At 39.4% G+C, this 144179-nt stretch overlaps 4 protein-coding genes and 1 long non-coding RNA gene across 7 annotated transcripts in view; 2 read left to right on the plus strand and 3 right to left on the minus strand.

Moving 5' to 3' along the window:
* Positions 1-23534: 23534 nt before the first annotated feature.
* Positions 23535-60624, minus strand: LOC127427633 (anoctamin-8-like). Its single transcript, XM_051675309.1, has 17 exons — positions 60079-60624; positions 48521-48631; positions 46140-46272; positions 44689-44827; positions 44355-44451; positions 43964-44080; positions 43583-43710; positions 42509-42670; positions 42231-42383; positions 40628-40754; positions 39474-39529; positions 39169-39243; positions 37206-37943; positions 30160-30351; positions 29922-30053; positions 28418-28528; positions 23535-27413 (listed from the first exon to the last, which is right to left on the minus strand). Exons 1-17 carry the CDS (start codon positions 60245-60247, stop codon positions 26721-26723), a joined length of 3333 nt encoding a protein of 1110 aa, XP_051531269.1. The 5' UTR covers positions 60248-60624; the 3' UTR covers positions 23535-26720.
* A 2513-nt stretch (positions 60625-63137) lies between these two features.
* On the plus strand, positions 63138-87463 carry LOC127427646 (tRNA modification GTPase GTPBP3, mitochondrial-like). 3 transcript variants are annotated; one of them, XM_051675340.1, is made up of 9 exons: positions 63138-63354; positions 63445-63695; positions 65166-65252; positions 65584-65786; positions 73124-73196; positions 76315-76458; positions 83558-83723; positions 84287-84586; positions 85476-87458. In XM_051675340.1, exons 1-9 carry the CDS (start codon positions 63302-63304, stop codon positions 85705-85707), a joined length of 1509 nt encoding a protein of 502 aa, XP_051531300.1. In that variant the 5' UTR covers positions 63138-63301; the 3' UTR covers positions 85708-87458. The 3 variants fall into 3 exon arrangements, with proteins under 3 accessions (XP_051531300.1, XP_051531299.1, XP_051531301.1); XM_051675339.1 differs by having other exon boundaries at positions 63138-63695; XM_051675341.1 differs by lacking the exon at positions 76315-76458 and having other exon boundaries at positions 63138-63695; positions 85476-87463.
* A 1332-nt stretch (positions 87464-88795) lies between these two features.
* On the minus strand, positions 88796-97175 carry LOC127427658 (plasmalemma vesicle-associated protein-like). Its single transcript, XM_051675370.1, has 5 exons — positions 94978-97175; positions 91743-91830; positions 90958-91646; positions 90426-90506; positions 88796-89367 (listed from the first exon to the last, which is right to left on the minus strand). Exons 1-4 carry the CDS (start codon positions 95359-95361, stop codon positions 90435-90437), a joined length of 1233 nt encoding a protein of 410 aa, XP_051531330.1. The 5' UTR covers positions 95362-97175; the 3' UTR covers positions 88796-89367; positions 90426-90434.
* Positions 97176-135159: 37984 nt separating this feature from the next.
* LOC127427791 (BRISC and BRCA1-A complex member 1-like) lies at positions 135160-136480 on the minus strand. The gene is made up of 3 exons (XM_051675568.1): positions 136325-136480; positions 135446-135574; positions 135160-135384 (listed from the first exon to the last, which is right to left on the minus strand). Exons 1-3 carry the CDS (start codon positions 136478-136480, stop codon positions 135160-135162), a joined length of 510 nt encoding a protein of 169 aa, XP_051531528.1.
* Positions 136481-141408: 4928 nt separating this feature from the next.
* LOC127427697 (uncharacterized) overlaps positions 141409-144179 on the plus strand; it is a 7629-nt gene continuing 4858 nt past the window's right edge. The window contains exons 1-2 of the long non-coding RNA XR_007894969.1: positions 141409-141616; positions 141704-144179. The exon at positions 141704-144179 is cut by the window's right edge and continues 1123 nt beyond it. This is a non-coding gene — a long non-coding RNA (uncharacterized LOC127427697). The remainder of the gene's footprint in view (positions 141617-141703) is intronic.

Here is a 144179-nt window from a genome sequence, read left to right on the forward strand (position 1 = left end):
ACTCAGGCCGGGGCGGCATCCGGCCTGCCTACCACTCCCCCCCATTCCTGGAAAGGAAGTCAGCGACAGCCATCTGCGCCCTCGGTCTGTGGACCACCTTGAACTTAAACGGCTGAAGAGCCAGATACCAACGGGTGATCCGGGCATTAGTATCTTTCATGCGGTGGAGCCACTGGAGTGGGGCGTGATCCGAGCAGAGGGTGAAGGCCTGCCCCAGCAGGTAGTATCGGAGTGTGAGGACCGCCCACTTGATGGCGAGACACTCCTTTTCCACGGTGCTGTACTTAGTTTCCTTTAACGAGAGCTTACGGCTAATGTACAGCACCGGGCGCTCCTCCCCCTCCACCACCTGCGAGAGTACGGCCCCCAGCCCCCTGTCTGAAGCATCGGTCTGTAAAACAAAAGGGAGAGAGAAGTCAGGTGAATGTAAAAGCGGCCCCCCACAAAGTGCAGCTTTAACTTGTGTGAACGCCCGTTGACACTGCTCCGTCCACTGGACCGGATCTGGAGCTCCCTTTTTAGTGAGATCAGTCAGCGGGCTGGTGACGTCCGAATAATTAGTACGAACCTTCTATAATAGCCAGCCAGCCCCAGGAACTGTCTCACCCCCTTTTAGGTCTTGGGTCTCGGGCAGGTCGCAATCGCCGCCCAAGTGGAACCCCAGATACCGTACCTCCACCCGTCCAATCGCGCACTTCTTCGGATTCGCTGTGAGTCCCGCTCGGCGCAGCGATCTCAGAACCGCCCTCAGATGTTGCATGTGCCGCTGCCAATCATTGCTATAAATAATGATGTCATCTAAATAGGCAGCGGCGTAAGCTGAATGCGGTCTGAGGATTCGGTCCATGAGACGCTGAAACGTAGCCGGGGCTCCAAACAAACCGAACGGAAGAGTCACAAATTGGTGTAATCCAAACGGTGTGGAGAAGGCGGTTTTCTCACGGGAAATTGGTGTCAAGGGGATCTGCCAATAACCCTTCGTCAAATCCAATGTTGAATAAAAACGAGCAGTGCCCAACCGATCGAGCAACTCATCAACGCGAGGCATTGGATATGCATCAAATTTAGACACTGTGTTGACTTTTCTATAATCCACACAGAATCACACAGACCCGTCGCTCTTAGGCACTAGAACAACTGGGCTGGACCAATCACTGTGGGATTCTTCTATTACCCCCATATCAAGCATCGCATCCAATTCTTCCCGAACGATTTTCTTCTTGTGTTCGGGTAATCGATAGGGACAGCCACGTACCACGACCCCTGGCTTGGTCTCGATGTGGTGATGGATGAGGTTTGTACGTCCCGGTAGAGGGGAGAACACATCTGCGAACTCCTGTTGCAACCTAGCAACCTCCGCGAGTTGGCTCGGTGAGAGGTGGTCTCCGCAAATGACCGGGGTGAACTGATTATGTTTTGAACTCACCTCCGGTCCGAGCTCCACCTTCTCGGGAACTACCGTAGCCAACGTCACGGGAACCGCCTCCCTCCACAATTTCAGGAGATTGAGGTGGTATATTTGACGTGCGTCCCCTCTATCGGTTCATTTAACCTCATAATCGAGATCTCCCACTCGTCATGTGACCTCAAAGGGTCCTTGCCACTTGGCGAGTAATTTAGAGCTCGATGTGGGAAGCAATACAAGCACTTTATCTCCCGGTGCAAATTCCCTTAGCTGAGTTCCCCTGTCATACAGTCAGCGCTGTCGTTCTTGAGCTTGGAGCAAATTCTCCTGTGTTAGTTGCCCCAAGGTGTGGAGTTTTGCTCTAAGATCAAGAACGTACTTAATTTCATTTTTATTGTTTGAAGGTCCTTCCTCCCAGGCCTCTCGCAATACATCAAGCACGCCGCGTGGGCGTCGCCCATACAGCAGCTCGAATGGGGAGAAGCCAGTGGAGGCTTGCGGGACCTCTCGTACTGCAAATAACAGGGGGTCGAGCCATTTATCCCAATTTCTAGAATCATCGTGCACGAACTTACGAATCATGTTTTTGAGGGTTTTATTAAATTGTTCCACCAGGCCATCCGTTTGATGTTGGTATACACTGGTGCGAATCGATTTAATATTTAACAACTCGTACAGTTCGCGTAGTGTTCGTGACATAAATGTTGTGCCCTGATCGGTGAGGATTTCTTTCGGAATCCCCACCCGGGAGATTATTTTGAAGAGTGCCTCCGCAACACTGCGTACTGAGATGTTGCGAAGAGGCACTGCTTCTGGATATTGCGTTGCATAGTCCACTAGGACCAATACAAAGCGATGTCCGCATGCTGACCGTTCTAATGGCCCTACGAGGTCCATTCCAATTCTCTCAAAGGGGACCTCGATCAGAGGGAGAGGGCGCAATGGCGCTTTTGGGGTGGCCGGTGGGTTAACCAGCTGGCATTCGCGGCATGCCGCAGACCACCTGCGGACATCGCCGCCAATGCCTGGCCAATAGAAACGGGCTATTAGACGGTTCAGTGTTTTCCTTTCTCCTAGGTGACCCGCCATGGGATTATAATTAGCCGCCTGGAATACCATTTCCCGACGGCTCCTTGGAATCAAAAGTTGGGTTGTATCCTCTTTGGTCCGAGTGTCCTGTGTCACTCGATATACAACCGCTCATTTATAATTGCAAAGTAGGGGTATGAAAGTGTGATGTCAGGCTGGAGTCGTTGACCATCGATGACTCTCACTTGGTCAAAGGCGTGTTTGAGGGTTTCGTCTCGCAACTGCTACAAAGGGAAATCCCCGTCAGGGAATTCCCTGAGAAGGGGAGGGGCTGCAGCCTCTCCCCCTCTCTCGTCATCATGACGTGGAGCTGTCGAGGACTGCCCTGGCTCCGCCTCCCCTGCCAGAGCATCGCACATCACACATCTCCCTATTTTCATACAGGACCCATCCGCGCAAATTCCCTTTAATAAAACTCTAAAATCAGGCCAATCAGTCCCCAAAATCAGCGGATGGGTGAGGTGGGAACTAACCGCAGCCTCCACTCTATGCTTTTTCCCCCGAAATTTAATTGTCAGGGTCACCACCGGATACTTGTGAATATCCCCGTGTACACATTTCACCTTCACTGTTTTAGTTGTGACCAATGCCTCGAGTTGAACCAGGCATTGGTGGATAGTGGTTTGATTACAACTGGTATCCACCAACGCTTGGTGAGTACCCCCCTTGACACTTACTGGTATCGGGTACGCTCTGGCCCGGTCGGGGGCAGCCTGTGGGAGGTCAGAGACCTGCACCACCGTCCCCAGCTCCATCAGAGGACACTGATCTCGGAAGTGGCTTGGGTCTCCGCACTTGCGTCGGCGGGCGCCCCCCCTGAGGGGGAGAGCGGCAGGGCATTGGAGTAGGGGAAGGTGGTGTCGCCTCCCACACCCGGGGAACTGGTCTCAGGGGCTGAGGTCCTCCTCATCTGTGTGGGGCAGGAACGGGACCTGGAGAGAGAGCAGAACGAGAGGAGAGAGGGGAGGGGGAAGAAACAGAGGGAGGAGAGAAAATGTAGGAGGGCTCTTCCGCCCTCGGGATCGCCGCCATGTGGTCCTCCGCAAGTCGGATAGCTTCCTCCAACGACGCCAGGGCGGTGGCACTGGACCTACTCCGCCATCCCTTTTGGCAATCGATTTGTGAACTGTTCCAGTACCACCTGGTCGATAATTCCCTGGATGTCGCGACCCCCCGCTAGCAGCCATCTTCGGCAGGCGTCATGGAGCCGCTGGGCAAAGGCAAACGGGCGGTCGGAGATCTCCAACTTCAAGCTCCGGAAGAGTTGATGACTTTCCTCCGGAGTGCGACCAACCCGTTGCAAGATGGCTCTTTTCAAATCTCCGTAGGCCAGGAGGCTCGATGCTGGCAGTTGTTGAGCCGCGAGCTGGGCTTCCCCAGACAATAGTGGGATCAGTCGGGCTGCCCATTGGCCGAGCGGCCAGCCCCAGATCTCGGCGGTCCGCTCAAACAAATCCAGGAAGGCCTCAGGGTCGTCCGCCGCCCCCATTTTCTGTAATGCTGGCGGGGGTAATGGCGTGTGAGTGTCCGGGGTCGCGGCTGAGGACGCCTCCTGGCTGAGGAGGCTCCGGATCGCCTGCCGGTCCTCGGCTTGAGCATGCAGGAGCTCGACAAACCGGCGGTCTTGATCGTGTTGGAGCTCAAGCAGCGTCTGTTGGTGGCTCTGATGTAGGCTGGCGAGGGCTTGGAGGATCTCCGCCAACTGGGAGGACTCTACGGGACGACCTCCATCCATCTTCGACCCAAACTTCAATCCTGGGTTTCGGCACCAGTGTAAAAGATGAGGCGAGAAGCAGTTTTCCTTCTTAAGGTGAGGCTTTATTTTTCCTCTTCACCACACCACTTTCCAGTTTTCCTTTTAAGCACTAAGCTAAATCCTATCACACACTGCTTTCACAAATAAACTTTCACTAACAATCCTTGCTCTGGCTCGGCTCTGTCGTGTCCAGTCTCTCTCTCTCGTCTGAGTGCTGCATGGCCCTATTTATGCCGCTCTCCCCGTGCTCACTGAAATTAGAGACAGGTGTTAGACATAATTTAGCTCAGGTGTAAGCGCCCTTACCGCATTCTCTCTCTCCGGAGAGATGCTTGACCATGCCCCCGCTGCCACAAGCTGATAGATCTTCAATGGATGCCTTTCCTATAGCACAACTCGGGGTGTCACATTACAACAATTCCTTGACACTGGCAGCTCATCAACAGCTTTCTTCTCTGTGTACCCACATGACAGACGATGAACATATCCTGCACTTGCTCAACTGCAAGTGTTTCAGCCTCATGCACCAGTACATCATAAGGTGTTCTGGTAAGTCTTTGTAGGATTCTCGAAGCAGCAAAAGGCTCCCTGCAAAATTTTTTGGCACAGGGATGCGCGACCCATCTTTGCTCGCACGCATCAAGTCTTGATTTGGTCAAAATGTACTTGAGCGAATTGTTATCCGTCCACACTGTAAATCTGTGTCCATGCAGTCAGTGGCTGAATTTATCGCATATGGCCCATTTCATGGCCACAAACTCGAGCCTATGCGCTGGATACTTAGACTGAGCATGATTCAGTGACTTTGAAGCAAAAGCAATGGGTCTTTGCAATAGGCAATAGGTCAACATTACAATCCTCTTGAACTTGGGAGATTACTGCACCAAGTCCACTGGTTGAAGCATCAACAGACAACAAAAATGGTCTTGAAAATTCTGGATGTGCAAGTAAAACCTGATTTACCAAAGCATCCTTCAAATTTTCAAATGCCTTCTTGCACTCATCTGTCCAATCATTAGGAGTGAGATTCCGAACTGCCCCTGACCTCTTCACACCCTTCCTTTTTCTAGGTTTCTTCTGACCGGTTGTCAGCTGAAAGAGATGCTTTGCTATCACAGAGCAATTCTCAATGAAGTGCTGATAATATACAACCATGCCTAAAAATTACCTGATTTTACCTGCAGAGGGGGTGACACCATTGGTCTCCATTAAGTCCTTCTCTGTCACATTCACAATGGCTTCGACTTTGGCTGGGTCGCTGGCCACTCCATCCTGTGAAACCATGTGATCCAAAAACTTCACTGACCTCCTCAGAAACCTGCATTTAGAAGGTGAGAGCTTAAAATTGTGGTCTTTGAGATGTTGAAACACCATCTCTAATCACTGTAAGCTTTCTTCTTCTATTTTACCAAAAACTAACAGGTCATCCAAATAGCAGCGGAGGCTAAAAAATTTCTGGTCACCGAAGACATTCAGCATCATTCTCATGAATGTTGCAGTGCTGTTGCAAAGGCCTTGCGGTAAGAGGTTATACTCGTGGAGACCAAGAGGGAAGTAGAATGCAGGAAACTTTTGATCATCCTCATGTACTGGGATGTTGTAGAACCCAGATGTCAAATCCATGGTACTAAACAAAGCAGCCCCACCCAAAGCTTCAAGCACATCCGCTTGGTGAGGAAGAGGATGAGCATCCTTCACCGTACAGTCTTCAACCACCGAAAGTCAGTGCTGATTTGTAAGTCTCCATTTTTCTTCCAATCTAAGACTAATGGTGATGCAAACTCACTACTTGATTTTCTAATGATCATTTTCGGCTCCATTTCATCCAGCGTTTCTCTCAACTTGTGATCAGTGAGCTGGTGAAAGTCTGCGATAGGGCAGACCAAAAGGCCTGTCGTCTGTTAAGCGGATTCGATGACAGAGCCCCTTTGCTTCACCACAATCCAAAGAATGGCTGGAAAACACACACTCATATTTTTTTAATTAGATCCGCTATTTATTTATTTTTGAAAATGAAGACACCTGACTATCTCTGCATTCAAATCTTTGAGCTCTAAATTGTCCAACCGACTGTCTCCAACAATGCTAGCACCAGACACTGAATTTTTGCTGTCAGCCTCCCACAAGAACTACCATGGCTCTCCTTACCCACATTCTGGCAAACTGCTGGGTCTGTGGCATGATCAAAATCTTCCAAGGCAATGCAAGGATAGACATCTGCAACTTTGGCATTTCTTCGCAGTACGATTTCTGAGTCGATATTTTTGTCGGGTTTATAATCTTTACTGGGAGCCACCCATCACCCCATAAAGGTGAGACTACTTTGCTGACTAGAATGTTGCGGTGTACACAACAAGACACACTTGGCTCGATGACAACCATGCTGCCCACTGAGAGTTTCAACTCTGATGGCAGATGGCCCCTAACAAGGTGCTCACCCATAGGCTGCAGTGTTACAGCAGACTTCAACTTTAAAGTGCCTACCTTTTAAGGAATGGTACTACATCTCCACCTCTCAATACTGGAGAGCATACTATATAGCATAAATTGGCTGTCTTCACTCTGGTTTGTGTTATCTGGCTTACACAAAACACTCCAAAAGCCCTCATTCGATTTAACATGTCTGATCAGAGGTTTCAGTACATTGGTACCGATAATCAGTTGGTCAACTTGTCCACTGACAATAAGAACAAGAACACTGAAACTGAACCCATATACCTCAAGTTTCAAACTGTACACACCTTCAGGACTAGTCTGCTTCCCACCACATCCAACCAGAACAATGTTTGAGGGAGACGACAATTCCTTGCTCAGAACTCCAGCATTCCTAAGTTGAGGGACCACCTCAGCCCTTAAAGTCATCGCCATGGAGCCGCTGTCCAACATCCCTTTCAGCTCAACTTTTCCCTGTACCAAAACACCGGTATAAAACAAACTGTCATTCTGAAAAATCTAAATTTTATCTTTACTTACACTCTCACAATAGAACGAGTACATTGGAGGCTTTCTAGTTTCCCTGAAATGCATCGGTCTCCTTTCGACCAGAGCTTTCCCTGGACACGCTCTTGTCACAGCTGTAGCTCACATGTTCAGTTGAAAAGCATTTAAGAAGAGATTTGCACATTCTGCAGTGGGCATTAGTTCTATGATCTTTACTACTACAAACTCTACACGGGCCTGTCTGTTAGTTTGATTAGGACAAGCACCATGCACAGACTTGGCATTACACACAAGAGCCTTTTCCAACATGGTCAAGACTTTGTCTAGTGCAGTGTTGGGTAAGTTACTCTCAAAAAGTTATTAATTACTAACTACTAATTATATCTTCTACAGTGTAATTAGATTACTGTACTAATTACTCTGTCTGAAAAGTAATTGCATTACTTATTACTAATTACTTTCTAAAACCCTTATCAACCGTAACCAGATGAAAAATACAAGGATAGACTTCAAGTTGTTCTTTTAATTCTTTCAAATAAATCATATAAAATCAAAGAAATTATTCATGAACCAGCCAAAGAATTTAAGGGGGATGCATTAAATTAAAAAACATACATTTTAACATTAGACATTAAAGCTACACTATGTAACTTTTGGCCCTCTAGCGGTTAAAAAATAAAACTGCATGTGTCTTGAGGAAGGACATTGTTTTGGTAATGACGTAAGTTGTGCTTCGGCTCTGCTCCTCTGCAGGGATGAATGTGCTTCGAGGTACCGGTGTACACTGGACACAGGACATCTTAGTGAAAACAGATTGAATAGACAAATAAATAACTAATGAAAGGAAAAGACGGATATCCGAAAACATGTCATCTGAGCAGGTAAGTGCCGTATCTTATGCTGTTGTTTTGACTTATTGGAAGCATTGATGTTTTGAAATAAATGACGTTACAAAAGTTAGGCAACGTTTGTTAACATTAGACACAATGATTGCTAGTCTGATAAGGTCAAATGTTGGTAAAATTTTTATAACCGCAGGATATTCTGGCCAAATAGACCACGGTAATAACTAATTTATAGATTGTCATTGTTACCAACCAGTGCCGCACACCAGAGCCATCTTGCAACGGGTTGGTTACCAACCATATCATTTCAAGACTCACATGTCCTTGGCTAGCATGTCACATGTCCTAGTACTAAAGGATTTATTTATATAAATTATTGCCGTTATAAAGAAAAATAAACACGTGTGCTAGCAAGTGAAAAGTTCTGCACCCATTACAGTATAATTATTGTATTTCACTAGTTGTGTGATTACACAACTATATATAAACCATATCAATAAAATACCTTACCTGTTGAGTAAGAAAAAAGCCATCTCCGGGTTGTTTTTTTTTTTTTCCTCTTCCCTTTTTCTCCCCAATTTGGAATTCCCAATGCACTCTAGGTCCTCGTGATGGCGTAGTGACTCACCACAATCCGGGTGGTGGTGGACGAATCTCAGTTGCCTCTGCCTCTGAGACCGTCAATCCATGCATCTTATCACGCGGCTTGTTGAGCGCGTTAATGCGGAGACCTAGCGCGTGTGGAGGCTTCACGCTATTCTCTGCGGCATCCACGCACAACTCACCATGTGCCCCACTGAGAGGGAGAACCACATTATAGTGACCATGAGGAAGTTAACCCAACGTGACTCTACCCATCCTAGCAACCGGGCCAATTGGTTGCTTAGGAAGCCTGACTGGCATCACTCAGCACGCCCTGGATTCGAACTTTCGACTCCAGGTGTGGTAGTCAGTGTCTTTACTTGCTGAGCTACCCAGGGCCCCCTCTTTTTGGTTCACGCTACTCCCATACACACGCTACAGTAGCCAGAGCTGATTTTCTCTGTGCACGGATATGATGTGACACGCACGGGCGAATGGCATATGTATGCAATTTCCCAGGAAATCCATCCCGACACCTCTAAAATATAAATCATTATTATGTGTTTATAAAAGTGTATTTTGGTGAAGACATGGTTTGGAAGATGGATTTTTGTTGCACTCTCTCATTAATAACATTTAGTTCTTTTTTAACAAAAAAAAAGTTACAAAAGTTTTGATTTTAAATTCACAATTGTTTTATATAGAATTGTTCTATAGTCTATACAGTATTTAACACAATTACAACAGAAGTAACTGTAATTAAATTAGTGAAAAATTAAGAGTAATCCCTTACTTTTCAATGAAAAAGTAATTTAATTACAGAAATTGATTAATTACTTAGTGTGGCAACGGGGGGTGTTCAAGTGTCCGTCCGGAGAGAGAGAAAGCAGTAAGTGTGCTTGCACCTGAGCTAGATTATGTTTAACACCTGTCTCTAATTCCAGTGAGCAGGGGGAGAGCGGCATATAAACAGCCATGCCACCAGCAACAGAGGGAGAGACTGGCACAAGGAAGGCCACGCTGCTACAGAAGCTGTTGTGTTTTGTGAAATTAAAGTGTTTAAGTTACTATGTGCATGTGAAGCTAATGAGTTTGTGAAGTTGTAAGCATCAAGGTGGCCAAATTAAACGCTTACCTGAACCTGGAAACCTCGCTTCCCTGTTCTCCTTTCCACTGAACAGTGTTACACTGGTGCTGAAACCCAGGAATTAAAACTGAAGTATCACCCCATGGAGTCCTCCCAGGTGGCTGAGATCCTCCAGTCCCTCGCCAGCATGCAACAATCCCACTAGCAATCGATGCTTGAGCTACAACAAGACCAGGAACGGCGCTTCTTTGAGATCCTACAGGCTCAAGCAGAGGACCGGCTCGCAATCTGGAGCCTCCTTGGCCAGGAGAATAAGAGAGCCGTAACCCCGGACCCCCGCAGCCAACTGCCTCCTCCCACACTTCTGAAGATGGGAGTTGACGACGATGCCGAGGCTTTCATCGATTTGTTCGAGAGAACCGCGGAAATCTGGGGCTGGCCACATGATCAGTGGGCGGCCAGACTCCTCCCCTTGCTGTCCGGGGAAGCTCAGCTTGCCACCCAACAGTTGCCGGCGACTAATCTCCTGGCCTATAATGACCTGAAAAAGTCCATCCTGCAGCGGGTGGGTCGTAGCCCGGAAGAGCATTGCCAGCTGTTCTGGACCTCAAAGCTGGAGAAGACCGCCCGCCCGTTTGCTTTTCCCCAACGGCTCCGAGATGTGTGCCGGAAATGGCTGCTGGTGGGGAATTGTGACGTCGCGGGAATTATCGACCAGGTGGTACTGGAGCAGCTGATCCATCGACTGCCAAGAGGAATGGCGGAGTGGGTCCAGTGCCACCGGCCAGCGTCGCTGGAGGAAGCCGTTCGTCTGGCGGAGGACCATTTGGCGGTGTACCAGAGGGCGGAAGAGCCCTCCCACTCTCTCTCCCCCTCCCCTATGTTTTCCCTGATCTTTTCCCCCTCCCCTTCTCCCTATCACTCTGCTCTTTCCCCAGAGCCCGTTCCTGCCCCACGGAGGCGAGGAGTCCTGCCACCGAAGCCAGTTCCTCGCGCATGGGGTTTCCCGTCGCCCACGGCAGCAACAGTACCCCGCCGCTCTCCCCTTCAGGTGGACGTGCCCGCCGACACAAGTGCGGGTGTGGCGCCTGGGCCGGCCTGCTGGAGTTGCGGGGACCCGGGACACTTCCGGGATCAGTGCCCTGTCATGGAGCTGGGAATGGTGGTCCGGATCCCCGACACTCCGCAGACTGCCCCCGATAGGGCTGGAGCGTACCGGATACCGGTAAGTATCAAGGGGGTACTCACCAAGTATTGGTGGACACGGGTTGTAATCAAACCACTGTCCACCGACGCTTGGTTCAACGCAAGGCTTTGGGCACAGCTAAAACAGTGAGGGTGAAGTGTGTGCATGGGGATATTCACAAGTATCCTGTGGTGACCCTTACGATTAAATTCCAGGGGAAAAAGCATAGAGTGGAGGCTGCGGTTGGTTCCTGCCTCACCCATCCGCTGATTTTGGGGACAGATTGGCCTGATTTTAGGAATTTATTGAAGGGAATTTGTGCGGATGGGTCCTGTACTAAATTAGGGAGATGTGAAATGTGCAATGTGCAGGGGAGGCGGAGGCAGAGCCGGGGCCGTCCTCGACAGCTCCACGTCATAATGACTTATCAGGGAATTCCCTGAGGGAGATTTCCCTTTGGAGCAGTCACAAGACGAAACCCTCAAACACGCCTTCGACCAAGTGAGAGTCATCGATGGTCAACGACTCCAGCCGGACATCGCCCTTTCATACCCCTATTTTGCAATTATAAATGAGTGGTTGTATAGAGTGACACAGGACGCTCAGACAAAGGAAGATACAACCCAACTTTTGATACCATGGAGCCGTCGGGAAATGGTATTCCAGGCGGCTCATTATAATCCCATGGCGGGTCACGTAGGAGAAAGGAAAACACTGAACCGTCTAATAGCCCGCTTCTATTGGCCGGGCATTGGCGGCGATGTCTGCAGGTGGTGTGCGGCATGCCACGAATGTCAGCTGGTTAACCCACCGGCCACCCTAAAAGTGCCATTGCACCCTCTTCCGTTGATCGAGGTCCCCTTTGAAAGAATTGGAATGGACCTCGTCGGGCCATTAGAGCGGTCAGCACGCGGACATCGCTTTGTATTGGTCCTAGTGGACTATGCAATGCGATATCCGGAAGCAGTGCCTCTTCGCAACATCTCAGCATGCAGTGTTGCGGAGGCACTCTTCAAAATAATCTCCCGGGTGGGGATTCCGAAAGAAATCCTCACCGATCAAGGCACAACGTTTGTCACGGACACTACGTGAGCTGTACGAATTATTGAGCATTAAATCGATTTGCACCAGTGTGTACCATCTGCAAATGGATGGCCTGGTGGAACGATTTAATAAAACCCTTAAAAACATGATTTGTAAGTTTGTGCACGATCGATGCTAGAAATTGGGATAAATGGCTCGACCCCCTGTTATTTGCAGTACGAGAGGTCCCGCAAGCCTCCACTGGCTTCTCCCCATTTGAGCTGCTGTATGGGCGATGCCCATGTGAAGTGCTTGATGTATTGCGAGAGGCCTGGGAGGAGGGACCTTCAAATAGTAAGAATGAAATTCAATACGTTCTTGATCTTAGAGCCAAACTCCACACTCTGGGGCAACTAACACAGGAGAATTTGCTCCAAGCTCAAGAATGACAGCGCTGACTGTATGACAGGGGAACTCAGCTAAGGGAATTTGCACTGGGAGATAAAGTCCTTGTATTACTTCCCACATCGAGCTCTAAATTACTCGCCAAGTGGCAAGGGCACTTTGAGGTCACACGACGAGTGGGGGATCTCGATTATGAGGTTAAACGAACCGATAGAGGGGGCACACGTCAAATATACCACCTCAACCTCCTGAAACTGTGGAGGGAGGCGGTCCCTGTGACGTTGGCTATGGTAGTTCCGGAGAGGGTGGAAATTAATTTGAATAACATTAACCTTCTCAATCATAGATAAATGTAATGAAGCCCACCTACTCACATCACCTGAAAAACTTTTTATTAAAGGGTCAAAATGAACTCTAACTAAATCACACAAATTTTGGGAATAAAATGCCCAAATATTTAATGCCCTGTTTGGGCCACTGGAAGGTACCCAGCTGAAAATCCATTACAGGGCAGTACGCTGTCAGTGCTAAAGCTTCGGATTTAGACCAATTGACTCTGTATCCTGAGAATTTAGAAAAGGAATTAATAATTCTGTGGAGGCAAGGCACAGATCTAGTGGGGTCAGAGACGAATAATCAAATATAATCTGCGTAAAGCAGAAGCTTATGCACCAGACCTCCTGCCATCACTCCTGGAAAATCCTCCTCCTTTCTTATCATGGCTGCTAATGGTTCCAGGGCAAGACAGGACAATAATGGGGAAAGAGGGCAACCCTGCCGGGTGCCCCTATCCAGAGTAAAATAATCTGAAATTAATCAATTTGTTTGTACCGCCGCTACCGGATGTCTATAGAGTAACTTAATCCATTCAATAAAAGTATTCCCAAACCTGTACATTTCCAAAATCGTAAAAAGATAACCCCATTCTACCATATGAAATGCCTTTTCGGCATCAAGTGAGATGGCAGCGACCGGAGTCTGATCATTCGCCACTGACCACATGATATTAATTAGACACCTGATGTTATCAGAAGAGCTACAGCCCCGAATAAACCCCACCTGATCTATATGTATAAGAGATGTCATAACTTTACTTAATCGGTTAGCCAAATTTTGGACAAAATTTTAAAGTCTAGCTGGATCAGGAAAATTGGACAGTAACTCTTACACTCGCTTGGATCTTTGTCCTTTTTAAGAATCAGACTGATCCGGTCTTGTGTCATGGTTGGCGGAAGTTTTCCATTCTTTAATGATTCCATATAAACGTATAACAAAAGTGGAGCCAGTTCTGTAGCATAAGTTCTAAAAAATTCAGCGGCAAAGCCATCTGGCCCCGGAGCCTTGCCTGAAGGCAGGGCCTTAATTACCTCATGAAGCTCCTCCAAGTTTATCTCAGAATCAAGATAATTTTTTTGCTCAGCTGTCAGTTTAGGAAGATCTAATGGTTCCATAAAGTTTCTAATATCTTCATCAGTAGATGAAGATGTGGAACTATAAATATCAAGATAGAATTCTTTAAAAGCATTATTAATATCAATGGCTGAGGTAAATATTTCACCATCAGCAGATTTTACTGAGGGAATGGTAGAAAAAGACTCTCTCTGCTTTATATATCCAGCAAAAAACTTCCCTGCTTTGTCCCCTGACTCAAAGTATGACTGTCTTGCCCCGAATAGCCAAAACTCCACCTTCCGTGACAAAATAGTATTATATCTGTATTTCAATTGGTTCAGTTCTCTGAGGCCATCAGACGACAGTCGGCGCTTCAGCTCTGTCTCAGTACTTTTAATATTCTCTTCCAACTCCACGAGTTCTCGTGCTTTGGATTTTTTGATGAATGAGGCATACTGTATGATCCGACCCCTAAGAACTGCCTTAAGTGCCTCCCAAGCCACTCCCACAGAGGATACTGAGGACCAGTTGGTCTCCATATAAACACTGATTTCAGCCATTAGCATTTGTTGGAAATCAGGATTTTGTAAAAAAGGATACATTAAAGCACCAACTATATGATTTCTTTTTCTCCGTATTATCTCTAAACTCACCAGGGCATGATCTGAGACTAAAATATTTCCAACTGAGCAATCAACAACAGATGAAATGAGGGACTTGGATATATATATATATATATATATATATATATATATATATATATATATATATATATATATATATATATATATATCTATTCTAGAATAAATCTTATGGACTGATTAAAACAATGTATAGTCCCCAACAGATAGGTCCAAAAGTCTCCAGATATCTGTAAGACCAAGATTTTTACACATCCTGTGAAGCATCAATGTTGGTCAAGGGGACTTGCACACTTTTGCTCCACTATGATCAAGGACTGAGTCCATCAATAGATTAACGTCTCCTCCCAATATTATATCATGATTGGTGCCAGCGGCTTGCAACATCCCTTCAAGATCTATAAAAAAAGCTCTGATCATCAATGTTAGGTGCGTAAATATTAGCCAAATTCAAACTTTGCCCCTGAATTTCAGCTAAAACAATAATGATTCTTCCTAATTTATCTTTAATCTGTTTGAGACATTTGAATTGTAGAGGTTTGCTTATCAATGTAATGACTCCCCTGCTCTTACTTGAGCCAGCACTAAAGAAAACATGTCCACCCCATATCTTCCCAAATTTTTCAGCTTCTTACGGGGAAAGATGTGTTTCTTGAAGAAACACAATATCATATTTCTTACGTTTAAGAAAAGAAATAACCTTCCTTCTTTTTATGGGGTGCCCCAACTCATTCACATTCCATGTGGAGAGAGACAATCCGCTCATATTAACATTTGACATTTTGACATATTAGAAATTGTGTGTCAAAAATAAAATTATAAAGACCACATTCCCCATTAGTGCAACAATCAAACCCCGAACATTCCCCCGAACCAAACAAACAGAAAAACGATAAAACATGTGCATGAACTCCACGCACGAAAGCGCCAACTGGTGTCCATCCCTCCAAACTCAAAGAGTCCATGTACGCCTGCGAGAGTCCCCGCGACATCTTTGCCATCAGATTGCTCAAGTCCGGTGATTCTATACAAATTTTGTGAAACAGAATTACACAACAAAAGATAATCTATAAAACAAATGCCAGCCAATAGGCAGAATAAACACAAAAAACGTGTAGATTCATACACAAAACTGTCTCGAAGGTGCGATCCTTCACAAAACAAACTCCGGCCTGTAGCAGAACCACCACAAATAAAAAAATAATAATAAATAAATAAATAAAAATAAAAATAAAATATTAATAAAGCCGTTCAGTTTCCTCGGACATTCAAACAAGTGTTCAGTGAGCCGGCTGTTTCATAAGTGCAGCAAATGACAATCATTCCAATGTCCTGCAAAAAACATTCCACGAAACACACTCCATCCAATAGGAGGCATAAACACAAAGAATGAGCAGATTCCTCCATAACTGTCCCAAAGGAGTGTTCTTCCACAAAACAAACTCCAGCCACTAGGCGGAACCATCACAAAAAGAAACATCCTCGGATGGCCAAAGGCATGTTCAGTGAGTCAGTCCATCTGGTGGCACCTGAGAAACATACCATGACTTCCTCAATCCATTGGTTTTATGAAAGACAATTCTTGTTGTGGGCAGGTAAATATTTTGCAGCCATCCTTAGTATCAATTCTCAATTTGGCCGGGAACTTCAGTGTAAAAGCTTCCCTTCATCGATGCAAGATGTTTCTTGAAGGAGCGTTAATCCACAAAACATACTCCAGCCGCTAGGTGGGATCAACACAAAAAGAAACAAAAATTGCGCCCAGCTTCCTCAGACAGTCAATAGTAAGTATAGCGAGTTAATCCACTCTGGGGCCACCTGAGAAACACCAAATGGCTTACTCACCCATTGTCTCTATGAAAGACAATGCTTGTTGTGGGCATGTAAATATTTTGCGGCCATCCTTAGTATCTATTCTCAATTTGGCCGGAAACATCAGTGCAAAAGCAATCTTCCATTGATGTAAGAGTTTCTTGCATTCCTTGAATCGATCACATTTCTCTCTTGTCGAATTCACAAAATCTGGGAACAAGAAAATGCTGTGGTTTTTCCAAGAAAGCATTCCTTTGCACCTCGCCTCACGCAACACAAGATCTTTATTGGATGATCTCAGAAATTTGACCAGAATTGATTGGGCCTGTCTCCCTCAGCAGATCTCTGAGCCGGGACTCTGTGAGCTCGCTTATGGCCTGTTATGTCGAGCAGCCTCAGAAAGAGCTTGTCTAGGAATTTCACCATATCTCTCTGCCTTCTTCATGCTCAGGAATTCCAACAATTCAGATGTTATTCCGGCGGCTCCTTTTCTCAAATTCTTCCAGTTTTTCAAAAAAGCGCTCTAAATCAACTTTGGTCGCCAGCGGTTTATCAGATAATTCCTTCTCCGATGACTCCAGATAATCGATCCATTTCTCGACATCCGACAATCTTGTAACCAACTCAGAAAACTTTGTTTCCATTGCCGTAATCGATCGACATATTACAGCGAGATCCTCCAACTCAGCAACAACTTTCATCAGCATCACAAACATGTTGGACAGTTGACGCTGGATTCCTCCCGCTGCACCGTCCAAACCGAGTCCCTGGTCTGCAGGCCCGTCAGAGGTTTCAGCTTGAGCATGTAAGTGTCTTTTAATATCTCCAGAGCCCGAGGATTTTGACTTCTTTGCCATGTTGACTTCAAAGAACAGATATGTAGAAGGGTGTATCGAATCTCACCAGATTATAACATAAAAATAATTAAAAACTAGCAAAGTGTGCAGAGCCCATCATTCACACGTCCGCTACTCGCATGGCATCACATGACTCCCCTATCGGGATAGTTTTGAATAAACATCACAGCAAGTTCCCTACTTTGATTTTCCAAAGTTCTACCCTCCCCTCTAAGGCTGTTCTCCACCACCTCTGCCACTTTGTTCAACCTTATCCAGTAATCCAATGAACTCTTATTACTGGGGTATGGTTTCACAGAGTAAAAGTCAGCTAGAGGGATTCCTGAACTAATGGAATCACTGAAATGTTGTTTCAAAACTGTAAACACAGCATCAACAGTCGGGGTTATGGTTCTGATACGCATCCACAAATTTATTATTTCTCTGGCCTTCCCCATGAGCCTATTCATCACTTCTTCAACCATTTCTGCATTTGTCACTTCCTTTTTGTTAAGGTAAACTCTCATCATCACTCCAGAATAGAGCACTTATCTGAACAGTCTCCACGGAAATACGACAGAGCTGCTGCCTCAGACTTCAACACCAAATTCAGCTTGGATGCATCTATGATGGTCGTATTTGGCTGCTCAGTGTCAGGAGCCCTAGCAATTTCTCTAAAGGAATTACTAGGTGGCGGATTCGCATGTGCATTCTGCAGCAGACTGTCCCTAACGGATTCACCGATTTCAGATCCAATCTGTCTGAAAAGATTACTCATTTTATTTGTTAACTCTGATTCAGAATTTGCATACTCTGGACTGCCAGGCTTTGTAATTGTACTACAGCACATTTAAAATCTGGCATCAGCAGATAATCGAACTGTCCCACCCCTCTCTGCGCTTATGTGCTTAGGACCCATGAACAGTAAACTTCTGTCAGGTGTAGCCAGTAATGCACCCTGCCCTCTACCAGCCATCATTACGTTGTATTCAAATGCTGACCTTACCTCTTTACCATTTGCCATTCTAGTATTGTTTTCACACACACACAAATTAACTTGAATGCTAATTGATTTGAACTTGACACACAAAATGAATTGTCCTTAAATCCTTTGTAAGGTACTGTCAAGAAATCAGTGAAGAAATCAGAGTCCAAATCAGTGAATGATGATTCACTCCACTCACACAGTTCAGTGACGACGCCGACACTCTCCCAGGGAAAGGCCTCCATGCTCGCAGCGTCCCCGGTGGTTGGCTGTCAGCTGACCGGACGACGGCTCACAGCACCAGTCTGTAGCGGGTTTACTTCTGCGTTGTGTTGTCTTACACAATAATGAGGCTCTGACGGTTTATTTAATTCACACTCCTCTGCACTCTTATTACGCAGGGGTACAGCAAGAAAGAATGAAAAATAATTATAATATAACAATTATAACAATATTTGTATAGTATATATAATGACAATGTATGATATGTCCATATAAGATATGATATAATAACAAAAGTATATAAAGTATTACAAAGATTAGGAATATTCTATTAATTTCTCAAATGCCCCAAATTATAATAAACATCTATACGATTAACAATAATAAAAGAACCATGATCCATTTACATACCTGCATTGAAAAACAACACAACATCAGGCATCTCTCATGGTGCACATATCTTGCCTGGCTGTGCTGTTAATCATCAAATAATTCCTAACTTAAGTACAATTGATATGAGAGAAACTGACTTTTCACATGTCAAATGGATCATACAAAAGAAAACACAAATGCAATATTGTACTTTCACAAGTATATATATAAACTTTTTATGGAGTAACACCACGTGAAACTACCGCGTGAAACTGCCAGGGGCAGTTTTATGATTTCTGAGACCCCAAGCAACCGACCAACCGGGGGCCCCATTTCGAAAATGTTACTTAAAAAATTACATTAAAATGTACTTGAAACAGAATTACAACCAAACAATACATCGACAAAGGACTATAGCAAACATGAGGGCTTAAATACACTGACAAGGGAAACACATGACAAAGACAACCAATGACAAGACTTAACAAATAAAACATGAACCATTGAAAAGACAAGACTGATAACAAGTTAACAAGACAATAAGCCAATGAGAACAAGACACATGAACAAGAGGAAAACAGGATATCACATGACTAGACAAGGCAGTGAACTCATTTCACAATAAGACATGAAAACATGAAACAAGAACACAAAAATACGTTACATATCCCCCTCTACGGGCGGCTCCTGATGTCCAAAAACAAAAAGTTAATAAGGGAGCTAGATAGGGGGAACTAGGTGGCTCTGCAGGCCACAAGGGATCCGGCGGCCAGCTGGTAAACCATGGCAGACCAGGCATGACTACAGAAGGCCATGGCGGAGCAGGCGAAGGGTCCAGAGACTGGCGTGGACCAGGGCAGAGCCAGTGGCCAGAGAAGTGGCTCCAGAAAGGGAGCAGGATCCAGCGGTTTGGGTGGTGGCTCCAGAAAGGGGGCAGGGTCTGGTAGAGTCTCAGGATGTGGAGCCACAAGGGATAGAGCAGTGTGTTTCAGGAGGCAGAGCGGACGGAGTCACAGGAAATGGAGACTCAGGGGGCGAAGCTGCAGGAGGTGGAGGCTCAGGGGACGGAGCCGCAGGATGCAGAGGCTAAGAGGTTATGGCATTATAGGACTCAAAGTGTTCAGGGTTCAGAGCAGCTAGGGACTCGGAGAACAAGGCACTAGGGAACTCAGAGCTCAGAGGCCAGGGAAGCTGAGGGTTCGAGGGGCAGGGCCATGGGAGACAGAATTTCGGGGAGCTGGACAGGCTCATCGAAAGCCTCGGGGAGCTGTTCAGGCTCGTTGATGACCACTTTGGCAGCTACTGGAAAACGGCCTCCATGGCCGGGAGTGCTAGCAGGAACTGGGTAATGGCCTCCGTAGCCGTGGGCACTGGCAGCGACTGGGTAATGGCCTCCATAGCCATGGGCACTGGCAGTGACAGGGGAACGACCTCCATGGTCATGAGCAGGGGCAGTGACAGGGGAGCGACCTCCGTGGCCGTGAACACGGGCAGTGACAGGGGAGCGACCTCCGTGGCCATGAACACGGGCAGTGACAGGGGAGAAGGAGCCCTTCTCTTACTCCTCCACTTCTGGATGGCCTGGAACACTGCTGTGGGAATGGCCTCCGTGGCCGAGGACGCTGGCACTGGGACGGACGAGGCTTCAGGTGCTGGCTCTGGGATGGACGAGGCTTCAGGTATTGGCTCGTCGACCGTGGCAGGTCATGGTAGGCATGGCAGGTGTGGCGGCCATGACTGGGAACTCTGGCTTGCTGGTTACTGTAGGAGGAATGCTGATTTCCTCATCAGCCACTCCCACAGTGAAAGTCGAATAACTCAGGAGCAGGGCAAATTCAATATGTTTTTGTAGATTCCAATCTATTCACCCGGTGGCATCAAGGAATAGATGAGCTCATTGAGTCCAGCATGAAAAAACTGCTTCAGGGAGACTTCGAAACTCACCCGGTCGCAGAGTCCACAGAATTCCACCACAAATTCCTCTATGGGACGAACCCCTTGACGTAGTGCCACTGCTGGGTTCATTTTTGGTTGAGTATTCTGTAACATTCTGGCAGGCTGAAGACAGGAACAGATGGAGACGAAGTAGCTGAAGCGTGAACCCAAGTGCAATTTATTTAGTGCTTGTATCCAAACATGAAACAGAGTTACAACCAAACAATACTTGACAAAGGACTATAGCAAACATGAGGGCTTAAATACACTGACATGGGAAACACATGACAAAGACAACCAATGACAAGACTTAACAAATAACAAGACAACAAGACTACTAAAACATGAAACAATGAAAAGACAAGACTGATAACAAGTTAACAAGACAATAAACTAATGAGAATAAGACACATGAACATGAGGGAAACTGGATATTACATGACTAGACAAGGAAGTGAACTCATTTCACAATAAAAGACATAAAACATGAACATGAATCTAAACATGAAACAAGAACACACAAATATGTCACACACACACACACTTGAAGTTACAGCGAGGCACTTACAATGGAAGTGAATGGGGCCAAGCCGTAAATGTTAAAATACTCACTGTTTCAAAGGTACAGCCATAAGACATAAACAATATGTGTGTTAACGTGATTTTAGTGTGATAAAATCACTTTCTAACCTTTTCTGTGTAAAGTTATAGCCAATTTTACAACTTCATTGCCATGAAGATGTTGTCAACAAACCCTAAAACGACTGTAAAAATGACGATTTAAACAACTTTACAGCTCAAAAACAAAACAAAATCAAAAAACAAGTATGAATTTTGACAGAAGAATTAATGCAAGTGCTTTTATAAAATTATCAGTCACATTTCTGCTATAACCCCTCTGACCACTAGCTACACTCAGCTTAATTGTAAGTGCCTCGTTGTAACCCAGATTTTTGCTTATTTTAAAGAAAATGAAATTTAAGAAAATGTTGTGGTAATCAACATTATTCCATACAGTTGCTTGAGCTTAACTTGTACTGAACCTTGAATATTCCTTTAACAGCCTATGAGGGTTAATGGAGGGGCATATGTTGGGCCTACTTTTTCACCATCCATCTAGGTCAGGTTTAAAGATACGGGACAAATTCTCATCATTTCCTCTACGACCCAGTATTTTACGGGACGGATGGCAACACTACAAACATCACAAAAAAATAAATAAAACAGGGTTACATATGAACATCCTATTCTCTTTTCCTACTCATTCTCTTTCTGTAATTTCCCAATACTACTGCTCAATTTCTAATTGTTTTGCTTTTTAAGAGTGTATATGGTTCTACAACTGTAAATCGGTTAATTTGATAAACTGTGAAAGATTTAAATTCACCGACATGTCATTCATTAAGACAACTTACGAAAACAATACATTTAAATCATTTTATTATCTCATTTCAGTTCTTACAAAAATATGACAAAATAAAAGAAATATTTCCATTTCCTAATATTGTTTTCTTTAATAAAGAAAAGTTTTACAGTGGAACATTGGAAGAGCTCATGATAGGTTTGTGAGGTTGCCTTCAGAGAGGGAATTCTGCACACACGTGACCCCTCTCAACACAATCACTTCATATTTCACAGTTAGACTGAATGCAAAGCAGTTCTTACACAACAAACATAAGCAGCCTCATAATGCTTCCAACTATCAGTTGTAGCTTAACTATTCACATCATTAATTTAAAGACAACAAAAATGTGAATGTTTTAGGCCAGAGCTGAGAGTTTGACTTAATAAACTGGAGAGATGTTCATGATGTGCCTTGATGAAACAGTAATGACCAAATATTCCAGAAGACTCGGGTTTCTGAGATCATACCTTGATCTATCATATTGCAGAGTTCAGTTTATTACAGAAAACAACAAACAAAAAAGGTCTCTTACCATCAATCACAATCACAAGAAACAGCAACTTTCTTCAGCAACTTTTATCTTTCCCTCTATGCTGAATGTGATTCTTCTGGTCTATCAGTTAGGAAACCTGAGTTACTCTTTCAATGAATGCGTATTAGTGAGTTATTACATACAGATAAAGACTTCAGTTCAATAGAGGTTGAGGGATTTTGACTATCAAGGGAATGTCATACTAAAAAAACGAAGGTCAATTTTAGGTGGCAGACACCTCATCCCTGGGAAATAAAATGGATGCTGCTGTTACTGCAGGAAAGAAGAAAAAAAACACCCATATATCTAAACTACACAAAAACGTATGTACCATATATCACAGGATTCTTAGTGCATGATATGCAAGGTTCTCAAAGGAAGTATACTGCTGTTTGAGGCCAGGTGGTTGTAATATTGGATGAATTTGTCAATTAAATTAAATCACAAACAATTTGAACAATTATCACGATGAATGACTTAAACGTAATAAACATACTTAAAATGTAAGGACTAAAATACATAAATACATTTTTTTTTTTTGCAGTTTCCAAATCACCTTTTAGGCCAAAATATTATTGAACAAATAAATAACAAATGCATAGTTTATGTTTTTTCCCCTATAAGAAACTATAATATAAAAATGTAATTTCCACTTTCTTGTTTAGGCACCTCTCATTTCTTCCTAACCGTAAAATTAACACCTTATTATCTTTACACTGATTCAACTGCTTCACAGAAACCCTTCACATGGTATGACACTGAGAATTGTGTAGTGGGTTTTTTGAGAGCAACAACTAAGCACATTGTCTTAAGGTAATACCTTCCCTTTGTTGCTCAGGACATACAGTGCATTCAGAAAGTATTATGTCAATGTGATATTTCAGTTTATATATATATATATATATATATATATATATATATACATATATATATATATATATATATATATATATATATATATATATATATATATATATATATATATATATATATATATATATATATATATATATATATATATATATATATATATATATATATATATATATATATATATATATATATATATATAAATATGCAAAGTTATCAAATATCTGGATTTTGCTCTGTCATTATGGGGTATGGAGTGTAGATTGATGTGAATTATTTTTTTATTTTTTTTAAAAGCATTTTAGCATAAGGCTTCAACATAACAAAATTTGAAAAAAACAAAAAAAAATGAAGGGGTCTAAATACTTTCTATATGCACTGTACTTAGGACACTAAGAAAAAATGAATTTCTTTCAAAAACACATCTTCAAACTGCCTGTAAAGACAGAGACCAGTGCATTTTCCTTTTTTCTTCACATTTAAATCCGAAGCACGTGCTTAGCATCCTTGAGGGGTTTCAATAAAATGAGACTTTCAAAACAATGCAAAGGTAAATATTAGACTTTCAGTAAATAAAAAAATAAGAAAAAATTACATAAATACAAATGAAGGTAGGCATGAATAAATTCAAGTTGGCAACAAATAATTAAAATTAAGTAGAATATTTAAGTAGTGTATTTATAAATTAAATCCAGCATTTTTATATGTAATGAGGCAGGGTAGTAGTCGCTGTTTTAATTTTCTTGCAAGATAACATCAATATTTAATCATCAAATATATTATTATGCAATGTCTCTGAATCTGTTTTCCTACCTAACTGCCATGGTGCAATGACACATTTGTCTTAAGATGTCTTAACACTTCTTGCTTAATATTTAGCAAGGATAAAGTCTGCTCTTATGGTAATGCATCAGCTTAAAGGTTCAAAACAGAGCTGTAATGTTAACAGTAATTGTGGTGAAATGCATTGTGATGACCAGCAAAATCAGGAGATGCTGGCTATGTTCAGAATGGAAAACTAACATACTACTTTGTTTTTGTTGCTGAATTAAAAAAAAACCTTCTTCAATTAACACTTTAGCCAGTAATTTTATTAACATGTATCTTTTCATTTTTACAGTACCGTGCAATGTGATGAGGTCACGTGACACAAAATTGTAGGCAGTATCCAGTGCATACTGCGTAGTATTCAGTAAGCTGTATGTTAGTATTGCATTCCGAATATAGCCACTTATTTTCAAAGGTAGATCCCGAAACCTACAAACTGGCTTCCCCTGCTGCCAGGGTGTATAGTGCTGAACAACAGGATAAAACAGATATAAGAATTTTAGACATAAATAATCATCATCACACACAGACATACGCACACCCCACTCTATCATTTTCTCTTCGCAGTTTTCATTATTATGTTTCATCATTATATATATATATATTTTTTTATTTTTTTTTTCCTCTTTGGAGGCTTCACGCTTTTCTCCACGGCATCCACACACAATTCCGACGCGCCCCACCGAGAGTGAGAACCACACATTATAGCGACCACAAGGAGGTTACCCCATGTGACTCTACCCTCCCTAGCAACCAGGCCAATTTGGTTGCTTAGGAGACCTGGCTGGAGTCACTCAGCACGCCCTGGATTCAAACTCGTAGTCAGCGTCTTTACTTGCTGAGCTACCCAGGCCCCCCTATGTTTCATCATTATTATTTTTTCTCTTAAATTACATGTCCACATAGTAGTTCCAAAACATCCCTCAACAAACCATCATCTCACATAATCAACGTGAAAATATTGCCATTTAGGGCATGGCCTGGTATTCAGTATGGACCCACTTTATTAAACCACTTGTACTTTTTTGCTTGTTAAGTTGCTATTGCTCTACTAAACCATCTGTTTTAAATATACCAAAGTTTCAGGCCTAAAGTCACTCACAGTCAGCATGCACTGCTGCATGTCTGATTATTGTTTTTGTGGTATTTTAGAGATTGTATGGTAGGATTTGTATAACATTTGTGGGAACTGATTTTTAGTTTTGTATGTTTCCTACTTACAACCCATTAAAATGTTGACAATTATCAGACTAGTGATTAAACATTGCACTTTAAAAATGGTCAGAAATGCAGCTCATGCCTTTCTAATGGGGTTGCAATGCAAAAAGCAATGTGTGTGTGTAAATAAGTGTACATGTGTGTGGAGGGGATTCTTCTGGAAGACAGCAAAGCAGTAACCATTATGGGGCGAATTCACTAAACAGTTGCGCCACTTTAGCGTTCAGTATTTCAGTAAAAAACACTGTCTTATTCATACATAATGAATGGCTTACAGGTATTTCTGTACATTAAAGCTGAAGTGTGTAATTGTTGCACCACTAGCTCACTAAACAGAATTGCAACACAACTGTGGTTGCACAGAGTCCCGCCCCAAACTTCCACGACTGGTTGAGCCAATGTTGCTGTATCAGATGGAACGGGCTGCTCAAGCAAACAAAAGAATTTTTTGATAGCGCAACAGAGCCACTTTTTGGTGAGTAAACCTACAAATGGCTTACTTAGTTGACCCATGAATTCACGTTAAAGGAATGGTTCACCATAAAATGAAAATTCCCTCATCATTTACTCATGCCATTCCAGATGTGTATGACTTTCTTTTTTCTGCAGAACACAAATGAAGATTTTTAGAAGAATTTCTCAGCTCTGTAGGTCCATACAGAGCTGCATTGTAGGTACTTACAATGCAAGTGAATAGTGACTTTGAATCAAAACTCTGAAGCTCCTAAAAGCACATAAAGGCAGCATATAAGTAATCCATACATATGACCACACTATGCGCATGCGTCAAGCGCAATGAAGTGTAATAGAGCTCTAAATCATGATCGTGCCTAGAAACTGCAATGGCAAAATAAAAGTTATATTTTGGTCTGTGCTCACCCAAAATCAATTAGATTGCTTCAGAAGACATGGATTAAATCATTGGAGTCGTATGGATTACTTTTATCCTGCCTTCATGTGAATTTTTGAGCTTCAAAGTTCTGATCACCATTCACTTACATTGTATGGACCTACAGCGCTGAGATATTCTTCTAAAAATCTTTGTGTTCTGCAGAGGAAAGAATAAATGATGAGAGATTTTTCATTTTTGGGTGAATTATTCCTTTAAGCTGGGATAAGATATAAAAAAAATTACATTGAAAAATGTACACATCAGATTTAAATAAACAACGCTATCAGTGGCTGCAATTATTTCTTAGTGAATTCCCCCCAACTTTTTTTCTCTTAACAGCTTCCAGGTCAGGTCTTGCACAGTCTAAAAAAACAGGAGAGGACCTTCTGCTTTCCACTCTCCCTCCCTCTGTGTTACTATGTAGTTGCTCACACATGCGTTTTACTGGCGATCACTTTGTAGTTACATCTTTGTGCCTGACGGCTCAGCATCAGATGAGGATCCATTCTCCACATTCTCTCCACAAGGGGATGGGATCTCATCCGGAACCCCATTGAGGTCGGACTTTGTGGTTGGCTTGTCCTGCACCTGTCCCGCCTCCCCTGGTTTTGAGGGCTGAGCCCCATTTACACATGCCCCTCCTTCTGATTTCCCAAAGTTAAAAAGTTTCCCAGGGTTGAAGGACTTGTTGGGTGACTGGGACCTATCTGCCCTCTCCTGGAGTGGAGGAACTGTTGATGCACTTGTGGAAGCAGTTGCTGCCTCCTTCTTATTTTCAGGAGACTTCAGGAACTTGAAGCTTAGGAAACCCGGTAGTTTGGGCTCAATCCCCGTGGGCGACTGTGGTGAACGGGCTGTGCCAGAGGAGAACTTGTTCTGCAAAGGGATGATCTGTTTCAGTTTCATGACATTGTTGTTACCCAGAAGTGAACTGGGCCGCTTGGGTTTTTCCCCTGCAGAAGCGCCTCCCCCACCCCCTGGTCTGGATTTGCCACTCTGGCTCTTGTCGTGGTGGTGATCTCCACCCGAGGAGTCCGGGCGGCCATCGTCTCTATCACGCCGGGCCTGATACTCTGCCTGACGCTGCCGCTCCTCTTCCTCGCGCTTCCTCCTCTGCTGCTGCTGGAAATGCTGCTGTGCTTGTCGCTCATGCCTCTAAAATAACACACACACACACACACACACACACACACACACACACACACGTTGGTGCGGCTATCTTTATGAGGACTCTCCATAGACATAATGATTTTTATACTGTACGAACTACAGACTATAGATTACAGAACTATAGATTCTATCCCCTAAACCTAACCCTCACAAAAAACTTTCTGCATTTTTACATTTTCAAAAAAACATAGTTTAGTATGTTTAAGTGATTTGAATTATGAAGACACTAGAAATGTCCTCATAAACCACATTTATAGCATAATACCCTTGTAATTACCAGTTTGTAACCTAAAAAAATTTCCTCGTAAACCACCCAAACCCGCCTACACACACACACACACACACACACCAACAATGAATAATACAAGCATTTATGCTGGACTCATCTGTTCCAAGTAAAAAGGTCTACAATTACCTTGCCTTGTTAATATTCTTACTCCTCCTCCTGCCTTTGTAATTTTAAATTTAAAATCTTAACCTGTATATACTGGTTTATTGGCGTGAGTGGATATTGGAGTAAAATCATTTAAATCAACCTCAGAATAAAAGGATTAAATAACACAGAAATAAAAACAAATACAGAAACGATTATAAGAATAATCAAATTAAAGAAAATGTAATATTTCACAAAACACAAAATAACACTTTTTATTACCTATTACGTCAAATTAATAATTCAGAAATAATAACATTAGTGATTGTTATTTGGCATGTTGAAATGGCTCTTATAACTATAACACAATTACATTTACAACACAAAAGCACAGTCTTGTTTATAGAATGTACTGTAAGTAGCCATTTAGTTCACACTTTTCTCCAAAGTGCAATTTTATCCAACTTACCTTTGGAGGATTTAAATGTGCTACCACTCAATTACCAGCCCTGATCTTGAACCACTAGGCCACACTTACGTATATAGAACATACAGTAGGCCATCAAAGACCACTCAGGTGGGAGTAACAATGCCCCAGGATTCAGTGGGATATTACCTTGAACGCCTCTTTTCGCTGAAACTCCAGTTTGGCCATTTCCTCTCCCACCCAACTGGGAATGTCTGGTATTGCTACATGAATGATGTACTTCAGTAGTACTGCAAAGTGCTGGTCAGGGCAAACAGAAATCAATGTCAAAGTCAGTTTTTTGTAATTTCTCTACTTCTGTGTTGTAAAAAAATGGAATACAGTGTCTCCTGGTGCCACAGTGAAGAAAATATCTCAAGTTCATAAAACTACATTGGCAACCCATATGGGCATTACATTCTTGAATTGAGCCAGACTTGAATGTGAGTTTGCAGTCAATTTGTGGAGGACTACTCCCCACCTGAAACACTGCCGGCACCCACGTTTGAGGAGGTTTACAAAGTGACTGATGTGAATTACAAACCCTGCTGAAAAACACAGCTTAGCTAGTCACCAGCATATGTTGTGTTTTGAATACCCATCCAAAACACCGAATGTTGGTGTCCTGCTGTTCCAAAAAGGCTTTTTGCCTAGATTAAGCAGCAAGACTTTCTTGGTTAACCAGAAATACCAGCTTGTTAACCCCTACCCTAACTAATTTTTTTTTTTTTAATTTTTTTTTTTTTTAATTTTAACTAACCCTAACCATACTGGTTGACCAGCTTGCGCAGGTAAATTTTGCTGCTGAACAACAGGCATGTGCCGAGGAGGTGGCTCTAGGGGCTCGAGCACCTGCCTTTTTGCATGAGGTGCCCCTCAAATGCCACCCAAAATGAAAGCTTCCACACCCAAATCAAATGATTTTTTTTAATGCTTTCATACTAGTATTTAGGGGTGTAAAAATGTGTCAGTATTATGCAGAAACTTTGATGCATCAATTACAGAATTGAAAGATCAATTATAATGACTATAATGTGTGTTACAGAGGCTGTCACAGATTACATGCGCACTCTCGCAACAGATGAGGGGCAAAGGGATTTCTGCCTTATTGTTTATAATTGCACTCGTCTATATAAGTGAAACAAGTTCATTGTTCTTTTCTTCCCCAATTGCGGTACATTATGGATATTGTGGAATATTTTGAAAATACACTTGGAAAGGTAGGCGATGCTGTACTGCGCTTTTAATCTCGATCATTATTTGTCCATAACATGTTACACACCGTTAAGTTTTTAATTCTGAGCCTGCGTGGCATAAAGATCAGACTTATCTGCTTTATAGATGACAGATTTCATTTATATTTCAATTACTGGTTCAGTAAATGTTCCTGTGATGATATATCTATTACTCATAATCAGCAGTTTACTTACAGTATGTTTGTGTTAGTTTGCATAAAGTCAATCGGACTCATTTTTATTTATGTTTTGGTCAATTTTCTTGTATAGTGCAAATTATCCCACCATTTATATTTTCGCCTTTAGCATATTTTGAAAAACAGTTATGAATACAAAATAATTTAATCAAATTTTATGACTAATTATGAGGCATAGAGACAGTGTGTTATGTGCTTAAATGTGTGTGTGTGTGTTTGTACCTCTAGGATGACGATGGAGATAATAGCCATCTCAGGACTAAGCCAGGGAAACAGTCTCTGTAGCTGCCCACACTGACCAATCAGATAGCAGTTCACGATGATGGCAATCAGACCCATGGCATCCATCACTGTCTGTGCAATGACATAGCATTTTTACATAACTTTGTTACATAAACAAGCACTCCTCAATAGCATCAAATAAACTCACATTTGTCCTCCGTGTTCAGTGTAGTCTAACCTGCCATTGTCCGATGCTCCCCACCCTCAGACCAAACGGTCTCTGAAGGCTGGTGCACAGTTTAAAAGCATCACTCCGGATCTCGATGATGTTGTTGATGAGGGCACACATGGCGGCCAATGGGAAAGCAGAAGAGAAGAGCACTACATATCCAAACTGGACAAACATCTCCTGGTAGTCTTGAAATGTGTTCTGGAAAGCAGTGGTGGGACTTTGTTTTAGAAACTTTGGAGTTGTAATCAGAAAGTCAGAAGGGTCTGTTTGACCGCAGGCAGTAGAATTTCAGTAATCTAGAACACAGATATTCAGTTTTCCCAAACAGAACATGTATGTTGCAGAGCCATTTCTGAATCTTTTAATATAAATAATACAGCAGCTTATTGTCATTCTAACATCCGACAAGGATGTCTCTATAGCACAATATGCTATAGAGATATAGCATATATGCTAATAAATATAAGATAATTATTATTTTTGTGTAAACTATTCTTTTAATAATATACTCAGCAAAAAAAGAAACGTCCTCTCACTTTCAACTGCTTTTATTTTCAGCAAACTTAACGTGTAAATATTTGTATGAACATAAAAAGATTCATCAACTAAGACATAAACTTTCACAGACATGTGACTAACAGAAATAGAATAATGTGTCCCTGAACAAAGGGGGGGTCAAAATAACAGTAACAGTCAGTATCTGGTGTGGCCACCAGCTGCATTAAGTACTGCAGTGCATCTCCTCCTCATGGACTGCACCAGATTTGCCAGTTCTTGCTGTGAGATGTTACCCCACTCTTCCACCAAGGTACTTGCAAGTTCCCGGACATTTCTGGGGGGAATGGCCCTAGCCCTCATCCTCTGATCCAACAGGTCCCAAACATACTCAATGGGATTGAGATCCAGGCTCTTCGCTGGCCATGGCAGAACACTGACATTCCTGTCTTGCAGGAAATCATGCACAGAACGAGCAGTATGGCTGGTGGCATTGTCATGCTGGAGGGTCATGTCAGTATGAGCCTGCAGGAAGGGTACCACATGAGGGAGGAGGATGTCTTTCCTGTAACGCACAGCATTGAGATGGCCTGCAATGACAACAAGCTCAGTCTGATGATGCTGTGACACACCGCCCCAAACCATGATGGACCCTCCACCTCTAAATCGATCCCGCTCCAGATTACAGGCCTCGGTGTAATGCTCATTGCTTCGACGACAAACACAAGTCCAACTATCACCCCTAGTGAGACAAAACCACGACTTGTTAGTGAAGAGCACTTTTTGCCAGTCCTGTCTGGTCCAGCGAAGGTGGGTTTGTGCCCATAGGTGATGTTGTTGCCGGTGATGTCTGGTAAGGACCTGCCTTACAACAGGTCTACAGGCCCTCAGTCCAGCCTCTCTCAGCCTATTGCGGACAGTCTGAACACTGATGGAGGGATTGTGCGTTCCTGGTGTAACTCGGGCAGTTATTGTTGCCATCCTGTACCTGTCCTGCAGGTGTGATATTCGGATGTACCGATCCTGTGCAGGTGTTGTTACATGTGGTCTGCCACTGTGAGGATGATCAGCTGTCCTTCCTGTTTCCCTGTAGCACTGTCTTAGGCATCTCACAGTACGGACATTGCAATTTATCGCCCTGGCCACATCTTCAGTCCTCATGCCTCCATGCAGCACGCCTAAGGCACGTTCAAGCAGATGAGCAGGGACACTGGGCATCTTTCTTTTGGTGTTTTTCAGAGTCAGTATAAAGGTCTCTTTAGTGTCCTAAGTTTTTATAACTGTGATCTTAATTGCCAACTGTCTGTAAGCTGTTAGTGTCTTAATGACCTTTCCACAGGTGTATGTTCATTAATTGTTTATGGTTCACTGAACAAGCATGGAAAACATTGTTTAAACCCTTTACAATAAAGATCTGTAAAGTTATTTGGATTTTTACAAAATTATCTTTAAAATACAGTGTCCTGAAAAAGGGACGTTTCTTTTTTTATAATGATGATGTAGATCAGGGGTGTCAAACTTGGTCCCTGGAGGGCCACAGTCCAGCAGAGTTTAGCTCCAACCCTAATTAAACACACCTGAAGCAGCTAATCAATGTCTTCAGGAGTGCTTGAAGATTACAAGGAGGCATTTTGGAGCAGGGCTGGAACTAAAATCTGCAGGGATGCGGCCCTCCAGGAACTGAGTGTGACACCCCTGATGTAGATGAACATCAATTTTATCTGCGACAGAAAGCATGTCTACATTTATTTCAATTCTATATTTAACAAGATTATTTTATATACTATGTCCAAACACTCGTATCCGATTCTCCTCGTATTTCTGACATTAAAATATGCTGAAACAGAATTGTGCATGCATAAAGTTATTCTGGAGGTATGAGATGTCAAGCAATTGTGAAATGTCAAGCACGCATTTTGCAGCAAAGAGACATTTCAAACTTGAAAAGAAATGAGCATAAATCATAAATAAATATACCAATGGGTGAAAGCAACACAAGTCTATCAGAAAGTTTTAAGATACACTCAAGGCTGATTGTGTGCACACATATTTTAACATAATGAGGACACCAACTATCCGTAACCACATGCACAGATCATTCTTAACCAGGGACTAAAAACAAAACAAAAACGAAAACAAAATTTTTAGCAGAATGTAACCGAAAACCAGACCAAAGTGATTGAAATTCAATTGTTCCAGAGTGAAAATGTAATTTTTAAATGTGGTAATCGGTTATAACCGGTTAATTTTGTTCCAATAATTTTTACTTGAAACCAAAGGCCATTTATCACCATAAATTTTTGGAACTACACCACTTCATGTTGCCCGAAAAAAATTAAACATGCTTTGATCCTGAAGGAAAGTGCTGCATCACACATATCTTTGCTTAATTGCCTGTTGTGTGCGTCAAATTCTCTGAATGAAGACCTTTTTAATAACTATGTATAATTACTACATATACATGCACAGCTAATTCAGATACAAGGAAAACATTATTAGAGGTAAAAAGAAAATTTCTCAGTTGTTTCCAAGTCTTCACTGAATTATTGTTAGCAGTGATGGGCAGTAGCTTCGCTACAAATAGCGACGCTATTAGCTTAACAACATTTCTGAGTTGCGAGGTGGTAGCTCCGCTAGTTTTTAAATCAAGTAGCTTTTCAGTAGCAAAGCTATATTTTTGATTAGGCTTTGACAAAAGCTACACCACTACATCATGCGTGGACCTGGTGTTTACTATTGCCAGTTTTGAATCAGAACTAAAGTTGTCAGACTCACTAATGAACCGCTTATCTGAGTTGATTCTTTTCAATGAATTGGTCACACATGACAGCAAAGTGGTATGAATCGGTTCGCAATTCAATCTGAATGATTCAGAAAGCTCACGCGCACGCTGCTGAATCATTTGGTGCACGCTCTCACTTGCCAACACGCTCACAGAATATTTTAAAATACAGAAAATAAAGATAACGCTGGTTGCATTGGATCTACAATAAATGGAAATGAAACCTGCAAATACATCCTATCATTTGCCAGTAAAGAAGAAGGTCTTTATTAAGTTAAACACGTGCAGCTTGTGAACGGCACTGCAGGTAAAGACACCACCAAAAGAGTATCAAAACATTTAATAGCCTATACAAAAACACAGAAAAGTACCATGCCATTACCATGTTTTTTGCACATGTACCATTACCTTGGGGCACCATGTTATAAGTTAATCATATAGGCTAGTAATGTACCATAGTAGTACCATGGTATTCTTTGAATTACCTTGATGCACCATTTAAATTAAATTGTACAGTATATGAATATGGTAATCGTGTATCAAATTACCATGATAGTACCATGGTATTTTTTGAAGTACTTTGAGGAACCATGTTGTGACAAGGAGGAAGGCGTGGCCGGGCCGTGAGGATGCACGCCCGGCGCTGAGTTGCCTAATCAGTGGGCGGGAAATAAGGGAAGAGCCGGGGATGCCAGAGAGAGAGAAAGAGAGACACACGCTGTGTGTTCGTCAGTGTGTTGTTATGTTTCAGTTCAGCGTTTTATGTGTTAATTAAAGTCTTGTTGAATGTGGATCTGGCTCCCGCTTCCTCCTTTCCCAGATGAACAGAGATCCTTTACACTGGTGCCGAAACCCAGGAAAGGAGGAAGGGATCGCTGTCTGGGAGAACTCGCCGCTGCCTCCACCGGGAGATGGAGGAGCCGTTGCTATCCAACAGGGGACGGAGGAGTTGCTGCTGTCTGCCAGGAGTCGGAGGAATCGCTGCCGTCTGCCAGACAGCGGAGGAGCCGTTGCCGTCCACCAGAGGATGGAGGAACCGCTGCCGTCTGCCAGGAAGCGGAGGAGTAAGCCAGTCCGGATGGCGCCCCGGCCTGAATCGGGCGGAGGAGGAGTGTGATGAGGAGGAGGGTGTGAGCACTGAGTTGCCTAATCAGCGGGAGGGAGATAAGGGAAGAGCCGGGGAGAGAGAGACACGCTGTGTGTGTTCGTCAGTGTGTTGTTATGTTTCAGTTCTATGGTATTACCATCTGATACCATCAGATATGACATTGTTATTGCCCAGATGTGCTCAAACACACACACACACACACACAAAGAATTCGACCTCTGATCAGAAGCCTCTAGTACATACATAAATACAACAGCTAGACAAAAAGAATTACAGTATAAGATGACTACTATATGTATTAGTTTTTACACAGGAATGTGCAAAGGAAATTATGTTCAAATGGACATGGGTTTGTAGATGTAGTAGTATAAATATGAAATATAAATGGTAAAAATAGTGATTTTTCACTTTGACCACATGGGGTTGTATAGGTAGCATTTATAAATATCAATGTACTTTTTTTTTTTTTTTTACATGCACATACATTTCATAATGCACCATACTGTATTGCACTATACAGTACCATGGCTTAGATAAACATCATGTAATTAGTATTTTAGATCCTTTGTCTATGACAGTATGCTCTAGGCATCTGTTTGAAAAAACAAAAAACAAATGAAGTAGCTTGTAGTGTAACTTGCTACTTTCTCTGAGGTGTAGCTTTTAGCTTAACTTAACCAATTTTTTCGTTGAGTAGTTGGTAGCTTAGCTAACTAAATTTTTTGAGTAGCTTGCCCAACACTGATTGTTAGATATGATGCATTAATACAGATTTAATGCTGCCAGGTTTTGACTGAGAAGCAGATCTGTAAATAAAATTATATTTAACTGTTAATTAACTGCTTATTATGATTTCTATGCCAATCAATCCATCACACAGTAAAACAAATTGCTTATTTATGCTTATTATAGTGAGGCAAGTGGCTTATTTTGGGCTTGTTTTTCCAGACCATGTTGCTTGTTTCTCTTGCTAGATCTGACAACACTGCCATTGGTATTTCACCCACCCATTAACGTTATTAACCGTTCTTTTATTTTGTTCTAACCGGTAACATTTTGGAAAGGAGGATGCGGAACTTCTGAACCAGAATGAAAAAATACAGTTTTTTTCTCAGAACAGCCCTGTTCTTAATAGATGTTCACTCTATGGAGCATGTAAACTTTTTTGTAATAAAGGCTTAACCAGTCTAATTAATGAGTTCACTGGTTCATACAGTCATGATGCGCAAAATAAACATACTTTGTGTGCTGTCCATAATGGAGGGGCTCGAGCACAGGACCGGGCTTGTGCTTGGAGATCCCCATCCCCCCCTCCCCCTCACCTATCTGACTAAAGCAAGAAATAGAAAGACAATTTTGCAATAATAATTGGTATAGGCGTTATGAAATATAAAGGTGGAGATGGAGAGGTGGAGGGATGCTTGAAGAATTGTCACTGGTGGTAGGGAAGCAGTCACTTATATATCTTTGGGATATGATTGGCAGGCCTAGATGAGCAGGCTACTGCTGAACGTTTGGAACTTAATTTAATTTCCTTTTTATTGGTGACAACAGACAGTGGGCCTGGTTGTGAAATTACTGCTTGGTAGTGCTCCGTATAATGAATGAACGCGTGCATGGGAATTCTTACGTATAAATCGTCTTTTCCTTGTGAGTCGTTTTTACACTTGCAGGTAAAATAATGGCATGTCTGTTGCCGTTTATGTTAAACATTTATTAGGACTACTACTAAAACAATACTAAATAGTGCTGACATAGTGCTGACTGAATGCCTGGTGTCTCTTGGTGGGTGGTTAATGTAAATGTAACCGGTCCTGCTTGACCCGTTCTAAGCAGAATTCAAACCGGCGTCATCCAGCATGGGAGGCGGGCGTGCTAACTAGGAGGTTAAAGGCTACAGCATACTGCACAGCTATCACTTACCAGCTGGCTCCCATTACCCTCACCCCCCTAAATATCACTCCCATCCGGGTCACAGCACCACTGTAACCAGTCCTGCTCGGCCCGCTCCGAGGGGGATTCGAACTGGTGTCAGCCAGCATGGGAGGCTGGCGCGCTAACAAGGAGACTAAAGGCTACAGCCCCTAGCGTCTGTCACTAGTGCGTCTCTTGAGGCCAGGGGAGTGAGGTTTACACATACCGAACAGCTATCACATACCAGCTGGTTCCCGCTACATAAACACAGTCGGTTATGTCTCAAGTGAATGTAAACAGGCGGGAGAAAAATCTGATATGGTCAAAAGATTGGATTTTTTTGCATTTAAGCCTTGCAGTTTAAATGTAGCCTATGATTTTCTTAGATATGTCATGGGTCCATCCTCCACTGTAAATTTATGAGATCTTTTTTTTGGCTGTTTTGTCTTATGCGAAGTGTAAATTTTAAATCTAATTGTTTAAAAAAAAAAAAAAAAAAAAATTAAACAATATAGCACACCTCTTCTCAACAAGTCAAAATTTTAGCTATCATTCATATCCGTGACCCAACCGGTGCCAGAGGGGTTAAACACCAAAATTGTTCAAGTTTGTTCAAAATACAAGCAAAAATAATTATGCTGCCTTAGCAAACACCTCTAATTAAAAAGAAAGGAACAAATGTTTCCTTTGACTGTAATGTTATTTTGTTTGTAGTTTGTGTCAAAAGCGAGTAATGCATAAGTGCCTTCTGACCTGGTATGCTTGCATGCAGCTCTCGATCTCGGCCTGCGTGAGTGTGGTTGCTTCTTGCTCCACTGGTGGATCCATCCATGAATCTCTCTTCGTCTTACTGTCGGCCCTCTCCAAGCTCCGCCCCCTCTTCCTGAGCCTGACTGACGTGCTGCTCTCCACCCCCATTGGCAGCGGCTCTGCAGCAAGTTCCTTCATTTCTGGAAGCCCATTCTCATCATCATCATCGCACATCTCGAAAACAGAGGCAGGATCCATGCCCCGCTCCACCATGGTAGGGCTCCCCTCCTCCATGAAGCTGTTGTCCACTGGACTGACGCAGCTCGCAGACTTGCGCTCTACCTTCTCAATGAAGCTTACCTTACGCAGCTTCAGCCCGCAGTCGATGAGGCTCTCTGATTCGTTATCCTCTTCGCTGAGTCTTTCCCTGGGCTCCTCCTCTGCGTCTTCATCCGGGACACCACAGCCACCATTCAGACACTTGCGTTCTCGCCTCTCCTGTGGGCTCTCCTCACCCATCTGTGAGCCCCGCAGACCTGACCCAGGCACAGTGGGGCCACTGGGTGAGACCTGTGCTCGTCCTGCTGCAAGTCGCCCGTACTTGAGCAGTGCTGAGATCAGCAGTTCCCACACAGCCCGCAGTGTGAGCTCGCCCAGTCGGTGGCGCTCAGCCAGGTAGGGCTGCAGGACTTCTTTCATGTTCTGCACAAACTGCCGGATAATCAGCAGCGTGGCCAGCATCTACAGGAACAGGGACATTGTGTGTTACCATAGGGTTATCAGGGTTCCCACCCTTTTCAAGACATTATGATTCAATGAAAATTTTATCTGATCAACACCTGTAACATTTAAGAAATACATGCGAGAGGGAATGCTATATTGTGGTTTTTCGGTATTGCTGGGCATCACAGCCAAGCCAATAACCACAAAATAGCACATCTTCAAATGAGTTGTTGTACAACCATGCACTTGCAAAAAAAATAAATAAAAAGGATATTTGAAAAACAATGGTTTTGTAGAGATTAGTTTTGCAAATTTGCGTTGTTCACGGCCCTTAAAGATGGGATTTTTTGGGAAATGGGATTTTTCCCCCACAAATGTTTCATATGACTGATGGGAAATATCCCATCCCCATCTGAAATTGATGTAAGTCCATTATCCATGTGCATATAAAGTTTTATTACTTTTATAATTTTGAAGGACAACTAATTATTTTCCAGGACACTTTTAGGTTCCAGGTAATTTTAGCATTGCCCATGACCTTTGCACGCCTGGAAAACTGTGTTACAAAAATTCAGGTTTTCAAGGTTTTCCAGGACGCATGGGAACCCTGGTTATATCTTCACCTGGCACAAGTCTTTCCTTTTAACTTTTGGCATAATGTCTGATCCACTTTACACTTGAATTCTTGTCAACAACAACCCACTTTGACAGGGAGAGATCATCTAACCATCATGTGACCAATCACAGTTTGTTTGGCTTTCAGCTCCCCACTCTCTGGTTTTACAGAAAATATCCAAAATTAGCCATAAATATGTAGACAGAGTGCAGAATGTGATTATTTCAAAGTCTGCAGTTTGCAGTTCTTCATCTGAAAGCTAGTTTATGGTTATTATTTGATTGTCTCAGACAAAACTCTGAATATCTGCCAAATACTTGATACCACGATGAACCTTGCCAACTCTGGCAAGTCCAGTGATAAGCTTTGCCTAAAAACCATTCACAGAATCAACCCAGAACCTTTAAAACACAAGAGTGTTTCCCGGTTTTCTTCCTGTCTCTACTTACCCACACATCTATCCATCAACATGATATAACCCTCCTGACCAACTGGCAAAAATTTTACAGCATGCATGTACAAAAGTTTCTTGCTAAATGTTCTGTTGAGTGATTTGTGTTTGTATGGTGTGTTTTTTCAGAAAAAGAGCAGAGCTGATGTTCACCTGGTCCTGTCAGAGTCTCTCACCTCTTTCAAACGCTCCATGTCTTTGAGGTAGAATCCAATATAGAAAAGGCTGAGATAAGAATTTACAAACTGAAACTGTGAAAGAGAGAGAACGGTCATATCTTTCAGAATCAAAAAATAATGTGGTACAGTAAAACAGTGAAATTTACCTCTAATTCATACGTGACAGCATAATGACAACAAATATTTTAAGAAAAAGGTTGTGCAAGATTTGAAACCCAGAAATTGTCTGGTGATTTTACATTGTAACTGCACATTCTAGAATCAGTTGCTCCAAAATGTATATATTTTTCAACGATACTTACAAGAACCATTTTGATGATGAGATTTTTCTCATAGGCACTCTGGAGTCTGTAGTTTTCTGTGAGAAACAATAAAGAAATTAGTATTCATCTCACTGACGTCTGACAACAACACAGTGTTAATCTGCATTCTTCAATCCTGCGTTTGGTTTCCAGAGCAATGAATTCAGAAAGTTCAGACCAACATCCTTTTCAGCCTTTTTCGGTATTGACTTAAATTTCCTGAATTCCCTTTTTTTGATGCATAATTCCCTTCTACAATTGTACTGTTAAACACAATGTTTACAAACACATTAAAAGGCGAATGAAGCAAATGAGCTCAAAGGTACAAGTACAATGACTAGTTAGTCCTGATGACTGCATGAGTGACTGTAAATGGGTCATTTAAAAATAAGGTTGTAGGAGATGATAAAAATTAGAAATATTATTATTTTTTTGTTTAAAAAAAATTTATCAAGTTTGTAGAAATGTGTCTATGTTGGTTTCATAAATTTTTTAACAGCATTTTATCACATTTTCTACAAAAATATTTTTTTAATTACTTCAAGTGGTGTAACTATCAAGTAAAAGGTATAAATACTTTCCTTGCACCTTGAATCAAGGGCGGATTTTGGCATGGGCGACATGGGCAGCATCCCCGCCCCTTGAATGCCCGCCCCCACCCCTTGAATATGCCTAAATATGTCTAAATAACTGATATTGATTAAAAAGGTAACGACCTTGACACTCATGAGGGGTCTGCTCTGTTTTAAGGATTTCTTGACAACAGAATGGCTGATTGCATGTTGGTTACACCAAACTTCGATTTAAAATGTCAAATAATAAAAAATATTCTTAAAAAAAAAAAGAAAAAAAGTTTTAATACTTATTTTTTAAGAAATAAGTCCAAACTACATATGGCTACATGTGCCAAGAATTTTAGCTTTTAATGAGACTTTTATATTTTCGGACTTCGGACACCACATGACATTTTTTACTTTAAGCCCCAGAAAAAATATCAAAATGACTTTGAACTCATAAATTGAAAACATGTAGGCTACATATGTTCATGCATTTTTATTGCATGTTTAAATATCGTAATAGATCCGTCACGTCATTGGCCCAAATATAAACAACAGCCCTTCCTCTCTCCTCAAAATATTGTCTGATAGACTCACCCATGTCATTTAGCCAGCAGGCGATCTTTCTGTACACCTCATCACACGCCGTCACAGTGATGGCCAGCATGATTTTAGGGATAAATCTCGCAACTCGTGGAAGCTCCTTGATCCCCATCACAAATTCCTGCCAAACATTATTTACAAGTCACCCCTATCTCATGAACAATTTTACAAGTGTTTGCACTCACCAATATGAAAGTGAAGTGAATTTCATTTCAAACATTAGTTTTCCCTAAAGTACACTTATAATGTTAGTCAATGTTTTTTTGCAGCAAAAACAATTTAGTCACAATTCAGTTTTTTGGGTCATTCCTACAATTCGGTGCCTTTTAGGTTTTAAAACTTTTGAAAAAAGAAACATACTTTCACAAGTATCTTAATGAAAATTAAGATTTTGTCTTTTCCCCTTACATTTATGGTAGATATGGAATTAACCACTGGAGTCATATGGATTACTTTTATGCTGCCTTACATTTACATTAACCACCCACCAAGAGACACCAGGCATTCAGTCAGCACTATGTCAGCACTATTTAGTATTGTTTTAGTAGTAGTCCTAATAAATGTTTAACATGAACGGCAACAGACATGCCATTATTTTACCTGCAAGTGTAAAAATGACTCACAAGGAAAAGACGATTTATACGTAAGAATTCCCATGCTGTCTGGTCACCATTCACTTGCATTGTGAGGACTAACAGAGCTTTTAAAAATCTTAATTTGTGTTCTGCTGAAGAAAGAAAGTCATACACATCTGGGAAGGCATGAGTGTGAGTAAATGATTAGAGAATTTTCATTTTTGGGTGAACTATCCCTTTAATGACTACTGTAACATATTTGTAAACTTACTGATGATTACTGATGATTTTATTTATTTTATTTTAAAATTACCGTAATTATTTTAATATCTTTCCATAACAGGGTGGACGTATCATCCTTGAACACAAATTACTAACATAACAAAATTAAGGAAATCAAATCATAAATATAACAGAAGAAATATACATTTTTCATAATTCCAGCATTATTTTGCTTATGTCACCTACCTTATGTCATTACGTATTATAGATCTTCAACAAAAGTTGCAGTACCATGACAGGTACTGGAGTGGACAATAACTCAAGGGACACAGAAAGAAAACTCTGCTATCAGTATTAAAACCACAAAATATGAATCATGGAAGTTAAGAATTTCACGATTCATGACGGACGCCTCTTTTCGTTTTCCTGTCTCCAGTGTTTTCACTTGCATCTGCATATATTCATAGTGGATAATGTCATGTTTAGAGTATTACATTTGTAAAAATTGTCAATAAAAGCATGTGGCTCCATAGTGCTATTACTTTAGAGAGTCTCGATAACTGTTTCTCATTCATCAAAGTTTAGGGAGAGGGTGGATGATGTGAAGCTATGAACTGAAGTAAGTTACTTCAAGTTGTTATGACAGCCAACAACTTCTCAAGTTGAGCCTGAACTCATTTATACTCCAACTTACATTTAAAACAATTTAGAAAAGCAATTAGAATATTTATGGCGCTGCCCAGTAGTTATTCAGGAAAACTGTGGATATATGTGTACATGTGTTTGGGTGTATAACTCACCTGAATCTCAAAGCAGATGAGCATGGCCAGAAATACAAAGCAAAGGCATAAAATACAGACAGGAAAGCTGACAAGCCATCTGAACACTCTCCTCCTCCATGGGGGGTAATAAAACTCTTCATAGCCCGTCACTGGACTGCTACGCTTTACACCCTGAACAGAGGTTAAAAATAGAGAAAAAGAGATTAAAAGAGCGACTCAAGTCTTTTTTTCTCGCTCTTTTAGAAATAAACAGATCAGGACCAATACTTCAGATGTATTTATGACACTGTCATTACCCTGAATTGAGGTCTTGGTTCCTCCAGTGACTCTGCTGGGGTGTCCAGTGTACCCCACTTATACGCGAGCTCCGCCCCTCTGCGTTTCCAGCGCTCCAGGAACAGTGTGGCCCACACCACATTAAAGAGAGCAAACACCACACAACAGATGTCCCTGCTGGTCTGAGAGGACAGTCGTAGGAATATCAATCAGTCAGATATATGGAATATGAACAGTGGTAGACACAAATACAAACATATCTTCACATATGTTTGAGGGTTATATAACTGAGTTTCTGCAAAACAGCCAATAAAGGCATAGTTTACAGAAAAATTAAAACTCTATCATTACATACACACCCTCATATTGTTCCAAATCTGTACTATTTTATTTCTTATGTGGAACACAAAAGGGGTTATTTGCAGAATTTAAAATATTTCTGAATATTTCACCCTTTGCTGTCACATTCATTCAAATATGGCACATCAGTGACATCAGATATTATTGGTTCTCTCGTGTCTCGTAACTGATCTTCATTGACCTCAAACATGATGTGATACAACTTGACTAGAGATCTGCACAGGTCTTAAAATGAAGCCCGAACCCGACCCCTACCCAAGACGGTGTGATCCCCCCAGTACCATTAGATTAACATTCATATGAAGTCCTCTTTGCAGCCTGAGTTTCTTCAGAATGTCAAATCTTTCTGACACTTGTGCTAAAAACAAGCTAGACGCAGGGTAACAAATGAAACAGAATGCAAGTCCTTTTTAACTTCACACATGTCTAAAAAATGCAGCGGTCCTGCACGAGACGCTGAAGAAACAGCGGGATGCGGTGCAATGGTCAAAGATGTCCGTCCAGCATGTATTTACATAGGAAAACAATTGCAAAACAGCACAGACGTGCGCAAAAACATGTTCGGTGTGAACATCCCCTAACTCGTCCATTCCCCTGTGTCTGTGAGTTACAGCACTTGCACGAAACAAGTAAGGTAGGCCTATTTATTTTTCCATGATGATGACAGAATTGTCATTTTAGTTCTACTATTCCTTTAAGAGTCATATGGTAAGAATGCAGAGGTGTTTCAATACCTGATCTGATTCTGTGAGCATCCACAGTACAAAGCCAATAACAGCCGGATACATCATGGAGGTGGTGTAGAAACCCAGCCAGGCAAAGTACATGGCAATCTTTACCCCAAAATAGTCACAAATATCATCTAACACAGAAAACAGAAGGAATAAAGACAAATTGTCAAGTGTCACATATTTTGGCTAGAAAATTTGTGTTTGAACAACAATAAAAGTGCTGAAGACAACATTACAAAACATTCAGGTATGTTGAACTGGGTATCTAAACTAGCCATAATAGCCAAATACCACTTTTTAATTTACTGCAAAACCAGCAAACACAACAAAAATTATAACAAAACTATCCTTCAGTTTTGAAAACCTTTTATAACTACTACTAACCCAATGGTTGTTTTTCGCACACCGCCTGCACCCATGACTTCATCAGCTGCCCCAGAATCCTTTGCTCGTGAAGTGGGAAGACCTGCTGGATCACACCTCGCGCTCTCAGCTCAGCAACTGGAACATACACACACAGTGCACGCTCACTAACACACACACAAAACATGAACAGGTATTCAAAACTTTGTTAAAACTTTTCCTTGTCCAGAAACTTTGACTACATCTGTCACGAGCAACACAAAAAGCCTGCACAATAAAACTCCATCCAGACAACGATACACAAATATCGCACAGGTGTGGATTACGTACTGTATACATACATACAGGCCACTGGTACAGTTCAGGCACACACTTCTCAGGGCTGTCAGGAAGTCTAAAGAGAAGAACTCACTGATTGGCTGCCCTTCCAGGAAGTGAATATTGTGAAGAGCCTCGCCCTGTTTAGCTCTGAGATTGTCCAGCCAGTATTTGATTATACCCTGACGTTCCTGCGATAAAGCAAGGAATAGGGTTTATTTCTGCATGTAAAATAAAAATACAAAGCCAAGCACACTGAAATGTCTCAATTCTTTAAGGAAAAAGTGTACACTTTCTAAAAAGAACAATGGTTTTTTAGATTGTTGACATACTACCCCACATTTACCTCACAGTTTAAAAAAAAACAAGTTATTTTAACACAGTTACACAGGCAAGTCAAATCTCTGCTGCTCAGTATAGTGAAGGACCTGCGAGGTGAAGAAACAGAGTTCACTTTCAATATTCTCATAGATGTAGTCTTCCTCACAGGAGAAACTGCGAGAGCCGCTACCAAACTCCGGCTTCACAGCTTTCTGCAGTCCCATCTCTTCAGCCCCTCGTAAAAGACTGAAGACACAACAAAAAATACAACAGCCTTAATACCAAACTGAAGCTAGAGACTAACCAACTGTTTGAAACAGTAAACATGCTGGTGCCTGATTCGAGTGTAAAACAATCGTCTCATTCCAGAACATTTTCTATTTGTTTTTTGGTAGCTGACATGACAAGCAGTGAAAGCAGTGTCCTGCTAAGTGACAAGCTTCATTACAAGATTCATTACTTCCACATAGAAATTTTTTGAGACTTAACTGGCTGTCAAAAGTATATTGAGCTAACATAAGCTACACATAAGTTACACATATGTATTTTCTCAGGCACCTGAGTCAAAAATAAATGTACAGCTACATAATTTCAGTAGAACATCCAAATATCAATAGCTATATCCTCCTGTTCATGTGTTACACTTGCTATAGTTTACTTCTACGTTGCCTCTTCATCAAACACCAATGTCAAATGTAAATCAAGTCAATCACTGAAACAACAGATCCACCTTGAGTAAGAAATAGCATGTATAACATAAACACGTACACGCATATGGGATACTGATAATTTACCACCACTGCACAGAAAATCGACATAAGTAATTTGTGTGCATGAGTATGACACTCAGTTGTCTTGTAATACAAAAATAAATCAATATCCTGTGATAGTAAACTAAAATAGATATTAAATAATCATGAATATAATGATTTATAGAAGTGGAATTATACAGTATATTGCGACACTATTATGTACATATCTTGGGTCACTTAAGACCTAAACTCTTTTTGGTAATTAAACAATTAGATTGTTTTTTTTGTTTTTTTGTGCAATTTTGGCTTTAAAAAAAACAAAACAAATATTGGTAAACGATTCATAAGAGAAAGGTTGAGGAATACTTAAGAAGTGGGGGCATTACTCCAAAAAATGGATGAGGTAAAGGAGGTGGAATGAGGTCCCAGGTCACTAAAGACCCAATGTATGCATTAAAGGGTAAATGTTGAATAAAAAGTTAATTTCAACTATCCATTTTGTAAATATCTTGATGCATTACACTTCTCAGGCGCTCTTTTTGAACATGACAATAAGAGCAATGTTTGAACATGACAATAAACATCAAACTAGCATCTACTTAACTCTTCTGCCTTTTATTTATTTATTTATTTTAAGAAAACTACCCACAGCATTAACATGCTTTAAAACACAACCATATAATACTTCAGGGCCTTTACATTTTTATGCAGATTACACAGTCATAATTACATAAACATGAAGAACTCATTCATAAACAAAGAGGACAGACCACTTAGAAGCTATACGCCCCCACTCCCTCTCTTACTTTTCATATGTGGCCGTAACGAAGAAGGCGTACATTCTGGTGTGTTTGTGATGTCGGATCTGGATGATGAGTTCTGGAATGCCGAGCCGTATGTGGTTCAGAAGCCAGAGCAGCGTGTGGTCATCTGTGCTGTCTACATGAAGACAATTGTAAACACTCCAGTGCTGCTCTCCATTATACATCATTACATCTCAATTATGCAACATTACATAAATATGCAGTCCAGCAGAAAAAGGGTTCTTAAACAAAAAAAAAAATCCAATGTTTTGCAATTAGTTCACAGCTTTTAAATTTGTTGGTTTTGGCAGCCATAATATGCAGAGCTGAAAGGGTTAAAAGCTCTAGCTCACCAGCATCCCTTGATATGAACCAACATCTGATACATTTGCTGGTCTTTTAGTAGAATAACCAAGGCACAATGTGTTGCATGGCTTTATGCATGCACAGAGGACCAATTCACTGGACTGATTAACATTAATGATGCTGTTAGCGATGTTAGCCATTTTTAACACGTTGCTCAGGTTTTCCGATTGGTTTTTAGTGTTTTGCAAGGGTGTTCTGGGTGGTTGCTTACATGAGTCCACCCCCAAGTCTCTATGATCTCTAGATATGGCTCAGGTCCCTCCAATAATATAAATTTATGTGAGCCACATTATTATCTGCCAAGCAAAAAATCATCAAGTCTATTCCTTCAGAAAAGTAATAGCAAACCACTCCTCAACAAGTTGCATAATTTGAGGTATCATTCATGTCTGTAGCACAATTGGCACAGGACGAGTTACACACCAGAGTTTAAAGGGGTCATGAAATGGAAAATCTAATTTTCCATGATATTTAGACATAAAAGAGGTAACTACTATAAAAACATACTGTAAATTTCAGAACTCAAAACATCCTCCCCAGTCTAAAAAGAGCATTTATAGTTCCCACCCTGCTGAAACATCTCATTTTCAAAACTGTGTGTTTGTGACGTCACAAGACATTGCTCAGTTGTATTTACACACCCCATAACATGCGTCATTGCACCCTTTGCCCCACCCACTGCTGTTCAGTTCGTATCGTAAACAGAGATGGAGAGAGACAGGCCTAGTGTGACCAACTATTCCTGAACACCAAAGGGGACCCATTTGGACTATTTTTTTTCCCTCCATATAACATGCTGTGGCGAGCAGGGGGGCATGACTGGGCGATGGGGGATGGCTGGGGGAGAAGGATCGCAATCAGCCGGGAGAGGGATAAGGTGGAGCTGGAGCTGCAGTTCGCGAGAGAGACGCACAAAGCTGTCTGTGTGTGTGTGTGTGTCTTTATGTTGAACATATCTGCTGAAAATCAGCATGTGTATTGAGTGTGATGCTGAAAAGCAAGCTTTTGTTACACACTGAAAAGTGTTCATTAAATGTCTGACGTGGATTGTTCACCCGGTCCCCGCTTCCTCCTTTCCACATGAAGAACCTGATTTGTTACACATGCATTGGACAGACATATTTGACCATTGTCATGTTCATCGCGCAGCTTTTAAAAGACGCGGTGTCAAGTTACAACTCAGAAAAGGAGACTCTGTTTGGCTTCATTCAGCTGCTCTGTGTCTTGCTGTTCTTGCGCCCATCTGTGCTATTTTAAAATGTTGGTGTATGTAAACAAGCACTAGCTGGACGTCTTTGACCGTTTGGATGTGTTTCTGGCGATCTGTGCCTCAGTGCACCTATGTGTGTGCATCATGTTTTTCCATGCTATTTACTGTGTTTGTGCAGCTAATATCAGTGTGGACAGCTTGTGAAGCAGTCATAATACGATTCAAGCTTTGCAAAGGAACTGTTATTGAAGAATGGTGCCAGTTAAAAACACTTGGGTGAGTAAACACATTCATTCATAAATATTTAATGTCATGACTGTTTGATAGTTAATTTTGCTGCTGTGCTTGAGTGAACAGTTTAATATTCTGTATTTGGATGCAATGTGTTTGATGTGCATTATGTGTAAAACCTTAAAATTTTATTTTAGAATGATGTGGAGAGCTTGTTTATTCTCTTCCGACTGAGTTTCAATTATGGCTGTATTTGAGGGGCTGCGCGATGTTAGCCAATCATAACACTGGGCATTTACATTTAAGTTTAAAACTGAGCATTTGAGGGCCAGAGAAAGGGTGGAAAAATTATAATTTATTACTAAACTATGACAGTTTTGGTGCAAAAAACTTTAATCAGTGGATCTCAGGGAAGATAATAAAATTATAATCTTTATAAACTTTAATACTTAGGTTTACAGGTTTGTTCAAATCCCTAAACCTCTGTATAAGCAATAGTAATAGTGATGCTATTAATGCTATAAAGGTACGGTGTCAGAGAAAGACAGACAGAGAAAGAGTAAGAGATTTGAGGCACCTGGAAAAGTCATAAGGACATCACAGTTCTCTGTGGGCACTGTCTTCATCCAGGATTTATGGGACATGATGTGTCTCCCCGCCTGCAGCAGACGCTTTCCAAACAGCTTATCTGAGGAAAACAACAAAGAAAGAGAAAAGAAAAGGGACCGTCAGTCACTTCGTTATATCGCTATGGACAAACAGAGCCACTCCAAGCCTTTCATTCTTTCCCCTTGCTCTCAGTGCCAAGTTTAAATGTCACTCTCATTCCCCTTGAAACATGAGAAGACCACTTATAACTGAATGCTCAGTCATGGAGCCCTGACAGCACAGTGTCTGAATATGAACAATAACCTATGTGTGTAACTGGGGTTGTGTGCTCTTGGTAATCTTGATGGAGCTTTGGTTAAATCCTCATGTTTGGTTTAGAACCAGAGTAAATATGGCACAGATGGATAAACATTTTTCAGCTTACAGTAGGAGAGAGTGTTAGAGACCTGCTGCCATGCAAAACATCTGACTTTCCTCACAGAAACGTACTGTGCTACAGTGATGACATCAGATGGCAATACCCTTGTACTGAAGTATTCTATGGTACTGCAGCAGGGACTTGATTTAACTTATCAGGTATGTATTGGATTATACCAAGTGGTCTCTATATGACAGATGGTTTGAGGAGAGGGGTTGAAAACAACCTGCTCATATGTATAACTGCAGTACTAAAACATTTTTTGCAAACTGACTTTTATGTGCCTTGTTCTATCTTTTGCTGCAGTTTCCTGGTGAAATGAACACTAGAGGCACTACAACAACTGTGCATTTATTCACTTTCACACAAATCACAACTACAATAGCTAATTATATTTTGCTCTTTCACTTACATTTTGCTATGTTATGATACTGAAACACTTTTACTCTAACACATACTGTAATTTGAAAAACTACACATTTTAACGCTTGTATTATAGACCCACTCTTACAAAAATCGAGAGTTCATGGCAAATTTGCAGCAAATTCACCACTGATATTTTCACATGTAAATAAGCATTGCTGCAAACTTATGGCAAAATTTCCATTGTTGCCAAAGGTTTGCTGCAGGTTCACCACTATCGGTGACTGCAAACTTATGGCAAACATTTGCGGTGAATCACATACTCATTTGCATGTCAAAATAATGAGTGGCAAATTTGTGTCAAGTTTTCCAGAACTCTGGATTTTTTGTTAGGACACCCACACACTTATTTCAGTGTGATTAGCTTGCATGGTAGCTCAGCTGATAGAGTATTGGCTTTGGATTCGGAAGTACGTGGCTCGTGACAAGTCAAGCACACAAGCTGACCCATGAGACTAAAGTGTCATAGAACTGACATGAACTGATATGGCTGCTTTAGAAAATGTGCTTTCATGCCGCATTTGCTTTTAAAACATTATCGGTTAGGTTAGGTGTTGGTTAAGTGTAAAGATGTCTGTTAAACTCTCATTTGCTTTAAGGACACTATTGGTTAGGTTTAGGCTAAAGTTTTAGGTAAGGGAAGTATATTGTACTCATTAAAACCTCCATCTAAAATTCACCTTAAAAAATGTGTCTAATTACAACATAATTTTAATCACTTTTGGTGTTCCCCGCTGGACAATTCATTGGGAAACTGCAGCCAAACGAGTAATACAGCACGTAATTTTGGTTTGCAAAAATGTGGCCTTGACCACAAATTTGTCATGAGATCAGGCTGATATATTTCTATTAAGAGAGTAAACACATTCAAAAAACAAATGAAGAGCTTCTCGTCAGATTTGGGCAGTGTCCTGTTGTCCTGAATAGCCGCACTCTAAACTGCTGTTCACATGGCTTCCTGCTCACTGATGCATGACCTTCAGTAAGTAGGACACAGTCTACATACAATCACCACAATCAGGTGTTCCAGGAATTTTACTGAATAATAATATAATATGTAAAGAAAAAAACGTTAATATTAAAAAATTTTAAATACTGTGAAGGATCAAGAATCTAAAAAAAACCTGGAAGTAAAGCACTCACATCAAAACATTTTAATGTTGCTCAATTTGTCATCTTTATGCAAAGGTCAAGATGTCCCCTATTCTTATACGCTTAAGTTCTCTTTCTTTCTCTCATTCTCCGTCTTTCTCACAAACACAAAGATTGAAATAAATGCCATTACTACTTTGTCTGTAGTCAAATAATATTATCTCACTCATAAGACATCTATGTGATCTGGCCAAGCATCAGTCAGCTTCTACTGGCTCGGTTTCCTAGAACTCTCCAAACTTTATTTATATACAGAGTGCAAAGCATAATGCAGGAGTGATGCCAATGTTGCTACAATTCAACACATCCATTTCAGAATCAAGGAGAGAGAGAGTGCAGAAAGGAGGCTTCAAAAACTATAAGGAATGAAATCCATGAACTTCTTAATTCAGGGTTGCTACTCTTATTAAACAATCAATTTCCATACTTTTTCCAGTCATTTGTGATTAATGGGTAAGGATTTAAAAAAATAATTTAATAGAGATTACACTCAATAAGAACCGATGTGTGACATGATACTGTGGTAACTCAAAAACAAACACAAAGACAATGTTAAGCTTAATTTAACAAACCAAATAGCTTTCAACTGTGTTTGATATAATGGCAAGTGATTTTCTTTCTTTCCTAATGCTGATGATCAGGGCTTTTGTATTGATCTTGAAGGGATGTTGCAAGCTGCTGGCACCCCTCATGGTATAATATTGTCAGGAGACTTCAATCTATTAACAGATTCAGTCCTTGATCATAGTGAAGCAAAGTGTGAAAGCCCCCTAGAGCAACATTGACACTTCACAGAATGTGTACAAATCTTGGTCTTGCAGATATTTGGAGACTTTTGAACCCATCTGGTAGGGACTATACATTTTTTTCATCAGTCCATAAGATTTATTCTAGAATAGATTTTTTTTTTTTTTTATATCTAAGTCCCTCATTTCATCTGTTGTTGATTGCTCAATCTTAGTTTCAGATCACGCCCTGGTGAGTTTAGAGGTGTTGCCACATACGGAGAAAAAGAAATCAAATAAATCATTTAAATAAAAATTAAATACATTTTTTTTTTTATCCCTTTTGCAAAATCCTGAATTTCAACAAATGTTTAAGGCTGAAATCAGTGTTTATATGGAGACCAGCTGGTCCTCAGTATCCTCTGTGGGCGTGGCTTGGGAGACACTTAAGGCAGTTCTTAGGGGTCGGATCATAAAGATGCCTCATTTATCAAAAATTCCATAGTACAAGAACTCGTGGAGTTGGAAGGGAATATTAAAAGTGCCGAGGCAGAGCTGAAGCGCCAAATGTCATCTGATGGCCTCAGAGAATTGACCAGACTGAAATATAGATATAATACTATTTTGTCGCGGAAGGTGGAGTTTTGGCTATTCAGGGCAAGACAGTCATGGGACAATGTAGGGAAGCTTTTGGCTATATACATAAAGCAGAGAGAGTCTTTTTCTACCATTCCCTCAGTGAAATCTGCTGGTGGTGAAATATTTACCTCGGCCATTGATTTTAATAATGCTTTAAAAGAATTCTATCTTGATCTCTACAGTTCCACGTCTTCATCTACTGATGATGATATTAGGAACTTTGTGGAACCATTAGAACTTCCTAAACTGATGACTGAGCAAAAAAATTATCTTGATTCTGAGATGACCTTGGAGGAGCTTGGCAAGGTAATTACAGGCAAGGCTCCGGGCCCAGATGGCTTTGCTGCTGAATTTTTTTAGATCTTATGCTACAGAACTGGCTCCACTTTTGTTAGAAGTTTATACGGAATCATTAAAGAATGGAAAGCTTCCGCCAACCAAGACACAAGCCCGGATCAGACTGATTCTTAAAAAGGACAAAGATCCAAGCGAGTGCAAGAGTTACTGTCCAATTTCCTTGATCCAGCTAGACATATAAATATTGTCAAAAATTCTGGGTATCCGATTAAGTTATGACATCTCTTATACATATAGATCAGGTGGGGTTTATTCGGGGTCAAAGCTCTTCTGATAACATTAGGCGTTTCATCAATATCATGTGGTCAGTGGCGAATGATCAGACTCCGGTCGCTGCCATCTCACTTGATGCCGAAAAGGCATTTCATATGGTAGAATGGAATTATCTTTTTAAGATTTTGGAAATATATGGGTTCGAGAACACTTTTATTGGATGGATTAAGTTACTTTATAGACATCTGGTAGCAGCGGTACAAACAAATTGATTAATTTCAGATTATTTTACTCTGGATAGGGGCACCCAGCAGGGTTGCCCTCTTTCCCCATTATTGTTCTGTCTTGCCCTGGAACCATTCAGCTGCGATAAGAAATGATGATGATTTTCTAGGGGTGGTGTCGGGAGGTATGGAGCATAAAGCAAAGGTTTATTGACAGATGATATTTTATTATTTTTTTTGTATACATGTTTTTTGGTGGTGTGTTGAGATCCAGGGGTTTTGGATGAAGGTTCAGAGGTTTTGTGTGTGACGTGTTGGGCACTCGGATTTCGTTTTGCCCCAGACTCTGTGGTTTGGGTGATGGGGAGGTCATCGATGTGGGGAATAAAAACATAAAGAACTGGGTCCTGACCAGTGTGATGGTTGCCAGACAGATTGTTTTGAGGGGATGGAAGTCGGCTGGAGCACCCCCATTTCAGGAGTGGAGCACAGAGATGGAAAGGGTGGCGGCATATGAGGAAATTATATTTAGTAGACCGGGTAATTTGGATTTGTTTGCTGGGAAGTGGGGCAAGTGGTTGGTGTTTTTGGAGGGCTCTCGGGGAGAGGTAGCGGAGAGAGAGGTTTAGATGTTGATGTGTGTGATTATATATATATATTTTTATATAATTCTTTTATTTATTTTTTTATTTTTTTGTGTGAATATGCTCAAGTGACCACGGGAGTGTTTGTTGGGGGTCGGGGTGGGGTTGCGGATTGGGAGGGGGAGGGGGAGTGGTAGTGCTAGGGATTAAATGTTGATTCCATGTATATATGTTTTGTTTTTCGTGTCTTCTGTGGGAATCAATAAGAAATGTTAATAAATAAAAAAATAAAATAAATAGCTAAATAAACCAGTACTGTTTAGTATCAGTCAATTGCTGACCATTTAAATAAAGAATAAATAAAAATAAAATAAATAGCTAAATAAACATCAGTACTACTGTTTAGTATCAATCAAATGCTAACTATTTTAATACTGCCAGTCAGTTAGGGGCAGGTTGTAAAACAAGAAGCATTTACACCTGCCAATTCAAGAGATAAACAGCAGCAGCGGTGTTACACCATATTCTGCTATACAAGTTCAGGGGAAACTTTCAACAGTGGAAAACCAGACTTTTAAATATTAAATTTTGTAAATGCAATGACTGGAATTGTTCAGCTGAAGGGGGTATCAAACTACAAATCCTAAACAAAACAGTTTGGTGAATACGTTTACACATAAGCTTCAGCTCAGCTGACAAGGTATGAAAGTAGCAACGTGGTTAGCTAGTTAGCTATAAGCTTGTTGTCACGGAGAGCAAAAGATGGACGTTGTTTATTTACTTTCCAGCATTGCGTCTCACCAACTAAGTAACAACGTAGTGTGAAATCAACACTCAACAGACACAATCCACCACCGCACCGTTGTCTGCTGAGCTGCTAAATGTTGCTCTGATGTTTATCTTTCAATCTGCTACATTACTGACTGCACTGACAAACTATAGCTGGCTAACATAGCAAACAGATGTGATAAACATGAGTGACATAGTTGTCAGGGACAGGGTTACCGTTATATTACTTATATTGAAAAGGGAAAATGATGGGGTCATTGTTTATTAACTTTCCAGTATGTATTTCACAAACTAGTTAGCAACTTACCGTGAAGATACCGCTTAACTCCGCCCTGTCTTCAGAACCACTGTCAGCTCAGCTCTGAGTGTGCTCTGCTGGACAAACTACATTATGACACCAATTCTAAATCACCCCAAGCATTGTTTTCTGCATTATATGTTCTGAATTTTTTTTTTAATATCTGTGCAAATTGGAAAACATTACCGCCGATACGATATATCTGTGAAAAGCTAATATCGGCCGACCGATAAATCGGTCGGGCACTAGTCACGAGTGACTTTGTTGTAATTAGACTTAACCTGCACATATACGAAGAGAGATAATTTCCAGTGTGAAGCACTGCCTCTGGCGGTCATGCAGAACTCATTGAACCACAGTTACATATGTAACTCTCAGTTTTTGTCTACTGAATGTTCTTTGAAGCAGATAGTTCTCTACTAATTTGAATGGGGCATTGTGAATGAAGGCAGAAATTATGAACGACTGAATGGGTCTGAATCTGGATAATGCTTTGGCAATTCTCAGAGTACAGCTGCAACTCCTGTAAATTGTAAACAACCAGAGTTTAATAACAAGTGCCACCAAATATGTCTGTAATGTAAGGCTCTTATAATGAAAATATCTGATGAAAATTTCCAAAGAAATAAGTAAATATCTCTGGTGATATTTAAACTAAATAAAATACAAACAATTAACACTTTGGCCAACAAATACCTACAATATGTTTTTAAAGTTAAGAGATTTTTTAAATGTCAATGTCCTGCTAAAAATTTATTTTGTTGAAAATTTGAAATCATGGACAAATGGCCTTGGTGCAGTCAGTAATTTTTCCCCTCATTAAAGAGGTTTTACTCCTAAAGAAATTAATTGTAATTTTGAATAAAATCATGACCACTCACATAAGATGAAGACTCCTGTCATATCAGTAACCTTATAAAAGATGTTGTGTTCTACATGGAGAGGGTCCCCTTTTGGCGGCTGCCATGTTAGAATCACATGACCAGCCGAATACTACTCACTTAATCTCAGTAATCACCCTGTTATTGAACACTTTCACTCATGGATTAAATTAATCATGGCTGACTGTGAATAGTGAATTTCTACAATGGCATTGGTAACTGAAAACGACTGCGTTTGAATGATCTTGTTATGTAAGTGAAATTTCTGTATCTTGAAAACAATGACGTTGAAACTGAGGGCAATGGCACTTGCAGCTGTACAGCCATACACGCTGTGCATACCATGAGTGCTCCGACTGACCTGAGAAACATTTACTCTCAGAATATTTCATCAATCAGGAGTAAAGTGTGTCCACAGTATTTCTGTTGGCAAATTAATAATTCTTTTGAGTTGGTTCTTTTCAGTGAATTGGCCAAACGGCTTGCAAAACAGTCTGAATCGGTTTGATTCAATACAATTCGTTCGGAGCACTCTCTCTATGAATCATTAGGAGCGGTTTCCCACACAGTAAAACAGTATATGGATTTTTACAAACACAAAACAAACAGCGCTGGATAAAGTGGAAATTTACCTACAATCAACTGAAACAAAAGGCTATCTTTTTAAGAGGTAACTTTGAGAAACTTCAGCTATGTTGTCATGTGAACAAGAGGCTGTTCAAACCGATCGTCTTTTTGCGTCCACTTGCACTGTTTTTCAATAGTTTTCCATGTAAACATCCGCTAGATGTTTTTTTTTCAACTGCACCACATTTCACTGTTTTTAGCATCTCTCACGGGAGCGCTGCATTTTTAGATGCCGTGTCAAGTTAAAAAGAACTTCTTCAGCTGATAAAAATGCATCTTAAGACACCTGCGTTCTGCTCTATGTTCTGAAGGGTTACTGGAAGAATCCTTAAGCCAGTAGTTACATGAATGTTACTTATTCTCAAGAAAATAATACAAATAAAAATGCTTCTCTCAAAGTCACCCAAACTGAATGCTTTGGTGTTGTTTTTGCAACAAAAAAAAATCTCCCGGGGGAACAAGCCCCGGACGCCCCAAGATATAAGGTTGTTTTAGGCAGATTTCTGTGCGTATCCTCAGATGAAATCCTTCAGGCGCCCATGACTGAGGGGACTATTTGCTGCTGTATTAGCTACAGCATGTAGCTGACCTCAACCATGCATGATTTCGAGTCTTATGCTGGTTGAGCACCCAAAAATGAAAATTCTCTCATCATTTTTTCTAGTGGTCGACCGATATATCGCCAAGGCCGTTAAATTGGCCGATATTCTGACTTTTTTCATTATCGGCATCAGCCGATACGTTTTCCCGTTTGGCCGATGTGTTTCTTGATGGCGCCAAAATTCGCCTTCTTGCATGTGAAGCGACTGAGACATAAATGGCCAGTCATGGTTCGTTTTGTTGTTATGTGCCATTGTGTTACTACAATAATAGACCAGTGTGCATCACAGTCTCATTTAAACAGTCTGCATATCAGAGCCACGGCAGACACACTTGAGCTCATAATATCAAAGTGCTCACCTGTTTCCTTCTTCCTCTCTCTCCTCAACAGTTCCCTGTGACTTTTAACTGTCTTGTCTTATGATAAAAAGGCAAATATCAATAAAAGTAATATCATATACCATCTGCAAATATGCGCATATCTCGGTTAAACAGATGTAATAAACAAACCTCTCAAAACTTGAGCAGATCCAGCATCCTGTGGAGTGCTCATTTATTTACCTGTAAAGCACGTATTCTATCAGCCTCTCCTCAGCATTTCCCTGTAACTTTTAACTTTCTTTTCTAATGATAAAAGCAAATATCAATAAAACTTCAATTTTATACTGTTTGCAAATATGCAGATATCTCGTTTAAACAGATGTAATTCACGAACCTCGCGAAAATCCAGTGTTTTCTTCCCATCGAGCGCTCATTTAATATCTTCCTTTGAAGCGTGTATTCTATCAGCCAGAATCAAAACTTCAGGATCAGGATCAAAAGTTCCTCTGATTCACAAATCATGATGGTCACTCCGTGACAATCCAAGCAGGCGATCCATGCCATTTAAACTGCCAGGAGATTGCTTCTAATGCTGGATCCGCACGAGCGCGTGAGTGCAACTTCAAAGTAAAAGCGCTTCATGTGTGCTATAAGTAAATATCTTATTCACTATGCACTGCATGTACAATTGGTTTGATTCTGTATTTTTTTGACTGCTAATGTGGACATGCCATCCATGGTTGCTGGATTACTGTGTGTACTGTTATTCCCTTCTTCCTAATATATTAACAATTTCTTCATGTACAAATAAATTACTAACATTTGATGACTAAATAGAAATCAGAAGAAACTGCTATCTACCATTTAAAATATAATAATATTTTTTTAGATTCTTTTTTACAAAGTTAAAGTTTTGTGTGAAATTGAGTAAATATAGTGCTAAATAAGAGTTTATTAACTTTTTTTTAATAAATTTTATGTTTACACTTGCAGCCAAAAGTTTGGAATAATGTACAGATTTTGCCATTTCAGAAGATGTGGAAGGCCAGATGTACAACTAAACAAGAGGATAAGTACATCAGAGACTCTAGTTTGAGAAATAGACGCCTCACGTGTCCTCAGCTGACAGCTTCATTGAATTCTACCCGCTCAACACCAGTTTCATGTAAAACAGTAAAGAGAAGACTCAGGGGTGCAGGCCTTATGGGAAGAATTGCAAAGAAAAAGCCACTTTTGAAACAGAAAAACAAAAAGAAAAGGTTAGAGTGGGCAAAGAAACACAGACATTGGACAACAGATAATTGGAAAAGAGTGTTATGGATCTTAACCCCATTGAGCTTTTGTGGGATCAGCTAGACTGTAAGGTGCGTGAGAAGTGCCCGACAAGACAGCCGCATCTATGGCAAGTGCTACACGAAGCGTGGGGTTAAATGTCACCTGAGTATCTGGACAAACTGACAGCTAGAATGCCAAGGATCTGCAAAGCTGTCATTGCTGCACGTGGAGGATTTTTTGATGAAAATTCTTTGAAGTAGTTTAAAAAATTTGAAAAATTCAAATTATAAATAACATTATTAATGTCCAGACTATACATTGTGATCAGTTGAATGCCACTTTGGTGAACCCATTCCTTTCCATAAGAGCAAAATCTGTACATTATTCAAAACTTTTGGCCACCAGTATGTTATTTACTATATTAAATTGTGTGTTATATCGACATTGCATCGGCCTATCGGCCACCCTTCTCTCTGGATATTGGCATCGGCCATTAAAAAACCCATATCGGTCAGTAATTTTCTCACCCTCATGCCAATCAAGATGTGTATGACTTTCTTTCTTCTGCAGAACACAAATTATGATTTTTAGAAGAATATTTCAGACCATACAATGCAAGTGAATGGGTGCCAAAATTTTGACACACCAAAAAGCACATAAAGGCATCATAAAAGTAATCCATTTGACTCTAGTGTTTTAATACATATCTTCAGAAGTGATATGATAGGTGTGGGTGAGAAACAGATCAATACATGTCCCTTTTTGCTTGAAATTCTTCTGCCTGCCCAGTAGGGGCCAATATGTATGAAACAAGTGAATGACCAAAAACACAAGAAGAATATGAAAGTAATCTGTTTCTCACCCACTCCTATCATAACACTTCTGAAGATATTGATTTAACCACTGGAGACTTATGGATTACTTTTATGCTGATTTATGTGATTTCTGGAGCTTCAAAATTTGGCACCCATTTACTTGCATTGTATGGATCAAAAGAGCTGAGAAATTCTTCTAAAACTCTTAATCTGAGTTCAACAGATAAAAGAAAGTCACACATCTGGGATGGCATGAGGGTTAGTAAATGATGAGAGAATTTTCATTTTTGGGTGAACTATTCCTTTAATACATGTTCGTTATGGTAATAAAACAAACATATGAACTTGTGTTTGTAATTATTTAGGTTCAGTAAACATAATCCTAAAATTATTAAATATATTCTGTAACTTCACAAACTTCTTTTATAATTTATAATACCAGAATGAGTTTCTGAGATTGCTATCCATCACCATATGGTGAGACCACACATTTAAATGAACATCATATCAGCATGAAACAACAGCTGAGGCAATAACATCATATAATTAGCTAATTATTTAGCTCAGCTGAAAGTCTATCTGATCCACTGTAGGCTACTGTCTAAAACCCACTGCATCAAACTGCAGGACACACCAAAACAAAATCACTCGAGTAACACCTTAGGCCTAACTTATACATATTATGTACAAACCATCCCCACAATATGAACCTATTCAATTAGTATCAAGTGCACTGGTGACACTGATGTTTATGGTTCACAACAAGTCCAGCCATAACAAGAATGCCATTAATGCAACTACAACCCCAAAACACCAAATGTCCAAAAGACCACAAAAGTGGTTTTATCGAGAGCAAATATGTGGCGCATGGCCCAGACGATGTAGGCAAGCTCAGGTCTCACATGCATGCACCGTTGCATTTGAAATTGCTGTCGTAAAAAACGTCTCGACCTTTTTAGGCCTCAGATACAGCACATCAGCAGTTTAGCTTACCGCTGCGAATATCGAAATATGGGGACAGCACATTGGGGCAGGCAGCATAATGGACATAAGGGGCAGACAGCATAACAAAGAGCCGCATTGTTCATTCTGCTCCCTCCCTTATATCCGCTCTCCTCTCCCATCACATCCACCTGTCCTATCTGTTATCACCCTCTCCGCGCTCTTCATGGTGCCGAAACTCACCCAAAACGCCCGATGATGTGGGCTGAGGGGCTGCGCTTTGCTGCTGTTGCTCAGTCCGCTCGCTTTCTTCCTGCGCTCGGTGTCTGTGCCGTGAGCTCTCGCTGTCGCTGGTGCTACTGCAGTTACTCGCCGATGATGCAGCAGCGGATGCCACCGCCGTGTCGGGCATTATGCTGCTGCCGATTCAGCGGGGAATGAATGTGGAAATGGGGCGCAGTGTGCGTGCATACACACTGGCTGGGTTAAATGAAGGTGAGGGTGAAGTGAAGGTTGCTGTGAGTCATCCTGTTTGCAGCGGGTTGCAAGAGAGACTGACTGCGGCGTGAGGAGGTCTATGATGGAGGAGGGACAAAGAAGAAGGGAAGACACACCGCCTCTCTCTGTGTATGTCTTGTCTTCTCATACTCGCAGGAGACATACGTTAGTCTCACGCATAAGTGTGCATGTAGCTGGCGGACCAAAGCATTGGGTTTATTGATGTATTGACTGACTCATTTGTATAATATAAACTTCAGCATTTATCCTGTCAAATCTCTTTAAGGGTCAATGACGTGACGCTCATGTTATTCAAAAATTATATTAAAAATAAAATGCAATTTACACAAAAATCATGTTTTCAGTTTCTGAGTTCAAAATATTTTTTGTAATTTTTGTGTGTGGTCTACCTTCCAGAGAAAGTAAAAAATAAAAATCTCTTAAAAAGCCGAAATTCTTGAAAAACTAAATGTTGGCATAAACAGTTTGGAATAATTATTATTTCTTAAAAAAAAAAACAATAATAAAAAAAAACAACTTAAAATATATATTATTAATATTTTAAAAACCTTTGTCCACTAAATCAAAGTCAGTTGGCGTAAACAACACACAGGTAGTCATTTTATTGTCATGTATCAAAAAAATAAATAAAAGAGAACCCTTCAGACCCTTACGTTTAGACCCTCAGTTAAAAAAAAAAAAAAAAAAAAAAAATATATATATATATATATATATATATATATATATATATATATATATATATATATATATATATTACCTTTTTAAGAAAATGCATATTTTGTTTGTCAAATGGAGTAACATTTTAAGTCTTGTTATTTGTGACTCAAAAATTCAAGATATTGCTATTTTTCACCTTGAAAAATATGTTTAAATCTATAATTAAGTTGTGTACAATGAAAGTATTTTAACATCTTTTACTTGTTGGTCACACCACTTGACATTTTTAAAAAGTCATTGAATTAATTTTTTGAGGATAGTTATGTAAATGTTTTTCAAAAAAAAAAAAAAAAAACATGAAACAAGACACTTGTTTTATGTTTTTTTTTTTTTTTTTTTTACATGATTGTGAAACAGGAGATGTTAAACTGGTAGTTTAACAATCGTTATACTGGTGTAAACAATCATAGTATATAAGGAGCCTCCAAAAACAGCCTAGTCCTTCAAGAGCAAGGATGGGTAAAAGCTCACCAATCTGCCAACATGCACCAGCAAATAATCCAGTGCTTTAAAAACAATGTTCCCCGAAGACAAATTGGAAGATTTGAGGCATTTCTCCAGTGCACAATATAGTTAAAAGATTCAATGAATCCGGTAACATCTCAGTGCGTAAAGGGCAAGGCTGAAAACATCTTTTGAATGCATATGATCTCCTATCCCTCAGATGTCACTGTCTTAAAAAACGTCTGTAATGGATACCATGATATGGGCTCAGGTATATTTCGGTAAACCTTTGTCTGTCGAACCATTTGCCGCTGTATCCACAGATGCAAGTTAAGTCTTTACTATGCAAAGCAGAAGCCATACATCAACACAGTCAACAAGTGCCACCGACTTCTCTGGGCTCGGACTTCTCTGGGCTCAGCTCTGCATGGTGAAAATTATAAAATACATTGTGATGTATAATACCAGAAGTATCAAGAATATAAAACTATAGAAGGTGTTAAAGGTTTGATCATTAGTTGAAATAACTTCACTAGGATTCAAGACATTAGTCTTGCCCTATGCTTTCACAAGCAAACACCTCAACTAATGGTAAGCCAAGCAATAACCTTTTTGCTTACTCATCAGCCTCATTGCTTAAGCATTCATCAATGCTCTTCACAGCCATGCCACCACTGAAAGGAGACAGGCAGCACGCACTGTATGGCCATAAACATGTAACTGAAACCCATCTCAGGGACTTAGAAACTTTGTTATATAATATGGAATATATTATCTATCACAATATTTTTCATTTACGTTCATTATGTATAGGCAGAATCAGCATATGTTAATTGATTATCTGGTGTAACAGTAACTAAAAGAGCAAACCATATTGTTTAAAAAATTTAAAGAACTGACTTTTTTTTTTTTTTTTTTTTTTTAAATAGGAGAGTTCTTCGAAACTTTAAATCATTGCAGACTGGAATGTCTCATAATCTCAAACCTAACTAGTTTAATAGTTCAGTGCTTGAAGACAGAAACAAAAGGAATTCTATCCTGTACACTTACCACGTAAAACTTAGTTGAAATATCCTATCATATATGGAACAAACATCCATCGCTATCACAGTCAGTTCCTGTTGCTGGTGCCTTTTTTTTTTTTATCTACTCAGAAACCCACGATTGCAGTAAGACATTACAAAATAAATATAAAAATGAACAGATTTTATAGCATTTTTTTTACACGTTTATTTTAATATACAATACATTCAAATAAATATTTGAGATGTTTTAGATAATACGTTTTTTTTTTTAAAGCACTTTCATGTATAAATATACATACTTCTTATTATTTCTGGTAAATTGAGTTAATACTCAGTTTAAATCAACTCAATTTACTCAATTTAATACTCTCTGTCAGACCAAAAGTGTTACTATATAAAAAATTAAAAACACGGAATCACACAAATTGCATTTTGAACATTTGCCTAATGTTGTTAGTGTCCTTCCGGAACAATTTTAGGGCGCACAGGGGGGAGGGACTTTTACGTGAGTGACAGTACAGATGGCGAATAATACACCTCGGTGCTCGCAAATGTCAGGACGCGGACCAATTAAATTCAACAACAAAACCGCAGGAAAACAGCCATGTCCAAACTCACGTGGAAGCGACTTGGATGAATATAAAAAACTGGACCGTTTTTATTCCGCATGACAACGGTGTTTTAGCCATTTGACAATGATAAAGTCGGGCCATTGATACCTGCAATGATAACCTGTGGGTGACGTCACAGAGTTCAGTAATATGCACTTCATTAGATGTTGGAGGAGAAGTGCCCCTTTCATAACTGCTATAAGGTCTCTTGCGTTTGCCCATTTTCACGTACTTTCTCGTAAGACTGTCTCTTTTTATAAGTGTTCAAAAAGTGCGGTTGATCTCTTTGGCAGATCTCTTCCCGTAAAAAGGTTGTTGTGTTCTATCGGGTCGGAGGAGGACACTATCTTTGCCCTGTCGTCGGGTCAGGGCAGGTGTGGGGTGGCGGTTATTCGGGTCAGTGGTCCGGCATCAGCGCTCGCTGTCCGCTGTCTGACCTCTTCGGCCCGGGGACTCCCCGCAGCCCGCACCGCCACACTTCGCAACATTAAACACCCCCAGACTCAAGAGCTGCTGGACCGCGGACTTGTCCTGTGGTTTCCAGGTTTGAAGTCTTTATTTTTAAGAGAGTGGGGTTGGATATGTCGTCCCCATAATTTAAGAAACTGCATGTTTTTGTCACGTGTCCAATGATCATATAGTTCGAAATGGCCCACTAAAAACATTGAACAAAACAGATGTTTTTTATATTGGCAAGGCAAGCACATTTATACAGATCTAAAAACGTATAACATGCAAGTTGGTGAATTTGCCCGTGTATAAAAACCATGTAAATTTTCTGGCCAAAGAATAACAATGAATTATTAAATGAAGCATTTTCCTGTAATGGTATCTGTGGGGTAAAATGTGTCTGTGACTCAGCCAATAGTACTAATGAGCTTTCCAAATGCATTAAATACTATTACATTACTTTCATATTTAGGGATCTTAAACATTTCTAAAAATGTTCTTATTGATTAAGGCACAAAACAAGGGACAGTAACACTTAAGTCTACCAGTAGCAATGTACATCGTTATACTTAAATATCAATCCAACTTGGATTAATTGATTTTCATGTATATTCTGAAAGAATTTTTTTTTTTTATTATTGATTATTATAAAGGGCTTCCAAAGCAAAAGCAAGATCTTTTAGAATTCTAAGTTCCTTATAGGACTGTTATTATTATTAATAGGATAAAATGTCTATCTAGAGCAGGGGTGGGGAATCTTTTTCCTATTAAGGGCCATTCGAGTATTAAAAAAATTATTTGTGGGCCATACAATTGCTTACAATTTCTGATTGTAGTTTGAAATTAACATACACATTTTGTTATGTGCTCACGCTTCAAAAATAAAAAATAAAAAAGGTCTGTCTATTATAGGCAAGGTAAGTTTTTTTTATATAGTACATTTCATACACAATGGTAATTCAAAGTGCTTTACATAGAAATAATAAAGAAAATAAAAAGTACATAAAAGTCAATTTAAAAATTAAGGACAAGAAATTCAAGTAAAAATAAAAAGAATTAAAAATGTATTAAAATGGAAAGAAAAAAGAATATAGAAATTAAATGCTACAGTACAATTAGTAAAGCACAGTGCTCACTTTACTGATTGTGCTGTATAATTAAATTTTATACAATATGTTATGCAATATTTAGTATTGTTGTATTTTTTTTTTTAAGTGAATCGGATCAAGGCCAGTTTTTGCTTTTCTAATTATTTCTCCAATGGCCTCCCGGGCCTTATACGGACGTGAGGCCTGACGTTCCCCATATCTGATCTGGGGCATCAATGTGAATTAGATTTTCAATTCAAAATTCATTCAGGATTTCAAAACTCCCATATCTCCCCTGTGATTTAATTTAACTGTCCAGCTGCAAAACCTTATTCCAATGTAATGTAATAAAGAATGGTTCTGTTAAAGAGTACATAATGTGTGTTCAAAGAATTAAATAAGATCCTGTCATAATGATTTCCATAGTACCTTTTATATCTGTGTTTCCTTTCATGACGTATATCTCACTCTTGCAGGTCCTGGTAGTTTCACCGGGGAGGATTGTGCAGAGTTCCACATACACGGGGGTCCTGCTGTTATTAATGGAGTCTTACAAGCACTTGGTATGTGTACGAGACATCTGCTCTATGTCCCAAATTGTTCTCAAATGTGCAACAGTTGTGTCTCTAAACCTATTATATAAAATTATAGTTAGAATAGCATCAGATGAATTTAAAATCATGTGCAATCATATTACAGCTGTTTGTTGTTCCAACATTTGACCACCAGATGACAGCATCTGATTTTGCTTGGAATTAACTAAATTTGATTTTACCCAAGATGTTCTGTCTTATGGCCTATATCTGCATGAATGTATAAATGCCACTCTAAAGAGAGCTTTTGAGTTATGATAAGAGAACTTACAGTATATGCCTCATTTTGTCTGTGTTTTAGGGAGTTTGCCAGGGCTGCGGCCTGCAGAGTCAGGTGAATTCACCCGTCGGGCGTTCTATGCAGGGAAGTTGGACCTCACTGAAGTCGAGGGTCTGGGTGACCTAATCCATGCAGAGACAGAGGCACAGAGGAGACAGGCTCTACGACAGATGGCGGGAGACCTGGGTCGTGTCTATCAAGACTGGAGTGTTCGACTTAAACGAGTAAGGAAAGCATAGGGAAAAAAAAGCATCCGTTTTAGAGAAAGTTACATGCCCTTTGACCCCCAGATCATCGCATCACTTGTACTCCAGAGGCAAAAATGACATCTCAGTGTTGTGGAAGTATTACAATGGAAATCTAAATTTTATTAACATGTTTTTCAGGAAAGGACTGAAATGAACAGGAAATTTTAGGAAAATATTGATGGTGCTACAACAGCAACATATGGTGCACATTGTTTAGAGGTGTGGGCTTTAGTTAGGAATCAGTGCTACAAATTCTAAACCTGTGGGTTTGAAGCCTTCTGGCAGAGGTGATCCCCAATTCGGAGAGTTACTGTAATCTTAATCGTGCTTGGTCGCTGTTGTGCGCAATAGCAGTACACTTTAGATTGCTTCAGGAGAAGCTCAGTTACTTTAGAGCAGTTAGTGCTCTGTACGTTGCCCTATACAAAATGTAAAATAAAAAATTATACAATCTATGGACTTTAGTGTATGTTATCCATGTCTTAGTTGTGTTTTGATATTCAGTTGTGAGACTGTAAGTATAAATGTGAGAATTGTCACAGATATCTATAATTTTATCCTTGATTTGGATTGCTTTTGGAGTCTTTAGAGACAATATTATTTGATCTCATTAAGTAATTTAAAAGTAAAATGGTAAATTTGATGTGTGTAATTCATGTGCGACTGGTGTCACCAAAATAAATAAATAATGACAAACAGCTTTCATAGACGCCAAAAACAATGTATTTATATTTGTCTTTGCATATTACGTTTTTTAAATATTTTTTTTACAGAAGTTTTATGGTTTTAACATCGTAAATGTTGCACAGGTCACCTTTAAAATTAAATGCAAAGCACCAGCTTCAATAAGATCAGTTACTGACAATTTAGACTATCACTTACTGTAAGTTATTGATCTGAAAAAGCATTTTCTTGAATAGCATAGGAAACAGTCATAAATCATTTATTCACCACTGCAGATCAGCTATTAACCTGTGATTGAAAAGATACACTGTGGTGCTAATTTTTATGTTCTTATCTGCACATTTATAATGAACCATGTAGGCCTGTCGCGATTATTAAATAATCGTCTTGATCACGGATATTTGATCTAGCGCAGTGTTAATGACATGCAGTGACACACCCAAGATGATAGAGAGAAGAAAAACAGAATCTCAAACTCTTTCTTCATGTGAAATAGTGAAGCTTCATTCTTCATGGGGTCGTGGGGTTAATCGGAGAGCCTTAAAGGGACAGTTCACCCAAAAATGAAAATTCTCTAATCATTTACTCACCCTCATGCCATCCCAGATGTGTTTGACTTTCTTTCTTCAGCAGAACACAAATTTTTTTAGAAAAATATCTTAGCTCTGTAGATCCATACAATGCAAGTGAATGGTGACCAGACCTTTTGTAGCTCCAAAAATCACATAAAGGAAACATAAAAGTAATCCATAAGACTCCAGTGGGTAAGTCCATATCTTCAGAAGCAATATTATAGGTGTGGGTTTAAAACAGAACAATATTTAAGTCCTTTTTACTCATAAATCTCCACTTTCACTTTCAGATGTGAAGGTGAACTAAACAGGTACCACATGTGACTTTCAGATGAAAAGGTGAAAGTGAGATTTAGAGTAAAAAAAGGACTTAAATTTTTTAACTTTTTCTCAACCATAAATTTTATTTAGCTTCTGAAGATATGGATTTAACCACTGGAGTCTTATGGATTACTTCTGTGTTTCCTTTACGTGAATTTTGGAGCTACAAATCACCGTTCACTTGCATTGTATGGACCTACAGAGCCGAGATATTTTTCTAAAAATCTTTGTTTGTGTTCTACAGAAGAAAGGGTGAGTAAATTATGAGAGAATTTTCATTTTTGAGTGAACTATCCCTTTAAAGTAACGTGTGAAAGTGAAGAACTTTGGACAGAAATATTTTACAATTGTATACTTTTATATTATACTGTATAATATAGTAGCTATTCAGGTTGGCTGGGTTCCAACTACAACAGTGTAAATGCAAAATGGACCAAGACTAGAGTTGACTAAAACAGACAATTAGTCATAATTGCAGTTATTTGTTTGACAATTAATTGTCAGCCAAATTTCAAAATCATGTCAGCCCTAGTACCATGCAATTAAAACTTGATTAGATTAATAGTGCAGTATGTGTTTAAGCTCTGATCTTGAGCTTTGTAGGAAAAGGAGGAGGATACTTTAGAAAGTTTAGAGGCATAAGGTCTGTGGCCACACTGAATTACATAGGAAAGCCAGGAGTAAGTGTGTGAGTAATTGGTTAAACAGGCTCTTAGGAAACACCTATGTGGTGATAGGAAGAGTCTGCTTTCTTTCTGCTGTGAGTAACAGACTGAATTGGGTGTTAACATGATTTACATGGCAAAAGAAACACTTGTTTCCAAGTGTGTTTATAAGAGAGGTTTATCTTTTTATTAAGGTCTTTTATATAATTCCAAAATTCACTGCTCGATTGGCCAGTGTTGCTGTCTGTGAGTCCCAGCTTGTGTCCCAGCTATTGTTTATGTGTGAGAGCGTGCTGATTTCTCGAGTCATTGAGGAGCAGGGTGCAGGAGACAGGATATCCTGAGTAGGGTGTGTGCCAAGCTGTCAGAGTCCTGAGGAGCTGAGGTGGAGGGGAGGGTTATGTGATCCAAGATGATGAGGGCTAATGGTTTGTGTAAAGACTCCTGAAAAGATGATTTCTTAGAAAACTGTTTTAGAGGGTGTTTTGATTTAAAATGGGAAACACCTCCTTAATTGTAAGGATGTTCATTATACTGTATATTTTTATTACATGGCTTTCAGGAATATTTGATTTAATGGTGATACAAGACCTCTCCGTTTGGCTTAACTCTGCCTGGGTTAATTTTGTGATAATGACCTGATCTGAAAATGTGTGTGTGTGTGTGTGTGTGTGTGTGTGTGTGTGTGTGTATATATATATATATATATACACTATATTGCCAAAAGTATTCGCTCACCCATCCAAATAATTGAATTCAGGTGTTCCAATCACTTCCATGGCCACAGGTGTATAAAATGAAGCACCTAGGCATGCAGACTGCTTCTACAAACATTTGTGAAAGAATGGGCTGCTCTCAGGAGCTCAGTGAATTCCAGCATGGTACTGTGATAGGATGCCACCTGTGCAACAAGTCCAGTCGTGAAATTTCCTCGCTACTAAATATTCCACAGTCAACTGTCAGTGGTATTATAACAAAGTGGAAGCGATTGGGAATGACAGCAACTCAGCCACGAAGTGGTAGGCCACGTAAAATGACAGAGTTGGGTCAGCGGATGCTGAGGCGCATAGTGTGCAGAGGTCGCCAACTTTCTGCAGAGTCAATCGCTACAGACCTCCAAAGTTCATGTGGCCTTCAGATTAGCTCAAGAACAGTGCGTAGAGAGCTTCATGGAATGGGTTTCCATGGCCGAGCAGCTGCATCCAAGCCATAAATCACCAAGTGCAATGCAAAGCGTCGGATGCAGTGGTGTAAAGCACGCCGCCACTGGACTCTAGAGCAGTGGAGACACGTTCTCTGGAGTGACGAATCACTCTTCTCCATCTGGCAATCTGATGGACGAGTCTGGGTTTGGTGGTTGCCAGGAGAACGGTACTTGTCTGACTACATTGTGCCAGCTGTGAAGTTTGGTGGAGGGGGGATTATGGTGTGGGGTTGTTTTTCAGGAGCTGGGCTTGGCCCCTTAGTTCCAGTGAAAGGAACTCTGAATGCTTCAGCATACCAAGAGATTTTGGACAATTCCATGCTCCCAACTTTGTGGGAACAGTTTGGGGATGGCCCCTTCCTGTTCCAACATGACTGCGCACCAGTGCACAAAGCAAGGTCCATGAAGACATGGATGAGCGAGTTTGGTGTGGAAGAACTTGACTGGCCTGCACAGAGTCCTGACCTCAACCCGATAGAGCACCTTTGGGATGAATTAGAGCGAAGACTGCAAGCCAGGCCTTCTCGTCCAACATCAGTGTCTGACCTCACAAATGCGCTTCTGGAAGAATGGTCAAAAATTCCCATAAACACACTCCTAAACCTTGTGGAAAGCCTTCCCAGAAGAGCTGAAGCTGTTATAGCTGCAAAGGGTGGGCCGACGTCATATTAAACCCTATGGATTAAGAATGGGATGTCACTTAAGTTCATATGCGTCTAAAGGCAGATGAGCGAATACTTTTGGCAATATAGTGTATATATATATATATATATATATATGGCGGCCAAAAGTTCGGAATAATGTACAGATTTAGCTGTTTTGGAAGGAAATTAAAAGTGAATACTTCACCAAAGTGGCATTCAACTGATCACAAAGTATAGTCAGGACATTACTGATGTAAAAAACACCACCATCACTATTTGAAAAAAGTAATTTTTGATCAAATCTCGACAGGTCCCATTTCTTTCAGCCATCACTCCAACACCTTATGCTTGAGTAATCATGATAAATTGCTCATTTGGTACTAGAAAATCACCTGCCATTATATCAATCACCGTTGAAAGCTATTTGGCTCGTTAAATGAAGCTTATCGTTGTCTTTGTGTTTGTTTTTGAGTTGCCACAGTGTGCAAAAGTCTTGCATGTCTTAAGGTCAATATTAGGTCAAAAATGGCAAAGAAGGAAAAGCTTTCTCCAGAAACTCCTCAGTCAATCATTGATTTGAGTAATGAAGGCTATACAATGCTTGAAATTGCCAAAAAACTGAAGATTTCATACAAAGGTGTACACTACGGTCTTCAAAGACAAAGGACAACTGGCTCTAACAAGGACAGAAAGAGATGTGGAAGGCCAGATGTACAACTAAACAAGAGGATAAGTACATCAGAGTTTCTAGTTTGAGAAATAGACACCTCACATGTCCTCAGCTGACAGCTTCATTGAATTCTACCTGCTCAACACCAGTTTCATGTACAACAGTAAAGAGAAGACTCAGGGGTGCAGGCCCTATGGGAAGAATTACAAAGAAAAAGCCACTTTTGAAACAGAAAAACAAAAAGAAAAGGTTAGAGTGGGCAAAGAAACACAGACATTGGACAACAGATAATTGGAAAAGAGTGTTATGGATCTTAACCCCATTAAGCTTTTGTGGGATCAGCTAGACTGTAAGGTGCATGAGAAGTGCCCGACAAGACAGCCACATCTATGGCAAGTGCTACAGGAAGTGTGGGGTGAAATGTCACCTGAGTATCTGGACAAACTGACAGCTAGAATGCCAAGGATCTGCAAAGCTGTTATTGCTGCACGTGGAGGATTTTTTTAAGTAGTTTAAGAAGTTCTGAATTTTTTTTTCTAATTGTAATTTTTCACATTATTAATGTCCTGACTATACATTGTGATCAGTTGAATGCCACTTTGGTGAATAAAGGTACCAATTTCTTTCCATAAGAGCAAAATCTGTACATTATTCCAAACTTTTGGCCACTAGTATGTGTATATATACAGTGGTGTGAAAGTGTTTGCCCCCTTCCTGATTTCTTATTTTTTTGCATGTTTGTCACACTTAAATGTTTCAGATCATCAAACAAGTTTAAATATTAGTCAAAGATAACACAAGTAAACACAAAATGCAGTTTTTAAATGAAGGTTGTTATTATTAAGGGAAAACAAAATCCAAACCTACATGGCCCTGTGTAAAAAAGTGATTGCCCCCTAAACCTAATAACTGGTTGGGCCACCCTTAGCAGCAACAACTGCAATCAAGCATTTGCGATAACTTGCAATGAGTCTTTTACAGCGTTGTGGAGGAATTTTGGCCCACTCATCTTTGCAGAATTGTTGTAATTCAGCCACATTGGAGGGTTTTCGAGCATGAACTGCCTTTTTAAGGTCATGCCACAGCATCTCAATAGGATTCAGGTCAGGACTTTGACTAGGCCACTCCAAAGTCTTCATTTTTTTTTTTCTTCAGCCATTCAGAGGTGGACTTGCTGGTGTGTTTTGGATCATTGTCCTGCTGCAGAACCCAAGTTCGCTTCAGCTTGAGGTCACGAACAGATGGCCGGACATTCTCCTTCAGGATTTTTTGGTAGACAGCAGAATTCATGGTTCCATTCATCACAGCAAGTCTTCCAGGTCCTGAAGCAGCAAAACAGCCCCAGACCATCACACTACCACCACCATATTTTACTGTTGGTATGATGTTCTTTTTCTGAAATGCGGTGTTACTTTTACGCCAGATGTAATGGGACACACACCTTCCAAAAAGTTCAACTTTTGTCTCGTCAGTCCACAGAGTATTTTCCCAAAAGTCTTGGGGATCATAAGATGTTTTCTGACAAAAATGAGACGAGCCTTAATGTTCTTTTTGCTCAGCAGTGGTTTTCGTCTTGGAACTCTGCCATGCAGGCCATTTTTGCCCAGTCTCTTTCTTATGGTGGAGTCATGAACACTGACCTTAACTGAGGCAAGTGAGGCCTGCAGTTCTTTGGATGTTGTTGTGGGGTCTTTTGTGACCTCTTGGATGAGTCGCCGCTGCGCTCTTGGGGTAATTTTGGTCGGCCGGCCACTCCTGGGAAGGTTCACCACTGTTCCATGTTTTCACCATTTGTGGATAATGGCTCTCACTGTGGTTCTCTGGAGTCCCAATGCTTTAGAAATGGCTTTATAACCTTTTCCAGACTGATAGATCTCAATTACTTTCTTTCTCATTTGTTCATGAATTTCTTTGGATCTCGGCATGATGTCTAGCTTTTGAAGATCTTTTGGTCTACTTCACTTTGTCAGGCAGGTCCTATTTAAGTGATTTCTTGATTGAGAACAGGTGTGGCAGTAATCAGGCCTGGGTGTGGCTAGAGAAATTGAACTCAGGTGTGATAAACAACAGTTAAGTTATGTTTTAACAGGTGGGGCAAACACTTTTTCACACAGGGCCATGTAGGTTTGGATTTTGTTTTCCCTTAATAATAACAACCTTCATTTAAAAACTGCATTTTGTGTTTACTTGTGTTATCTTTGACTAATATTTAAACTTGTTTGATCTGAAACATTTAAGTGTGACAAACATGCAAAAAAATAAGAAATCAGGAAGGGGGCAAACACTTTTTCACACCACTGTGTGTGTGTGTGTGTGTATATATATATATATATATATATATATATATATATATATATATATATATATATATATATATATATATATATATATATATATAACTGCAGGAAACATAATTAATTCAGTGTTTGAAATAATTGTCATATAGTAGAGGACCTCTTTTTTCTGGAATTAAGACTTAATTTGTTGCAATAATATTTATGTTTATGTGTGTGTGTGTGTGTGTGTGTGTGTGTGTGTGTGTTTTCATTATAGTGCTTGGCGCATGTAGAGGCATTTATTGACTTTAGTGAAGATGAACTCATAGAGGATGGAATCTTAAATGACGGTACGTGTCTTACTTGATGAATACTGATTTATTCCCTGGAAGGCTTTAGATGAATAGTTTATTAAAAAAATTATCATTCTTTACTCATCGTTCATCAATCATTATTTACTCACCCTTATGCCTCTTAAACTTCCTTCTTCTGTGGAACACAAACAAAGATATTTTGATAGATGAATCGATGTGTTTATATTCGTACAATGCAAGTCAATGGGGTCCAAAACTTACTAACTCTAAAAAGGTCACGAGAGCAGCATAAAAGTAATCTATATGACTTGTATTGCTTCAGAAGACGTAGATTAAACCACTCGAGTTGTCTGGAGTACATTTGTGCTGCCTTTTATGTCCTTTTTGGAGCTCGAAATTCTTGGATCCCATTGACTTACATTGTATTGAAATAAACACAATACGCATCATTCAGAATATCTTCCACACAAGAAAGTCATATAAGTTCGAGATGGCATAAGGTTGAGGAACTGATAAGGATGACAATAGCTTTATACATCTTCCATTCACACTTTATATTAGGTGGCCTTAACTATTATGTACTAACATTAAATACATACAAGACTATGTATTTATTGTGTAACTACATGTTGCTCTGCATAATTTCCACATTTGTAAACATAAGCCTAACCCTTCCCTACCGTACCCTACCTACCCTAACCTACACTACACTACCTACCCTAACCATAACCATAACCCCATACCCTATCGGGGCTAAAGGGAAACAGATTCCGACAGGGAACACAATTCGAGTGAGAGATGTGGCAAAAAGTGCTGTTTAACCATGGAGCATTCGCTGAACTCAGCGGACAACATTTTTAAAATGCACTATAAACCTATTTATCAACACAGTCTTTTACGATAAAGGCTTTTATGACTCAACATAAATTACTGTTCCGAAATACTCTCTCATTGACTTAAAAAAGACGTCTTGATGCAAGTTAACCACGCAGTAACAGGCACGCAATACTTCCCTCGTGTAAACTAGATTTAATGATGGTTTAGTATACAATAAAGTTCAATTACCCAGAATACCCACTCTCGGTAAACAGCTGATTATTTATATCCATCATTCCAGGAAAAAGTCTATGTAGTAATCCAGAAAGCACTTTATTTTCTGTGTAGTCACACAGTACAGATGTGTTAAACTCATATCGTGTCTCCCCATGAAATCACACACATGTGAAACGGGTGATTCTTTTTGGATACTTTGTTTGTTATAGTTTTTTCTGTAAGGGAATTATAAAATTAACGCAATCCTCTCAGTAGCAGGCCAGCAGCTAGTTTGTTTACTATTGGTGCTGTGGAGCTCCTCTTCTTTCACAGTGCAGGTTTTTGACCAATCACAGGCTGCAGCACTTCCCACAGTCCCACAGTTCCAATCCACAGTTTTCCTGAGCAACAACTGAGTGGCGCCATGATGATTCTAGTTGCCTGTTTTCTGTTTCTGGTCTCTAGATGCACTTTAAAAACGAGCGATCCTGACGGAGAGCAACAACCATTTAAGTTTTTTATTTGAGTAAAAATTCCTTTGTGCTGTTGTTGGTTGTCATTACAACTCAGAGTAGTTAATAATTTCAACGTAACTAACCTCGGACCATCGCTTCATGACATCTACACACTCAGGTGAGGCACTGTCATTAAAAAACTGTCATCTTGACTCTGTAAAGTATCGGCACTATACAGCCACATGTTCTTTTGACCATTTTTACAAATGTAATTACCTTTAACATTACCACTAAGAATATATGCCGATGCGAGTGATAACACAATGGAGACCGGAAATTGAAACGGTCGAATCGTGGAACACTTCCGCATTCAGATAAAGATGGATAAGCCCCAGAGTTGGAGCTAAAAATGTCCCCTAAAATGGCTTCAAGTTACTACAGTTCCTTAGGTACGAAAGCGATGAAAAGCACTACTCCCAGGGAAAAGTACCTAAAACGGGCTTAAGTACCTCCAGTGGGAAAGGCCCTATGGTCGTAATGCCACAAAGCGGGCATGAGTCTTATTTCTTTAAAACATTCCTCAAAAGCTTGCATGCATGCAGGAATACTTTGCTATAAGTGCTGTTTAAATTTGGTTATTTAATGCCCATGCCATCATTTGTCCCCTCTGACCTGATGTTTTGTTGTTGGTTATTTACATTAGAGTGTGTTTCTCAGGAGAATTGAGTGACTGTACGTTAAGGAACAGGTTTGTCAAAGAACATCTCCTTCCTCTGAGAGTTTCAGACGGCATGTAAAGCCACGAAAATAGGTCATTCAAAATAGTGCATCCCCTCCACTAACACACTAGTGTGCAACAGCTCAGTACTTTTAAAGAACAGTGCACTCCAAATTGAAAATTTGCCATTATTTACTCATTTTTATTCTTTTATAAAACACAAAAGGAGATATCATTAAAAATGTGAAGGCTGTTCTTTTCCTTAAAATGAAGATGGATGGTGACTGGGCTATCGAGCTCTAAAATGATCGTTAAAAGTAGTTCATATGACTTGTCCACTATATTGCAATTCTTCCAATGCAGAATGAGAGCTCTGTGTGAGGAACAGACAGAAGTTTCATTAAGTCATTAAAAAGTTGTTCATGGGGGCCTGGGTAGCTCAGCAAGTAAAGACGCTGACTACCACACCTGGAGTTCGCGAGTTCGAATCCAAGGGCATGCTGAGTGACTCCAGCCAGGTCTCCTAAGCAACCAAAATGGCCCGGTTGATAGCGAGGGTAGAGTCACATGGGATAGCCTCCTCGTGGTCGCTATAATGTGGTTCGTTCTCAGTGGGGTGCGTGGTGAGTTGTGCGTAAAGCCTCCACACAATATGTCTCTGCAACAACGTGTTCCACAAGCCACGTGATAAGATGTGCGGGTTGACGGTCTCAGACGCGGAGGCAACTGAGATTCGTCCTCCGCCGCCCAGACTGAGGCGAGTCACTATGCCAACACAAGGACTTAGAGTGCATTGGGAATTGGGCATTCCAAGTTGGGGAGAGAAAATCTGAAAAAAAAAAATAAATACATTTGTTCATTTTGAACTTGGCAGCCCCAAGTCCCCATCCACATTGGTAATGTTCTTCAGTCATAAGGCATTGAGTTTTGTGTTTTCTGCCTGGTTCAGTGGACACAGCGGTTCGGCAGCTGCAGACAGAGATGGAAAACCACCTCTTGGATCAACGCAGAGGAGAACGCCTGCGCAGCGGTGTTCAAATGGTCATTGCCGGAAGCACCAATGCGGGCAAGAGCAGCTTGCTCAACATGCTCAGTAAGATCTAACTTACCTGACTTGTGTGGAGCCTTGAATGATGTACTGTATGACATGCATGTGATGTTTAAGCATGCTTTCTAGAGTACTGTAATCACTATTGGCCATTTTTTTAAATTGTAGTTTATCAGTTCACTGCAGAAGTTTCAGAAAAATCTTATAATTGTATCCTTGTTTTTCAATTAAAGGTGCACTCAGTAACTTTTTGCTCATGTCATCTTGGACTTGGACTGTGACACCTAGTGGTGTGGATGCAGCATTGTTCAAAATCAATAGTTTTCAGTGACAGATGCCATTGTAGAAATTCACTATTCACAATTAGACATGATTCATTTAATCCAAGAGTGAAAGTGTCCAATATCAAGATGGTTACTGAGATTAAGCGAGTAGTATTCAGCTGGTCATGTGATTCTTAAATGGCAGCCGCCATGAGGGCGCCCATGCCCCATGTAGAATAAAACGGCTTTTATAAGGTTACTGATATGATTAGTCCTCATCTCATGTGAGTGGTCATGATTTTATACATAGGTTTCAAAAGTACAATTAATTTCTTTAGGAGTATAACTTTTTATTGGGGAAAAAATTACTAAATGCACCTTTATAATATCTAAACATCCTCAAATCAAGATAAAGTTGAGAACATTTAGTTGAGAAGGAAAATTGTGGAAGATAATAAGAATAGATGATTTTATTTAATTTTTAAATTTTTTTATTTTGTGGAAAACAAGACAAAAAAAATAAATTAATATCAGGGTTTACATTTACAAGCATCAGCAGACGCTTTTATCCAAAACCACTTGCAGAGCATTCAATGTATATATTTTTCAGTATGTGTGTTCCCTGAGAAACAAATTCACAACTCTCATTACTAGTGCTATGCTCTACCAGTTTAGCTACAGGAACTACAAGCCAAACTCCTTTAATAGTTTCATACCTCTATACTTAATTTTTGTATACTTTAACCTATAACAAGCATGATTTTCTGATGTTTGTTCATACTTCTCTCCATTCTGGTGCACACACACATTAATAAATTAGATTTATTCAGTTGGATATGGTTAAGTTACTCAGAGGTTAGGGGGGACCATGTACCAGATAATTGTATTTTTTTTACATAAAATAGATTAATAGGTTTTTGGGGCAAAGTGTGTCATTGTTAGGAGGTTAATGTTTGTGATAAATACCTCTGTTAACATGCACACTCATAAAATGAGACATTTGGCCTTTAATGACGTTTATCTGTGACCTCTGACCTGTCCAGTAGCAGAGGGAGATGTGTGGAAATCACTGTACTTCCTGCCCTGAATTGCTCCACATTCATCAGGCCTGTTATTGTTTACCATCTGACTTTTAGTGCTGTGCTCTAGTGGAACATGGAACATTTTGTGGTGTCACTTCCTGTATAATGTGGATTCAAGTATGAATGAAAACTTTGGAATGGTTCACCCAAAAATGGGTCTTATTTACTCAAAGGGAGACTGGAGAGTACTGGTCGTGCTTTTCTATGAAATTATAATGAATGGGGATTGTACACAAAAGACCCATAAAAGCATCTTGAAAGTGTTCTGTTTAACTTGTGTGCTATAAAGCCTTTTAAAGTTACATAATAGCTTGAAGACTGAAATTTAAGTTGTTATTCACTAAAATCATGACATCTGCCCTACTGTAGCCCTTCTGTTCTCTTTGGAACATTAATGAGAGAAGTAGAAATATCTGTTTCATGAAATAATCGTTCTTTTGAATCAGATGTTTTCAATGAATCGTTTGATCAGGTTCACAAAACCAGTCTAAATGATTTGTTTATTAAATCAGATTGATCTGGATCTTAAGTTCTTAACTCAGTGACTCATTAATCCAGCAAAAGCATTTAAATGATTACTAGAGAAGGTTATCATTGAATAATGACTTTTTGTCTGTTTCTGATGCAATCATGTGACTTTTGAAGACTTGAAATAATAATTTTTATGTTGGCACTTTATGATGCATTCATCTTGCTTTTGCATCATTTTTTGAAGCCTAAAAGCTTCAGTCCCCATTCATTACAATTACATGGAAAAGAGCAACCAGCACAGTCTTCAGATTTTCTCCTTTGGTGTTTCACAAAGAAAAGAATGACAAACAGGTTTGGAACAACACAAGTGATGACAGAATTTTCATTTTTGGGCGAACTATTCATTTAACATGTTATGCCTTTGAAGGACTGAGCTCAACAGAAAACAGCCTAAACAATTTTAAAATGTCATTTTTATAAACTACTGAAGGAAGTTCACACAAAGAGCACTTGAATGAAACTGGCCTCTTCCTTCCAGAGCACATGTGGAAATATACTTTATACCAGACTGTACCAGAATGGCAAACAATAGAACATGTCAGTACAAAAGTGAAACGTTTCTTCAAACTTTTATCCGTTCAAAAATAAACCGCAAACCTCAGCACTGGATTATTGTGCTGATATGTGCAGTTATTTTGGCTCATCGCTGGGCAGAAGAGACCAAAAGCCAAAGGCTTGCTGTTGAAGGTTTGATGGCGAACCATTGAATTGTTAAGTATTAATGCATACCCCAAAGAGGTAATGCTTGTCCAGTGTCTGTCTTTTTTCTGGTTCTTTTGTTATGGCTCTTTGAAGTTATGTTCATTTGAAACATTATAACAATTCAGAAAGAATGTGGTGAAGTGATATTGAACTGTAATGCAGTCAACCTGAAACTACTTCATAGCCACACAGTTATAGAAAATTAACCAACCATGTATAATCAAAGTTATTAGGTTGCAGACAGATCCTAGGTAATTATCTATGATAGTTGTAAGATAATAAATATATGTTAAGATAAAACTATTGCTTTATAATTGTAAAAGAGTTTTAAAGTACGTCTAGATTAATAGCTTTGTGCTAAAGTTCATGATTCATGACACAACAAAGTGCTTCTTACAGGGTTGCAAAAGTCATGGAAAACCTGTATCAGGGAATATAATATCAGGGAAGTTAAAGGAATAGTTCACCTAAAAATGTCAGTTCTCTAGAATTACTCACCCGTATGCTGTCTCAAACTCGTATGACTTTCTGTCTTCTGAAGAACACAAATGAAGACATTTCAGTTGATGGGTGATGCGTTTATATCTATACAATGTAAGTCAATGGGCTCCAAAACGTTCAAGTTCCATAAAGGCAGCATAAAGGTAATCCATACGACTCAAGTGGTCTAATCCAAGAAAGTATTCTTAAGCAAAATAATAATTTTTGTGTTAGAAACCAAATGTTAGACATTCACCAAATGTTAACCAAAATGTAACTACTTTTATTCATTAAATCTTGACATCAACAGTCTCCTTTTGGCATGTTCATGATAGAAGCTTGATTACACTTCATTGCACTTGATGCATGCGCAGAGCACTTGTAAGGGTGAGTAAATGATGAGAGAATTCTTATTTTTGAGTGAACTATTCCTTTAAAGGTGCACTCAGTAATTTTTGTGTTTACGTTGTCTTGGACGTACACTGACACCTGGGGGCATGGATTCGGCATCATTCAAACACAATAGTTTTTCGTTACCGAATAACGATGCCATTGTAGAAATTCACTATTCATTAATTTAATCCTTGAGTGAAAGTGTCCAAATTAGAAGGTTGTTACTAAGATTAAGAGAGAAGTATTCTGCTGATCATGTGATCCTAATATGGCAGCTCCCCTGAGGGGATCCTCTCCATGTAGAATAAAAGCGCTTTAATAAGGTTACTGATACGATTGGGGTCTTCATGTTGTGTGAGTGGTCATGATTTTATACATGTTTCGGAATTACTCCTAATTTATTTTGAAAGAAATTGAGCACACCTTTTTGGAGAAATTGTGCTTTCAAGGCCTGGAAAAGACATGGAATATTTTTGGAAATTGCTATCGTGATTATGCATTTTTCTTGTTTTGTTCTCCTCTAAATATTTAATCAGCTAAATATTTCTCTGTTGTCGAGTAACACTTGCTTACGAGCCATAGTGATGTCTGATCTTTGAACAACACAACAAGTTTGTTCTTATCTACGAATTGGTCAGACATTCTCAATTTAAAAGAAAAACAATTTGCTCTAAATTTTTACGATTTTCAGAAATATTTGTGTAGTAATCACAAATGACTGGGAAGGTCAAGAAAAAGTCAAAGATCATTGGTCAAATGGTGTGGGAACCCTGTTATTGGAGTGTTACTGGAGTATTTGATGCTTACATTTCTGCAAATGTTCACTTTCCAATAGTCAGTTGTTTAAAATCCTGGTGGCAGGGTTGACTTTTTAAGATTGTCCACACTGAAAAACAATAAAAAATTAGATAAATTGTTAAAAAGAGGAGAATTGTTCCTGCAGAGTTCACTTCCTGAAAGATGATGTAGTTTCCACAGAATTCTTTGATTTATACCATAATCCTTTTTTTTTTTTTTTTTAATAAGAGGGGAGGTTTGATGGTAACAGGGTTGATACAAAATTAAGGACACATCTTGAAGTCTTATTTTAAATAATACATTGTGGATCAAATCACAATGAAATACAGACGGTGAGTAAAGACATACTACCTTTTATTTCTTGTTGTAGAATGCGTATGTCCGTATGCAGCTTTCAGTGAGTAAAGAAATTACGTTCAATAAAAACAGACTGTTGTGGCTCCACTTTCTGATGTCATTTTAGTGAAGGGAAAAGAGGCAGGAAAAACGCTTGGTGACAGAATCACCTTGGATTACAATCAGCGTTCATGATGATATGCAGCTGAGTGCGATGAAAAAATCCAGATCAACTTGACATCTTGTCAGTTCTCGTATTTTTCAGTTTTGAAGCCATTAACTCAGCAGGGAGTCCCGACTGTCAAGTGATTAACAACCTCCCGCTGAGAGACGCTAATGCACGCTTTGTCTATCTCTGTCTGACCAGCGATTATGTTAATGAAGTTCACTCCTGAACATCACTGGAAAAATCAGCTAGTGTGGCGCCGGCTTAATACAGTTAGTAGAAGTTGGAAACACAGGAATGAGTACAAACAACAAAAGGCATCCTCATGTGGAAAGAACCAGAAAGGAACATTTGTAAATAAATTAAATGGATTTAGATGGTGTTTGCTAAGGCAAGCATTACTGCTACTGTTTCTCATGTGCTGTTGCTTATCTAAACTATCAGACATATGATTTTTACCTGGCGTGCGATTAAAACTGGCAAAGAAATACCACAGACTTGCATTGAAAATCTAGAAACCATATCTAGAGATCAGAATTTATCCGAATATCATGGAGACTTGAGGGTTAGCTTTTTGACTTGAACCAGTAAGCAACCACCCAGAGCACTCTAGCAACCACATAGCAACATGCTAAGAACAACTCTGAACACCTTACATCATTTAAGCTTTAAACGTCATCCAATAATACATTTAAGTGCTGTGCCTGTAACGCTGCTGTCATGTGTTACAGTTTCTGCAGGATGTGAACTTTGTGTTGTTTTTGTGTACTTGCAATCATGTATGAGAAGAGTTTTGCCCACCCCTAAAGAGAAGTGACCATCATCATATAGTGGCCACATTCCTGTAAAACATACAAAGACATCAAGCTTATTTATGTTTCCAAAAACCTCTCACAAATCTTGTTTTTCTTGGAACTGAGCTCCATTGGTAATTACCTCTGACCTCCATCCTGAGACAATGACTTAGAACAAAATGTCTCGCAGGCCTCAGATCTCAGCCCCTACTATGAACTAGTAGTTTGAACACTCTTTGGGAAGTCAACCCACAAATGTCTTACTTGCATTTACTTGCCATATTAAACAGGATAGGACAAATTATTTTAACATCGAAAAATTACACCCTTCACTTTTTCACCTTAGGTTTTCACAACTGAATTTAAATGTGCAATTTAGTTTGACAAGAATGATAACACTTCATCTGATATTTCATAGATAAAGGATATTGGAATATCACACACATTTCTAAGGATTTTAAAGTGACTTCATCAAAGGATACTCCAGGGTCAGAAATTAATGGGGGCTTGGGGCAAAAATGCCACTAAAAAGTGACAAAAATGCTCTCAAAATTGAAAATGTAGTTGCAAAAAATGCCCCATTACATAACATTTTTTTAGGCTATTTTGAAGATGTACGCATTTAAATTTTATAACAAAATTCCATAAAATTATGTAAAAATTGTAATGTTGAAAAAAAATTTATGAATAAAACTTTAAATATTTGTTGTTTTAATTTTTCAATGTTTATTTTATTAAAGATTACTCAATTCAATTTGATGGATTTTTGTTCTGAAATAAAAATTTGTAAATCTTTTTGATTATTTATTTATATATTTTTTAAATAAATGATATCCTCTTTTTTTCTCCCAATTTGAAATGCCCAATTCCCACTACTTTGTAGGTCCTCGTGGTGGTGTGGTTACTCACCTCAATCCAGGTGGCTAAAAAAAGTCTCAGTTGCATCCGCTTCTGAAACTTCTGAGATCCGCGCATCTTATCACATGGCCCGCTGTGCATGACAACCAGCATGGGAGGCTCATGCTACACTCCGTGATCCACGCACAACTTACCACGCGCCCCATTGAGAGTTAGAACCACTAATCATGATCACGAGGAGGTTACCCCATGTGACTCTACCCTCCCTAGCAACCGGGCCAATTTGGTTGCTTAGGAGACCTGGTTGGAGTCACTCAGCATGCCCTGGATTCGAACTCTCGCATCAATACTCGCTGAGCTACCCAGGCCCCCTTAAAATTTGTAAATCTTTAAAAAAAAAAAAAAAAATTGTGTATGAATTCTCTCTAAACATCTGATATTTTTTCTAATATTTTGTTCAATACAAATTATTACCAAGTATGATTTTATGCTGATTTAAATTTATATGTGACAACCTTACTGAATTTATATTAATGCATTCATTAAATTTTAGTATTTTGAACAGAAGGGCGACAGTGTTTTTTTTTTTATGCCCTCATAAAGGTAAAAAATGCAATCAATTTCTGACCCTGGTCCACTCTATCCTGCATGAGCGGCAGTACATAAACATTTCATTATTAGCATCTCTGATATGGCTATCCTAATTTTCAGAACTAATTTGAGCATTTTCTCACTCTTTAGCTCAGCGTCCTGCTGCCATAGTCTCTCCCACAGCAGGGACCACAAGAGATGTGGTGGAAGTCCCTCTGGACATCGGGGGCTATCCCGTGCTGCTGAGCGACACCGCAGGGCTGCGGGACACCACAGACAGTGTGGAGCAGGAGGGTGTCCGGCGCGCCCGTCAGCGGTATGTATTTAGGGATGCGTGTGGGAAAATCATGGCAGAATAAACAGTGAAGCATTTTTGTGCAAACATTCCAGTGTTAAATATTACTATCCTAAAAATGACTTTTGGAGGGGAAATATCTCTCTAGATTTTTCGCCACTCATTGTGCTGTGCGAGGGGAAATGATCTGTTTATTCACAGATTTAGATCTAGGTATGAGTCGTTTTTTTTTTTTTTTTTTTTTTTTTTTTTCAGAATTGATTAATAAACATCAGAGGTTATGCAATGAACATAAGTGTGTAGTTACATAATGTTTGCAGAAAAAGAGCCATGGTGCCTTGTTCCTACAGAAATATGTACATACATTGACCTTGTCACCTTTACCTTTGTGTGTTGCAATGAATAATATTTTTCTTCCTATACTGTTAATTGGTGTGATTTACTATATAGAAATCTTAGACATTCAGGAAGTGTCCATAGCTCCTCTTTTGTTAGGGTTGTTTCAGTCAGGTCAAAAGGTCGTAAGATGCTGACCAGGCTCAGGAAACAGGTTTAAGAAATATTCTTCCGCTGTTTGCCCGCAGGGTGGAGCAGGCAGATCTGTCTCTGGTGGTCGTGGATTTGACGCAGCTTCCTTCAGACCCTCAGCTAGTGCCTGTCTTCCTCACTGGACACTTGAGGAATATCCTGGAGCACTCATGTCACAGGCAGCACTGTGTCCTTATCCTCAACAAAAGTGACCTCATCTCTGCAGAGCAAAACAGCAGCATCCGAGCATCCCTCTGGCTGGCTGATGATGTTCCTCCTGCATGTTTTTTGTCATGCCACACCAAAGATGGCCTGGATGGCCTCCTGACTGTATTACAGGACAGACTGAAGACACTGTGAGTGTAAATTGAAGCAGTTCTATACATTTTTATAAATAAAAGGTCCTGAAAAGAGAAAGTTTAATGTTATTTAGCCCCTATGTACTTTCTACTTAAAATTAATTAATTGTCCTTAAAGGGATAGTTCACCCAAAAATGAAAATTATCTTATCATTTAATCAACCTCATACCTTCCCATACGTGTACGACTTTCTTCAGCACAACACAAACAAAGATTTTTTGAAAAATATATCAGCTCTGTAGGCCTATACAATACAAGTGAATGGTGATCAGACATTAGTAGCTCCAAAAAAATCACATAAGGAAACAAAAGTAATCCAGTGTTTAAATCCATATCCTCAGCAGCATATCTTCAGAAGCAATATAATAGGTGTGGGTGAGAAATATTTAAGTCCTTTTTTACTCTAAATCTCCACTTTAACTTTCACTTTCATATGTGAAAGTGAAAAACCAGGTACAACATGTGACTTTCAGATGTCAAAATTAAAGTGAAAGTGAAGATTTAGAGTAAATAAAGGACTTTTGATCTTTTTGTTACCCACACCTATTATATTGCTTCTGAAAATATGGATTTAACCACTGGGTGAACTGTCCCTTTAATATTTCATTCTATTCTTAAGATCTATACAGCATTAAGGGTTGGATAAGACGGATAGACAGACCTGCTGTTTCAATCAGCAGCATGGGATAGCTTCCAATAGATAGAAGATACATGGATGGATGGAGCTTGACAGCACTAGGAGGAGTTACATTTAGGAATTTTGGTCTTTGGTCAAGGATTTTGGAAAATCCCTAACTCAAGTTTGTAAAATAACAGTATGTTGCTTTATTCAAGCCAACATAATTATGACACTTTCTTGAAGTCCTGCATCTCTGTCTATCCCAGTTGTGGCGACCCACTGATTGGCAGCCCGAGCCTGACTCAAACCCGGCACCGGACTCACCTGCAGAAGAGCATAGAGGCTTTACATCAGTACTATCAATACAAGGACGTGGACTTGGTGCTGGCGGCAGAGGGCCTTCGATTGGGCCTCAACAGCCTGGGGAGGATCACTGGTAGAGTTGGTGCTGAGGAAATTTTAGATGTGATTTTCAAAGACTTTTGTATTGGGAAATAGAATCATATTTTGAGTGTAAATGGAGTAAAAAAAAAAAAAAAAAAAAAGCTATGCATGTTTGTTTTATTTATTATTTTTGAGTTTTAATTATAACCTTAAAAGAAAAATTAGGGGGGCCTGGGTAGCTCAGCGAATAAAGACACTGACTACCACCCCTGGAGTCACGAGTTCGAATCCAGGGTGTGCTGACTGACTCCAGCCAGGTCTCCTAAGCAACCAAATTGGCCCGGTTGTTAGGGAGGGTAGAGTCACATTGGGTAACCTCCTCGTGGTCGCCATAGTGTGGATCTCGCTCTCAGTGGGGCGCATGGTGAGTTGTGTGTGGATGCTGCGGAGAATAGCGTGAAGCCTCCACACGCGCTCTGTCTCCGCGGGAACGCTCTCAACAAGCCATGTGATAAGATGCACGGATTGACGGTCTCAGACGCGGAGGCAACTGAGATTCATCCTCCGCCACCCAGATTGAGGCAAGTCACTACGCCACCACGAGGACTTAGTGCATTGGAAATTGGGCATTCCAAATTGGGGAGAAAAGGGGAGAAAAATCCCCCCACCCAAAAAAAAAAAAAAAGAAAAGAAAAATTAGACTGAAACATTTAAAAGTTGTCTGCTAAAGTCATGGAATTTTGTAATGGAGTTTTCCAGTCATGGACTGTGAGAAAATGACTTAAATTAGTTGCTCTTGAAGAATGTTGTTAGTGTAACATTACAAAATAACTTTGACCATGTTGCTGTCAACCTTTTAACAAAATGTAGAAATCATGGGACCAGTCGGGACTCGAGATAAGGGTTCGTTCAGGTGTAGCTAACATTGCAAAGTCATATTTTGTAATGACACTAAAAGTATTACTCTCATAAACTTACCCCAGTCACGAGTGGGTACAGGTCACAGTCTCTGCTCACTCGCGACAAGTACTCCACCATACTTAACCACTGAATTAGACCGCCCTCCAAAATCTTGCCCTCCAAAAAAAGGTCCGCAAACTCGAATGCTCAAATTGACTGACATCCAGGAACACCTCAAAGTCTTCTGATTGGCCAAACAATATAAAACGGATAGTTCTGGTCCTAGATGTTAATTGGTTAATGCAATCACAATAACCGTTTTATAAAACAATAAGGCACTCAGGCATACTGCTGCACGTTGTATCTAACAGTGCCATTTAACGTTGACTATATTAGCAATTTAGCACGACCTCTCACACCTTATTGCTTTAGCACCCCACAGTCAATTTCAGTAATATCGTTCAGCTAGAGACATTTTCTTGATTAGTATTCTATAAAAAAAATAAAAAAAAGCATAGGCAGTACTTTAAAACTATGAATGCTCTGAGTTTTTTTTATCTTTAAACTAGCTAGCTGTTAATTTTTAGTAATGTGAGCTAGCTAACTAGAATGAATAATCCAAGTTGACTAAATAAAATAGATTAGCTAACTCTGCTAGCTAACTATTGCTGCTAGTGTCATGTGTGCATAGCATGATCATAGACATTCTTTTATGAAGGATAGTCACAGTTTCAGAAATTCAGTTTTTTGCAGCTAACCCTTAAATATTACAGTAGTTGGCCACATAAAAGGTAATGTCTTAAAGAGTGGGAACCATGTTTAATTCAATTGCTCAGTAACCTTGGTCTGTCAGAATGATGTTGATGCTAAACTTTACGGTTTTATTCTGCAATGAGGTTTAAAATCTTATTGTGAACTTTCGCAAGTTGACCAGTGTAAACAGTCTAATCATAAAAGCTCACTGAAGAAATGTGTATTTATTTATTTATTTTATTGCAAGTGGGAGTTAGTGTCAAATCTCTGGTTTTCCCCCAAAACAATTACATTTCCTCCCGATGTCTCATTTCAAAGGAATGACTTCACACCAACCTTGGCAAGAGGCAACTGTATTTGTTCTTGCTGCATTAAGCTCATGATTACTGGCGGCATCCTGATGTAACTGAGCGTTCCCTGTGTTCGAATACAAGCTGTGTAGGAAGGAGGTGTTCAGAAATGCTCCCTACGGTCCTTTGTTCTCCTGTCAATCCGACATTCATTTAAATATTTATGTGTGCTCGTTGAACTCTTCACCCAATTGACGACATCAGGGTGCGAGGAGCTTTGCGCAGCGCGCTGTACCTTCTGTCTTCCTCTCATTCATGATGCTGTTGAGCTGATATTTCTGCTGATTAGTGTGGTTAAAAGGCCGCTGGCCTTTGCTTTACTGTATTAGATTGTTTATGAACAACTGCCCTGGTACATACAGATTTCTATGGAATGATAATATATATTTAATTATCAATGCATAAAGCAAAGATATTTATCCCACCTTGAAGATTTCCAGCAATGAGGGAGTTTCTGTTTTATCTAATACTAATCTTTTGTTTGTTCCCTAACACTTTATACAAACACCACTGCCAAAAATGTAATCGTTATATTGTAGAGCATGTCTTTAGAGTGAAGGTTGTATATTTTTTGTACTATATTAGCCTTTAAGTATTCATTAAGTAATTAGGCATAATTTTAATTTGTCAGTCATATTGACATATACTGCATTGCACAATATATTCCAAGGTTTGTTACTTGTTTAAAAAAAAAAACCACACATTTGCAATGTGGGAAAAGTTATATAGTACATGCAGTGGGGTCCAAACGTCTGAGACCACAAGTAAAAATGTATGTATTTGGCATTTTTCTAATTTAATAAGAAATATTAATTTACAAATTATGTTATCAGATTAAGGTTGAATTATTAACCCAGCATGGTTTGAGAACATGCTAAAGAGCACCTTGTGTGCTTCAGTGGAAATCAGACCCTTTGTACAAAGGAGTTAACATGGTCATTGTCTCAAATTTGCATAAATTTGGTTACTGACCTGCAAATATTGCAGAATCTTAATATTTTGCATCATAACCTTTTTATAATCTTAATCTGTATCAGAAAACATTTATTTCCAGGTTAAAAAATTGTTCTTTTCTTTTAATATTGTCTCAGACTTTTGGACCCCACTATATAAAGTACCTATACATAAACATAATATGAAGTTGGAGTTTAGTATACATACTACTATAAAAAAAATAACTTGATTTTTTTTTAAATATTAGGTTTATTTATTCAGAATACTCAGATCAACATATGAACATGGATTTGGAAGAAAGTTTGAAAGTTATTAGGAAGAAAACTGTTAAAAAGACATTAAACCGGCAAATGGTTTAAACAAATAATCACTGAAACAGTTCTTAATATGCAAAGAGTATTATATACAGTACATCACAGCACAAGTGGAGGTTTCCTCTTTTGGGAGTTGTTGACAGAATCAGACTCTCAACTTTTCGTGTTAAATGAGGATCTTGTGCTTGTAGGAAAAGCAGTCTTTTATTTAACATTGTTTCAGGAAGCTCCTATTTTTTTATGTCTGCACTATAACAGATAAATTAGACTACAAAAGTTAGACTAAAAAAACTTTGTCAAGTTCACAACCTTTGACATTTAAATATAACTATACATCAAACTAAACATTTCAGTGCATTATACATTTACAGTAATCCACAGTGACGGCATTATTTAGAGATCACAGGCTCAAAATCAGGAAACTCCCACACGTAAAACCCTTAGACACTCCGAACTCGGAGTCCGGCCTTGAGATTCAGATCATTCCCTTCTCCTTACCCAACCTACGGAAAAGAGGAAAACAACTTTTATTTAAACAATTCTGAATGACTCCGTTTGAGAGCAAGTTTTTTTTAATAAATTGTAATAATTATTAACATAATATATTATTAATTATACATTAATATAATTACTTGTATATTGCATAACATATGAAGTGATAGCACTTTATAAAGCATTTAATAAAGTATTGTGAGTTTTGTTTCTGACTTTAAAAATGATCAGCCACATGTCCCTTTGACTGAAATTGCAGGTTGTTATTAACGTGAAGTCAAGTGTCCTGGGCAAGTTTTTTAAAGGTCACTGCGAGGATAGGGCACAAGTGCCGATGCAAATGAAAGTGAGCAGCAGAATGCCTTGATGAAGGACCCTTCCTCAAAGCTATTAGTGAAGTACGCATACTGTACATTGGTTACTTTAAGGAAGTAATTTTGCCATTTATGATCGTGTGATCCAGGATGATGCTTGTGATTTGTGATTTATTTTGAGGTCATATAAAATAATACATTTAATTGCTTTTAATTTAAAGATAAAACATTAATGAAATATCAATTTATTAAATGTGAATTAAATATTAGTTTAATAATTTAATTGCTCTCGTCCACTCAAGGACTATCAGCAAGAAAATATACCACGAATGGAGAGACAGAACGCACGTTGAAATAAATTTGAATTAATGACAAACGGGCAAAATTCAAGGCAGAACTCTTTTTTCTACAAGTGTTTTGCCCTCCAGAATGGGTAGGGCCAGGGTCAGAAATTAAGGGGCAAAAAAAATCCCCTGAAATTCAAAATGTGGGGGGCAAAAAATGCCCCCATAATTGTTTGTTTTTTTTATTTACTGTATAACATCTGTTCTTAGTTCTTAATATTCTATAAACCTAGTAAAACGCTTTTTTTTTTTTTTTTTTATTATTATTTACAAATTTTACGTTAAATTAATTGTATGGGTTGGTGGAAATATATTCTCAATGTAATTATACAGATTTCTGACACTGGGTAGGGGCTAGTGATGCTTACTTTCAAATGAAATTCGCCCCCCGAACAGTTGAAGATCACTTACCTCTTGTAGTTAGCGGCTCCGAGCAGGTGCAGGAGGCTGCAAGCCCGCTGGACCAAGGGGTTTAAGACCAGCAGGTTTGGGCTGCAAAAAGCAGAAACATTCAACTGTGTAAATTACAGTCCACACTACAACATCTGAACATGCAGTCATGCCAAAAGAAAGGTCACAATGGAGAAATTTCAGCAACTTATTTTCATATTTTGAGATGTTTTTGGCACAAAAACCTTCACTGTTATCCATGGCAATATAGTTCCTGATTCTTTAAAGCTAATGTGTAATATTTTAAATGGTAAAATTCTTTCTCGTATTCCAGCTTAATATGCAGAGACAACTAGAAGCCATTTGTAGGTCTATTTCCCTGAAAAATGTAAACACTGTCTCTGAGATGTTATCACAACATGTCCCTGTTTGTTTTATGACATAAACATGATTCTTTGGGAATCATGTTTGACAACAGTCATAATTTTTGCAATTCCGTTTCTTGATGCAAGTGGCTCAGAAATGACTAATTTCCACTTTAAAGTGATTTTACCTGTTGTACACAGGTCTTTTGCATAGATATAAGGGTGGTATCCTTTATGGTAAGCTGGGTGTCAAGTACACTTTTGGCTTCCCTCAGTCTGGTTTGCTCCATTAGAAGCTGCTCCAGTTGTCTGTCGTACGTCTGTTTGGCATCCTGCAACTGTTTGCTGCTGTCTGCAGCCTCTTCCTTTCGACCTGTTTTGCACTTGTTCAACTCTGAAGTCAGATACTCATTCTGCACCTCCAATCGGCTGCTCCCCATCTGAATGGACGAGACCTTCTCTCCTACCTTGTCCAGGTAGCTCTGGAACTTGTCCTCTACCTCCTTAGAGAGGCTGGAGCAGTTTGAGCGTATCCTCTCCATCTGGTCGTGCTGTTTCTGGCAGGTGAGATGAAACGTGGCATAGTGGGGAAAGAAGTTTTCGATCTTGGTCAGGAAGGCACTCGTGACCGTCTGGATGCCTTGGAGGGATTGGGCAAAGTCTTCTTTGCATTTCTTAGTATAACCATCAAGCTGAGATTTTAAATCTATGTTGTCGTGCCTCAGTTTTAACACCATGCTATGGTGGTCGTTTTTGTCCTTGACTGTGTTGTTCAAGTCAGCTTTAAGGTACTGCACAGTCTGGCTGAAGTTCTTCTGAAGAATTTCATACAGAGCTTTCTGCTGGTCCAAAAGAGTCCGCAAAGTCTTTACTTCACCTGAGAAGAGAAATCATTGAGTCATATCTTTGGAAAGCTTACTTATTTCTGGTGTTTCAGTATGTTAATGTTTTATTGATCAGTTATAGCACTCACCACTTTGAGAGTTGCTTGGTGGACACTGGACTGGGGAATTACGGGTGGCTGAAAGCCTCAGTTTATTGAGTTCACTGTTGGATGTTGTCTGAGATTAAAATACCAATGATACATTAACTACAAAATTTATTCACACAAGATTTACTCGATAATATGTGAGAATGAAGTGTTGAATTGTCTTTTTAAACCCTCAAAAAGGCTTTTGGAAGTTAAAAAATGTTCATCAAGAAGATATCCGGGTCATATTTCACTTAAAAAAAAAAAAAATATATATATATATATATATATATATATATATATATATATATATATACATACATACATACACACACACACACACACACACACACACACACACACACCGATCAGCCACAACATTAAAACCACCTGCCTAATATTGTGGATGTCCCCTCGTGCTGCCAAAACAGTGCCAACCTATATCTCAGAATAGCATTCTGGGATGCTATTCTTCTCACCACAATTGTACAAAGCGGTTATCTGAGTTACCGTAGACTTTGTCAGTTCAAACCAGTCTGGCCATTCTCTGTTGACCTCTCTCATCAACAAGGCATTTCCGTCCACAGAACTGCCGCGCACTGGATGTTTTTGTTTTTGGCACCATTCTGAGTAAATTCTAGAGAATGTTGTGCGGGAAAATCCCAGGAGATCAGCAGTTACAGAAATACTCAAACCAGCCCATCTGGCACCAGCAATCATCCATGCGATTATCCAATCAGCCAATCGTGTGGCAGCAGTGCGGTGCGTAAAATCATGCAGATACAGGTCAGAAGCTTCAGTTAATATTCACATAAACCATCAGAATGGGGAAAAAATGTTATCTCAGTGATTTGGAGCGTGGCATGATTGTTGGTGCCAGATGGGCTGGTTTGAGTATTTTTGTAACTGCTGATCTTATAGTATTACTATAATTTTAGTTGTTTTATTATAATGCATTACAGTAATATAAAGAGGTTATTTAAAAAAAAGTATTTATAGTATTTGTTGTACTGCCTTTAATTTATTCTCATTTTTGTAAAAAAAATTATATATATATATATATATATATATATATATATATATATATATATATATATATATATATACAGGTGCATCTCAATAAATTAGAATGTCGTGGAAAAGTTCATTTATTTCAGTAATTCAACTCAAATTGTGAAACTCGTGTATTAAATAAATTCAGTGCACACAGACTGAAGTAGTTTAAGTCTTTGGTTCTTTTAATTGTGATGATTTTGGCTCACATTTAACAAAAACCCACCAATTCACTATCTCAACAAATTAGAATACATCATAAGACCAATAAAAAAAACATTTTTAGTGAATTGTTGGCCTTCTGGAAAGTATGTTCATTTACTGTATATGTACTCAATACTTGGTAGGGGCTCCTTTTGCTTTAATTACTGCCTCAATTTGGCGTGGCATGGAGGTGATCAGTTTGTGGCACTGCTGAGGTGGTATGGAAGCCCAGGTTTCTTTGACAGTGGCCTTCAGCTCATCTGCATTTTTTGGTCTCTTGTTTCTCATTTTCCTCTTGACAATACCCCATAGATTCTCTATGGGGTTCAGGTCTGGTGAGTTTGCTGGCCAGTCAAGCACACCAACACCATGGTCATTTAACCAACTTTTGGTGCTTTTGGCAGTGTGGGCAGGTGCCAAATCCTGCTGGAAAATGAAATCAGCATCTTTAAAAAGCTGGTCAGCAGAAGGAAGCATGAAGTGCTCCAAAATTTCTTGGTAAACGGGTGCAGTGACTTTGGTTTTCAAAGAACACAATGGACCAACACCAGCAGATGACATTGCACCCCAAATCATCACAGACTGTGGAAACTTAACACTGGACTTCAAGCAACTTGGGCTATGAGCTTCTCCACCCTTCCTCCAGACTCTAGGACCTTGGTTTCCAAATTAAATACAAAACTTGCTCTCATCTGAAAAGAAGACTTTGGAACACTGGGCAACAGTCCAGTTCTTCTTCTCCTTAGCCCAGGTAAGACGCCTCTGACATTGTCTGTGGTTCAGGAGTGGCTTAACAAGAGGAATACGACAACTGTAGCCAAATTCCTTGACACGTCTGTGTGTGGTGGCTCTTGATGCCTTGACCCCAGCCTCAGTTCCTTGTGAAGTTCACCCAAATTCTTGAATCGATTTTGCTTGACAATCATAAGGCTGCGGTTCTCTCGGTTGGTTGTGCATCTTTTTCTTCCACACGTTTTCCTTCCACTCAACTTTCTGTTAACATGCTTGGATACAGCACTCTGTGAACAGCCAGCTTCTTTGGCAATGAATGTTTGTGGCTTACCCTCCTTGTGAAGGGTGTCAATGATTGTCTTCTGGACAACTGTCAGATCAGCAGTCTTCCCCATGATTGTGTAGCCTAGTGAACCAAACTGAGAGACCATTTTGAAGGCTCAGGAAACCTTTGCAGGTGTTTTGAGTTGATTAGCTGATTGGCATGTCACCATATTCTAATTTTTTGAGATAGTGAATTGGTGGGTTTTTGTTAAATGTGAGCCAAAATCATCACAATTAAAAGAACCAAAGACTTAAACTACTTCAGTCTGTGTGCATTGAATTTATTTAATACACGAGTTTTACAATTTGAGTTGAATTACTGAAATAAATGAACTTTTCCACGACATTCTAATTTATTGAGATGCACCTGTGTATATATATATATATATATATATATATATACACACACTACAGATCAAAAGTTTTGAAACACTTATTCTTTATTATAATTTTTTTTCTTCACATTTTAGAATAATAGTAAAGTCATCAAAACTATGGAATAACATAAATGAAACTATGGGAATTATGTTGTGACTAAACAAAATCCAAAATAAATCAAAACTGTGTTATATTTTAGCATCTTCAAAGTAGTCACCCTTCGCCTAGAATTTGCAGACATGTACTCTTGACATTTTCTCAACCAACTTCTTGAGGTATCGCCCTGGGATGCTTTTTAAACAGTATTGAAGGAGTTCCCATCTACTCTCTGGATGCATTACAGTAATGGCAGTTTCAGAGGAAAATGTCTTAATTGTCTTAAAATGTCACAAAAATGCAAATAAACATAGAGGTTCTAAAAACAGAATTCATTTTTTTATGCACAAAATTTCTTAATTGTTTTCTTTGGATTTTTTTTTTTTTAAGGTGAAAAATGACCTGAACGTGTTTTTCCCAAGGTTAACACACATACAAATAAAGGACTTACAAGGCTGTTAAGCAAGTTTTTGTTCTTCATGGTCGTTGTGTTCAAGTCAGTTTTCAGCTTTGTAATTTCTTTGTCGGCTGCATCTTTCTCTCCAGTTTTCGCTTTGAGGGCACTGACGAGGTCAGCTTTCTCTTTTCGGAGTTTGTTGTTGTCTGTGGACAGTTTGTTAAAGGCCACTTCAAGTTCTTCCACCCTCTTCTCCTCTGCGGTCTTCTCCGGCTGGCCGTAGACGAGGAAAAGCACCAGACTGGTAATGATGAGCGACTGGATCAGAGAAGAGAAGAAGAACACTATTCTCATGTAGTAGCCACAGCTTTTCCCCTTCGCCTTGTGGATTTGTTTAGCCTCCAGACCAAATGTTGCCCGAGAGTAGCTGTTGTACATTTCTGCAGTCCAGTGTTCAACGTTTAGTTGCGAGAAAGTGATGGACTCAGTAGAGGCCCTGACAAGCACTGTGTGAAGACTACGAGTCTAAAAGTTTATGTAAAAACAATGGTCACAAGGTTATGAAAATATTCTGCAGTGCTGTCTCACTTGTGTGGCCAGTAACATGTAAACAATTGTACCAGAGCATGGGGCAGTAGCTGTGTTTATAAATGTAGAGACACACTTCCCGTGCTGTGACTCTTTCCGGGCCCTCCCCAAGACACAACTCCAGAGGTTATCGTTACACCAGACCCTGACAATGTAAACCACAACCCCAGCTATTGAATGATTGACATTGACAACAGTCACAGCTGTCAATGCTGTGAGAGCACATTTGAATTATTTTATCTTTATCAATCATCATAGGATGTTTAACAATCTTTAGATTGAGGTTTATGTGTTCATGTAGCTGTCAAAGCCAAGGGCTTGATTCCCAGGCCATGCATTTCTAAAATATATACCCCAAATGCACTGTTTTAGTAATTTCATTTGATCTTTTCATAGCACTGCAGAGTATTTTCATAATCTTGTGACCATCATGGGTTTGATTGAGGTTTATGTGTTCATGTTGCTCTCAAGGTCATGGGTTCGATTCTAATCCTATCAGGCACTGATAAAATGTTTACCCCAAATGCACGGTTTTAATCATTTTGTTTGATATTTATAAGGAATCTCATAAAATGTCAATACATTGATTATTGATCGGCATGTTATCTTCTCATATGTTTTTGAGGCATCAATATATTAACATTAGCCAACGTTTAAATTAGAAGCCTAATTTTTTCACTTTCCCATTTACAGTTAGTTGGCCTTCCGTTTAATGTAGTCTGGTAATAATAGCTTTGGGAGACCACAAGGGGATGATATAACATTTACTGTACTTAATACTAAGTTATCGTCACTTTTGTCACCCCTACATTTGTGCAACTGGTGGTTGATGTTCATTGTGGATAATGTTATGGTGGCTAAACAAATTTATTGGTAGTCATTTCGGATTCTGTGTTGATGGAGCTGGCCAATATCCCATATGAATAGATACCATGGCAAATAGCAGGTGTGTGCAGCAAAAGGCAACAAACAAAGCAACAAGGCAGGTTGTAGGTACAACCTTGCGAAAGCTTTGAACCCTAGGAAAAGACTATCAGTTGATTTGTCACAGGACAAGAAGCTAACAAATTGTGTAGCTAAGTTTATAGTCTACGATATGCAGCTGCTTAATGTGGTGGAGTGTCACTTATTCCAAAACATGTTAGAGGACATCATGAGCCCGCCGCTCCCACTTTACTAATGCTGAGTATAGAAATGTGTATTAAGAGACAAAAATTTTTGTGCATGGAGTAGCTCTATTTACATCTGGAAAAAAAAAGGAGATATAGACTGATAATCATCTGGAAAGTTTTCTGATTATCGATGTGTAATTGATCCCAAGCCTAATATTTATCAATCATTAAATGGGATGATTGTGAACAATTTTTAGATTGAGGTTTATGTGTTCATGTATCTGTTAAGGTAATGGGTTTGATTAGCAGAGAAAGCATGCACCGATCAATTATGGTTTATGTGTTCATCTTGCTGTCAAGGTCATGGGTTTGATTCCCATCTCATCCTTTCAGGCACTGATAAAATGTATACCGCAAATGTTTTACATGTTTTATTTTATCTTTATCAATCATCATGGAATGATTGTGAACAATCTCTTGAATTGAGGTTTATATGTTTCTCTAGCTCACCTGGTAGAGCATGGCACTAGGTCACGTCAAGGGTTTGATTCCCAGGGAATGCATGAACCAATAAAATGCATACCTTGAATGCATCTTTTATGGTGTCTGCCAAATGCAGAAATGTAAATATGTTTAGATGTTCTTGTTATCTCTGTTTTAAATGTAAATGAACATAATTTTCTATTCATTTTAGAATCACACATTTTATCCAATCATTAAGTACACCACTAAAGCCAGGAAAACAACAGTCCTGTAAACAACAAAAGCAGACACTTCCTAGATCAGATCAGGTACACACGATGAAATGAACCCAGCTGAAAGTGTTTCCTGTAGAGCTACAGAGACTATCGGTGGAATCGGAGGCACAACAATAGTGACTCGGCATCCTCCTCGCAGGAATGAATAACAAACACTCCTCCCAGAAGTCCAGGCGGCAGCAGGACGTTTGATCCCGGGCGCGTGATGACGCTCGCAGCTGACAGTCGTGTTTGGGAGAGTGTGAAGAGGGAACATAAAGAAAGTCAAGGGTTTTCCTGCAGGCCATTGTCTCCTTGCCAATCCATCCTTAGCGGAAAGTCTATTTTATGGGGGTTATTTGAAAAAGACTAAAAGTTCTCACAAAATCCCTTTATATGTTACAGATGAGCTTTAAGACAAAAACAGGAAAATTAATTTGCCGAAGACAGACAAGAACTAAAGAGCCATGAAAATGAAGACAGAGGAACTGTGGTTATTGGACATCAGAGATCAGAGCGATATCAACATTAGTTCATTACTGTAAGCACATATTGGAATGCTACGAAAGATAGGAGTTTAAAGGCTCACTCTTATCTCTCTTAAACCAATACAAGCTGTCCGCCCACTTGACCACTTTGCTGTCACTTTCAGTGTTTGCAGCTTGTAATATTCAGTGATGGGAGGGAAAGGAGGACACGGAAACTTGGGCTTTAACTCAAAGGTATAACTTTTAATAAATAAACTCAAAATCGCTTTTCAGCATCACACTCATCAGATCATACATTTAACACAGTCTTTCCTCTCAGGTAGCTCTCTCTCCCTCGTCTCTGGTGTGGTCCCTTTTTATTGCTCTCCCCAGTGCTTACTGCAATCAGACACAGGTGTTAGACATTATAGCGCTCAGGTGTGTACACCCTTACCACTTTCTCACTCTCCGGACGAGCACTTGACCATGCCCCTGCCGCCACAGCTCTTAATACTTCCATTGTGGAGTTTGTAGTAGAGCCCACAGACACTGCACAACGGGTCACCATTCTCGTTGCGCTGCCACAGAGTGGTCGTGGTTGCCTGGCTCGCCTTGCAACAGACTGTATAAAGACAAGAAAGACAAAATATTAATGCTGTGTTCCCAGTTAAAACATCCATGATGTTTCTAGTGGTATTTCAAACATGGTTGAAATGGTTTAGTTGAACGTTTTTTTTTTGTTTTGTTTTTTTTTATCTCCCCATGCACATAAAATTCTGTTATCATTTACTCACCATCATGTCGTTGCAACTCTTTCATTTGTGTAACACAGTAGGAGATATTTTGCTGAATGTTCACAGCTCTTTTCAGTGCAAAAGAAGTGGATGGGGACTCCATTGAGTTCCAAAAATGTCAAAATAGTGCCATTAAAAAGTGTAAATGAAGGTGCTCAACCAACTAAAGAGGAGGTGCAATCAAAAATCAAAATGCCATACTTTGAGGTGCAATACACATTGTATATACAAAATAGAGCCTCAACTTTATTCGATTAAAAAATACATGATGCTTCATCAGGCCATTAAAAGTAATCTATACAGCTTGTGCGCTATATTCCAAGTCTTCTAAAGCCATACAATAGTTTTGTGCGAGGAAAAGACTGAAATTTAAAGGAATATTTCACCCAAAATTGAAAATGATCTAATAATTTTTCACCTTTATGTCATCCCAGATGTGTATGACTTTCTTTCTTCTACAGCACACACATTAAGGATGGATTATTTTAATGCTGTCTTTTGTGATTTTTGGAGCTTCAAAATTTTGCCACCCATTCACTTGCATTGTATGGACCAAAAGAGCTGAGAAATTCTTATAAAAATCTTCATTTGTGGTCTGCTGAAGAAAGAAAGTCACACACGTCTGTGATGGCATAAGGGTGAGTAAATGAGAAAATTTTCATTTTTGGGTGAACTGTTCCTTTAAGTACTTATTCACTGTCAAACTTACCCTATGCCAGTAGCTCTCTGTTCATCACAGAGCTATTGAATGGATTCATATGAAGGGGAATATCGCAATATCGTCACATGGACTGCTTTTATGGTGCTCTTTCGTCATTTTTGGAGCTCTGCAGCCCCTGATATTCATTCACTTTCATTGTATGGAAAAGAGCAACCAGGCCATTCTGCTAAAGAAAGTCATATGAGTTGGGAATAAATGATGACTGAATTACCCCCCCCCCCCCCCCGCCCCACACACACCTTAACTTTTTCTCTTGACCATATGGCACTAAATCTCATCTCAACACCTTCAATGAATGGCTGTGCTCCTCTTAATCTTGATATTTCATATGGGGGGTGGGCATCTTGCCCCAGTAGTGGAGTAAGATGGCCCCTTTTCATCATTTTAAATTTTGTCCTATGACAACAAAATTAGCAAATGTTTCTATTTATTTTCCTGGATAATATGTTGGATGATGCATCATCATCCTGTACATGCTATTTGATGATTCATCATCATCCTGTACATGCTAAAAGTTTATCTATATATGTTACAGTTTTACCATCTTACCCTACTAATTATGGTTACATTTGTTGGCAAAGTCTATCCACAATATTCTTGAGTCCCATGATGCTTTGCGGGCGATGTGGGTGGAACTTCCGGTTAAGTGTAAAAATCATTATGTTATTTACTAACGCAGCATTAAAAATGAAAGAAACTTGAGAACAACTGATCACAGAATTATAGCGAGGTGATATTGTTCTTCCCTACCTATCTGTTAATGATTATGGGTTTGAAGGTAATCGCCAAATATAGCAAATAGAAGCATTTTAGTTATTTTATTGAGTCTTTATCCATCAATGGAAGAACCTGAGCAGACTAACCTGAAAAGCTGTGTAGCCTATTAGCGCCTTTACAGCTGTAAAGTTGGAAATGTTTTGAGAACTGTAGACAGTGGTGGAATGAGTACTGATTTTTACTTAAGTAAAAGTACTGCTACTGAAGAAATAATTCACTTGAGTACAAGTAGAATTACTGAGAAATATTATACCTCAAGTAAGAGTAAATATGTTGTTTACTAAAAAACTACTCAAGTAATTACAAGTTACTTTATGAAAATTATATTATATATAGTATATACAGTGCGCTTCCATTTTAAGAACACAAAGACATTTTTGTTCTTGAAAGAAACTGATGCTTCCTTTCACCAAGGATGCATTAAATTGATCAAAAATACTGCCAAAATCATTAATTGCAAATTATTATTATTATGGTTTGAAATAATTGTTTTAAGTGGTATTTATTCCATTTTTTTCTTTACCGATGATGGCAAATATATACTGTGTCACCTATTCCTTACAAAAGCATTCTAAAGTGCTAATTTGGTACTCAAGAAAATGTTCTTATTAGAACAATTGAAAATGTTTGCGCTACCATGCAGAAATCTCAATACTTTGGGGTTTTTTCACCATTTGCTGAGGTATTGAGTTCTTACAAGTTGCTTTACACTTGCATGTCAAATTTTGGTTTTAAAAATAGCCAAAAATAAACATTTCTCCTGAAATTCTATTTTCTCCTAAAGTCTATTTTTTATAGAGATGAAGGCTATTCCATGCATTACTGTTTTGAAAAAAGAATCTCTATACAGGATAGAAAGGGAAGTGGACGGCCCAGATGCACAACAAAAAGACAAGTAAATCAAAGTCTCTAGTTTGAGAAACAGACTCCTCACAGGTCTTAAACTAGCAGCTTCTAACCTCCAAAGACCTGCATTGCTGCAAGAGGATTCTTGGACAAACAAAAAATGTTAAATAATTTATTTAAATAGAAATAGCCATTTGGAACATTCTAAATCATCTCTAACTACATAATGTGCATTGTGACTGAAACACATTCCTATATCAGGTTTATTCTCATTCACGTATATCCAAGTATTTTGGCTATTAAGTTAACATACTGTACAAAACTAATAATGCAATATCATACAGGAAATGTATCCTCTATGATATTGCAGCAATTATCCAGATATGGAATGAGAAAATTAAGCAAACTTATCAACTCCTACATGTCACGATTGCAGAGAATGACAGGTTCAGGACCCAAGCGCAGAGTTGAAAAACAGAATTTATTAAAACAAAAAAACAAACACAAACTACCCCGTAGGCAAAAAAACAAAAAAGGTAATCCAGGCTGGGGCAGACTAACAGGAACACCAGGACCGACCGGGTCAAGTAGGGTTGAAACAGGACCGACATAGGAGAACAAACAAGACGAACTGGCACTGGACAGCACACACGAGGAGACTAAAATAGGGAGAGAAATCAAACAGGTTAACGGGGCAGGTGAGGCTAATAAACTAATAATGGGCAAACAAGGAGCCGGGGTATGACATCAGACAGAGATGCGATGATACAGAAATAAAACGGCCATGTGCTCTCGCAAGACAACAAAACATCCAAATGGCATGAGCACCCATCGCTAAGACAATATACTCTCATGCCAACTGACAGTTAAGAAGAGAGAATGTGTAGCAACGCCAAACAAAGCAATGCCATGCATTCTTACACTAAACGAAACCTGAGCGTACATCGAAAGGCAATCACCATGCAATGCACTTGACAGGCGACAAAAACAAGACAGGACACCTGTGCGAGAGTTCGGTCACACACTCACACCCGACACCTTAGACCGAAGTGACCGAACCTCAACACAACATGAAGACAGCTCGCGAGCATGACACGAGGTGCACCCGCGTTCGCGAGAGCCAGACAAACTATTGATGCGAGTGCATGCTGCCAAGGTGACATAAGCACGATGCACCCATGTCAATAACAGAGAGACTTGGAGCACGAGTGTCCGGATCCCGACACGCAATGAAACCGAACCAGACAGGATGCCTCCTGGCATCCCAAAACAGGAACAAACAATACACAAGATAGACAAAATGAGCATTAAAATAACAAAAAACACAACAGAAAGGGAGGGAAACCAGGGAGAGAATTTAAGGAAAGGGACGGGGTCCGGTGGCCTGGGAGGTGGCCGCTGGACAGGGGTCAAAGGACTGGGCAGCGACCGCTGTATAGGGGTCAGAGGACTAGGCAGCGACAGCTGGATAGGGGTCAAGATGGAGCGGCTCAAGGGGTGGAGCCGTGGCATGCGTGGGCGCTGGCTCGTTGACTGTTGCAGGCATGGGCACAGGCCGCGGCAGGGAGCGGCCTCCGTGGCCGTGGACACTGGCTGTGATAGGGGAATGGCTTCCATGGCCGGGAGTGCTGGCAGCATCAGGAGAACGGCCTCTGTGGCCGTGAGCACTGGCAGCTGCAACTGGGGAACGGCCTCTGTGGCCGTGAGAACTAGCAGAGACTGGGGAACGGCCTCTGTGGCCATGGGCACTGGCATTGACAGGGGAACAGCCTCCATGGCTGTGAGTGCAGGCAGTGACGGGAACGGCCTCCGTGGCCATAAGCACTGGAAGTGAAGGGGGAATGACCTCCGTGGTCGTGGGCACCAGCAGTGACATGAAAACAGCCTCCGTGGCTGTGAGCACAGGCAGTGACAGGGGAACAACCTCTGTGGTCATGGCACTGGAAATGACAGGGGAACAGCCTCCGTTGCTGTGAGTGCAGGCAGTGACATGAGAATGACCTCTGTGGTTGTGGGCACTGGCAGTAGCAGGGGAATGACCTACATGCTCATGGGCACTGGCAGAAGCAGGGGAACGACATCCATGGTCATGGGCACTGGCAGTGACAGGGAAACAGCCTCCATGGCTGTGAGCACAGGCAGTGACAGGGGAATGACCTCTGTGGTCGTGGGCACTGGCAGTAGCAGGGGAACGACATCCGTGGTCGTGGGTACTGGCAGTGACAGGGAAACAGCCTCCGTGGCTGTGAGCACAGGCAGTGACAGGAGAACAACCTCCGTGGTCATGGGCAATGGCAGTAGCAGGGGAACGGCCTCTGTGGCCGCTGGCAGCTGGCAGCGTCTGAGGAGTAGGTGTCCTTTTCTTCCTCCCCCTCTTTCGGGTGTTGAGAAGCACTGCTGCTTTAACAACCACCGCCTCCTGGCGGTCAGCTGCAGGTGAAGCTTGAGAAGCTGGCAGGGGCTGGGAGGTGGGAGCGTCGAAGTTGTGTTCCCACAGCCTGTGTAGGAACCTTTCTTCCATGATTTAAACGACATGATCTACTATCTCCCAGAAGGACCAAGCCTGCAGGTCTCCCCATATCTCCCAATACACTGGCTCCTCCAGTCCAGAAAGGAACTGATATGAGGGCGGCCTCACTATAATCCAAGTCCTGAGCCGCAACAAGGAGTGCCTCGGCATAAACATTAAAAGGCCGGTTGCCATGATGCCAACTCCTCGGATCATGGCCCAAGGCCAGGTAATGGGAGAACGGTTCTTGTCGGACTGGAGCGGGAGAAAAAAAAATCTCTGCTGGGTCCCTCTTGGCCAGTTCGTAATGCCACGATTGCAGAGAATGACAGACGCTTGGATCGCGGCCCAAGGCCCAGTAATGGGAGGCCGGTTACTGCCGGAGTGGAGGGGGGAAAGTCTCTGCTGGGTCCCTCTTGGCCAGTTTGTAATGTCACGATTGCAGAAAATGGCAGAGGCTCAGGACCCAAGTGCAGAGTTGAAAAACAGGGTATTTATTCAAACAAAAAACAAGCAAACACAAACCACACCGTAGGGGAAAAATGGTAATCCAGGCTGGGGCAGATGAATAGGAACACCAGGACCATGTAGGCATGAAACAGGACCAATAAACAGGACTGACATAGGAGAACAAACAAGACGAACTGGCACTGGACCGCACACACGAGGAGACTAAAATAGGGAGAGAAATCAGACAGGTTAACAGGGGACAGGTGAGGCTAATAAACTAATAATGGGCATACAAGGAGGTGGGGCATGATATCAGACAAAGAGACACACGATGATACAGAAACAAAACAAAGCCACATGCTCTCACAAGACAACAAAACACCCGAATGTCATGAGCGCACATCGCCAAGACAGTAAGGCAATATTCGCTCATTCCAACTGACAGACAAGACAAGAGAATGCATAGCAACGGCAAACAAAGCGATGTCACGAATTCTCACACTAAACGAAACCCGAGTGTACATCGCAAGGCAAACACTGCACTATGCACACAACCGGTGACAAAAACAAGACTCCGTTTAGGAACTCCGTGCCTAAACCAAGCATCTGACCGACTGACAGAACGCCTAACCGAACGTCTTGTGCTTTGAGCGTCTTACAGGGCAGGTGACCCATGTGACGTCAGTGTCTTGAAATTAGCTTGTTTTTAACTGGGTAAGGAGCCTAGCTGTTGTTTAAAGACTATAAATGGACAAAACAGGCATTAGATGTAGATATTTTATACCTAAAACAATACTCAACCATTTTTCCTGCATCCTGCTGTACTTCCCTCAATAAACATTCAGAGAAAGGTGTTGTAGGCTACTCTAAGTCATTTTGAGGGATGAACTGATAGCTACGAAAAAGCTACCACCTGTCTATCATGACTATCTCTGATAATTTTGAAAGAAACTTAGTCACATAACACATTCCATGACAAGGATCTAAAGTTCTGTTTTCATTTTTCAAAAGCAACGTGTGTTTGTGTCTGTGTGCTTGTGAGTTACTTAAAGAGAGCAAACATACTGTACATACATACATACCAAGTCTTATTTAATTATTATTTTTTTTATATTATTTTATTATTCATATATCATTTTTATATAATAATTTTTTACTCATTTTTCATATTGTTATTTGTCAAATTCCTTAATTTTATGTTGTGTGTGGGGGCCTGGCACCCCTGGAGTCGCGAGTTCAAATCTAGGACATGCTGAGTGACTCCAGCCAGGTCTCCTAAGCATCCAAATTGGCCCGGTTGCTAGGGAGGGTAGAGTCACGTGGGGTAACCTCCTCCTGGTCGCCATAATGTGTGGTTCTCGCTTCGGTGGGGCGTGTGGTGAATTGTGCGTGGATGCCGCAGAGAATAGTGCGAAGCCTCCACACGCGCTGTGTCTCCGCGGTAAAGCGCTCAACAAGCCACGTGATAAGATGTGTCTCACAGTCTCAGACATGGAGGCAACTGAGATTCATCCTCCGCCACCCGGATTGAGGCGAGTCACTACGCCACCATTAGAGTGCATTGTGAATTGGGTATTCCAAATTATGGAGAAAAGGGGAGAAAAAAAAAAAACATAATAATTTATGTTGTGTCCTATATTTTCTCACAAGTTAGAGATAAAGAGTTTCAATTTCAAGGTCTTCAATATCATGGGACGACGTTGTGAAGAAGTAATTGTCCATTGACTTTGCATGGTATAGTAACACTTGTTGAATTAGTGCTGGTCAGACAAAGTCAGCCTGAGCATTGAGAAAGACGCAATTAAGATTATTCAATAAACTCTGCTCATTTTTACCATCACATTGTCTCCTGCCTTCTTCTGTATTCCCCCCGCTGACTCTTGGGCTGGTAGTAGAGTAAGTTAACATAACAAGTTGTTGAAGTTGACTGGTTTTGGATATCAGACAGAACTCTGATATATGGATATCTTCTGATGGAGAGAGAGGTCTTGTGTACACTGGATCTAACATGGATTTTCACTGCCTCATGTTTTCATATCCTAAACATACCATTGAATACTGTACATGGCATCACATCTCTGTCTATATGCTATATACATTGGCGGTGGGTAAATTAATTGCAGGATAAGGGTACATAAATAAAATTAAGTAAAAAAAATAAATAGATAACATTTAAAATGCAAATCAAATTTTCCCTTCTGAATCCACACATTAATTAATTTCAAGATTTTCAAATTGCATGTTCTGCCTACTGTACAATGTTCACACTCCATACAAAACACTCCAAATTAATACATGTTTGATTATTGTTATTTGCACAGACATATTCATATTGATAATTATACATCTCAAACTGATGCCTATCATTCTTTATATATTCAGTTTCTTTATCCCTCTTCCCAGGAAATCAGATGATGTCATGTGCAGCTTTAAGAGAGCCTTTAGAGCCTTCTTTCACAGTTTCTTGGCCAGACAACCTTTCCTTCTCCTGGATCTCTTATGAGCTTCCGAAGTTTTGTCTGTAAAACATATTCATATATACCCCCATTTTCTGTTGAATATTTCTGTTTTCTTCCCAATTATAAACTTGTTTCTATCATTGTTTACATTTACAGTACTGTGCAAAAGTCTCAGGCACATTATATGGTTCACAAAAACATTTGGTCTTAAGATGGTTATTTTCTATCTTTTGCTTTAGTGCGTCAGTAGAAAATATCAATTTGATTTTAACATCTTTAGCTCATAGAATTGAATAGAAGAAGAACAATAAACCATACTATAAATTTGGGATTATATGAAGAGAATGAAGCAATCAAGGCAACCTAAATACATAGAAGAACAGTGTCAAGTTGTTCATTAATCTTGGAACAGCCTACTTGCCAACACTGTTGAAAAACTTTGTGCAAGTGTACCTAGGAGAATTTGTGTGGTTTTAAAGGCAAAGGATGGTCACACCAAATATTGATTTAGCTTTGTTATGTTTACTGCACTTTGTATGAAGTTAACTGATAAATAAAAGCTATTTAATATATTATTTTTGAAAACACCACACTTTACAGCATTTCCCAGAAATGCCTAAACTTTTACACAGTACTATATATTAAACTTTTCATAAACAGTTTAAAGCAGTTCAGAAACTTTTCAGGATTAATATCAAAGCTAATACATTGACACCATCTTCTGGACAATAAAGGCTCTACATTATATAATTGTACAATAATGTAATTCTTAACTACAGTATATCAAACTTATAAGGTAAAATGGTAATATCCCTGCTAACACACAATGTACCAGTTATGTAATTTATTCGTCCTTTTTGGTAATTACATGACTTATTAACAGGCAATGTAACTGCAACGTCACAGGCTCGTAATTTCATTACCATTATATGACCAATTCACAGCGCTGTATTTACGTCCTCCTAATGTTGCAAGCTTACCCAGAATGGCCCAGTTACGTAATATATTTGTATTATTTATGTAATTCCATTACTTACTGACAAAGTAACTGCAACGTCATGGGCCCATAATTTCATTACCATTAAATTACCAATTCACAACAACATCTTCACGTCCTCCTAATGTACCAAGCTTACTCAGAATGATCCAGTTACATAATGTATTCGTAATATTTGGGTAATTCTGTGACTTATTGGCAACGTAACTGCAACATCATAGGTATGTAATATAATTACCACTTCACCTTCCAATTCAAATTCCACTTTTTTACGTTCTCCAATGTGATCCAAAAAAAAATAAAAAATAAAAATTGCATTTCTATGACAGATTTGTATTGTAAAAATTTGATAATTGCTACTGTATCATTCAATGTTCAACAACCACATCAGATTAATTAAGTAAAATAATTACCCTCTAGTTGAAGTTCTGTTAATATTTTTGCATCTGTGATTTTTTGGCAGTTTTAATCACCTGAAATGTCCGCTAACATTATGCCAAATATTTATAACGGAAGTGTCCAGGATAATGCTATTTGTTTTTTTGTTTTTTATCCCCTTTTCTCCCCAATTTGGAATGCCCAATTCCCACTACTTAGTAGGTCCTCATGGTGGCACGGTTACTCACCTCAATCTGGGTGGTGGAGGACAAGTCTCCGTTGCCTCCACTTCTGACAGTCAATTCGCGCATCTTATCACGTGGCTCGTTGTGCATGACACCGCGGAGACTCCCAGCATGTGGAGGCTCATGCTACTCTCCGCGATCCACGCAAAACTTACCATGGCTCCCATTGAGAGCGAGAACCACTAATCGCGACCACAAGGAGGTTACACCATGTGACTCTACCCTCCCTAGCAACCGGGCCAATGTGGTTGCTTAGGAGACCTGGCTGCACACCCTGGGTTTGAACTCGCACTTCAGGGGTGGTAGTCAGCGTCAATACTTGCTGAGCTACCCAGGCCCCCCCATAATGCTATTTGTTAAAATAAATGTATATATAATATAAATGAATATATATATATATATATATATATATATATATATATATATATATATATATATATATATATTTGCTATCCAATTAATTTGACGTTTTTACTATAATTTAATATAATTATTTATTGGAAAAAATATGTAGGTCTGAAGATTATATTGTAATGAAGTCATTAACCATTTTTATATATCCTTAAAATAGCTTTAAATTAACAAAAGTATTAAGGCATTAGGTGTTAAGCTGCTCTAAGTAGAGTTTAAAATGAGCACAGAAGTCATTTAGCCTTGTAATTTCATTGAAATCCTGTGGTTATATGTCTTCATTTCTTTTATTGTTGCATTTTTTTCTCTGTTCTCTGTCAAAATAAATTAAGTACATTAATTTTGAGTCTGTGTTTGTGCACGCACAACTGTTTAAATAGCTTTTAAATTTATGTTGGGCAAATGAGGACATAAATTAGATTAGACTACTGCATGTCCGCCCATAGAATAATCATTAAAAGCAAAAATTACCAACTGGTAACCAACAAACAACTATTGTTGTTGCTACAACATCATCATGACGGACTGGCACCATTCCAAAGTTGCATTGTGGCAAGGAATCCAGGAATTTCACTTTTCTGGTTGTCACAATGTAATCAGTTACGTTGCCACGACAAGAGTTTGGTCATCAAATTACGGTGCAGTTACGTAATGGACACGTAATTTGGCTAGCTGGGATGCAGGGGCACCTGCTGGATTTAATCTGAGGGTATGCACAGAAATCTGCCTAATAAATCTTATATTTAGTGGGGTCTGGGGGCATGTTCCCCAGGGATTTTTTTTTTTTTTTTTTTTGGCAAAAAAAAACAACAAAGCATTCAATTCTGGTGACTTTGAGATAAGCATTTGTTTTATTTTCTTGAGTATGAGTAGCATTCATGTAACTATTGGCTAAAGCATTTTTTTCCAGTAACCATTCAGACGGATGCGTTTTTGTGCTAAAAAAGCAAAACTTTTCAACTGGACAGCATCTAAAAATGTAGCCATGAGAGATGCTAAAAACACAGTGAAATGTGACGCAGTTTTCAAAAGACATCTATCGAATGTTTATATGGAAAAAAATTGAAAAACAGCACGAGCGGATGCAAAAACACGTTCAGTCTGAACAGCCCCTTGTTCACATGACACAGCACTAGCTGAAGTTTCTCAAAGTTATCTCTCAAAAAGACAGCCTTTTGTTTCAGTTGATTGTAGATAGGTTTCCACTGTATCCAGCGCTGTTTGTTCTCTGTATTCGTAAATATCCCGATACTGTTTTACTGTGTGAGAAATATGTGTGTGTGTGTGTGTGAGAGAGAGAGAGAGATAATAAAGCACTTGCTTCAATCATGAGGATAGCTCATATCTGTTTGTATATATAGTTTTATTTAATACATTTCTGTGACATGCATTAACTTACGTCCAGATAAGGCTTGCCAGCTATGTTTCTGATTTCTTCAGGACAGTCAATATATTTATAATAATATAAGTCAAAGAAACTCAGCAATAAAAGAAACGTCCCTTCTTCAGGACACTGTATTTTAAAGATAACTTTGTAAAAATCCAAATAACTTTACAGATCTTTATTGTGAAGGGTTTAAACAATGTTTTACATGCTTGTTCAATGAACCATAAACAATTGATGAACATACACCTGTGGAACGGTCATTAAGACACTAACAGCTTACAGACAGTAGGCAATTAAGATCACAGTTATAAAAACTTAGGACACTAAAGAGACCTTTATACTGACTCTGAAAAACACCAAAAGAAAGATGCCCAGTGTCCCTGCTCATCTGCTTGAACGTGCCTTAGGCATGCTGCATGGAGGCATGAGGACTGCAGATGTGGCTAGGGCAATAAATTGCAATGTCCGTACTGTGAGACGCCTAAGACAGCGCTACAGAGAGACAGGAAGGACAGCTGATCATCCTCGCATTGGCAGACCACGTGTAACAACACCTGCACAGGATCCATCAGAATATCACACCTGTGGGACAGGTACAGGATGGTAACAACAACTGCCCGAGTTACACCAGGAACGCACAATCCCTCCATCAGTGCTCAGACTGTCCGCAATAGGCTGAGAGAGGCTGGACTGAGGGCCTGTAGGCCTGTTGTAAGGCAGGTCCTTACCAGACATCACCGGCAACAACGTCGCCTATGGGCAGTGTTGGGGAGTAACCGAATACATGTAACAGGATTACGTATTTCAAAATATAAGTAACTGTATTCTACTACAGTTACAATTTAAATCATTGGTATTTAGAATATAGTTACATTCAAAAAGTATTTTGATTACTGAAGAGATTACTTTGCATTTTCTTGTCATTTGTTTCATTTAATATTTAGTCCTTTCAGATGGAAAATATTTATACATATAAATGATGCGATCCAAAGTGCTTCTGAACAGCGGTGAAACACTTTCTTATGTGTTCCATTACTACGAGCAGACAGAGAAGTAAGTTTGAAGTAAGTTTGGAGCAGAAGAAATAGAAATAAACCTTGTGTAAATTGTCAGCTTTATGCTAAGCTAAAATGCTATTTCTAGCCATTTTACATGCACGTTACCAAACATGATCGTATTTTTTTATCAAGAAAATTCACGTTGGATCATAATTTCTTTTCTAGTAAGACCTTTGATATTAGGGCAAAAATCGTATTCTTGATGATAATTTTTGTATTGTTTTCCTGTAAAAATATCTTAAAAAATAGGTTTTTCAGAGAATGTATTTTGTCTTACTGTACTGGCAGATTTTTTATAGTCAAAACAAGTGAAAAAAATCTACCAGTGATGGAGAAGTAATCCAAAGTATTTAGAATACGTTACTGACCTTGAGTAATCTAACGGAATACATTACAAATTACATTTTACAACATGTACTCTGTAATCTGTAGTGGAATACATTTCAAAAGTAACCCTCCCAACCCTGCCTATGGGAAACAAACCCACCTTCGCTAGACCAGACAGGACTGGCAAAAAGTGCTCTTCACTGACGAGTCGCGGTTTTGTCTCACCAGGGGTGATGGTCGGAAGGAATGAGCGTTACACCAAGGCCTGTACTCTGGAGCGGGATCGATTTGGAGGTGGAGGGTCCTTCATGGTCTGGGGCGGTGTGTCACAGCATCATCGGACTGAGCTTGTTGTCATTGCAGGCAATCTCAATGCTATGCGTTACAGGGAAGACATCCTCCTCCCTCATGTGGTACCCTTCTTGCAGGCTCATCCTGACATGACTCTCCAGCATGACAATGCCACCAGCCATACTGCTCATTCTGTGCGTGATTTCCTGCAGGAATGTCAGTGTTCTGCCATGGCCAGCGAAGAGCCCAGATCTCAATCCCATTGAGCACATCTGGGACCTGTTGGATCAGAGGTTGAGGGCTAGGGCCATTCCCCCCAGAAATGTCCGGGAACTTGCAAGTGTCTTGGTGGAAGAGTGGGGTAACATCTCACAGCAAGAACTGGCAAATCTGTTGCAGTCCATGAGGAGGAGATGCACTGCAGTACTTAATGCAGCTGGTGGCCACACCAGATACTGACTGTTACTTTTGATTTTGACCCCCCCTTTGTTCAGGGACACATTATTCCATTTCTGTTAGTCACATGTCTGTGAAACGTGTTCAGTTTATGTCTTAGTTGTTTAATCTTTTTATGTTCATAAAATATTTATACATGTTAAGTTTGCTGAAAATAAAAGCAGTTGAAAGTGAGAGGATGTTTCTTTTTTTTGCTGAGTTTATATGTATGTGTGTTTTGTTTGTTATAAATCTGTCGTTTATTTGTTGTGGTACTGAAATACATGCCTTTGACTACATTTGCTGTGTCTTTACAGTATAAAGCATATAGGCGATTCTCAAACTTTCTCGTGTGTCAGGGCTGAGAAATATTTATTGTCATTTTTATTTGTTTAGGGCTTTTCACAATACATTGTCTCAAAGCAGCTTTACAGAAATGTATGATATAACAATTGGAGCTTTAATTTAAAGACTTAAAGTAATCTTTATGCTGTTCGGATGAATAGCGTCTTTCTACATAGATTCTTCCTTTTAATTAAAAAGTTACTTGTCTTTAGGCCCCCAAAACAAATATTTATTTATTTTTTTTTTTAATGCCTATGGAGAAAATAAATGGGCAATATCTCGTGCTTTTCCGCGGATGCTCGGTCATTCCCGTGGGTGTTTGAGCCAGGATGTCCGGAGCGCTCGTTGCCGTGGTTCACTCATTCAGACCTCTTGAGCTTAGACAATAAAAAATGTTCTGCCAGGACTTAATTTATGAGCAAATTAGCCATCAAAACAGTCCCATGGTTTGTTAATAAAGAAGCCGCTGCTGCAGTATTACACTTTATATAACTTTAATAACTACACATAAATTGCTAAATCAGCCACTATCAAACGTGGACTATTTGGAGGATACAATTGAAGCATACAAAGTTAAATGAAGGTAAGAAACGTGTTACTACGTGTCTTCACACACAGACAACACGTTGGAAAGACAATCAGTTACTCGCACCTCCAACCTGACGCCGTAGGCACATGTTAGAATCAAGTATGCTTACACATACAAGGAATTTGTCTTGGTTACAGGAGCTTCCAGTACACAACAATACAAAAACAACAACAAGACTTTTAAAAAATAATTAAAATTGAATAAAAAATAGATAAATATTGAAAAGAAAAAAGTATATATAGAATACACAATAGACTATATATATATATATATATATATATATATATATATATATACACACACATTATACACATTATACAAACATACATATATACACACACACAAACACACACATATATATATATATATATATATATATATATATATATATATATATATATACAGTTGTGCTCAAAAGTTTGCATACCCTTAGAAAATTGGTAAAATATGTACCATTTTTAAAGAAAACATGAGTGAGCAAGCAAAACACATTTCTTTTATTTCTTATGGGATTCATATTCAACTGTAGGTTATAACAGAATGGCACAATCATAAAACAAAACATGGCAACAATGAAAAAAATTAAATGACCCCTGTTCAAAAGTTTGCATACCCTTAGTTCTTAATACTGTGTATTGCCCCCTTTAGCACCAATGACAGCGTGCAGTCTTTTGTAATAGTTGTCTATGAGGCCCCAAATTCTTGCAGGTGGTATAGCTGCCCATTCGTCTTGGCAAAATGCCTCCAGGTCATGCAAAGTCTTTGGTCGTCTTGCACGAACCGCACGTTTGAGATCTCCCCAGAGTGGCTCGATGATATTAAGGTCAGGAGACTGTGATGGCCACTCCAGAACCTTCACCTTTTTCTGCTGTAACCACTGGAGGGTCAACTTGGCCTGTGCTTAGGGTCATTGTCGTGCTGGAAAGTCCAAGAGTGTCCCATGCACAGCTTTCGTGCAGAAGAATGCAAATTGTCTGCCAGTATTTTCTGATAACATGCTGCATTCATCTTGCCATCAATTTTCACAAGATTCCCCGTGCCTTTAGAGCTCACACCCCCCGAAAACATCAGTTAGCCACCACCATGCTTCACAGTGGGGATGGTATTCTTTTCACTATAGGCCTTGTTGACCCCTTTCCAAACGTCTCTAATGTCTCGTCACTCCAAATTACAGTGTATCAGAAGCTGTGAGGCGTGTCAAGGTGTTGTCGGGTATACTGTATCTGGGCTTTTTTGTGGCATTGGTGCAGTAAAGGCTTCTTTCTGGCAACTTGACCATGCAGCTCATTTTTGTTCAAGTATCGTCGTATTGTGCTCCTTGAAACAACCACACCGTCTTTTTCCAGAGCAGCCTGTATTTCTCCTGAGGTTACCTGTGGGTTTTTCTTTGTATCCTGAACAATTCTTCTGGCAGTTGTGGCTGAAATCTTTCTTGGTCTACCTGACCTTGCCTTGGTATCAAGAGATCCCTGAATTTTCCACTTCTTAATAAGTGATTGAACAATACTGACTGGCATTTTCAAGGCTTTGGATATCTTTTTATATCCTTTTCCATCTTTATAAAGTTCCATTAACTTGTTACGCAGGTCTTTTGACAGTTCTTTTCTGCTCCCCATGGCTCAGTATCTAGCCTGCTCAGTGCATCCACGTGAGAGCTAACAAACTCATTGACTATTTATACACAGACAATAACTGCAATTTAAAAAGCCACAGGTGTGGGAAATTAACCTTTAATTGCCATTTAAACCTGTGTGTGTCACCTTGTGTGTCTGTAACAAGGCCAAACATTCAAGGGTATGTAAACTTTTGATCAGGGCCATTTGTGTGATTTCTGTTATCATTATGATTTAAAAAGGAGCCAAACAACTACTGACTTCAAATGATCACTATCCTTAAATAAAAGCATGATCAGTCATATTTTCAAAATCAATGCCAAAATTTCACAATTTCTGCCAGGGTATGCAAACTTCTGAGCACAACTGTATATATATATATATATATATATATATATATATATATATATATATATACATACACACACACATACATACATATACATACATATACACACATACACACATACATATACACATATATACACATATATGAATATATATATATACATACATATACATACATACACACACACACACATACACATGCATGTAGTGCAAATCTAAATACAAATCGGTTATGTACAGTGCAAGGAAATGTAATGGCAGAAGAGGTAGGATGTGTTGGATAATATAAAAAGACTAAGCTGTGTATTGCACATTAATTATTGCTCAAAGGGGCAGTTTTAACTGTTCATGAGATTGATAGCCTAGGGGAAAAAACTGTTCCTGTGCCTGACGGTTCTGGTGCTCAGAGCTCTGAAGCGTCGGCCAGAAGGCAACAGTTCAAAAAGGTTGTGGGCAGGGTGAGTGGGGTCCAGAGTGATTTTTCCAGCCTTTTTCCTCAATCTGGAAGTGTATAGTTCTTGAAGGGGGGGCAGGGGACAACCAATAATCCTCTCAGCAGTCCGAACAGTCCTTTGTAGTCTTCTGATGTCTGATTTCATAGCTGAACCAAACCAGACAGTTACTGAAGTGCAGAGGACAGACTCAATGACTGCTGAGTAGAACTGTATCAGCAGCGCCTGTGGCAGGTTGAACTTCCTCAACTGGGGAAGGAAGAACAACCTCTGCTGGGCCTTTTTTGCAATGGAGTCAATGTGTGTTTCCCACTTCAGGTCCTGTGAGATGGTAGTGCCCAGGAACCTGAATGACTCCACTGCTGCCACAGTGCTGTTTAGAATGGTGAGGGGGGACAGTGTTGGGGGGTTCCTCCTAAAGTCCACAATCATCTCCACCATTTTGAACGTGTTCAACTCAAGGTTGTTTTGACTGCACCAAACAGCCAGCTGTTCAACCACCCTTCTGTATGCAGACTCATCGTCATCTCAGATGAGGCCGATGACAGTGGTGTCATCTGCAAACTTCAGGAGCTTGACAGAGGGGTCCTTGGCGATGCAGTCGTTGGTGTAGAGGGAGAAGAGTAGTGGGGAGAGCACACATCCCTGGGGGGCACCAGTGCTGATTGTACAGGTGCTGGAAGTGAATTTCCCCTGTCTCACAAGCTGCTGCCTGTCCGTCAGAAAGCTGGTAATCCACTGACAGATACACATGGGAACAGAGAGTTGGTGTAATTTAGTCTGGAGAATAGCTGGGATGATAGTGTTGAAAGTCGAACTGAAGTCCACAAAAAGGATCCTTGCATATGTCCCTGGTCTGTCCAGATGTTGCAGGATATGATGCAATCCCATGTTAACTGCATCATCCACAGACCTGTTTGCTCTATAAGCAAATTGAAGGGGATCAAGAAAGGGTCCAGTGATGTCCTTCAGGTGGGCAAATACCAGTCTCTCAAATGACTTCATGACCACAGACGTCAGGGCAACAGGTCTGTAGTCATTAAGTCCTGTGATTTTTGGTTTCTTTGGGATGGGGATGATAGTGGAATGTTTGAAGCAGCATGGGACTTCACACTGCTCCAGTGATCTATTGAAGATCTGTGTGAAGATGGGGGCCAGCTGGTTAGCACAGGATCTAAGACATGCAGGTGAAACGCCATCTGGGCCCTGTGCTTTCCTTATCATTTGTTTTCGAAAGACGCGGCTCACATCATCTTCACAGATCTTAAGTGCAAGTTGAGTAGCAGGAGGGGGAGGAGAGGGGTTGCAGGAGGTGTTGGTGTTTGTGTGAAGTGAAGGTCAGAGTGGGTGTGGGGTGTGAGATTCTTTCAAATCTACAGTAGAACACATTCAGGTCGTCAGCCAGTTGTTGGTCCACCACAGGGTTGGGGGTAAGAGTCCTGTAATTCGTAAGTTGTTTCATGCCACTCCATACTGATGCAGGGTCGTTAGCTGAAAACTTGTTTTTCAGCTTCTCAGAGTATCTTCTTTTAGCCACTCTGATTCCCTTATTCAGTGTGTTCCTGGCCTGATTGTACAAGACTTTATCCCCAACTCTGTAAGCATCCTTTTTGGCCTGACGAAGCTGCCTGAGCTCTGCTGTAAACCACAGTTTGTCGTTGTTGAACTTTAAATAAGTCCTAGTAGGAATGAACATATCCTCACAGAAACTGATCTGATCTGTGGCTGCAGCCTCAAAAACACTCCAATCAGTGCAGTCAAAGCAGGCTTGTAGTTCCCTCTCTGCTTCATTGGTCCATCACTTTACAGTCCTTACTACAGGCTTAGCAGAATTTAATTTCTGTCTGTAGGTTGGAAAAGATGAACCAGACAGTGATCAGATAATCCCAAAGCTGCTCTAGGAACAGAGCGATATGCATCCTTTATTGTTGTGTAGCAGTGATCCAGTATAATTCTGTCTCTGGTTGGGCATGTAATGTGCTGTTTATATTTGGGCAGTTCACATGTGAGATTTGCTTTGTTAAACTCCCCAAGAATAATAATAACTGAGTCCGGGTATTGTTGTTCTGTGTCTTTTAGCAATGCGTAAGCACATGTAGTAAAGTGTTGCATATGATTTTATTAAAAATATCTGTAATTTCGTTTTGGCTCATTGTTTGTAAGTCACTGACATGAAAATTAAGGAACATAATTTAGGATTTAAGATATTTTATAATATTAAGGATATTTTATTCTACAATTTACTTTTAGAGTTTTTCAAGCATGTGATATTTTAAAGCAATTGCAATATTAATTAATTACAAAGTTTAGCCTATCTGTGCGCACATTCTTCGAGGTAAAGGAATCAGATTCAGCTGATTGTAGGCCTAAATGTAAAATTAGAATGCACAGAAAGAGTTGTTTTTAATAAACCTTATCACTTTGGCATTTATGAGGTTCATTTGTGAAAGATTATGTCATTTAAAATTCAGTCGGTGTCGATATTTCTCTTTAGTTCTTGAAATAAAAGATTATGCTTAGATTTATTCACTTTTTATTAGTTTGTAGTTATGTATTTGATATTATGTATTTATATGTTGTTATGTACTGTATATATATATATATATATATATATATATATATATATATATATATATATTGCATTTAAAAATGAGTTTTAAGTCGGGTGGAATCTGTTATCTCTGATCCAGTTCGTTTGCTGGCTTCCATGGCTGCAGCACGCAGTGTTGTTTGCCTGTAAACTTTATCAAATCTGGCAACCCGGTGGTGTCGAAATACTATTGGTGAGTGGGCAGCGGGCGGGATCACACAGGCCAAAACATAAACAGAAATTCCAGCACAGAATGGAAACTTCAAAGTAGAATATACTGGCTGTAGCATTGTTATCAGAGAAGCCAGTATTTTAACTTAGCATGTTTCAAATTCTCTAATGACATATTATTGTAATTTTATGATTTAGTACAGTAAGAATATTACTTTTATTATTATTATTATTATTTATTATTATTATTATTATTATTATTATTATTATTATTATTTATGTATGCTGCTCATTTTATGTATTGACTTGTATTTTAATTGGAACCTGGGTCTGTAATAAAGTTTTGAAATTACATATAGCACCTTTAATACTATACCATTTATGACTGACAAGTTTGATTTAGTAGTTTACCTTAGGCTGTGTCTCGTTTGGAAGGCTGCATCCTCCGGAGGTCGCATTTCTCGGCCGCATACGTCATCAAGGCTGTCTCGTTTCATAAAAGCGAGTAGGACACTTAAAATGCAGCCTTCAAATGAGACCTTCTTTCACGGGAATTCGGAGGATGCATGAGGTGTTTCCTTCGTGGGCACTCACAACCCATAATTCTTTGCTTCAACGGAAATGTCTAAAAAAATTACGCCAATTTGCCTGTAAATATGATGTTCAAACGCAAGTAATGTTAATTCCCAAGTTGAAGTACCTCAGTAGATGGGTGCAGAGTATATCATATGTATAATTATATTATTATATAATTAAAATAAAGTATTAGACTAAAAGTACACCTGTAAAATCTATTTTATTTTCTCTTTACATCATTATAACTCTCCTAAAACGTACCTCATACATTCCCTTCCAGAGGGACTTTGTTCCCTTCTCACTCAAAGCGCTCATGCTCGTTAAAGAGTGGCGTGCTGTCATAGCAACCGTGTTACGTTCCGTTTCTGTTTGTGCTATGAAGGCCGTCTCGTTTAAACGAGATTTGTTTAAAGGAGGACACTCGGTATACTGCACCCTTCAAAGGACGTGTCCTACCTAGCATGCAGCCTTCCACACGAGACACTGCCTTAATTGAAATAATTATAATGTAGTACCTTTGAGTGTCCAGAAGATGGCGTCAATTTGTTAATTTGTAGAATAATACTGGAACGGAGACCTAACATCGAAAGTGAGCCTTTGTTGGTGAAACAACATACTTCCATATACAACTTTTTATGTGTAATCCCAAAAGATAAAAGGCTAAACAGTGTTTGGAATGCTTGCAACTGTTTATTATATTTTTAGAATGTAAAAATATATAAATAGAATAGAAAAGTTAAACATAAATGTAACCAATGATGGAAACTTGTAGTAAACATAAATATACAACAGACAATGGGGGAATGTATGAATATGTTTTACAGACAAAACTTTGGTGGCTCAGAAGAAAGAGATCCAGGAGAAGGAAAGGTTGTCTGGCCAAGAGACTGTGAAAGAAGGCTCTAAAGGCTCTCTTAAAGCTGCACATGACATCATCTGGAGATTCTCTAGATTTCCTGGGATAGATGGGAAGAGTAAGGCTGTACCAATACAATCAAATATCAATATATCATGATACTTTTTCTCATGCAACTGTATTGATCCCAGTATCAATATTTTGATTCATTTTTTTTTTTTTTTTTGTGTGTGTGTGTATTTATATCATGTCCAACAGTTCTATAAAGATGAAGCAGATTGTCTAAATAAGAGTGGCATTCCTCATTTCTTTCATATATGAGCAAATATGGACATTATAACTGAAATATACCCAAATGAATTGGAATTTAATCAAGAGCTTGTGAATCATAACTGAATTTAATCATGATATTGTGATGTATCGTGATATATCGAATCGTGATATATGAATGGTGATACGTATCGTGAGGTGCCTGGCGATACCCAACCCTAATAAAGAGACTGAATATATAAAGAATGATGGATTGATAGGCATCAATTTGAGATGTATAATTATCAATATGAATATGTCTGTGCAAATAACAATAATCAAACATGTATTAATTTGGAGTGTTTTGTATGGAGTGTGAACATTGTACAGTAGGCAGAACATGCAATTTGAAAATCTTGAAATTAATTAATGTGTGGATTCAGTTGGGAAAATTTGATTTGCATTTTAAATGTTATCTATTTATTTTTTTACTTAATTTTATTTATGTACCCTTATCCTGCAATTCGTTCACCTGCCGCCAATGTATATAGCATATAGACAGAGATGTGATGCCATGTACAGTATTCAATGGTATGCTTAGAATATGAAAACATGAGGCAGTGAAAATCCATGTTAGATCCAGTGTACACAAGACCTCTCTCTCCATCAGAAGATATCCATATATCAGAGTTCTGTCTGATATCCAAAACCAGTCAACATTAACAGCTTGTTATGTTAACTTACTCTACTACCAGCCCAAGAGTCAGCGGGGGGAATACAGAAGGCGGCAGGAGACGAAGTGCTGGTAAAAATGAGCAGAGTTTATTGAATAATCTTAACTGCGTCTTTCTCAATGCTCGGTCTGACTTTGTCTGACCAGCACTAATTCAACAAGTGTTACTATACCATGCAAAGTCAATGGACAATTACTTCTTCACAACATCGTCCCATGATATTGAAGACCTTGAAATTGAAACTCTTTATTTCTAACCTGTGAGACAATATAGCACACAACATAAAATTAAACAATGACAGATAACAATATGAAAAATTAGTTAAAAAAATAATAATTATTATATAAAAATGATATATGTGTGAATAATAATATGAAAAAATAGAAAGACATGAATTAAGACCTTGTGTGTAGGTATGCATTTATGTACACAGTATTTTTGCTCTAAGTAACATACTCACACACTCTCATGCACAAACACAGATTCACAAACACACGTTGCCTTTGAAAAATGAAAACAGAACTTTAGATCCTTGTCATGGAATGTGATAAGTGACTAAGTTTCTTTCAAAATTATCAGAGATAGTCATGATAGACAGGTGGTAGCTTTTTCGTAGCTATCAGTTCATCCCTCAGAATGACTTAGAGTAGCCTACAACACCTTTCTCTGAATGCTTATTGAGGGAAGTACAGCAGGATGCAGGAAAAATGGTTGAGTATTTTTTTAGGTATAAAATATCTACATCTAGTGCCTGTATAGTCCATTTATAGTCTTTAAACTCCAGCTTGGGTTGTTCATTTTGAACAAATCTTTTATGTGACTTAGAAGAACGAGTAGTTTCATAGAGTGATTCGTTCATTGTGTGTTGGCCGCGCATGCGCATTGCGCAACCTCCGTTACGTGAAAACCGCATAGGCGCTGCACATGAAATAGAAATGATTAGTTCACCTTTCAACTTTTAGGTCCAAGTAGCTCATTCTTTTGTCACACATACAGCCGTATACACTATGCATTGCTCACACAAGAAACAGAAATTATTAGTTCACCTCTGGAGTCTTCTGGTTCGAGTCGTTTGTTCTTTTGTCACGTGACAGCCGTATAGTGTATACAGCTGTCACGTGACAAAAGAACTAAAACTCAGACAAGAAGATTCCAGAGGTGACCTAATCTTTCTGTTTCTCAAAATTTGTCCTTGGCTGCATTATAATTTGGCTATTGAAAATGTAACATTTTAATTTAATTCTGCTCAAATGAACGAAATGTCTTGAATAAAGATTTGTTCATTTTGCTGAACGAGACTCAAAGATCCAAGCCAGTAAAATTATCCAATCTTCCCATCACTACAGCTTGGACCCTTACCTAGTTAAAAACAAACTAATTCCAAGATGTTCACGTCACGTCAGGTCGTCACGTGGGTCAACCACCGTGTAAGATGCTCAAAGCACAAGACATAAGACAGACAATGAAACACAATACAGACATGGGACGATGATGCCATGGTCCTGTCAGACCAAAACCCAGACTGACAGAACCGTGACACCACTATAAATATATAAAAATAAATATTTCACACAGTGTTTAGTGAGAGATATGATTGATTCAAACACTAAAGTGGATGTTCTGTTTATGTATTATTGTATTACCATTGTAATAATAAAGTATTAATTAACATTATGGTTATTTAACATATTGAGATAATATTAAGTAAACTGTAGCATTAGGTTACATTATACTTTGTGATGTCTCCTACCTTCTTTATATAACATTACATCCCTTGTGCACTTTTGTCCTCTAGCAGGTGAGGCTTTTCAGACAGATAAACAGCAGCACAGGGCAGGGTAGAACAGTACAGTATCATGAATGAGAGTGTTACCCGCTAGGACAGTTTATTTTTAACAAGAGGGGTGAACGGTTACAGAATTTAACGCAGGAGTACAATACCGAACTGATGCGGATTGATAGAAGCGGAGAGCCCATCTGTGCGAGGAACCGGACGGCGGGGAAAAAATAATGTTCAGTGAAAAGTCAAAAAATGATCGCAATTATATTCTAATGAACTTTTAGCACATGTACACACACCTGTTAGCACAATAATTCTATCATTTATATGTAATTCATTGCACTCCATTTCTGGACGTCTATCGTTGCCGGACCGTAACGGTGGATATTTAAGGTGCTATATGTAATATTTTTACTGTACTAAATCATAAAATGACATAATATGTCATTAGAGAATTAGGAAACATGCTAAGTTGAAATACTGGCTTCTCCGATAACAATGCTACAGCCAGTATATTCTACTTTGAAGTTTCCATTCCGGACCGGAATTTCTGTTATGTTTTGGCCTGTGTGATCTCGCCCGCTGCCCACTCACCAATAGTATTTCGACACTGCTGGGTTGCCAGATTTGAACAAGTTTGCAGGCAAACAACACTGTGTGCTGCAGCCATGGAAGCCAGCAAATGAACTGGATCAGAGATAACAGATTCCACCCAACCTAAAAAGCCTCACCATCCATCTAAAAACCACCATGACCAGAGGCGTAGTAAAACAAGGACAAATACTGGAGATGCCTTTGGAAGATGGAGACAGCTTAAAGCCCAGAAATCCATTAAAACAGATGCAGAGTTGGCTAATTTGCTTGTCAACATTCTAGCAACCCGCATGAGCTTCGAGTCTGGGCGGGGCAGACAACTCTCCAATATTTTGAATTTGGACTGCAGTACCCATTTCAAACACTTGTCAATCTTACATATAGCACCTTTAAGTAATCCCTGCTGTTGACTTCTTGCCAATAAAGTTAAAAGTGCACACAAAAAAATTATTCCAAGCTTTTTCAAACAGATGTTCCTAAGTCAATCCTTCTGTAGCCAGCCGATGGAAGAAGCAACATCTGGGACTGGAACGCTTTGCTTTGCTATTGGTTTCTGATCATAACTTTGGTGTTTTAGATAAAACTTTAGTTTTGCTTGATTATTAGGATAACCATTAACTGCACACATTGTCTGGGAAATTTTTAAGACATCTTACATTTAAAAAGCAAGAATCTAACTGCATATGTGACACTCCTGTTCTACCCGCTCCGTACAGGGCTCAAACCAGCATCACCGGCATGGGAGGCGGGTGCGCTAACAAGGAGGCTAAAAGCTACAGCCTCTAGCATCAGTCACTAGTGCACCTCTTGAGGTCAGGAGAGTGAGGTTTATACACATTGCACAGTTATCTATCAGCTGGCCACCATTACACTCACCCCTTATAACAATTACAAATAGCATACAAAAAGGAGCCATAACAAATTGTTCATATGTTAAAGCAGCATTAGCATTTGTAATCCAATATGTCTGTCGTAGCTTAGAGAGCATGTGATTCCTGCCACAATGGCCCCGTTGCTCATGAATATGGCGAAGAATGAGATGTGACACATACTGGTCCTTAGACAATATGAGAGGATGTTTGATTTCAATAGGCATAGCTGTCTTTCTCCTACCCGCAAGAGCCCATTGTCCAATACAGGGTCCAATTTATCCAGGGTGCTCTCATTCTTGACTCCACATGTACCATGTTTAAGTTCCTCAATCTCATCTTGAAACTGTTGTTGTTGACTGAAGCAGACAATGGCCATATCAGCCTCAGAGAGATCTCCTAAAGAAACATGTTGTCCACCCATAGTTGCTTTGGACTCCTTCATTTGTGTATGTATGATAGATTCTGATGTTTTGTGATCCATTTCCAAAGCCAGAATCTCCTTCCTTTTTTGACATGGCTTAATCAGCAGCTTCTTCAACTTCAAAATCTAAGCAACTGCAGTTTTTAGTCTTTTCCACTCTGAGAAGTAAGTGATAAGCTGATTGGTGGCATTCAGTGTATTCTGCAAGATGACAGCATTTACCTTAAGATCTCTTTTGATCTCTGGGTCATCATCTAGAATGGTAATTTCCTCTGTTGGAGCTAACCAATGGTCTCCTGGACTCCAAAGAAAGTTGGGGCCTTCAGTCCATCTTGTGTTGTGCAGAAAGGTTTCAATTTGTTGGAAGTCCAAAATATTTGGGTTTGCAACATCAGTGTACCTGGAATTCTGCCACTTCGTCTAGATCAGATATCCAGTGTTCCCATTGTCTTTGAAGTGCTGTAGGTATATCATCATCCCAGCCCAAATTCTGTATACACATTTCCTGTAAAAGTAATTTAGCAGGCAATGTTAGAGTTGCTAAAAATCCCATAGAATCATAGACTGAACTTACCACTGACAGAATACCTCTCCTTGTCCATGGTTGCCTTTTCAGCTGAATCTTGAATTGAAATGTATCAGCTTCCACACACCACTGTAGACCCAATGCTCTTTCCACAGGAAGTTTGTCTCGATCCAAATCCAGCTGTTGTATGTCCTTAACCCTGTGTGCTTCAGGAATAGACTGTAACACCTTATGGCAGTTATGGATCCATTTTGTCAGACAGATGCTTCCCTTTTGACAAAGAGCAGTAAGATCTCTTCCCATTCAGAAGAGAGACTCTTCAAACAATCATCTACATAAAAGCAATCATTGACTGTTGTGGTCACTTCAGATGGAAAGAGTGCTTGGTTATCCTTGGCTGTTTATCTCAATGCATAACCAGCACAACTAGGAGAGGACACAGCTCCAAAAAGATGAACGATCAGACCACCACAAAAATGAAGAAAATTCACATCTTCCTCTGCCACCTTGACCTGATGGAAAATAGCTTGTATGTCTGCCACAACTGCTACTGGATTCTGTCTAAATCTCATCAAAACTCCTAGCAGTGAGTTTTAAGATTGGGGCCTTGCAGCAGCTGACTGTTGAGCGATGTCCCTTTGAATGTTGCTCCACAATCAAATACAATTCTCAACGTTCATTTCTTTGGATGAAACACTTCATGATGAGGAATGTACCAGACTTTGCCATCAGCATGCTCCAAATGATTTTGTGGCACCTTTTCAACATAACCTTTCATTATGACATCAGAAAGGAAATGTGTATATTCCTCATGAAAATTCTTGTATTTTTCCAATTTCCTTTTCAAACCACTGCACCGTTGTTAAGCAACACACAAATTGATATGTAGTGTGACAGCATCTGTTCGAAATGGCAGCTTCAATCTGTAATGTCCATCCTGTAGTTTGTTCATTAGCCGCCCGCATGAACCGATAATCCTCTCTGGACATTTCTTCCTTATCAATGGCATTTTCACTGAAATCCTGATTATACTGACATTGGAGCAACTTCTCTAAATTTCCAACTGAGATCCTGTTAACTGTGAAAGAAGGTGAACCATTTTCATCCTGGCAGTCACAGCTTCCTTCCAGGGGCCCATTAATAATCCACCCCAATAGGGTTCTAATGTCATATGGTCCATTACCATAACTATTTATTACCTCCCAAGGATCCATTACCTTGGATGCATTGGCTCCAATCAATAAATCCACATTGGCTTCAATGCGTGGAATCTTGTTACCATCAAGATATGGGCATTTGGATAATTCCTCGAGTGACAACATCATCTAAATTGACGGGCTTATTTTTCTGCGTGTACACATCAAGAAGCGAGAAGATACAATTGGTGTTGATGCCACTAATTTCCAAATCAGTAATGACACTACAAGACACAGACTGCTCTTGTCCCATGGTGTGCAGAAAAATGTTGACTCCTCTACCACTTATGTTCAGCTCCTGCAGTAGATGTTCTGAGCAAAATGTAGCTGAACTCCCACGGTCCAGAAAAGCATAAGTCTGGATTACTTTGTCCCCTTTGGCAGAATTTACTTGGACTGGTACAATTGACATCAAGCACTTCTCTTTACCGGCCCCTGTATGTCCACAAGTTTGGGCAGAAACTAGTTTATTGATTTTCTCTGACTGTACAACCTGTTGATTGACATTTGGTGTCTTACGATATATGTGTAAGATACTGTATTTGCATGTGTTTGTTCACATATGTCACAAATAAGTCGGTTGTCACATTCCTTGCTCATATGTCCTGAATTTAGACAACCAAAGCAAATTCATTTTCCCTTTTAGAACTCAATATTTTCGTGTTGTGATTTTATCTTGAAAGCACAACACTTTTCTAAAACATGGTTACTTTGACAAAACAAACAGGCCTTGTTTACACTGGGCTTATGCGCAAAATGTTTTCCCTGCTGCAATGTTGAATTAGTTGAAACTGAGGCAGCAACATTTGTGGCAAAACTGTTTCCTCTGAGTGTCTTGCTAGGTGTACTTTTTCCAACACTTTGTTGTTTATCTTGAATATATCCAAATTCAGGATCAGATGCCACCTTTACCTGCCTCTCAATGAACTCCACGACATGTGAGAACTTGGCTCGACCTTGATTCAATTCCATTAACTCACAAGCCTTTTCTCTCCAACGTTCTCTCAATTTGAAAGGTAACTTCGTCATAACGGTTCTCATATGGCTGGGCATATTGAGTTCCTGCATATAGGAAAGATCATTCATGATGTTGCAGCAGGCCTGTAAAAACAATGAATTTGCTTGTAAACCTTGCACATCCTCATTCTTTATAGAGGGGCAGCCCAATGCTTTCTCCATATGTGCAGTAGCCACCTTGAATTCATTACCAAAGTGTTCCTTCAGTAAACTTTTGGCTAATGAATAACCTCTTTCTGGAACTAGGTGCTGGCAGCTTTGTACCAACTCTCTAGGCAGTCCTCTGGTGAACTGTCCAGAAAGTACAAGCAATCCCTCTTATTGCTGGTTCTGTCCTCAATACCATGCTGAAATGCTCTGATGAATGGTATATATTGAAGCGGATCACCATTGAAGACTAGAATCTCTCTTGTTGGGCGAATGTGAGGTTGAACTTGTTGTTATAGAAGATACGCTTTTAGTTAATTTTGTCTTTTTAGAATTTCATGCAGAGGGTCACCTTGTGATAGAAGTTTGTTGGTTGAAATGTCATATTGTGACCTTGCATATGTGAAAAATAATAAGAATTCCATTTCCTTTCACATCCTTAGAGGTTTGGCCCTCTTTAACTCCATTTCCTTTTGAATGTGAACTACTGGTGTGTGAACATTTGCTCCAAGTATCAGAGGTGTGCAAAACAGCAATTTTTGTAGTAGATGCTGCAATTTCAACATCTAAATCGAATTTTTTTGCTTCAATAGCATGTTTGCTTTTTAATGCTGCAGCACGCACCATTAGCACAGCTTTCTCTGCCTCTGCTTGAATGCATGCTGAAATAGCAGAGGAGCTTTTGCTGCTGCGTGAACTGTGCTTGCTACATTCGGTAATACCCCTTGACATATTTGAAACACTGTCATCAGGAACAACGTCATTATTTACATCTAAAACCCCTTCAGATGTTTTCTGACATTTCACAGATTTAGCCATACATTCACAAGTTCGAAAAACTCATTGATAGATATCATTTTTGCTTTGAACCATATTTCATGTTTTTCAACCTCATTATCAGGCAGTAAAATCAATAATGACTCATGGGCTTCTTTATAGATGTCGACTGATAGTGGATTTTACTGATATCAATGAGTATTTCATTTTCAACTAATGTGCATAAAATAAATAAATAAAAAGTTTTAGTCAGTTCATATTTTCAGATGTTAAGAAATGTCAAAACGCTTAAATGGACAGTTCACATGGTGTTACACTTGCACTGATTCCTACTACTCCAGACTCAAGCTTCATTATAACAGTGAAATACCACATTGTTTTTTATTCAGTACAGTTATATGTAGAGTAGCAGTATTCACAGAGAGCAGTGGTATTCGGCTGAACTCAGCAGTGAAGCAGCTCAGACTATGAACCCAAGCCAGGGGCTGTTCAAACAGACAGAACACAACAGACTGGAACCGAACGCGAGGATCTTGAGACAGACCTCCACCAACTGTAAGGGGCTGTTCATACCGAATGCTTTTGCAACCATTCATTTGTTTTTCTATGTAAACACGTGCTAGGCAAATGTCTTTGTTTTCCTTTGTTTTTGTTTATTCAGCATCTCGGCACTGTTTTTTAGATGATGTGTCTAATTAAAAAGAACTTTAAAAAGCATATTGAGACACCTGCTTTCTGTTAAACTGTATTTGTTGCGCTGTGTCTAGCCTTTTTTAGCACAAGAATGTGATTGATCTGAAGTCATCGTATTACAGTGAGGATAATGTTATTTTTTATTGAAATCAGATGTGTTTCTGATTTGTTTACACGTTTCTCTCGGCTGCATGAAGATATTAATTTGCTTCCTCATGTCACTAGCTTTAAATATGCAACTTAGCTGCTAACGATTGCATCAATGTGACCAGCTGGATATAAACTAATGCACAGAGATGGTAACAGATGGTAACAATCGTGACATTTAAACATTTGGGTATGACTTGAATGTATTTTTGTCACACTGTTCTAACTGATTGAGGTTAGCTTTAATGTTAGCGTCCTCTCAGCCTTGTCAGCAAACATACTGCTGTTCTCTACTAATGCAGCATTTAGTCAACAAATTAAAGAGGCCCTATTATCCTTTTTGGGATTTTACCTTTTCTTTAGTGTGTAACATAGCTCTTTCTTCATGTAAAATGTCTGCAAAGTTACACAGCACAAAGTCCACACAAAAGGGTTAGTGTTGTCGCCATGTTGAGAAGACGCTGTTTTCTTCACTGCAAAAGCAAAACCTCTTTGTTTGGACTTCCAAAGGCAGACGAATTGAAGTATCAGTGGTTAAAATTAATTTGTAACACTATTCCTCAGCAGTACAGCCACAACCAGTGCCAGATTTTCAAGACGGTTACTCCTGAAAGATGGTGCAGTTCCCACTTTGTTGGGACAGTCTGGCGCTTCAGGATCACAACCTGTAAGTATGCTTGATTATTTGTGGATTTATGTACTACCAAGAGTTCAAATGTGGAGTTTTGTGTTGTAGCAATGGTGTACACCTAGTGCACAGCTGTAGGCCTCTGCTAACCTGCTAGCTAATGTTATTATGTTGAAATAGTTTTGCTAATCAGCTGCGGGCTACTTTTACCTACAGTTGTGTAGAATTATGCAGATTGTTTTTCATTCTTACTATCATAAATAGTGATCAAGTGTGGAGATGGATTTATTTTTACAAACGGTTATTTTACATCTGCAATCCACAGTAGTGCTCGGCTAACTTGCTATTTAATGTTATTGTTTTGGTAAGGGTTTATTATTCAGCTGTGGACCGGCTTTTACCTAAAACTGTGTAACAAAATGGTCGATCTCAAGAGTCTTATATAATTATATAATTACAAGCTGTAATGTTTCGGCCGCTATCGGTTGTCCACGGCTAACTTGCTCACTAACTCTCTAATATCCCTGGTAATGTCCAACCGGGAGTAAGCCTCTGTTCTCTGTTCACATCTCAAGTGAAAAAGATTCGGCTACACCCATTCCAGCAAAAGATGACTAAATTAGGTGCACTACATGTCTTTTACTTGAAGCTTTGTTAGGTTCAAAATAATCAAGAATGTACTTGTAAGAAAGCTACAAAATTAAAACTTACCACTGTGAAACATCCTGCTCAAGTCGTGCTTGCGAAGGTGGTTCGAGTCGATCAGCTTGTTCATCCAAACTTTCATTATTTCATTCATTATCGGACTCGGGCTAGAGCTGGTACGAGAAAATCCGACGCCACTGTTACCATAGTTACAGTAGTGTTTACAGAGCTGCCCAGGAAGACTCGGGAGCTGAAACTCAGTATGGTAAGTGGCCTTACATTTACGACACACGCTCTACGCGGTTGACCAATCACAACAGACTAGGCCAGCTGACCAATCAGAGCAGACTGGTCTTTTTGGAAAGGGGGGCTTTAAAGAGACAGGAGTTAAATCAGAGTGTTTGAGCCAGAGGATGAAGAGAGGGGGAAAGAAATGTACATGTATAAGAAAAATTATGTGTTTTTTGAACATTAAAGCATGTAAACCTATTCTAGTAGACCCCCAAAATAAAATTATGAACCTGTAAATTAGCATAATATGGGCTCTTTAATTACTTTATAATGATATGACAACATGTATTGTAGTGTACTGTATACATACCTTTTCGTTGTTGATGTTTTAAATCCGCATCTGAAGTGTTCCACTCCATGCTGAGTGTAGTCTCACGTGTCAAAACAAACACCATTTGGCAACAGTGAAGTGATAGTTTTTATTTTGCCTCTAGAGGCCGCTCTCATACTGTATAACGACAGCGGTTTTTCAACCAAAGCCTTGGCAGTGAGTTTAACTGGCCTTTTTTGTTTTTCAGACACATTATCATACTGTAGTCCTGTCACAGCGGACTCATCCGCAGCCACACACTGTTCGTCCTCCATTTTACACACAGTACCCAAACACCATGTAGTCCATAAATGGAATCAAACAAAATGTCTTAGTTTTTTGGCAACCAATGCATTGGATTTACACTTTAAATATTTGTGCACACATAGTAAATGGCCATTTCACATTTAATATGTAACAATGCACGTACCTCTTACACGCTGCAAAGGCCTCCTTTGATGTCTCTGTAGAAGCAAACAACAAGAGTAAATCCAACGCAATCCAATAGGAACAACGAAAAATAATCCTCAACGAAAGATATATCCATAAAACAGAAGCCACCATATTTATATTTATTTCATTATAAAACTAAAATGTAATTAAAAAAAAACAATTTTTTTGAAATTGATGACTTGGACAAAATAATCAAGAAAAGCAGCCAATAAGTGCCCAACACAGATGAGAACTCCTTCAGTACTGTTTAAAAAGCATCCCAGGGTGATACCTCAAGAAGTTGGTTGAGAATATGTCAAGAGTACATGTCTGCAAATTCTAGGCAAAGGGTGATTACTTTGAAAATGCTAAAATATAACACAGTTTTGATTTATTTTTGATTTTGTTTAGTCACAACATAATTCCCATAGTTCCATTTATGTTATTCCATAGTTTTGATGACTTTACTATTATTCTAAAATGTGAAAAAAAAATTATAATAAAGAATGAGTAAGTGTTTCAAAACTTTTGACCGGTAGTGTATTTCACATACATGTTCCCATATATATGTTAAAATATAGTTCATATATGTTCAAATGTATTTATACTCAATATGTATATATTTACAAATATATAATTACATAAAAATTCACATATATGGATATATATTACAGTATATATTTCCTCAGAATTGTGTACATATATTGCTCATACATATTCCCATATAAATGTATTTATATATTTAATCACACACTACCATTTTTTATCACATGCACATCTATATATTATGAAGTGTATTACTGAATATAAAATGACATACATTACAGTATATAAGGACATATATTGTCATATATTTCCCAATATATGAAAAGCGGCAATTCCTTAAGTATTACTCAGTATATTGTAATATATTAACACAATGTATTATTCTATATAATTCTGAATTTACTGAAAATTATTTAATATATTGAGCCTTAATATATAAGGAAATATATTTTCTTTGCGTAAGGGACACCCCACACCCGCTCTGACCTTCACTTCACACAAACACCTCCTGTTAGCCAGCTATAGTTTGTCAGTGCAGTCAGTAATGTAGTAGATTGAAACATAAACATCAGAGCATCATTTTGCAGCTCAGCAGAAAATGGTGCGGTGGTGGATTGTGTCTGTTGAGTGTTGGTTTCATGCTACATTGTTACCTAGTTGGTGAGATGCAGTGCTGGAAAGAAATTAAAGTTAATCTTTTACTCTCTGTGACAACAAGCTTATAGCTAACTAGCTTACCATGTTGCTACTTTCATACCTTGTCAGTTGAGTGAAGGCTAATGTGTAATCATGTATTCACCAAACTGTTTTGTTCAGGATTCACGGTTTGGTACCCCCTTCAACCGAACAATTCCAGTCATTGCATTTACAAAATTGTACATTTAAAAGTCTGGTTTTCCACTGTTGAAAGTTTCCCCTGAACTTGTATAGCAGAATACGGTGTAACACCACTGCTGCTGTTTATCTCTTGACTTGGCAGGTGTAAATGCTTCTTGTTTTACAACAAGTAAACAACAATAGTCAGCATTTGACTGATACTAAACGGTACTGATGTTTATTTAGCTATTTATTTTATTTTTATTTATTCTTTATTTAAATGGTCAGCAACTGACTGACACTAAACATACAATACTGATGTTTATTGAGCTATTTATTGTATTTTTATTTATTCTTTATTTAAATGGTCAGCAATTGACATACTAAACAGTACTGATGTTTATTTACCTATTTATTGTATTTTTATTTATTCTTTATTTAAATGGTCAGCATTTGACTGATACTGAACATTCAGTACTGATGTTTATTTAGCTATTTATTGTATTTTTATTTATTCTTTATTTTCTCAGTGTTCATTTCTAGAATTTGTTGACAATGTATAATAATAATGTCAAATATTCTTTGATAAAAATATTTAAGAAAGCAGCCTTCTGAGTACCTTTGCATAGTCATATCGGTGCAAAATCGGTGCACTCTGTTCCCACATCTATCTGCCAGTGGATCACCAGCTTTCTGACGGACAGGCAGCAGCTAGTGAGACTGGGAAATGCACTTCCAGCACATGTATGATCAGCACTGGTCCCCCCAGGGATGTGTGTCTCTCCCCACTACTCTTCTCCCTGTATACCAACGACTGCACTGTCAAGGACCCCTCTGTCAAGCTCCTGAAGTTTGCAGATGACACTACTGTCATCGGTCAGTAATTATTTCAGTAATTTTGACATCTGCAGTCTCCTTGGCAATCATGATTTCAAGGTTGATTACACTTCCTAGCGCCACAGCCCTTCTATCAAGGGGTGATTACTAGGTTAGCAAAGCAATGCATAACACGGCAGTCCCATGGGCACGTTCTATGGGCAGTACACTGGCGAGGAGACGAGGCCATTTTATTTTTTTATTTTTATGGATGTCTATGTAAGAGATGCTTCAGTGCTGAATAAACTGCTTTTGTGAGGAAAAAGCTCATCACTTAATCAACTGACTGCCTGTCTGCTAATCCTCAACATGTTTTACACTAAACAATCCTTTTGGAATGAACTATGTGTGGCGTTTAGTATGATAAAAATTGTTGTTTTATAAGAGAAGGTACTGACAATTTTTCGACTGATTTCCTGTCGTAATATGCTAGCTGACTGTTACGCTCCTATGGTAAAAACACGGAGGTTGTTATCTCAGTAAGATCTCTGCTAGCGCACTGCTCATGCATCAAACACTAGGAAGCATAATCAAAGTTAAAATCATGATTGTGCCTAGAGACTGCAATGGCGAGATGTACAGTAAAAAAGGAGTTACGTTTTGGTCTGTTCTCACCTAAAATCGATTGGACTGCTTCAGAAAATATGTATTAAAACTCTGTAGTCTTATGGATTACTTATTCTGCCTTTATGTGCTTTTTGTAGCATCAAAGTTTTGGTCACCATTCACTTGCAATTGAATGGACCAACAGAGCTGAGATATTCTTTTTTTTAAATCTTTGTTTGTGTTCTGTTCACCCAAAAATGAAAATTCTTTAATCATTTACTCAACCTCATGCCATCCCAGATGTGTGACTTTCTTTCTTCAGCAGAACACAAATAAAGATTTTTAGTAGAATATCTCAGCTCTGTAGCTCCATACAATGCATGTGAATGGTGATCAGACCTTTGTAGCTCCAAAAATCACATAAAGAAACAGTAGTAATCCATAAGACTCCAGTGGTTAAATCCATGTCTTCAGAAGCTATATAATAGGTGTGGGTGAGAAACAGATCAAAAAGACTCAATCAGATGAAGTCCTTTTTTTACTCTAAATCTCCACTTTCACTTTTACATCAGAAAGTCACATGTTGTGCCTATTTAGTTTCACTTTCACATCTGAAAACTTGTTTAAACTGTTTTATTTGCCCATCCATGCTGATCAGTCCTTAACATTAAGCAGTAAGAAAGTACACTTTGATGCCTTAAGAATAAGATATATAATTTATAACTCATTAAAATACATATTTTCCTGACCACGATGACTTGCTTTAAATCATGATTATTTGAGATTACCGTGGTCATGTGCACTTTTCATTTAAATCACATATTGACATCTAAATAAGGGAAATTATCGAATCCTAAAAAAAAAACACCAGAAAATGCACATTTCTATATATCTAGTTCAGATGCAGCGGGACTAGCAGGATTTAGCCATTACATAAGTATTATGATCCGTTTTGATTGGTCCGGTATCAGTTGTTCCAGCTCTTGTGATTGGTCACAACTTCATTGGCCCCACCCAGCACCAGTAGCCTGCTCTCTCATCTCGCAACAGGATTTTACAAGTGCACAAGTGAGTTTTGCTGCAGGTTTATTGCAAAAGTAGTTGCAAAAGTCAAAGCGGGAAGATTTAAAGTTGCAGTGCCAAATTTGAGAGGCCGATTTGTGGTTGTGCTGTGAAAATGAATTAAAGTACAAAAGTAAATATGTAATACAAGTTTGTGTCTGTCGTTGTATTTATGTGAATGTCATTTTACACATTTGTGACCATTTGTCTGCAACTTTGAATTCAAAACACAAGCTTTGAATTATTGTCTGTGAGTGCAGATTGCAACTTATGAATACAAATATTTATTGTACAAGTTCTCAAATCCAAATCTACAAGCTCTCAAGTTTTGCATTCGATTTACTTTCATACTCCTTCAGTTTCTCAGACTCTGCCTGTTACTCAATGAGATTTGAGTAATATTTAAGCGGTCCCTTGAGTGAAATCATCAGTGGTATTACACTGTGGCCTCAGGTCATCCTCCAGCAGGCTGTATGAGGCATGGCTCTGGAAGGGTCTCTGCAGCGGGTGGCAGAGCAGTTTGGCCATACAGTTGTGCAGCTCAATGGCAGCACCACACAGTGACACCTCAAAACGATAGCACATCCCTTTAGGTGATGCCCATCCCCTGAAGGAGGTGTACACGTCCTGAAAATACAGACACAGAGTTTTTTGAAGCTCAAATAAAAATACGAATAAACAATCATGCACTCCAGTTAGTGTCCTCTGTCTGCTCTTCAGTTCCATTATGAAAATAAACAACATCAAAGAAAAAATAGGGAGACTGCAGCATTTTCGGAAGAGGAAGAGAATAACATGATGAAAATGCTATATTGCACTAAAGTTCTCAAAATTAATTAATAGTATACTATGTATATGTGTATGTCCATCCATCCATCTCTCTCTAGTGATGTACACACGAATATGTTTTCAGTTCAAAACGCATTGATTTTGCTACATTTACGCCTCTTGTCCACAATGAAATATATTCAATATAGAATATAGTATTTTGATAAGACTTTGTTTAACAGCCTTTAAGCCCAAAGTATACTTTGGTCAGACGTAAACACTAGACATCTGCGTACAGGATGCGTGATGCAAATTTCGTCATCAGCAGAGTGCTCGAGCACTGAACACATGCAGCATGATTTTTCTAACCGCGTGTACTCTGAACGCACAGAATGCGCATGCACCTGGAATTATTTGCACTAATAAGTGGGTCCACAAGGTGGCAAAACTCACTGTTAAGCCGTTGCTGTTACGAAGAAGTGCTAGAAGATGTAATCATTGCTAAACAACAGGAGGCGAAGGTGGAAACAACAACAGTGGATGTTGCATGTCAAGAGCGCATGTATGAGGAGGTCAGGAGAAACCTGCATTTGTATAACTCAAGTTTGAAAGACAATAAAGACATTATTATGGGCCTAAACTCCTGAAGAGAAATAGTCCAGTACCTCATAGTCGTAGCGTGCATATGCCAACCACATGTGTATGCGCGCACACGCACAATCAAAAGAAGAATGCTTTGAAAGGTGAGCATTCGACTGTACACAGATGCTAAGCATTCGTGTCAAAAAACGAAGTATACTTTGGGCTTAACAGGCCAGGGGGACGCCAGGCTGTTGTTGAGGCTGCCGTTGCTGCTGCGCCAGTCTTCTGCACCCTCTGGGTTAGACCGGGTGCTGGGTCTCAAATCCATCATCTGCTCCTCACCATCAGCCTGACCGGGCTCAGGGGTTTCCATGACAATCTGACAACATCACACAGCAGAATGTGACAAATCTGACAAGCTCATGCTACAATAACACAAGCAAACACTTTTTAACAAATAACAACAAACCAAACCATGCATATGCTTATAAGGAGGAGCATACTGTACGTACACCTACATTTTTCATTTAATATTTAAAGGAGCACTCTGACATTTTTTCCACATTAAAAAGTTTTACTTTTTAAGTAATTTAATTAATTGCAATTTTGAAACATATGTATAAAATCATGACCACTCACATGAGATGAGGACTCTAGTCATATCAGTAACCTTATAAAAGCTGTTTTATTCTACATGAGGCAGGGGTGCCCTCATAGGGGCTGCCATTTTGGAATCCCAGTAACCGTCATGTTATTGGACACTTTCATTCTTGGATTAAATTAATCATGGCTGATTGTGAATAGTCAATTTCTACAATGGCATCTCTAAATGAAAACTACTGATTTTGAATGATGCTGCATCCACACCATTAGGTGTCACTGTATGTCCAAGAAGACACAAATGAAAAGTTACTAAGCGCACCTTTAACGACATTTTGTTCTACTGAATTACAGCAAAAATTCTAACAGTTTCAGCATTAAGACATATTCATAAATATCCAGAGGCTTTTATATTAGAATTTAAAGACAAGCGGATAAACAGATTTCTCATTAAATCCCATAAATTGGTTTTTATTTTCCAGACTGAACATTCATTTGTATTACTGAGATCAACAATCGCGATTTTATCAGGAATGCAGTTTTAATTAAAAGACCTATGCAGATAATTAATACAGGTGGAATAGCATAAGAATAACTTACCAAACATTCAACAGATATATATATATATAAACATGCATTGAAATATACTTCAGCCAAGTACAGAATGCACAGGTGGAAATCCAGTGTGGCAATATAATGAATACATCATAATTCACAAAGATTTTACTTTAACAGAAATGTTTAAGGTAGAGTCTGGCAAATATTTCCATTTAGGAATTTTTCAGATTTACAAACTATACATCGCAATTTTGTTCAGTTTGTGTGCTATTTTTCTTTTAGTAAACATATTAAAAGTCATAAGAAGTAGAGAAGTTTAGTCTTTATTTTTCAACTTTAAATTCACAATGATATGTGGGGCATTTTTCCAGTAAATGTGGTATGTAATGACTGTGGCAGTAATGTTTCAGAGACAGAAAGTAATTGTAAACTTAATCTTCATCAACTTCTTCACAACAAGGACTAAATAATAATGCAAACACTATATTTTAGTCAGTTTTTGTTGAGAATATTTTCCATTCCTATATCTATGTCTAAAACTATAAAAAATAATTTTAATTATGTTGTCATCATCATCATAAGAGAATTTATACAGGCTATTTTAAGGCTATTTATTAACAATAAAGATTTATCAATCTATCTTTAATTTCCACGGTAGTAAAATGTAACCAAACAGGAAAATACCTAAAGATGGTGTGGATGACAGTCAAGGAATCTATTAATCAGAAAGCAGGTTTACCACAGTTAACTGGTGAGCAGTTGTGTGTGCCATCTGTATGTGAAGTGCACACGCTCACTGTGTAGAGGTGGGGACAGAGAAATTTTCCGCTGTCTCACAGCTCAGCACACTGGATCACTTTTGTTCAAGACTGTAGCATTAATATATCTTCTGCTGATTTTCACTGTACCTGAACCAAGATAGACAAATGACAGAGGTGAGTCTGTTTCTCTGCAATGATGATACTCTATGCACACTACGAATATGATCCAAAAGGCAGTAAAATAACCATTGACATTTGTTGTTGTTTTTTTACTCTGAAATTATGTACCTTTGTAAAGTGCAAACAAGTGTATCCCTATAATTCTCACTTGAACTGTTTGAATATCATATTACATATATATGTTTTTAGAAGAAATCAAATTCATTTTATTTACGAGATGTCAATACTGTTGAGACTTTATTATAGTCACCATGTTTAAACCAAACCCAGTTCTTGGTAGACTTTTCTGAGAAATGTCTTAAAACCATATATTTAAATTAAAGTCATAACTGAATACTGAGAACAACAACAATAGGAGAGTTTCTGTTCTCACACTGAGCTACATAATGTAGTGACTGGAAGTGCAGTTACAAGATGTGCATGCATGCTCCTTCTCCCCTCAAAACAAAAGGGTGATGTAAAATAACAGCAACACCCATTTTGTTTTATGTGGCACATTTGTAATAGCAGAAGAGTTTGCTTAAAGGTTTAATACATTTTAATTTGATCTGAATGTATTACGGTATTGCATTAGATAACAAAATATCAAACAGAGTTGCATATGCAATCAAATGATGCTAGACTTTTTCCTCAGAACTAATTGTACTTTTCGGAGCCTTTTTCGCAATACTTTAAAAAAAGAAAAGAAAAACTGATCACTATGTGATTTTTAATGGATGTATGAAGTCACATCCTCCCAAGTACACACAGGTTTCCAAGCAGCTGTACTTTATTACATTTACTAATGTTCTACTAACATTTAACAACCATGACCGGAAACCATTTTTTATTCATTTTAATTAAAATAAGAAACTTGGTGGCAATATATCTTTTTTTAAAGTACCACAAGAACAATTTTCAAGCAAAACATTAAAAAATAATTCTGTAAGGTTTCAAATGATTAAATCACGATTGACATTCATACACTGGCTTTTTGACTGAGTGTTCAAATACTTTTTGGCCCACTAGTGTCATACCACCTAACCTCACATCAAATCTAAAGTAAATAACAGTCTTATTCAATTTCTTGCTTTATTTTCTCACTCAAGTGACATGATCACAGCAGAGATCAGACAGTCTTATTTCGGCCAACTCTGAACTGGCACAGTGTGAGATGGAGGTGAACACATTACTGCAGATCATCTCTGACCTCAACAAGAAGATGGATTCCCTGTTAATACCTATCCCTAACAATTACAATTCAATTATATTTTATGTGCTCAAGTAAGTTTGTCCATTACATTGGCCCCCAAAAATTAAGCCACATGAAAATGTATGAATGTCAATGTATTAGGTAACAGTTTTTTATATTAAAGAAAGCACAAGCATACTTTTTAAGCTTAACATTTGAGCTTACGACCTACTAGCTAAGTCTTGCATTAAGAACAGGTGGTGCAACCAAATTAAGCACTGACTTAGTTACAAACTAACTAGTAGTTACTAAGCCCTTAGTGTGAACTTTACATCCCAACTTACATGAGAACTTAGGCACAGCTGGTGCAACCCTACCCTGGGTGTATATTTGCCCTGTGTAAATAACAATATATAGGAACTGTATCTAAAATAAATAAGGGGTGATAAATAAATACTAATACAACAGGCTGGAAAAATAGACATTTATTCATTTTAATATCCTATATATGTTTTGAATGTGTTAAAACTTGACACCGGGCGACACACCCTGAAAACTGCACCGTTAGAACAGTTTCATGCTGAAGAGCCACTTAAAATTAAGTTTTTCTCTCTCTCTCTTGTAAATGTAAATGAGAGTAAATGTCAATATCATACTGTATGTCGAAAGGATTGAAGCCTGACACGCAAAACATGAGCTCATTGATGTCATAAAATATCAGTCTGCTTTTTTATTCCAACCGTTACTCCTGGTCGGAGGCTTCCGTAAATATATAGTTCATACGTAGGGATACGTTCTACCTAAATTTAATGGTGCAGCGCTTAGGGGCCTGGGTAGCTCAACGAGTATTGACGCTGACTATCACCCCTGGAGTTGCGAGTTCGAATCCAGGGTGTGCTGAGTGACTCCAGCCAGGTCTTCTAAGCAACCAAATTGGCCTGGTTGCTAGGGAGGGTAGAGTCACATGGATAACCTCCTCATGGTCACAATTAGTGGTTCTTGCTTGGCGCGTGGCGCGTGGTAAGTTGTGCGTGGATCATGGAGAGTTGCATGAGCCTCCACATGCTGGGAGACTCCGCGGTGTCATGCACAGCGAGCCATGTGATAAGATGCATGGACTGACTGTCTCAGAAGCGGAGGCAACTGAGACTTGTCCTCCGCCACCTGGTTTGAGGTGAGTAACCGCACCACCACGAGGACCTACTAAGTAGTGGGAATTGGGCATTCCAAATTGGGGAGAAAAGGGGATGAAAATAAATAAATAAATAAATAAAATAAAATATAAATGGTGCAATGCTCAAATATTTCGTAGTGCATAAATTGTGACTTAGTGCCCATTTACGCCACAACTAGGCTTAGTTGTAACTTACGTATAGCTGGTGCAACCAGCCCAGTTGGTTAAAAGTAATTGCAGAAATGTCCTCAGAAAAGTGAAGTTAGTTCTGTGAAAAGCTGTAGCATTATTTGTTTGTAGATGTCAATAACATTCATACATTTTAAAATATGGTTTAAGTGACCCAGTATATTTTGTGGCCATTGTGTGTATCTGTGTTCTCACAGAGAAATGAAAACATCTGAAACTCAACACTAGGCTAGTGGGTGTGTTCTCCAGCAGGGTTTGAGCTCTTCAGCATGCAGCCTCACAGTGGTGGACGCTGACACAACATCTGTGGAGTCCAAGACCAAGAGAGTCAGCAGGGACTCTGAAGGCATGTTCTGTTTATACAATACCTTGACATCAATCACAGTAAATGCTGTATCAGAATAGACAGGCTACAATTTACAGCACTATTGATCCTGCCAGACTTTTGTTTCCACATGCAATGCTACTTATTAAACTTTTTTAATTAGTATCCTTGTTTCACTGGGCACATCATTATGTTTCTTGAACGTGAAAGTTAATAATGAGAATTTTTTTTTACTTAAACACTGACAACACCCTGGTAAAGTTGACTTTCACATGGGTAAGCATTTATTAAATTTCAAAGAAAAAAAATCATACTTTTTGCTCAACAATTTCATTTTCTTCAGAATATGTAGGACACATTTTGCCACACTGTCATATTGTATAATACTGTCACTATTTTCCCACAGGGGAAAGCAGCTACAGAATGTCCTCTCTGGTCTTGAGATCTCTTGTGGTCAAGGAAGGGAACTGCTCTGGCAAACTCAGAGTGCTGAGAGAGTCCATGCCAATCATCTATCTGCAGAAAGGGAGAGCTGGGTTCAGACCACACAGGTGCTCATTTACATCTCTGGAGCAGGAAATTGTATACTGTACTACATTTAAACTTTCTTCAGCTTTGATCCATGTAATCTGCCCCAGGTGCTGGAAGAGATGGAGAGAGATTTGGTGATCTCGTTCCCCTCTGCTCTGCCTCCTGAGGAGAGACGTCAGTATCAGTGGGATGTGCTCTCATTGTACAAACAGAACCAAGATCTCAGCACATCCTTAGAGAGCTGAAAGGAAGAACTTATGAGTGCTGAAAGAAAGCTAGTGGATTTTGAGGATGAGAAGAAGTGGCTAGAGGAAAAGGTTGACAGCATTTGTGGCATAATGCTGGTTACCACAAAAATAATTAAACTATTCCCTCCTTAATACAAATAAAAGCAAAAATTGTTAGGGCAAGACATTTACAATAGAAGTGAATGGGGATTAATTTAGTGGGATAAAATCAGGGATTTACTGCCGTTACAGCGTTGACCAGACTACAGGGTTTACTGGCGCTGTATTGTTATGACAACAACTTTGTAATATTGGATATAACTCACTCTAAAATCTTGTTAGCACATGTAATGTTTATGTCTTGCAGTTATACTTTTGAGACAGTGTGTATTTTAATGTTTATAGACTGGACACATTTACTTCCATTGTAAGCGCCTTACTGTAACCACAACTTTTGCTTTTAAAAAAAAGAAAATAAACGAGAGACGAGTCGAAATTATTGTTTGTGGTAATCAACATTATTACCAAATCATTCCTTAAACATTCATTAAAACATTCAATAAAAACCCCATGAAAATGCTTGATGGGTGCATTTCCCTTTCAAGAACGTAACTTTGACGCTACATCAGAAGCTACTCTATGGGAGCACCCCCCAGCGGGTGCTGACTTTGATACCCAATACCATCACGCCAATTAGATTGGCTGGTGATGCTTGGCATTCAACCTATGCTTACGTCTTTGTGGGCATAGCCTATAAGCTGGAGCCAAGCATCACACCATCAGAATTTTGCTTAGACAACTCTCTTGCTCTGGAACCCTAAAACAAAGCTTTGCGGGATAGAGAAATAGAGATTTTGAGGAGGATTTGTCGCCTGCTTGATGCCACGTTGTGTCAGCTGGGCCTCTTTGGTGATGCTATTGATGCTTTCACAGAGAGGTTTCAATTAGCTAAGAAGCAATTGCTGGTTTATAGAAACATCCTGCTAAGGCGGAGTAGTCCTGTAACCCAGACAGTTTGCTCGCTCTCTAGTCTGGGACCAGCTAAACAGAGTGCTACCATCTCTAACCCTGTTCCTTCCCATAGAATGGTGTCAGAGCTGCCAGCGAGCAAGCAAGCCCAGTGGCTTGCGAACGTCTGTGTGACAGACTAGAGCAGGCGTGTGTTCTGAATGGTGTGTTTATATGTACTGCCTAATTGGTAGGAGGTAGAGCTGACAGATCAGCTGAGCATCAGCTAAAGAGCCTGCTGGCAATACCATGGTCTGCCTGAACAACGCTTAAGCTCCATTTCAGTCATTAAAGCTCCATTTCTTGGCTGCAGTCATAAAGCAGTTGTTTATGAGGGGAGGCTGTTGTTAAGGCAGAGCACTGATTCCATTGCGTCTTCTCCGTGTGTCTGATCATGGATAGGACAAATCGATGGCTTGTTCAAAAACAGGAGATACCGATGAAAACCAAAAACTCAGTCATGTCAGCTCTCTCTTTTTTTTGTATCCTTTACATTGTGTGAAAGTTTCCGGGATTTACGCCTGCATGGTTTACCGGCATTAAAGGTATGTTTTCATGAAAATAAAGTTGAAATACTGGATAACTTTACACAGGCAAGGCTAGTAGGCAGAGTCACACCAGAGTCATGTTAACACATTGTGCTTAATTATTGTGGCTATATTTTTGAAAAACAGTGTGTATTTAATGTTTTGTGTATTGGACTAGTTTTCTTTCATTGTATGTGCCTTTCGGCATGCAATATTTTTTCTTTAGAAAAAGAGGGATGAGTCTAAATAATTTCCTGTGGTAATCAACATTATGCCACAAATGCTGTCAATAGAACTTGTATTAAACTCGAAGCACTCCTTGTAAGAATAAATGTCTATGAATTAATGTAAAGTCTCAAAGCAGTGCTGGTTTTTATGGTAATGCCTGCTCTAAGTGCTGTTCTCACTTCATTCTCAAAAGTTTGAATGAAACATCCCAAAAGTTTTGCAGATTTGAAAACTGTTCTATTGTCTTCACTATTCACATTTTTGTCCCATGATTGATACAACAAAGTGCCCAAAAACTTTTTTGTTTTCATCTCCGCTCATAATGTGATGTTCAGTCATCTCTGTTCTGTGTATGTTTTGGAAGTAGCTCTTGACTGGCTGCCATAATTCAGTGGTGATCTTTCCTCTGCTTTGCACCAGGGACGTGCCAGTTCTATGCTCAGAGGTACAGATTCTCCTCGCCAAGGATGTTAAAAAGAGTGTACAGACTGGTGAAGAACAGAAAGGCTTCTACAGCTGTTATTTTTTGATCACCAAAAAGAGAAGATTGTTGTGGCCCATACTGGACCTGAGACCTTTCAATTGAACACTTA

The sequence above is a fragment of the Myxocyprinus asiaticus genome, chromosome 37, assembly GCF_019703515.2.
Source record: "Myxocyprinus asiaticus isolate MX2 ecotype Aquarium Trade chromosome 37, UBuf_Myxa_2, whole genome shotgun sequence".
Taxonomy (NCBI): Eukaryota; Metazoa; Chordata; class Actinopteri; order Cypriniformes; family Catostomidae; genus Myxocyprinus; species Myxocyprinus asiaticus.

Coding starts and splice junctions, on each gene's coding strand:
- LOC127427646 (XM_051675339.1), top strand. CDS start 63,302: ATGCACTTCATTAGATGTTGGAGGAGAAGTGCCCCTTTCATAACTGCT. Junction 65,253..65,583: donor TGGAGTCTTACAAGCACTTG/GTATGTGTACGA, acceptor TCTGTGTTTTAG/GGAGTTTGCCAGGGCTGCGG. Junction 73,197..76,314: donor GGATGGAATCTTAAATGACG/GTACGTGTCTTA, acceptor TGCCTGGTTCAG/TGGACACAGCGGTTCGGCAG.
- LOC127427658 (XM_051675370.1), bottom strand. CDS start 95,361: ATGTACAACAGCTACTCTCGGGCAACATTTGGTCTGGAGGCTAAACAA. Junction 91,647..91,742: donor ACCAAGCAACTCTCAAAGTG/GTGAGTGCTATA, acceptor TTCTCTTCTCAG/GTGAAGTAAAGACTTTGCGG. Junction 90,507..90,957: donor AAAAGACCTGTGTACAACAG/GTAAAATCACTT, acceptor TGCTTTTTGCAG/CCCAAACCTGCTGGTCTTAA.
- LOC127427633 (XM_051675309.1), bottom strand. CDS start 60,247: ATGCCCGACACGGCGGTGGCATCCGCTGCTGCATCATCGGCGAGTAAC. Junction 44,081..44,354: donor CCTGGAAGGGCAGCCAATCA/GTGAGTTCTTCT, acceptor TGTATGTTCCAG/TTGCTGAGCTGAGAGCGCGA. Junction 40,755..42,230: donor TCATCTGCTTTGAGATTCAG/GTGAGTTATACA, acceptor AATGTTTGGCAG/GAATTTGTGATGGGGATCAA.
- LOC127427791 (XM_051675568.1), bottom strand. CDS start 136,480: ATGGAAACCCCTGAGCCCGGTCAGGCTGATGGTGAGGAGCAGATGATG. Junction 135,575..136,324: donor CCTGGCCTGTTAAGCCCAAA/GTATACTTCGTT, acceptor TGAGAACTTTAG/TGCAATATAGCATTTTCATC. Junction 135,385..135,445: donor CAGAGGACACTAACTGGAGT/GCATGATTGTTT, acceptor CTGTATTTTCAG/GACGTGTACACCTCCTTCAG.